This window comes from Bicyclus anynana, chromosome 16 (assembly GCF_947172395.1).
Source record: "Bicyclus anynana chromosome 16, ilBicAnyn1.1, whole genome shotgun sequence".
Lineage (NCBI taxonomy): Eukaryota > Metazoa > Arthropoda > Insecta > Lepidoptera > Nymphalidae > Bicyclus > Bicyclus anynana.
Window position 1 is genome coordinate 13,440,359 of NC_069098.1, and position 144,179 is coordinate 13,584,537.

At 36.3% G+C, this 144,179-nt stretch overlaps 10 protein-coding genes and 1 long non-coding RNA gene across 16 annotated transcripts in view; 5 read left to right on the forward strand and 6 right to left on the reverse strand.

Annotated features, from left to right (window-relative positions):
- The first annotated feature begins 5,999 nt into the window (after positions 1-5,999).
- On the forward strand, positions 6,000-10,303 carry LOC112056305 (uncharacterized). Its single transcript, XM_024096714.2, has 5 exons — positions 6,000-6,252; positions 6,439-6,542; positions 6,765-6,970; positions 7,619-8,366; positions 10,118-10,303. Exons 1-5 carry the CDS (start codon positions 6,227-6,229, stop codon positions 10,213-10,215), a joined length of 1,182 nt encoding a protein of 393 aa, XP_023952482.2. The 5' UTR covers positions 6,000-6,226; the 3' UTR covers positions 10,216-10,303.
- Positions 10,304-11,588: 1,285 nt separating this feature from the next.
- On the reverse strand, positions 11,589-17,610 carry LOC112056306 (serine/arginine repetitive matrix protein 1). Its single transcript, XM_024096715.2, has 4 exons — positions 15,879-17,610; positions 15,744-15,801; positions 15,434-15,469; positions 11,589-15,060 (listed from the first exon to the last, which is right to left on the reverse strand). Exons 1-4 carry the CDS (start codon positions 17,319-17,321, stop codon positions 14,393-14,395), a joined length of 2,205 nt encoding a protein of 734 aa, XP_023952483.2. The 5' UTR covers positions 17,322-17,610; the 3' UTR covers positions 11,589-14,392.
- A 2,077-nt stretch (positions 17,611-19,687) lies between these two features.
- LOC112056307 (uncharacterized) lies at positions 19,688-33,896 on the forward strand. Its single transcript, XM_052886208.1, has 8 exons — positions 19,688-19,896; positions 19,976-20,077; positions 20,565-20,660; positions 22,059-22,274; positions 22,892-26,321; positions 27,327-27,479; positions 28,519-28,668; positions 29,687-33,896. The coding sequence occupies exons 1-8, from the start codon at positions 19,822-19,824 to the stop codon at positions 29,869-29,871; spliced, it is 4,407 nt and encodes a 1,468-aa protein (XP_052742168.1). The 5' UTR covers positions 19,688-19,821; the 3' UTR covers positions 29,872-33,896.
- A 499-nt stretch (positions 33,897-34,395) lies between these two features.
- On the reverse strand, positions 34,396-47,264 carry LOC112056308 (GDP-mannose 4,6 dehydratase). Its single transcript, XM_052886212.1, has 7 exons — positions 46,895-47,264; positions 46,097-46,181; positions 45,382-45,491; positions 41,685-41,925; positions 39,785-40,017; positions 38,324-38,539; positions 34,396-37,155 (listed from the first exon to the last, which is right to left on the reverse strand). Exons 1-7 carry the CDS (start codon positions 46,961-46,963, stop codon positions 37,024-37,026), a joined length of 1,086 nt encoding a protein of 361 aa, XP_052742172.1. The 5' UTR covers positions 46,964-47,264; the 3' UTR covers positions 34,396-37,023.
- A 491-nt stretch (positions 47,265-47,755) lies between these two features.
- LOC112055001 (integrator complex subunit 11) lies at positions 47,756-50,632 on the forward strand. The gene has a single exon (XM_024094967.2). It carries the CDS (start codon positions 48,036-48,038, stop codon positions 49,821-49,823), a length of 1,788 nt encoding a protein of 595 aa, XP_023950735.2. The 5' UTR covers positions 47,756-48,035; the 3' UTR covers positions 49,824-50,632.
- LOC112055002 (probable tubulin polyglutamylase ttll-15) lies at positions 50,098-62,248 on the reverse strand. The gene is made up of 7 exons (XM_024094968.2): positions 62,075-62,248; positions 59,912-60,669; positions 59,173-59,335; positions 56,093-56,179; positions 52,694-52,902; positions 51,203-51,419; positions 50,098-50,765 (listed from the first exon to the last, which is right to left on the reverse strand). Exons 1-7 carry the CDS (start codon positions 62,105-62,107, stop codon positions 50,655-50,657), a joined length of 1,578 nt encoding a protein of 525 aa, XP_023950736.2. The 5' UTR covers positions 62,108-62,248; the 3' UTR covers positions 50,098-50,654.
- Positions 62,249-67,156: 4,908 nt separating this feature from the next.
- Positions 67,157-81,119, reverse strand: LOC128198851 (inhibin beta chain). 6 transcript variants are annotated; one of them, XM_052886216.1, is made up of 5 exons: positions 81,026-81,119; positions 70,258-70,318; positions 69,554-69,763; positions 68,681-69,051; positions 67,157-67,793 (listed from the first exon to the last, which is right to left on the reverse strand). In XM_052886216.1, exons 3-5 carry the CDS (start codon positions 69,669-69,671, stop codon positions 67,647-67,649), a joined length of 636 nt encoding a protein of 211 aa, XP_052742176.1. In that variant the 5' UTR covers positions 69,672-69,763; positions 70,258-70,318; positions 81,026-81,119; the 3' UTR covers positions 67,157-67,646. The 6 variants fall into 6 exon arrangements, with proteins under 6 accessions (XP_052742176.1, XP_052742175.1, XP_052742178.1 ...); XM_052886215.1 differs by having other exon boundaries at positions 70,255-70,318; XM_052886218.1 differs by lacking the exon at positions 81,026-81,119 and adding an exon at positions 70,879-71,015.
- Positions 81,120-86,739: 5,620 nt separating this feature from the next.
- On the reverse strand, positions 86,740-99,847 carry LOC112055009 (uncharacterized). Its single transcript, XM_052886257.1, is given in 5 exon segments — positions 86,740-89,718; positions 90,672-90,845; positions 91,875-91,970; positions 92,445-92,644; positions 99,803-99,847. Coding segments are annotated over 4 exon segments (642 nt in total). The 5' UTR covers positions 92,643-92,644; positions 99,803-99,847; the 3' UTR covers positions 86,740-89,544.
- A 16,720-nt stretch (positions 99,848-116,567) lies between these two features.
- On the reverse strand, positions 116,568-123,785 carry LOC112055008 (gastrula zinc finger protein XlCGF26.1). The gene is made up of 6 exons (XM_024094973.2): positions 123,181-123,785; positions 121,647-122,676; positions 120,812-120,994; positions 119,832-119,985; positions 118,554-118,700; positions 116,568-116,999 (listed from the first exon to the last, which is right to left on the reverse strand). The coding sequence occupies exons 1-6, from the start codon at positions 123,322-123,324 to the stop codon at positions 116,738-116,740; spliced, it is 1,920 nt and encodes a 639-aa protein (XP_023950741.2). The 5' UTR covers positions 123,325-123,785; the 3' UTR covers positions 116,568-116,737.
- Positions 123,786-124,385: 600 nt separating this feature from the next.
- Positions 124,386-130,791, forward strand: LOC128198832 (uncharacterized). Its single transcript, XR_008251544.1, has 3 exons — positions 124,386-125,745; positions 127,015-129,393; positions 130,649-130,791. It is a non-coding gene; the product is annotated as an uncharacterized LOC128198832 (long non-coding RNA).
- Positions 130,792-141,627: 10,836 nt separating this feature from the next.
- LOC112055005 (inhibitor of nuclear factor kappa-B kinase subunit alpha) overlaps positions 141,628-144,179 on the forward strand; it is a 4,622-nt gene continuing 2,070 nt past the window's right edge. The window contains exon 1 of the mRNA XM_024094970.2: positions 141,628-144,179. This exon is cut by the window's right edge and continues 2,070 nt beyond it. Coding sequence (XP_023950738.2) covers positions 142,438-144,179 — 1,742 coding nt within the window. The 5' untranslated portion in view covers positions 141,628-142,437.

Genomic DNA, 144,179 nt, shown 5'->3' on the forward strand with positions numbered 1-144,179 from the left:
CGGGTAAACCGTGCTACAATGATTATTTTTATTTCTAAATAGCTCCATCGTATAAGCTACAAAAATTCAGGCTTCCTTATAAGAGACAAAATCTAGGAGGCCACGCCGAGACTAAATCTAGAAGACCACGCCCAACGTGATTTTATATTTTTTAACAAGTTTTGTTAATTATTTTATTTATTTATTTATTTATTATTTTTAATCATGTTTGTAGAAAAAGTATGGTATCGTATGCACGTAATTAGCTATTGTAGTACTCGTGCTACAAAGCGGCATACAATATAACAAACATGTTACAAATAAGTTGTAACTTTAGTGTTGTTATCTTGATGTCTACGACTGATACATACAATTGTGAACTGTTTTTCCGGTGAGAAAGAAATTACTTGTGTTTCCTTTTCGATGACTGAAATAATATGAGTCAATACAGTTGACTCAAAATACCGTGCGTCAGAACAACCTATATTATCTGAAATCTATGATTTCAGATAATATAGGTATTTCAGAGTATTTTACCTATCTGTATACTTACCTATCTGTATAAATGTACTTGTAATCCTTAATAAAATCATTTTAAAGATCATCACCTTCTTATTGTCACAATCAGGTTTAACGATTATCTTTTAAGTCGCAGTAAAGAAAACTTGCTAAAAGTCAAACGAAATTGTTTAATAATACTTTAGTCCTCCGCTAAAAGCATTAGCTTTAAGCAATGTCTGTTCTGTGAGTCCTCCTTTTACGTCATAAGTATCCATCATTGAATACGCGATATCTCCAAATTGGAGATCTTTTCGAATTTTACGGACGGATACGGAATACGGATTGTGCATCTGTATTCTGCACAATTGCACAACCCTTGATATACTTAATTGGCACTGCAGCTATAGGTATCTGATAACAAATTGTTGGATTCGGATTTGGGAGCGGATAAAGTCTTAGACACTAGTGTATTTAGGATTAGACAAGGTCTATGTGACTTACAATACCTGGAACTAGTGATTCAGGTCTTACTCATGCTAAACATTAACAACTAGAACGAATTGCACACTTTATCACCAGGCTTATACGTAATCTTTGTACTTAAGTGTGATTTTTTTATTTATAAATATGATCACTCTTGATGTTAAATGATTATGCAGTTCAAAATGATAGTACTGATTGGGAAGAATAGTTTATCTATCTATACGTACTCATAAAATAAAGAGGTAAAGTTTGTGAGGTTGTAGGGGATAATCTCTGGACCGATTTCGAAAATTCTTTTGCGATAGACTACGAGTATGGTTTTGTTCCCCATATTTCCAAGGGAACGAGAACTACACGGGTGTAACCACGGGTCGTCGGCTAGTTAGCGATAAGGTAACACAATGACATAATCGCCAACATTATAGCTGTAGCTGGATTTACAGGTGTAGCGAGAATGCAAGTGATTTTACCAACATCGCGTGTACTTTGAATGCCGACGACGCATGAATATTGAACATTTAAAACATTATTTTGCAAAAAAAAAATGTGTGCAAACGACCAGACTACGGTATTCGTGCATATCTGTTTTAAACGCTGGTGTTCTTTCACCCTGGAATTCTTAAAGTAAGCTAAAGTTTTATAATCAACTTCAACGTACTTTCAGTGTGAATACGGGCATGAAACATAGCCAATGACATTCACAAATAAGGTGGCTATCTATTGGTAAAAGAATTTCCAAAATCGGTTTAGCAAATCCAGAGATTATCCCCTACAACCTTACAAATATTGGCATAGAATAAGACTAAAAGACGCGTGGAAGTGAACGCATGAAGATTTGCTGTTTTTGCTATATTTTTCATGGATGCTGCGCTCCTATTGGTCATAGGGATAACCCTAAATAGTCCAGGCTTCAAGGTCTTCTTGATCTTCCAGACTTCGTAAAATCAAGTGATTAACCTTATTATTTTAAATATTCAGAGGCATGTTTGTTATCGGTGCACCGATGTCTCGAAGATTGCCCACCACCATGATTCGCTATGTTTATAGTTTGTACAATAAACACCCAAAGACATTTTATAACAAATACACCTAGTTTAAGCTGAATGGTCAATTATAAATGTTTTGTTCCTGGGCCAAAGGTATAATGCCTAATACAGCAAGGCGATGTTTATTTTGGCTCCTCTGTGAAGTTCGTAACAATAAAGCTATTGGCGATCTTTCTAGCACTAAAGAGGGATCTAAAACGAATCCGCACCAGCTAACAAGGATAAACAAACTTGAGCTGATGAATTACTAAAACAGGTCACAGAAACGACACACCAAATTTTGGAGCCAATCTGTAATGCACTAGTGACCAATAACGCCCATTACTGCGTCAGATGGGTTTGAGTTTATTCTTCAGACACTTCTCTCCCCAGACTTCACTCTTCACAGTCATAAAAACACACAATAATAAATTCATATACCTACCTGGATTTCGTACCTTTGTGATTTCAGTAGCTATATAAAACGACTTCAAGTACAAATTGTAGAGGGAAAAATTTGCATCAATTGCTCCAATAAGATTATATTATTTGCTTACGTTTTCCATTAAAAAATGCTTGAATAAATCTACAGGGAACAATGTGCAAACATAATAAAAGGGTCAGCATTTTTAAATAGGGGCGGTAGAGAATATGACTTATCTCGAGTTTTAGGGGCTAAAATTGGGATTTGCCGGGTGACATATTCACAATTCTGATGAAAAACAAACACCAAAAAATCTACAGTTTCACTACGATATTAGACACGAAAAAATACTGATGAATGAAACTAAATGAAGAAATCAGCGGAATTTGCTGAATGTTTTGTATTTTTTTAATTAATTTCTTTTGCATTAAGATAACAAGTGCTATTTTCTGAGAACTCTACATTTTGTAAACAATTTGATAAAAGTTTCAGCAATGAACTTAATAATATTTGTTACTTAATAATAATATTTATTATTGTATACCCGCATTAAATTAATAATATTTCACTTACCTTAAAAACACTCGAGCTGAAGCCGGATAGTAGAATCACCGGTATTCCAACAGTAAACACAGCACAGAGAACACACACTAAAATTATAATGCACTTTATAAACAGCTGGTTATGTTTTTCGGGGTTGTTAGGACGTTAGACGTGTCCTTGAGGGACGCGGGACGCCATGTTGTTTTGAGCACAGGCGCGTGGAGACTGCGTCACCGCGCGCAGCCGCAGTCGCCCCGGCGCGCGCGTGCGTGTTACCCCGCACCCCTCCTGTATCGCCCGAACTCCCATGCGCTTCCTTCCGTGTTCCTGTCTTCTTGCATCTACTATAAACGTAGTGAGACCACATTAGAAATCGTAATTACAGGACAACAAACAACACTCTGATGGCGGACAACACTTCTCTGGCGGAGTTGGTAGTGCTCCTGGTTTTTCAACAGAGAAATATAGGTTCGATTTCCAGTATGGATCTTCTCTGTCCCTGTCTTCTTGCTGCTGTGATATAATCACAGATTAATCCAGAGTGAAATCTTCTTCCATTCCAAATTTCAGCCAAATCGCTTTAGTAGTAGCAGCGTTAAAGAGTAACAAACATCCAAACAATTAACAAACATATATCCGTACAAACTTTCGCGTTTATAATATTAGTAGGATAATAATTTTGTTATTGATCCTGCTTTGACGAAGTTCAAAGACAAATGAACTTCGTCAAAGCAGGTTTAATAACAAAATCATCTAGTTAACCCTATTCAATCCTACTAGGTTCGGCACCTGATTGGACTTTGCTAATGGATACGTAGGAAAAACATTATAAAATCCCAGAGGATGTCGCTATTTCAAGATCTAGACCAAACATTTTCCTTTTTTCTAAACAAACTAAGCGAATAGTAAATACTTGTAGAGCTTACTGTGCCGTTGGAGACTAACATTCCGAAGGACCACTGTATAAAAGTGAATAAATATCATGACCTAACAAAAGAAGTAACTAAAAATGGCTATGTAATTAGTCTGTACGCCGTAGTAGTCTCGTAGGTGCGAGAGGATTACCAGCAAAATCTCTCTATAACTTGCTTAAAGACCTTGGCCTCTCTAGAAGTGCAGCTAGTTCTATATTAGAACGAGTATCCAAAGCTGCTCTAATAGGATCTTACCGAATTTGGCTTAACCCTACATCCTGTAATCACAAGTTCAGGAATCTGCTCGGAGTTTTTTTCTCTACCACGCGATGTACCCGGCACTCGCACGGTGTATCCATGGAATGCTAAGATATTCGTCTCATATTAGATGATAGTGAATATAGTACTGCCTCTGCATTCGGGCTCCATCAGGCGATGTTTTTTTATTCTTTACAAGATGCCCTCGACTGCAATCCTACCTGATAATAAGTGATAAAGCATGGAAGCGGGCTAACTTGTTAGGGGAGTGGGGTGGGGTGAAAACTTCATCAAAATCGGTCAAGCCGTTTCGGAGGAGTATGGCAACGAAAACTGTGACACGATAATTTTATATATTAGAAGATAGTAATAGAGTAGTTGACTCGTAAGAAATTTAATGTTTAAATTAAATACTAGAGGACGCCCGCGACTTCGTCCGCGTGGAAATCAATGTAAACTTTCAAGCCCTATTTCACCACTTTATGGGTTGAATTTTAAAAATTTTTAAATTACATTATATTTCGTATTTTTTTATGATTTATGAACAAATTTTTAAAACTGTAACTCAAAAAATAAAGGACTTTCTATACAAACTTTCAACACCTATTTCACCCCCTTTTCATTTTATTTTCGCAATAAAAAGTATCCTATAACCTTCTCCGTATTAAGGTTTTAAACCGGGCTAAGTTTCATTAAAATTCATTCAGTAGTTTCAGATGCCCGAATAACAAAAAAAAACACGGGCAGACAGACAGACAAAAAATCGTCACGGTAGAGCCGTGGTCGCACCGACTGTGTACGGTCTAATGTGATTATGCCAGAAACACTTCTATTTTAAACTCGTACTTTTGGTCCTATGCATGTCTCTATTTAGATCTGAAATATTTTCTTGTTTTTTAGACCCCTTTTTACGTAGTCGGGTTATAGTTTTTGAACTTTATTTTTAATAATCGAGTACGAATGATTTTTGGGCGGTAAATCCAAAAAATTGTTTGTACTCGACGTATATACTAAAGTAGTACGAACTAGGCTTTACTGATGACGTTATTTGGTTAATATTATTTTGATGAAGAGCGATTTTGTTAGTAATTTGTAAAGTAACGTCATGAAACAGTTGAAATATAGACCACCATGGCCGACAGGCGTTTTGGCTCGTACGAGTATTGTCCAAAACATATTTAAAAACTAATATTTTCATGTAAGTAATCAAGTCACAAAAATAAAAAAATATTTATTTTCTAGTAGAACGTTATTAAACTATATAAAACCATTTAAATAAAATGTCAACTAGCCTATTACGATATGGTGAAACTTTGCGGCACATTATAAGTAGGCGTGCTAATGAATTTATTTATATCGACTGCCTGATTGCCCGTTGGAGCCCGTTGGTCCAATGGTTAGCCTACTTATTACAGAGTTTCGTGTCCTAGATCAGGTCTCTTCTGCAAATAAAATTTCAGTCATCAATAACAGCTTATTTTATCGGCCCACTACAGGGCCAAGTTATCCTCCGGATAAGGGATATGGAGCCTAGACCCATCACGCTACTCCAATGCGGGTTGGCGGGTTCAACCCGACTTTTTAACCGACTTTTAAAATGGAGGAGGTTCTACGTTCGGTTGTATTGTATGTATGTTTTTCTACTTTTTCGAAGTCGGTCAATAAATAACTATATCTTGTGTCCTTACACTACGCACAATTATAAATTTAAATCGTAATACTGGCACGTGAAATTTTAACGCAATGAAAGACGTAGTTACATTTTATAGACGTTGGTCCTCTGGTAATTAATCTGAGTTGACAACTGAACAGGCTGTATGGTCAACGATCTTTGCCTGTCCCCGAATGTTGTTTCTGTTTGGACTTGGAGTTTATATTCTTTGTTGGGGACAAATGACAATTGACATTGACATAATAAAAAAAAATATATTAAAATAAATAACCTAGAAAATTAAAATGAATTCAAAATTTAATTTTTAGAGTATAAATTGTAATATAAAAGCACATTTTGTGACTGTGTGTTTGTGGTATAGATTAAGTTCTCTGTATCAATTGACTAAAACAGTCGTTGGAAAAGAATCGGAAAGAAAGCGAACAAAATGCCTGAAGACAGTAAGAAAAATCAGTAAGTATTAACTTTAAAGTCTTCATTCGACTTTACAATGACTTCGCTAATAAAGTACACACTATTTACTAAATTATCTTTAGTTGCTAACTACGATTTTACATGTTCCCCATTATCAAACCTCTTTGTCAAATAAATTAGAAAACGTTCTTTAGAGATGTTGATTTTCATTGAAAAAAATTACAGACAAAAAGGTAAAAATGACCCCAAAGATCAGAGGAAACGTCGAGGCCGCCAACATACTGCTCAAGCTGAGGGAAAAGTTGAAAAGCAGCCTGAAGCACCTAAAGGTACCTAATATTTATCTAGAAAATGGCCTATCTAACCATTTTGCCACATTATTATGTTTTATAATCTACCGAAAACTTCTAGTCACAATCTGTTGATACTTTCCAGTCTTGCAAACAAAATTATAATCAAACTATTTTTCCAATGTAAGGATGACACCCCACCGCTCACAGTCACAGCACACTCATCAAGCTTTATTAAATTCCTACACATAATATTTACAGCCCCAGAAAAGCCAGCCTATGAACCACCTCCACCAGAATTCTATCAAAACTTGAAGAGGGAAACCGATGAGATTCTCAAAATTACTGAAGAAGCCAACAGTAAATATAAGAAGAAGGAAATACAGAGCAATTGGGCCAAATATGAGATGCCAATTGAGAGCTATGAAGAAATTGATGAACAAGAGAACTTGGGAGCTGATTATGAGGTACTTCAAAGCTATATTTAAATAATTTTAATTGCAAATGATTAAAAAACCATCTTTTGAATATTAGAGTAAAACAAACTGTTCAGACATCTGCCATTCAGCTAACATCTAAACACACAAACTTTCATATTTTTACTATGTAATATGTGTGAATCGTCCCGCGTTGCAAAAACCAGCTCATATCTAAGTTCCCTGTATCGGTTCAAAACTAGTTGGGCATACTCTGACATCGCTTCATGTGAGTTTTAGTCAAATTTATAATTAATTATTATATGAATAATATGTATTTTTCACAAATATATTTCATACTTTTATGTGTGGCATGAATCATCAGAAGTAGCCAGGAGCAATGCCAGTAGATCTAATCTTTACTTACCATTTTTCAACCATTTAAACATCCATAAATGTTTGTAAAGCAATCCTACAAAATTAGTGTCATTATAACTATTGTTCGTAATGGCCGCTCCACCTTTGAAAATTGACAAAATGTATAGTAATGACAAATCATTGAACCTGGTATAACTTGGTTTAGAGCTATCTCACATCTTATGTGCCATATAAGCTATTGCTGCAAATGGCTAGCTCCAACTATTCATGCCATTTTTTGTGGGTCGGCCCAAAATGAATGATCTTTAAATAATTTTTCAGACCCTGATACAAGCGCCTCTTACAGTTGGTGCACATTTTCAATTCAAACATGAGAAATCTTGGGACATTTCCACAAGTCCTTCGCCATATGACAAATATTTTGACATAAACATGGATAACTTGTTCATAGCCCTCTCCACCATACCGTTTTACGAACGAAACAGCATTGATACATCAATCTTCAATGAGACTGATATCCAAAATATGGATCATAGAGCAAATAAATTATACAAATATAAATACTACAATGATAAGAAATTTATCTCACCAGCAATAGAAGCTAGCGAGAAAATCCAGAATCTATTAAAATCAAATGATAAAGATGATGAAATAGAGTCTGATGATACTTTAAGAACCAAAAGTGATGAAACACTAAATCAACTTAAAGATATTAAATTAGAAGAATGTGAAGAACATGAATATAATAAAGATATTAAAGATGATAATCAAGAAAACACTGTTGCTATTAAAGCACCAAATACTACTATTGATGAACCTGTACAGTGTCCAAAATCAGTATCTGCAGATAATTTTGACTTATCTAATGATACAAACAAAACAATAATACAAGAAGACAAGGAAACAAAAACAAATAAGATTTGTGACACTGATAAAAAGAGTGATGAAAATAAAATCACATTCAATGAACTTAAGAATGACAAAGTTAAAACAGCACCTGAATCTGAAAGTAAACTGGTTGTTTCGAAACCAGTTGATAGCTTACCAAAGGAAAAGGAATCTCTCAAAGGTAAAATATAATAGGTTACTGAAATATTAATATGTATTAATATTTAAGTCAGACAGGAAATCATCTAATTAACCGACTTTAAAAAAAGGAGGAGTTTCTCAATTCGACGCGTGTTTTTTTTTTCATGTTTATTACCGCATAACTTCGTCATTTCTTAACCAATTTTAAAAATCCTTTTTTTGTTTGAAAGAGAACATGTTTGTATGAGAAGTTCCAGAATTTTCATGAAAATCGGTTCAGTAATTTTGTGTTAAAATGAAAACAACGAAATCTCGTTGTTTTTAATGTTATTTAAAACAATATTTAAAATTTAAGTCGGACAGGAAATTATCTAAATATTACCTAATATTTAATTTTTATTTTTACCGAGGACCAAAGGTCCCTTTTGGAATAACTCACAAACTATTTGATTGTTAAAAAATGGGAATATTAAAAAAAATTCACCTGCATGCACCAGTAAAAGTATGGCTAAAGCCTATCATCAGACATGAGCCAGTTTAAAAAAATATAATCAAAACTAGGAATCAAACCCAGGACCTCTGTTAAAAACCACAGCACTACCAAATGCACCAGAGATCTTGTAGTTTGCTTGTTTGTATGTATTCAAATTCCTTTTTAATAGAATGTCGTTGTCAGTCATTGCAGAGATAGGCACTGTTACGTAGTCGATATCTAATGGTGTGCACAAGATTTAACTAGGGTAGGCATTATACATACAAATTGTCCAAAATCGAAAATTTCTTCTCAATGTGCCCTCAGGTAGTAGATTATCGTCACGGAAGATATCCTTTAAATACTTACAAGTGGTTTGGTTACTCATTCCTCCTGTCATCATCATCATCAACAACCCATATTTGGCTCATTGTTGAGCACGAGTCTCCTCTCAGAATGAGAGGTCCACCACGCTGGCCAAATGCGGATTGGCAGACTTCACATACGTAGATAATTAAGTAAGCTCTCAGGGACACATGATATTTAATTTCTTAAAATGCACATAACTAAAAAATTGGAGGTGCATGCCAGGATTCGAACCTACGCCCTCCGAATCGAAGGCAGAGGTCATATCCACTAGGAAATCATGTCTCATTCCTCATGTGTGCTCTCCCAAAGATATAGCCTTCCAATTTCAATTTTCCTAACCAACAATGTTGGTATCTATAGTTAACAGGTACCTTCTAACGTAGTTTATTTGAATCATCATCTTTTGCTAAAGTTCGGCCGCTCAGAGATTGCGTTTCTGACAGGTCGTGATCGAATGGGCGATGTAACTTCGAACTGGCGTACAAGATTGTCGAACTGTGCTGCTTTAAGGTTAATCCAACTGTTTGATTTTGTAGTGATGAGATAAAATAATAAGGCAATTGTTATTGAATGTTTGTCCCATTCGATCATGACCTGTCTGAATCGCAAACTCTGAGCGCCAGACGTTATCAGGCATAACTGCAGCCAATTGCTAGTTCATAACGTCATTTAAAAATCTACCTTTTTTATTCTTGACAAGTTAGCCCTTGACTACAATCTCACCTGATAGTAAGTGATGATGCAGTCTAAGATGGAAGCGGGCTAACTAGTTAGGAGGAGGATGAAAATCCACACTCCTTTGGTTTCTACACGACATCGTACCGGAACTCTAAATCGCTTGACGGTACGTCTTTGCCGGTAGGGTGGTAACTAGCCACGGCTGAAGCCTCCCACCATATTTTTAAATTCAGCCATCATTTTAAAGTCTAATACTTAACTTGTTTTTTCAGCATCTAGTCCTCAAAAAGATGGCAATTCTGTACAAAATCCTGTAATAGAATCCCCTGAAGACCTTGAAAAGTGGCTCGACGACTTTTTAGATAGTTGAAGCAGATATTTATTTACTTCTGTGATATTGTGTGCTTGTACATTATATTATTTATATTAAAGGTGTAAATTAAACGATATTTAAATTAGTATGTTTTTTATTGTCATTAGTGCCTACCTATAAATTAAAGTAGTAACAAATAAAATTATCACGGAATAAGGATTCTTATTTCTATAGAATATAGTTCGAGGTTCTTTGGGAAAAAACCGAATAAATGAGAGTTGGACTTACCCACCGAGGCTTCCGTACGTAGAATCATAAATCAGGGATGTTAGGGAGCTCCGTAACCGTAACCGAAACTATCGGATATTCGATAAATATATATATTGTGCAATCCTATTCGTTAATATTTCTCCGTTCCTACGCTCCGCTTCGGTGGACTGGCAGCCTTACTTGTCACTTTTACGTACCTCAACTTAGAAGTTAGAATTTTTCAATAAGGTTCTAACTTGATACATCCACGTATTCCCGAAATAAAAAGTCTTGATAGACATACACGCGGACAAAACAAAATGATCATAAAAGGGTTCCGTTTTCCCTATTGAGGTATGGAACACTAAAAATTAGGTTTCTTGTCAGGTTTCAAAGAAGCTGCTCCGATTTTAGGAGTAGGCAAGTAGTTATTTCGTTGCTGAATTTCCTAAATAAATTTTGAATTCAGGTAGTGCAGCGCCCAAGATCTTTGAATGCAGCAGCCATCATCTGAAAATATTAATTGCAATAAATTAACATAATTTGCTAGGTTTTTGCGAGACGAAAATTATTTATATGGATATTACTTACTGAAAAGACAGCAAAAGAAAACTTAATAGTATAACGAAATTATGATTAGGTATTCAATATCTCGTAGTTACTAATCTGAAAGTTACAAAACTTCTAAAACGAAACGGTGTTTCTGATAACTGGCCCATGGGAACGAACGCATGTACCTAATTCTACTAATATTCAATCTGCAGCGTCCAGCAAGGCAATTTATTTAACGCATTTCAGCCAGAGGACGTGTCTACCGGGCGGCAGATTTCTCGATATATATCTTCAGATCCAGATTCCTTTTTCACAGAAGTACAGAAATACGAGTAATAAACGCAACATCAAATTTTTTACCACAGCGATTCAGAGTTGTGACCGAACTCACAGCGATTCAGAGTTGTGACCGAACTTTTACATTTTAACTGTCGGAACCTTAAATTCGTATATGTACCTACTCAGTACATGTAAATACCTACGTACATAAGCATTTTCTGTATTTTTTTGCAAATTAGCACCGAATCCGAAGATTTTTTTTGTGGGCAATTTAAAACGGGTTTCAGTTGGTAATTAAATAGGGTTTGCTCACCTTCGTTTTAACAAAGGCGAAATAAATTTAAAATAAATAGTTACTAAATCTTTATTTACACAAAAAATTACAGCTGAGATAACAGAATGTCGCGCTAAGCGAGTTGGAATGCTGATCAAGTCCAGGTTTGACTGCACGTGGTGAGGCAATGAAACATTGTCCCTTGCACAAACTGCATTTACTCTTAGTCTTTTGTATGTATGTATATTCTTACCATTATCAGCCAAGGGACGTCCACTACTAGACATAGGCATCTTGTAAGGACTTTCAAATACTAGTCATAAGACGCCGGCATTCAGCAGAAATGCCATGAAGGATAGCAGAGTCGCTGGATGCAGGCGACGATTTGACTACATAATCGTGGATCAGAATGAATGCAGTTTGAACAATCGCTATGCGAGCTAAGTCAATATCCATTGCTAGCTATTCTTCGGACGCGCTCAGCACCCCGCGTTTCCGGACCGAAGATCCATGTTAGTGTCAAAGCTGTCTGCCACGCCGCAGTTTTGAGACAATTTGAGATCTTGTTCCGCCAAGCTGGACACCTGAAGTTCTCTGTAGTCCTGGGGCAATGGTATGCTGATTCGTAGGCGTTAATGGTTGTAAAAAAGCTGGACTGCAGAGTAGTCCTCTTGAAGTCTTGCGCAATCTGGATCTTCACTCCATTGATCCCGTTCAAGTTATACTGTAGTCCATATCTGAAGGGTACCTAACTTATATATTAGTGTAGGTACGGTTCAAAACATAAGCCACTATGTCAAGTGAATTTTCAGTTTTTGCGATCCCCTAACATTATTTCAATTAAATTACATTATTAACATTATTTTTTGTCAGTGGCTCATACTTTAAATCCTACACAGAGTTACATTACATTACATTACCCTGCTGGTGTCATTTTAAAGTGCAGGTAAGTACAGTCTGATTCAAACTTAAAGACATATCGGAAGTTAGCTGCGAGTGTCGCTACACGCAACTGTCCATACATTTAAGCCGGATTTACATTTGTCTGTAAACGTTACCATACAAAATGTATGATACCGATTCTGTTCTGACGCGTCACGACACGACACGTCAGACAAATATAAATCCGGCTTTAGTGCAAGTACAGTACCTACACCAAAAAGAAGCAGGAGGCCACTGAAAGCGCGAGGTGCCCCGCCGCTGCGTCGCTACGGGTAAATTTTTACATAGCGTACGATATTCGGAAACGTCCTAAAGTTTGAAGCGGATTATACATTAAATATTTTCACTTTACACCAAACTTAATGCCATTATAATGCCGCTATTAAAATACTTTCGGATACAATAATAAAACGTAGTCATAGTTCTAGATCTAGACACCACCAAAACCAGACAATTTAAGCAACAACTTGTATTTCACTCCATAGTCCATCTCCATATTCTTATATCTTAACTACCTACCTATCAATAGACTAAAGTGTTGATTAGCTACACTTTGGTCTGTTGATTAAGTAAATAGGAATCAAGATTTTACGACCTAAGAACATACATAAAACATTTATAAGTACCTACCAGCTAATTTTATCAATACAGACATCGTTAGGACACAGAAGCATCGGCAAACATCGATGGTAATGTTAAAGCAATTATTTTATTCAATCTGCTATTTGTCGCCAGAATCTCAATTGCACCCATTAACAGCCTTCGCAACAGCCATCTTTTTACCAGCAATATTTGCCACAGTTTGTAAAAGAAACCTAGCTCCACAGTGAAGGGTCAGGACTAAATACAGAGGTCACAGATACAATCATCCCTCTTTGAACCATCCATCCATGATCCATACATTCCATTCCAACACAAAATATTTCGCATAATTATATACCTAAATTCGGGGAATATTATGTTCCCCTCCTACAAACATAAAATAGATAGTGTTTCTTTTTTACAAATTACCTAATACATAGAAATACCCAGGTAAAATAACCTATTATTATTCTATCAACAGCTTGACCAAATTACATAATTATGTACTTTGTGCATTTCAAATTCTGCAGTCATACATCTAGATTATAAACTAGAGTCCACCAACAGCTTTTAGCTTTTAAGCAGTGTTGTCTTCTAGGCGTTTACAGATTGGCCAAATGTGGATGCTGTTTTATTTACAATTTTTTATATTAATTAATTAATTACAAAAATGAAGATACAATTTATAACCTTACCACCTGGTCTGACAAAAAGAAATACAAGAAAGCTAAGGTATTTATAAATTGACCAATTCTATAAATAACTGTTTCAACCGACAACTGAATTTACTTCATTACTTACAAAATATACCTATTATCTTATAAAAACCGCCCAATATATAAATAGTTATACAGGGTGCTCGGGTGTATTTCCCATAACTCTAGGGTCTTTATGGAAAAATAATTAAAAATGTCTAAATAACATGTGTTCTGAAATTAATATTTATTTATTTATTTATTATCATTCAAGCAATACATATTTTACATTATATAATATAAAAATTATACTAGTCACACTTTTATTATATAATGCAAGCTATGGAGCCCAGTTTGGGCGTAGCTTTAGTTGTCGAGTGATAGGGAGATCGTTTTTATTATTTTTCTATATCGTGCATGTAGTCAATATTTTCGGAGTAAAAATATTTCTTTTGTAAATAGATCTTCAATTCCCTTATATCGCACCCTTACATTATGACCTAGCCAAACTTATTCCTTGATAAATATTATGAATATTGTTGTGAATGTTAAAAAAAATTACTTATGCAGTTCGACTCGTAAGCGGACTTGTCAACCTTGAAGTTATGGGAAATACTCCTGAGCACCCCGTATAATTAGTTAATCATTATGAGCAATCAATTTAATACCGATAATTATTATAATTATTTCCATGGTGTTGAAATTGGCCACCGCCACCACCGCCTCGGCCTTCGTAGTTGTGCTGGTTCCTGTACTGGGGCGAAGGAGAATCAGACTGCTTCAGGGTCTTGGCTCGTGCTGCAAGCTGCGACACCAGTTGCGCCGGCGTCATGTGGGCTATAGACATAGGGGCACTGTCCGCTACACTACCACTAGGGTTAAACACTGCCTTGGAACTCACTAGATCGTGATCCACCACCTGAGTGTGCACTGACGATGTTATGTGTTCACGATCAATGGACGTCCCTATTTCATTAAACATAGTAGATTCACGAATTTCACATACATCACAAAACGGTTTCATTGTCTGCGTTTCTGCATCTTTCATGTTGTTCTGAGGCTTTTTCTTCGGTTTCCCCACAATGTTTTCAAGTTGCAATGATGAGATGACAGTTTCGACGATCTGCTTGTTTCGTTTGTTGACACTTGAAGCATCCGTCTTGGTGAAGTTGAACTGAACTGGTGGTTGCCGTTTCAGTGGTGAGCAGAACTTGGCATGTGTTGGATTGTCTTCACCTCCAGCAGTCAACATGTTATTGTTGATTATCAATCTCGCCGGCAGCATAATACTACCTAATTTGCTTAGGGCAACATTGCAGCGGTTCAAAACTGGAAACATAAGTTGAAAATTGTGTTATCTGCTGACACCATTCTGCCTGTCGGTCACTAGAAGATGCTAGTGTCACAATACATCTGTTATCACACATAAAAGTATTTTTAGGATAAAACATAAATGGTTGCACTTTGAATATTTTTTACTAAAAATACAATATCTGTTATCACACCACATAACTGTATTTTTAGAATAAAACATACATGGCTGCACTTAAAATATTTTTTGAATACTTTATACTATGAAAGTCTTTCAATACATATGGTTTTCTTAATTTAGCTAATTACAGACATTGAGACTGGGATGCAGGTTTGTGAAGCATGGAATATAAAATATATTGATTAAGTTTAATACAAAATAGTCACCTACCTAATGCATCTGCACTATCTGAAGTATGTTTAACACCTGTAAATAAAATAAATATATTTTTTTATAAACATACTATATTTTATAACAATACCATCAAACTTCATTTCAAAATGAATTAAAATATCAATATCTAGAATATTGTATAATATATTTTGAGACCAGTAACAATTACCATGACAGAAAGTGTTGAAATTTATAAGTAGTTCAATAAAATAAGCTTTTAGCTAAGAAACTTGGTCTTAATACTATACAACATCAACTATTAATGAGCAACAGCTTGTGAAAGTGCTAAATTTAATTTATCTTTCACCTTTATTTGGCACCAGCTTTAGATAGTCTTCATGTGATATAATTCCATCAGCAACAAGCTGCAATTTAGAGAGATTATTAAAAACAAATTATGTAACAAGGAACATAAAAACCATTTCAATATAGTAGTAATTACTTTTGCCAATGGATCAGCTGGTGAAGATTTTACATGTTCTCTCAGTCTAGGCGTTAAAGACTGATTGGTTGAGATCACACCAGACTGTGATAAATCTGGAGTTGGGACTGCAAGGGGAATGCTTGGAGCAGGAACAGGCTGGGGTACCATCATTGGTGGACCAGGCTGCGGTACCATCATACGAGGACCAGGCTGTGGTACCATCATGGGTGGACCAGCCTGAGACCCCATCATTGGTCCAGATGGCTGTCCCCCATACTCATATGGCGCAGCTGGAAATCCAGGGTAGGAGCCACCTTGTGGATAAGGAAATCCTGAAGGGTCACCTCCAGGATACTCCACAATCATAGGTTCAGTGTACTGTGGCAATGGGGTCGCTGGAAATTGGATTTCTGGTTGAGATGTAGGAAACTTAGGTGGATAGTAATCTTTGGGATACAGAAAATCATCTTCTTCTGGTCTGTTGCGTGATTGTGAACTTGAATGTCGACGAAGTTCTCGGTCTTTGTGATTTGGAGATCGCGAACGTGACCGTGACCTGCGATAAGAAGACTTGACTGGCGATCGGCGACGCGCATCTGAGTTGTAACGTCGCACGTCGGGGCTGTGTCGGCGCGGACTGCTTCGCTGGACCTTGCGGTATCTAATCGGAGTGACGCGACGCGGGCTGCGCCGGGGACTACTGCGGCGAGGGCTGACGCGTCGGGGACTTCTTCGTGGACTGTAAGGGCGTTTCGAATTCCAAGGTTCCCGTCCCCGCACTAGTAAATTTCGTTTAAAAGGGAATTGTTTAGGTTTATAATAAGGTGGTGGTTGGTTAAGCCTAAAAGGTAATTCTTTAGGTGAATTTTTACGCTTAGGAAATGGCGATTCTCTACGATATTTAACACGTTCTTTAAGCGGTGGCGATGGGCTGGACTGCTCTTCAGAAGGCTGCTTTTTGAGTTCTTTTTGTTCTTTTTTTGATTCAAAGAAATCATCAAGTTCAGTACCCGGTGGGCGTATGTCGTCACTGGATTCGAGATGCTTGGCAAGGAATTCTTTAACTTTTTCTTCCTTGTCTTTCTTGATGGCTTGGTTGGTTTTGTTGGGATCGCGTCGGCTGCCTGGCTTGATGTAGTCGTCCAAGCGGGTCACGCTGCTCGATCGCTTCTGATTTATTGTGCTCTCGTCAGATTGTGCTGCGATTGGTTTCCTTTTCATGTTATCCGTCACTTCACGTCCGCCTTCGTGTTTATCCCGTGCTATGAGCTCCCGCAGGTCCTTAGCTTTGTCGACATCCTCCGCGCTGATCCGAGGACGTCCTATGCGCTTCTGTCCGTTGTCATCCCAACTGTCGACCACACTGAGACCTTCGATAAAGTCTTCTTTTGTAAAATCGTCAAAGAAATCACTAGGAATATCTTCACCATCACCATCGGAAGAACCATTTTGGTTATCCATTAGGTAAGATTTATAGTATACTTATTATGATTAATTAAGTACAATTAAATATAAAATCATTAAGTAACCAGATAAATACACAGTTTATTAAATAAATCCTGTTTGCTAAAGATAGATTATCTGGTAGGACTGGAATTTTTTACAGCATCACTAGAATAGTTCCATTTTGAGCAGTCAATTGTCACAAAAACCAAACAGCCTAGATGAAGACATTTAAAATCAGATTAAATAAAGTTTTAACAGGAAAATAAAATTTACAGGAGTAAACATTAAATTAATTTACTTCACAGATAAAATATTTTTTATTCCAATAAATTGATTGACAATGACATTGACAATTGACACTATGTTGAAAACACAGATTCGTCTGATACCTGGATTAGTTTCTTTTCTTAATTCTTTGCTGTATCCCAATAACCCAAAGACCTTATAGCAAGACTGTGTACCTAAAATTTTTGCTAAGCTAAAATGAGATCTAGTGTTATTAACTTAAGGTAGCTATTTCTTTATAGGTGAAGTAATCGAATAATCTGTGTATCGGGTCTAAGTGATTTGATTGTTAGTCTGTGTAAAAATACACGTGGATGATTTGCAAATTAAAGGCGATTGTGTGTAATTTATGGACACAAAAAATATTTATAAATGTTAAATATTTTCAATGAATGAGTTTACCTCGTCCCTCTCATAAAAACGTAAAGTTTTGTTGGTTTTGACTGCGATACATGTCCACATGTATTTAGTCTAAATGAAACACATAAACTTCACTAATCTGTGAAAAAAATTGAAAAAATAAATTATTTGTTGATGTCTGTGTATTTTTTCATATAATCGTTTGTAAGCTTTTACATGTTTCTAAACTACTGATTCGATTTTAATGAATGAGGTGTCAAAAGATTGGAAGATACAAATTGAGATAAAGACTATATTTTTAACCGACTTCAAAAAGGAGGAGGTTCTCAATTCGGTCGGTATTTTTTTTTTTTATGTATGTATACCGATTACTCAAAGACGCCTAGACCGATTTCAAAAATTCTTTTTTTGTTTGAAACGGTATAGTCCCCATTTGGTCCCATTGCCATCATATCAAGATCTGATGATGGAATCCTGGAGAAATTGAGGGAAACTTTCGAAAATTATATGGGTGTCTACTGTGTTCGTAAACTTTTCCATTTAGTACTTTTAAGCACTACAATTTTATGAAGGTTTAAAATCGATCTGATGATGGAGCCATAAAGAAGACGAGGGAACTCCTCGGCGATTTACAGCAGTTACCTTGTGTTTGGGCTTGATTAATTTGTATTAATGAGAACTTTCCACATAGATAGGTTGTGACTGTCATTTAGGGGTCTGATGATGAAGACCAAGGTCAATTAAAGGAACTCCTTAACAGTTTACAGTAACTACCTTGTGTTTGGACTTGATTAATTCGTATTGCTGAGAACTTTCTACTTAGATGGGTTGTGACTGTCATTAGGGGTCTGATGTATTCGTTTGAGAAAGGTTTGAGATGAAACTTTACACTAAAAATGGAAAAATAATAAAAATTTTAATAAAAAAATACAACTGACTTCAAAACCTAAAAACGTACCCACTAAACTAAAAAGCGAAAAATAACATCATAATATGTTCTACCTGCTGATCAGTATGAAGGCGGTGCTTAGCCGGTGTTATTTTAATTTAAGCCATTTCTGACATGACCACATGAAACTGTCTGCAAAATGTAAATCTGTAAGATATTCTCACATGGCTTGAATTAATACATCACCGGCTTAGCACCGCCTTCATACTGATCAGCAGGTAGAACATATTATGATGTTATTTTTCGCTTTTTAGTTTAGTGGGTACGTTTTTAGGTTTTGAAATCGGTTGTATTTTTTTATTAAATTTTTTTTTATTATACTTAATTTTACGTAGTTGGGATATAGTTTTTAAACTTAATTTTTTTCGTACGAAAGAAACAGTTAAATTTAAAAGGACTTTTTTCTATACTATTTGAAATCTTGGTCTAGAATTTGTAATTAAAATTTTCTAGGCTACGTCACGTACAAAATTCGGCTTCCTCGGTTCGTTTAAATTTCTAAGCAGACTTTTCAACCTAATGATTATACATATATTTTTCAAAACTTAACATTTGATCACTCTGGAACAAATCAACCGATTTGGTTTTTTCGCCAAGCCTTGGCCGAAACCAAAACTTCACTAATAAATCAAAACTTTTTTGTACTCAGTATCAGCAAAAAATATGCAAACATCATTCGTGACAGGTCTCAAGATCACTCGCGCAGGCTATAGTATCCTTTGACACCTTTAAATAATGTATCTATGGGTTTTAGTATCTTTAATCTGTGTTGGTTTGTGAATTGTGACATAAATCTGTGGTCTGTGAAAAAAAAATTAAAGCAGTAATATTTACTTTATAATAAAATTAATTTTTTAATAATTACGGTTCGTGTTTGTGTTTAAGTATTGTTGTTTTGATGGACAAAATAAACTATTCACAATGGAGTTAACGCAACGTCTAGAATGTACACAAGAACTTTATTTTAATAATAGTGAAAAGTCATATCCAGATCAGGTTGGCACCTCAGAATGTTTACAAATGTTTTGTTTAATTTTTATTTGTGTTTTTAATTAATATAAATTTTTGCTTTTAGATTGGCTTTTTAGGTATTTGTGGTGATAAATATCCACTTAACAAGGGTCCGAATAAAATAGGCAGAGATCCTGGAACGTGCAATATCGTCCTGGATCTAAATGTAAGTAAACATACTGTTCCTTCTACGCCGTTTAACGAACACCCAGAATACAGAATTTCTGTATTCTGAGATCGGACGTATGTTCGACGAAGTGCTAAAAATGTGTAAGCTGACAGCATATTAAGAGAAAAACTTTGTCTTATAATTTCTGACGCCCGTAAATGTTTGTTTGTTCTTAATTGTTTTATCAATAAATTAATGTAAACCAGAGGCCCATTTTTTATCAATTAATTTATTATAATTATTCTATATATTATATATTATAATTCTATTAATAAGGTCAAAAATTTTTTGATCAGAAAGTCTGGGGGCACAGTTTCCATACATTGTGTTCTAAACCTTGCAGACAAAAAAGACAATTAAATATGTACATAATATCATTCAATTGACACAATACCATAAGAAATACTTTTATTTATATGTACTAAGTACCTATCTTACATAGGTTTTCAAAGTTATTTCTCATTATTTTGTTTTATCTTTCCAGTCAATATCGAGGCAGCATGCTGTTATAAACATATTAAACTGTAAAGAGTTCATGCTTATGGATCTTGACTCTGCAAACAAAACAAAATTGTCAGGTGTAAGTCAAACTACAATCCTGTGTATTATTTTATTTTAACATTTTGTTTGTTGTTTTACAACAACATAATATAATATTTATTATGTACTTAAAGTATAGCTTGGTAAGTTTGTTGATGACACTCCCATTATATGCGGGCGACAGGGGGGGAAGGACTGAGCGGGTGTGAAGTCGAACGCGCGGGGTAGACGGTTGGACTGCGCGGGTATGAACCCTTAAGGTGGGTACAGATTGGTGCAATGCAACATGTAATGTAATATTCTGCCTTACATTGCATGTTCCCTGCTGCCTTGGACGTGTGGCGCGCGCGGTACGCGCATTGACTACGAATCATTCGAGAACATCTGTTCCCGCATTTTGTAACAAACACTATTAATTAACATTATTGCATTTTTCTGCTGTTATTTTCACGCATCTTTCTTTAAATTTTGTTTAAAAAAGTTTTCATTTTGAGGGTTCCACAAAACTTCTCTTGTTCTGTATTCCTCTATGAATAAAAGTGACTCCTCATCACTCCACGCACCCTCTTTCACCGCCATGATCGTTGCGCATGCGAACGAAACGAACGACCGTCCACGGCTCAGTCCTGCGCACACTGCGCGCCCCTTTGTGTTCGTACCAAAAACCGACAAATCTCGGATCGAACCGCGCACGAGTTGTAACGCTTGGAGCGTGCGCGACCCAGGCGCAGTTCGTGCGCGCGAGGCGTCCAAACCACGAGCATTCGTGATACATTGCAGCAATGTGGACGTCAAATTCTTGCATTGCATGTTGCATTACATGTTGCATTGCACCAATCTGTACCCACCTTTATGCGCGGGGCGTCGGTAACCCCCTCCCGGCCCGCGCGAACCATCGGGAGTGCTACGAACGAAATTGCCCGAGAAGCTATACCCTACTCTATGTGTACTGTTTACCAACAAACAAATTAGAAATTAAGGTAGAAAACGCATGTCATTTCTTACCTTTTACTATAATAAATACTTTGATGGCCTCTAGAGTAGTAGTAGCAGTGGATTTACAAGACGAAAGGTCCTGGGTTAGATCCCTGACCTGGCCCAATTAAGAAGTGCCGACTTTCTTAATTGGGCCAGGTCTGGCTGGTGTACAAAGGTACTAAACAAGTATTTGAGTACTAAACTTGCAAAGGTGTACCGCCAAGTGATTTAGTATCCCAGTATGATGTTGTGTAGAAACAAAGGGGTGTGGATTTTCATCCTTATATTTACTCAGGCTTCAATCCCAAGACCTCGTGATCTGAAACCACTGGACCAGCAAGGTAGTCCTTATGTCCATCAGAATGTTAGCTGTGTGCACATGTGTTGTGTTTTTTTAAATGTCTAATTTATGTTTATAATGAAGAAAAGATATTAAAAAATTCTTCTTTTACTGTTTTAGAAAACATTGCAGCCATATTTACCACTCCCCTTGAAAAATGGAGATATGATCCAATTTGGTGATATTTTTGGAGTGTTTAGATTACTCAAGGAGGAGAATGAACTGCCCTTGACGCAAGCTGTTGATATACCTGATACACCAGTGCAGAACCGTCACATTTCAAAGATAAATATACATGCTACAACTATACCAGAGTCACCAGAAGTTAGTGATAAGGTGAGGAGGTTATTACTTATCAATAATAAAATAGTAATATGTACATAGAACCTCTTCTTTTTTAGATGTCACTTAAAATGGTTGTAGCGCATGTAAACCAGATCTATCTTAATCGTAATATAATTCTAAAAAATATAATTTGTAAAATAAATTGAAAGGCATTCATCACTAAATCTCAAAAACTGCTTGACATACAAAGATGTTTGGTAGGTGGGTAGTCTATAGATAGTAGGTATCTGCTAAGAAAAACTTTTGCTATATGGCCAGATTAAATGGGTCTAATGGCTCTCCATTAATTTTATTATACCACAAACTTGAAATTTAGCAGGGAGGTAGTTAAAAATTAGTAACTACCTCCCTGCCAAAATTTAATAGTTAGCTAACCCTACCGGCAAAGTTGTAACGCCAAGCGATTTAGTGTTCCGGTATGATGTCATGTAGAAACTGAAATGGGTGTGGATTTTCATCCAGCTCCTAACAAGTTAGCCCGTTCGTTTTTAGATTGCATCATCACTTACTGTCAAGTGAGATTGTAGTCAAGAGTAAACTTGTAAAGAATAAAAAATAAAAAAATAGATTCCATTATTTTAAATAACATTGTTTATTTTAATTTTCAGGATGATTCTTTCATTGCAACTTCCCAACAAAAGCCAAAGAATATATTTAAAAGTCCAAATGACAATTATATTAAATCATCTGGCAAAACTATAGCAATAAAACCTGTTGGTACAAGTAAAATTGATAATGTTTTTTGGAGCTCTTCAAAGAAGTCTGATTCTTTCACATTATGTACACAATCAAATGATTCTAGAAGGTTTGATGAGTCAGTAATTTCACCACGAAATTCCAAAACCCTTACAAATGAGCAGAGTATATTTGATATGGATACACAAATTCCTAATGATAATATATCTAAAGAAATATATGAATTGGATACACAAATTCCACATGAAAATGGTAAAGAAAATGTAGATTGTATATACAATGCTAGTACTCAAATTGTTAATCCACTTTTGCCTGAAATTTATGAAATGGAAACACAGTTGCCTACTGAAGAAAATCTTCCAGAAATATGCAAGCTACAAGAACAAGAAAACCTAAAATTAAATTTATGTGTGGATAACAAAGAAAATGATAATAATATAAACAATGCAGAAACGCAAGTAATATTAAATGAAGGACAAATATTACCAAAAGATATTTTTAACGCCGAAACACAAGCTATGGTAGGTATAAAAGTACTATCACCAAAAGTGAAAGAAATAATAAATATCAAATCTAAATTAGCAAGTGCAAATAATGTTTCTGATGACAAAAAGTTGTTTGACGAAATTGATAATCATCCATTAGAACATAATTTTGAGTCCCAACAATTACTGTCACCAAAATTTAATACAAATGAGCAATTAGATGATGAAGAAGATGCATATATTCCGGAATCTCAAATAATTCAGTTTGTACCGCAAAAAAGAGTGAATCGCATAGAATCTGACAGTTCAACAGATTGCGAAGACATAAACATTGCTGCTACTCAAATAATACCAAAAATAACGGATGATAATTTGACAGACTGTGAAGATGAATCAAACAATGTGATAAAAGAAAAAAAGAATCAAAGAAAATCTCCTGATATTGACGATGACAGTACTGATTGTGAATTTAATGAAGATGATTTGTTTAAACAAAACACAGTGGTACAAAAAGAAAGTTTTAATAATCAACCTACACAAACTTCAGGAAATGCAAAAATAGATACAGGAATTGCTAACCAGACCAATAAAAGTGACAACTTTGAAGATTTACAGACACAAATTATCGAAGAAAACAAACCTACAAGAACTGAGCCTCATCGACAATCAACTTTTTCTTTTGAAGAAGCTTTAACCCAGCAAATCGGATCAGAGGAAATTATACAATTTAAATTTCCCTTTCAATCTTCTGTTAAAAAGATCAAAGAGACTGAAAATTTAAGTCTCAATAAAAGCAATACAGCTATTAAACATGATGAGAAATATTACGCTGCAACACAAGACCTATTTGATGACTTACCAGATGACAAAATTGAAAAAAATAATTGTGATTTGCGTGATGATGATGTGATCAAAACAAAAAGAGCAGTACAAAATGACCTTTTTGAAGGCCAATCTACACATATTTTAGAACATGCAAAGTTGGACACAGGTACTGCTGATCATTCAATATGTAACAATTTTGAAGACTTACAAACACAAATCATTGAAGAAAACGAGTATACTCAAAGTAAGAAAGCTGAACCTGAACGACGGTCAGGCCTTTGTTTCGAAGAAGCGTTAACCCAGCAAATTTATTCCGAGGAAGTTGTACAATTTAAAGTTCCTTTGCAATCTTCTGTTAAAAAGAAGAAAAAGATTGATGAAAATTTAAACCCTAATAAAAGCAACACAGCTATTGTAATAGATGATGACGACGATGATGAAAAGTATTACGCTGCAACACAAGATATACTTGATGACTTATGTTCACAAAAACCTTTATCCCCAGATGATAAAATAATAGAAATTGACGAAAATCAATCTGTCGAAAATAAAACTACATTCACCAAAGTCTCACCGAGGTCATCAACTGAAAGCAGTGATGTAGAAGAAAAAATTTATGAATTTGTTTCAAATTTAACTTGTTCACAAATAGAAGATGTAGTTGGGGTTGAAAAACAAGTTACAGTTTTACAAAGGATCCCCAGTGATAAATCTGACATACTAGTTACGCCGAAAAAGATAGACTGCGTATCTATTCTAGAGATTGAATTACCTAACACGCAAGAAATAAAATCTGGAATCTCACTTATTCATAATTCCGATACAGAGTCTTTACCTGACCATCATAGCGAATCAGGAAATGACTCGGAAAATAATTCTCCAGTTAAATTGAAACATAAACCGAAATCTGTACAAAAAATTAGGATTAATCTCTCAGATAAGTTTGACCCTGAAACTATACCTGTGAGATCCAGTACCCGAATAAGAAAACCGACATCAAAAATGCTCAACTGTGACGATGTTTTTCAAAATACAGCCGAAAATATACTAAACCAGGTATCGGCTAAAAATCAGAATGTTAAAGATGACAAACTAAAAGAAAGTAATGACAAAAAATCGTATAGAAAGGAAAAATCGTATAGAAGTAAAACTAAAATTGAAGATCAAGCGGGATCAAGCAACAGTAGAGCAAGGAATCGACATCATGTTGATGAAAATGACTCCAAAAAGACAATAACAGATAATTCGGAGAAAAAAGAATCTAAAAGAGGTAGAAAGGCAAAACAAATGGACGAGGTAATTTTAGATAGCAAAGAAAAAACTGTAGACAACACGAATTCAAGTACAAGCAGAAGTACCCGCAACAAACGGAAACTAGATCAAAATACAGGGTCTGATTCAAAATCTAGGAAAACAAAATCCAAATCACCAGAAAAAGATAAACACAGATTAGATGTCAAAAATAAAAACAATCAAAAACATGCAGAAGAAAGATCCGAATCTCAAGTAATAGTAAAAAGACGAAAATCTACTAAAGAAAGGTCAAAGTCCCCGGAAATGACAAGAAAAAGAAAACCAACAGAAGAAAGGCCAAGTTCTTCAGAAACAGAAAAATCTGCGAAAAATAGGTCGAAGTCTCCCAAATTAGAAAAAAATAAAACAGAAACTAGATCAAGTGAGAAATCGAGAGCATCAAAGGACACTGAAGTTAGACGTAGCACTCGAAATAGAAGTAAAAAATCTGGAGAAACAAGTAATATGAAACACGAAGAAAGTAAAGTTTATTCTATTGATAGGATATCATCAGACACAAGTACAAACTCTCCCATTAAACAAAAAAGGCCTGCAACATGCGAACTCGATGTGCCAAATGCAAAGAAACCCAAAAATGGTGAAAACCAAAACGTAACTCAAACTCAACCAAAACTCAAATCTATACTCAGAGCTACACCGGCTCGAAAAACAAAGACACAACATGTTTTGTTCACTGCGTTCCCTAATGAGGAAGTTCAAGATAAATTACAAAAATTAGGTAAGTCTTGGTTTTTGCTTCAATACTGATAAAAATGACATGTCCAAAAGCTCGCGGTTTCGGCGCCTATAAACAGAATGATCACCTATAATAATATATTTAAAGTTATTTATTTAGATATTTCATGTGACAGCAATTAAAAAAAAAATTAAAGATTACTTTTCTTCTCTTTTTCCTTTTCTCTTAATTTTACTTAGTTTTGTATTTTTTTCAATTGTTAATAGTTTTGGTAAAGCATTTTGAAACTACCTATGAGTATAAGTAGATCTACAAATAGGCCTTGGTATTTTAGATATTGGTAATATATGTGATTGTAATCAGTTGGTGTCCTAAAAAAATTAAATAAAAAAACCGTGATAGCTCGAAAAACGTAATTTTACAGGAAGGATTTTTTTTTGTTGACTGATGTTATAAAAAAGCCACCAAACCAAAAATTTCAAAATATCTTTAATGTACAAAATTTAACCTGTTATAGTTTTATCATAAGTATACAAAATAGATTAATACACAAGATATTTTTCATCCTGGTTTTCATTGTTTTCGCGGGATTTGTGAAATACCGAATTTCAGGCAAACGGAGCGTATTACGGAGCGAATTGTATCTATTAATTTTAATTTTAGAGCCGTGATAGCCCAGTGGATGTGACCTCTGCCTCCGATTCCGTAGGGTGTGGGTTCGAATCCGGTCCGGGGCATGCACCTGCAAATTGTTAGTTGTGTGCATTTTAAGAAATTAAATATCACGTGTCTCAAACGGTGAAGGAAAACATTGTAAGGATACCTGCATACCAGAGAATTTTTTTTAATCTCTGTATGTGTGAAGTCTGCCAATCTGCATTGGGCCAGCATAGTTGACTATTGGCCTAACCCCTCTCATTCTGAGAGAAGACATGAGCTCAGCAGTGAGCTGAGCTGAATATAAGTTGATAATGATGATAATGATGAATGAATTTTAATTTTAATTAATACATGTGTTTATTAATTTTAAATTTACTTTATTCAAAGGTGCAGTAATAGTGTCGGATGTGATGAGCTGCACTGTGGTGTTGACGCTAGAAATCAAGAGGACATTCAAATTGCTCTGTGCTGTTGGGCTCGGCAAGCCCATCGTTGGGCCGAATTGGGTCCAAGCATGTGCTGACACCAATATGATTGTTGGTTAGTATCTTTATCTATATACTCGTAATACAGTGGAATCCGTTTATAATGACATCAAAGAGAATTGACGATGACGTCATATACGACATCCGGCATAAGGAGTATATGCCTTCATCAGTTATTTAGTTGGGATAAGTTTTTCGGCCACCGTAGCGCAGTAATATGTGCGGTGGATTTACAAAACGGAGGTCCTGGGTTCGATCTCCGGCTGGCCGATTGAGGTTTTCTTAATTGGTCCAGGTCTGGTTGGTGGGAGGCTTCGCCGTGGCTAGTAGGCGACAAAGACTTACCGCCAAGCGATTTAGCGTTCCGGTACGATGTCGTGTAGAAACCGAAAGGGGGATTTCATCCTACTCCTAACAAGTTAGCTTTAGATTGCATTATCCCTTACCATCAGGTGATATTCTTGTCAAGGGCAACTAACTTGTAAAGAATAAAAAAAAACTAAGTCAAAAATGTGCTTTTTTTGTCTTAATTTCATTTAGTCGCTTAATATACAACGAAAGTTATTTCAACTAATTGACGTTAATATAACTAATTGACCTTAATATTGTCTTAAATGTTGAATTGTGTGTTCAGGAAATGTAAAAAATATATGTGTGTGCACTCAGTGCAGTAGCTAATTTCGGATCACTTTTTGCGGTGATTTTGTAGGGACGTAACATATCTATGACTAGCGGACGCACGCGTCCGCGTGAAACTCGATGTAAACTTTCAATTACCCCCCCTAATCCTACCCTACCCCTACCCTAATTTTGTTGGTTGATTTTTACACCTTGTGTCGAAAAAACCCAAATATCCTACGGAACCCTATTTTTTCCTAAATGCAATTTAGCCTATGTTACTTGTGGATAATGTAGCTTTCGAATGGTGAAAGAATTTTTAAAATCGGTCCAGTAGTTTTTGAGCCTATTCATTACAAACAAACAAACAAACAAACATACAAACAAAGATTTCCTCTTTATAATATTAGTATAGATATAAAATATCGTTGATGGCAAGGGCAACACGATACTAAATAGCTAACTTGTTTCTTTAGACCCATGGCTGTATTTGCTGCAAGATGCAGCAGCCGAGAGGAAGTTCAGGTTCAACTTGCAGCATACCCTCGTGGGAAGGAGGGAATTCCTCAAGGGGTACAGTGTCTCCTCTACTCCCAGTGTGTTACCAGCAGCGAAAGAGATGAAACGTAAGTATACAATAGGGATTTTTTTTCCTTAATATATTATTTTCTTTAATAATATATTTATATAGCCTGTTCTTTCTCAATATATATATATACTAGCGGACGCCCGCGACTGTGTCCTCGTGAAACTCGATGTAAACTTTCAACTACCCCTACCCTACCTCTACCCTACCCTACCCGTAAAAAAGTGTTAAAAAAAAAGAAAAAAGTATCCTATGTCCTTCTCCTGGCTCTAAACTACCTCCCTGCCAATTTTCAGCTAAATCGGTTCAGCCGTTCTTGAGTTATAAGTGGAGCAACTAACACGACTTTCTTTTATAAATATAGATTTGTTGCCTGGATGAAATAACAAATAAGTTATCTTTTATTTTTTTATTTTACTCTTTACATAAAATGTTTTTGTAAAAATAAAATCGCCGTTCCCGTTGTCCCCGAGAATAAAACCTTAATTGCAAAAAGCAAATTTTTCAGGAAGAATAAAAATCCGATTTTTAATGATTGTTGACAAAGACTTACATAAAAGAGATAACGCTCAAATCAAAGCTTGTTTGTTAACAAAGTTAATTAATTTTGTTGCTTAACGTCTATCATTTTGGTCCTAAAGAAAACAACTAGATTCTAACTCCTCGACAATATGGGTTCATTTACACGAGCAGCACGTTGCCAACGGCAGCTGGCAACTGCTACCAACGACTGCAGTCGAAAGGATGGTCCATTTCAGGTCCACTCTTGTACCCCGTATCATTAAAATTTAAAAAATACAAGGATTTTATTAAACTTTATTAAAATGAATAAATCTAACTAAATAAAAAGAAATAAATAAAATAAAAACCATATTTTTGAGTTATATCAAGATGGCGCCCATAGAGCAACTATGACATGACAATTGACAGCAAACGTTAAATCGATTGAAAACGTCATCTATCCGCCATTATTACCCATAATAATGTTGCATTTCTTGGGAGATAATGAATATTATTTCGAAAAAATTAAACTTTAACTTTAAAAATAATATTTACAGTGATAGTGGAATGTTCCGGCGGGAAATGGGAGGAGGGGGGCCGAAACTGGGTTTGTTTGTCTACGCCGGGCGACCGCGCGCTGTGGGCGGGGCTCCGGCGCAGGGGCGCCACCATCGTCACCTCGGAGTTTGTACTGGGGGGTGTTCTGCGACAGGCCGTAGATATAGAGGGGAACATGTTGTAAAGTGTGCTTTCATGTGAAAGCACTATATTTCTTGTTATATTGGAAGTGGTTCGACAAGCCATTGATGTAGAGGGTAATTTGTCGTAAAGTGTGCACTTTGCTATGTGATGTGAAAGTGCTAAAGCAACTACTATAATTCTTTTAGATTTCTTGTTATAAGGGAAGTGGTTCGACAAGCTGTTGATATAGAGGGGAATTTGTAGCTACTACTACTATAAATATTTCTTATAACCATAGTCTCCTTAAGGACAAACCATTTTAGAGGGGGAACTTGTAACTTGTGTTTTGTTATTTTATAATTGTGTCAATGCACGACATGTTTGTATAGTCGGATGCAATCTTTATGACGTCTCCGAAATAAAGTACGGGTCATACAAATTTACGCGCGCGGGGTGAAGCCCTGCCGCGCCCATGCGTTGCCGAGGATACCTAAAATCTTGTATTCCGAAGCATAATGCACGATTTTCGGAAACGTCATAAAGATTGCATCCAATTTTACCACTGTTTTATACCTACTTGATGTTACTTTATAGCACATCACTTGACGTCTCGATTTTTTATTCATAGCTATGTTACCTCGAAGTCAAAAATCTCACCCGAGTGATAACGTAATAATGTTAAGTAGTAGTTAATACAGTTCATTTAATTAGTATCCCTGATTAGCTTCTACTTGTCGTACCGGAACGCTAAATTGCGTAGTGGTACGTATTGTTTGTTTATATGACAATTAGCCACAGCTGGACCTGTAAATCAGATTTACAACTTAAAATGTATAAAAACCTTGTGTTCGAAATGAAATCCAGGACCTTTCATTAAGTTATAAGGCATTTCTAAATGAGCTAAGGCGGTTGCTAATACATATAAAGGGTGTCCCGTAATTAATGGATAATATGCACATAGTAGATACATAGCACATAGCACATAGTTTTCCAAAGATCCCTAAGGTTTTCTGATTCAAGAAAAATTTGAAAAATCCAAAAAATTATAACTTGGTCACCCTAGGGATTTTTGGAAAACTATTTAAATCAGTTTTAGTTAATCAGGCGGTGTATTTACCATTTGCGTATTATCAATTAATTACGGGACACCCTGTAGTTTGGCAAGTTCGGTGATGACACTCCCATGATATGCGGGCGACGGGGGGAACAAAAACTGCGCGGGTGTGAAATCGTGCGTGCGGGAAAGCGAGGTGCATCAGTCGTGGATTTTTTATTCATCGCTACACGCCCCCCGGCCCGCGCGAACCATCGGGAGTGTTACGAACTAAGTTGCCAAGCTTTAATAATTTAATTGAGTAAAATTGTTATATTATAGTTTGTGTGAGATATTATGTGTAACGTTTTTCCAGTGCCTACCTTAATCATTGCTTTAAATCATAATTGGAGGTATATCTAAATGATTTTTATCTGGCTCGACAACGGGAGATTAAAAAATTACGCCTAATACCATAGATGCCACATCCAGACACGAAAACACTCATGTTCATTACACGAATATTCTCCAGTTGTGGAAATCGAACCCGCGGCCCTGGCAGGAAGCAGGGTCACTGCCCAGTGTTCCACGCGACCGTCTATACAATAGGATAGAATATAATAGTGACATTAGTATGTTTCTATAGTATAGGCACAAAATAAAGATCACACAGAATGAGTCTTTACAAGCAGCGTGGTGAAGTCGGTGAAACCCATAATAAAAACAAACGTCACGCGTCTCTTTGACTACCGCATATACAAACTTCTTTCATAATTTGTATTTCAAAATTTAACAATAACAACAATTACGTAAAATAATGTAATAATCAATAATTACCAATAAAAAATACTCCATCTTGTTTCTGTAGTTTTTGTGAACAGTTTTTAAAATATTTAAAAACATAAGACGCCATTTTTCTTACAGACAACAGTATTCAAAGTTACAGATGCGACGTTTCGTGTCGTACTGACTTGAGAATGTATTCGCTTTTAAATTTTGTATTTAAAGCGGCTACGACCCAGTCGTGTTCCATACGCTCTATCTGCCGATTAATCTGTGGTGCCAGGTAAAAAGAATTTAGATATATCAGGGATTTTGTAAATAGTTCATTTAAATTAAGAATGCAATATAATGTTAAAAATTAAAAGTACCACTTATAGTACAAAAACCAGTTATCCTAAATGTAGGTCAATAGTCAATACTTATTTTTATATAACCATGTTAATCATTCCGTAATTTATTTGGATCTACATATTGGAAATTCAATTATTCTAGATAATAATGTCTATTTTAAATAATACAATGATTTAAGTAAACTATAGTGTCATACGTTATCAACCCATATACGGCTCACTGCTGAGCTCGAGTCTTCTCTTAGAATGAGAGGGGTTAGGCCAATAGTCCACCGCGCTGGCCCAATGCGGATTGGCAGACTTCACACACGCAGAGAATTAAGAAATTCTCTGGTATGCAGGTTGAGACACGTGATATTTAATTTCTTAAAATGCACACAACTGAAAAGTTGGAGGTGCATGTCCCGTACCGGATTCGAACCAACACCCTCCGGAATCGGAGGCAGAGGTCATATCCACTGGGCTATCACGATATAGTGCCATACGTGCCACAAACTTTTCTGACGCTCAATATAGTGCCATAAGTGCCACAAACTTTTCTGACCCAGTGGTCAAAACTGGAACAAATGTCACGGAGGTCGCAATTTTGCAAAACAGTATATTAAAAAGCGATCAACAGCATCAGGCAAGATAAGTGTGTGGGCACTACAAAAATAATTTCATTATTAATCATTTGTCTATATTATTTTTTATGATTCAACATAGAATATTCATTTTAACTTTGACATTTATTTAATAAACTCTGAATACCATTTACATTTTAGTTACCGGTACATCATTTTCATTGATATTACAAATATCGCGTTGTATTTTACTTGAATTAGGTAGTAACCAAGAAAATAATAAGTATTTTTAATAATTCGGTTGGGTAAAAATTCCCAACGCCTTGTAAATATAATTTTGTACAGCCTGACTAAGAAAAAAATAACCCTCCTTGCAGTTAAACTGGCTTACTGTGTGTGTGTGTGCCTAGTGGGAGTTTTCAATATTTCCATACTGTTACTATCGCGTTAACGTAAACGCGAATTTATATGGAATTGAAACAGTTGTGCAGCATTGCCACTAGATGGCGCTGTTTCAATTCCTTAGAAATTCGCGTTTACGTTAACGCGATAGTAGCAGTATCAAACTGCCACAAGGCCCTCTGCTCTTGAGTATGTTTATGCCTTAGTTTCTTCCTTTAGCATACAGTAGGTTCATAAGACGTAATGCTAAAAAATTACTGTCGCGCCCAGTTGCTTAGTATCTCTGTATCAAAAGAAAGTTGGAGGCCTAATAAATAAGCGGTAACTCCCGAAAAATCTCTTATGCTAGCCACAAACGGTCGATTATTCTCACGTTTCTCTAGCACCCACGACTATAATTGATCGTGTGTTCGTCACTGCGTACATGACTTGTATAATAAGCCGGTACTGCCGTTTGCTTTTCAGAAACGTGGGAATAATTTTTATAATAATTGACCGTTTGTGGCTAGCATTAAGTTTTTTCCCCCAACTGTTTACTTTTCTTTTGCTTGCTTTTTTTACTTTCGCCATTTCTGCAGCTTTTTTCTTCGGGAATCACCACCATCTGGTGGTGCTTCCCGAAGAAAAAAGCTGCAGAAATGGCTAGATAAATAGATAATATTGTAAATTATTTGTCACTAATTTATGCTTTCACACGTACCTAAGGGGTACCCCTGTAGTACGGGGGCCCCATATCATTGATACGGCAGATACGGCGGCTATAGCTATGCCCCTGGTCGCGCCAAATTATTATTTTTTTTATATTCACTGGTCAGGCTATACCTTTTAATACTATAAGTTTATGATTTACTAATCACATTCACAATTTTATGTAATTTCTGTAATTTTACTCATGTTTAATTTGTTCTTTGTTGTTAAATTGTAAGTATTGAAATAAAAATACATTAAGTTTTTATATTACGCTTTTTATTCCACTTCTCCTTTGTAAGTGATGCAATCTAAGATGGAAGGCTAACTTGTTAGGAGTAGCATGAAAATCCACACCCCTTTCGGTTTCTACACGACATCGCACCGAAACGCTAAATCGCTTACGTCTTTGCCAGTAGGGTGGTAACTTGTTATTAAATAAAATAAAAAAAAAACCAAACTTGCAATGTGACCATTACCGTGACCATTACCTTCTTATGAATGTCTGTCGAGATGACATCTTGTAGGCGTCGCAGGCGTCACAAACACGCCTCATATCGAGAGAATATAAATTATCGACCAATAGTGCGATAGGACGAAAGAGTAGGTACTGCTATTGCTCGACAATTGACTTTTTTTGGAACGAAGTTCCTTATTCCGCGACCCAAAAAGGCCCCCCGACAATGGGATAGGATGCGATATTGATATCGTCCGACGTTAGGCTAGACCTTTTTCGTTTTTAGTATGTAGAAATGCAATAAAACTAGTTTTACGTAAACATCAATTTTTTAATATTTATCACTGCTTTGTTAGGTAATTTCAGACTCGTGTTATAGAAAAACCATTTTAATACAGTACTATTTTACAAATACTTGCAGTTCAATTTAGACTGCAGTATGTACTTTAATATACCAACAAGTATATTTACAGTGTAGATAAAATCACTACATACGCTCCTGATTGTGCAGTCAATTCGTTTTCGTGAATTAAATTAAAATATTTATTAGTTTAAAATTATACTTAACAGTTTTCAAAAACGAATCTTCAATCTGACGATGTGTTGCTTAGCAACGTGGATATATTATAGTTTTAAATATTTTTTACATCGATCTCCTATTAAAAAGTGGATGCACAATCAGCGATCAAAAAACGTCCCCACTCAATGAGTGCCAAATACAACTTCTTGGCAATCAATTCAAGTAGTCGCATTTGCAAATTTCTACCTTAAACTCAATCCTTAAGGTTGATTTTTCTCTAAATTTGGGATTTTATTGAATATCTAAAGGTATAATTTCCTTTACCAATAATTTTAAAGCTGTCAAAGCAAAATTGGCCAGTTTCAAGTGAAATTTTCTACATGATTGTGCGTCCTTTTATTATAAGAGGTCAATGATTTTTTACCTAATATATGCACATAATGATTTTTTACCTAATAGACAAAAATAAAATGTCGCTAAGCAACTAACCAACAACTTGTTGAAATTAGATTACACGAGTACATAATTACAAATAGTGCAAATAATATAATTAACAATTAATAATAAAGTATTCATTCAATTAATAATAAAGTATTATTTGTTACCTAAAGAAAGTTTACTCGGAAATTGCACGTCTCATAATATTTGTAGATTTTAGCATTAATAAGGTACAAAAACTAAATAAATATAATCTATCAGTTTATAAATTAAAATATTGTTTAAATGACACACATATTTAATTAATTACTAACTTAATAGGTTTATATTAAAATATAATAACTAATCGATTTAAAATTTTAAAGTCAACTATTTTAACTTAAAGTCAAAGACATATTATATAATACAACTTACAACAAAACATTCCAATATAAAAGAAAGAAAAAAAATCGTATTTTGCTTAAAACTTGCCTAAAGTCGTACCCCCTAAGGGAAATATCACCATTTCATTATCAGCCTATTACAGAGCCAGGCCTTGGTATATGGAGCTTCGACCCACCACACTGCTGAAATGGTGGCCTAACCAAGTAATACTGTAATAAATAAATAAATAAATAAATATACTTAAACAATACACATCACTATCTAGCCGCAAAGTAAGCATACAGAGTAGCTTGTGTTATGGGTGCTAAGATAGTTGATATTATAATATTCATATACAATTATATACTACATATAAATACTTATGTAATGTATAAATACACACACACACTGGAAAACACCCATGCTCATCACACAAATGTTTTCCAGTTGTGGGAATCGAACCCACGGCCGTGGATGCAGAAAGCAGGGTCACTACCCACTGCGCCACGCGGCCGTCGAATATATAATTAAGTAATATTGTCGAAGTTACGACTTTAGACAACTTTATCCAGTGAATTATCCTGCTATTATAATATTTAGTACTGTGCGCTTTTCATAAATATTCATAAACTTCGGAATGTATTAAAATAAGTAAAAGCCATATATTGACAAGCACACAACACATTTTCATATGTTGAAAATGTGCCAGTATTAGATTATGGCGAAAAAATAAAAAAATATGAGTGTTAATTGTACTTTGATTATTTTCTATAAATCTAGATTAGGTTCATACCTTTCCAATTTGTTTAAAATGGTCCAATTCGCGAATGGTTCAAGATAAAATAAAGTAAAAATTATGCAACACTTTTGCTACAAGTTTTAATTCATAATTTTATTTGGTTTTTCATATCACAGCTAAGTAATGTTAGAATTTCTGCCACCAAGTCACCAAAGTCTGTCATTTTTAAATTAGATACGAAAAAAAAAAAAAACAAAAATTGTTGCATTGATTCATACAATAAGCGAATAGGACCAAACAGAACGATGGATACTTGTAGAGTCCTTTTCAAAAAAGAAGTCCCGCGGCAAAAACTTGAAATAAAAGTGACAGCGCCTTACACAAATTAAATGACAATGAGTGCCATTAAGACATTAGCGCCACGTCTGGGGGACTTCTTTCATGAAAAGGACATAACATATGTATTCTGTACTATGGACTAAAAACGCGATAATAACAACAACATAAATTGCTCAAATAATAATCGGACTAATCGAGCCTAAATACAAAGTACTTATCAATACGAGGCTTTCTTTGCTAAATACAAAAATATAAATGGCGATATTTATTACAGAATAACTTTGTAGGTAAAGTCATTTTCATAAAAGAAATCTCGTAGCCTTTTTTTTATTCTCTACAAGTTATCCCTTGACTACAATCTCACCTGATGGTAATTGACGATGCAATCTATGATAGAAGCGGGCTAACTTGTTAGGAGTATATTGTCATTTGTGTAAGGCGCTGTCAATTTTAGTTCAGGTTTTAGGGACTTCTTTCATGAAAAGGACTCTAGTTGCATGTCTTTAAACTTATAATTGTCACTATATTTGTGGTACAATTTACGCTTGTGGGTTCTTCTTCATGAGCTGCAGGTCAGCCTCCATCATGTCTTTGACGAGCTGGTCGAAGGTCACGCGCGGGGTCCAGCCCAGCTTCTGCTTCGCCTTTGATGGATCGCCTAGTAGCAAGTCCTGAGATAATAAAAACTTTGATTTATTTGACTCCCTTTTTATTTAGAAGAGTAAGATTTTAACAGTACTAGTTATGATCTGAATGTTAATATGAAATAAAAAAAATCATAATTATGACGTTAATTGATTATGAAACACGGCACGAGAATTTTTTCATCGTGAGTCATGATCATGGATGGTTGCTGCCGACAGCATGGAAACCGTACCGGAAATTTCATTCTACGTCGCCTCAGACCAATTATAGAAGGACCTGTATCGCACTCATAGTCACAAACAAAATTGTCTGTCATTTTCTGAGGAAAACGAGCTTAGATTTGGTATATATCTTATAATAAACTAGAAGCTTTTGTACGTTTTTACACCATTCAACTACACAAAAAGGTATTTTTAAGGAGCTCTTTAAACGACGAACACGATTACAACTATTTAACGTCGATTCAATAAAGACAGCTTTTATAATCGCATTAGATCGTTGATCATATACTTTGACAGAAAAGTAACATCTAGCGAGGCAGGTCCTATACAATAGTTGGTCTGAGTACGTCGCAAATAACAAACTTGAAAAAAGATAGTGTTAGTTCGGCTTGCTTACAAGAAGACGTATCCAATCAAAATGACATTCATGAACCGTCGGAGAGTGTAACGGAACCTTCACTCCCGCCGTATCGCAGTTCAGATCGTGCCGCGTTGCAAGAACCAGTTCGTGACTAAGGGCCCCGTAAGAGTTGAAACTAGTCGGGCACACTCCAACGCTGTATCACGTGAGTTTTAGCCCGTCCCCGGAGGCCGCGTCGTGGCCGGTCACCTTCACCCCCGCGCCGCGCAACATAGCCTTTTTTTTTTTTTTTATTCTTTACAAGTTAGCCCTTGACTACAATCTCACCTGATGGTAAGTGATGATGCAGTCTTAAGATGGAAGCGGGCTAACTTGTTAGGAGGAGGATGAAAATCGACACCCCTTTCGGTTTCTACATGACGTCTTTGCCGGTAGGGTGGTAACTGGCCTCGGCCGAAGCCTCCCACCAGCCAGACCTGGACAAATTAAAAAAATCTCAATCTGCCCAGCCGGGGATCGAACCCAGGACCTCCGTCTTGTATATCCACCGCGCATACCACTGCGCCACGGAGGTCGTCAAAAGCCTGGCAATTGTATGTAAACAATACTCACCACTTCAGTGGGTCGGAAGTACTTAGGGTTGACGGTGACGAGCAGGTCGCCGGAGGCCGCGTCGTGGCCGGTCTCGTGCACCCCCGCGCCGCGCCACTCTAGTGCACGCCCAACGTATGCGAACGCTTTCTCCACGAACTCGCGCACGCTGTGCGACTCGCCTGTCGCCACTACGAAGTCTTCCGGCTCCTCTTGTTGTAGCATAAGCCACATAGCCTGGCAAGTGTTAACGAATGTGCTCTGAGTAACTTTGTTTTTTTTTTTGGAGTTTACTCCTTAAGAATCGATTTTTCATATAAAGCCCCCGGTATGAAAAAAACATGGGTAGTAATATTCGATGAACGAATGACAGCGGTACGTTTTTTTGTGCGTACCTAACCTATTCTGCGCACTTTTCACTTTTCAGGCGTAGTATTGAGACGTACATAGTGTATGCTGCGGGGCTTAACCTATTTAGACAGTCGATCAGAAAGAGTAAGCTCCATTCGTGCTTCGGAGCTGACACACACTTTTTTCTCATCTTTTTTATTTATTAAAAAGACTGGCAAATGATTCCACTGAAAATATCCGGCCGATTAAGTGTTTTCCTGCGGTCTGATTTATTTTTCAAGATAATTTGATAATGCGACAAGTGAACGTGTTATAAACCGCGTTCAAATAAGTCCATCAAACACATACACAACAATTATAAAAAAAAATCTGCAAGATCTCGATTCCCACAAGCTTATTTGGATGCAGTCTCAATAGTTACTTTCGCCGAAAAAGTCACAATACTTAAAGACAACAGTTACTGGCAAAATATGTTAATATTTGTATTAATTCATTACGCTAGCGAATTTGGGTACCGTGTAAAGATAGCTTGTTGTAAGTTAAGACAAATAAATAAAATCAAAATCAAAATCAAAATTTTGTTGTAATATTTATTGACAATTACAGTCTTCTTTATGATTAGATTTTGCGGCCCGCCAAGGCTGAGGTCTTACCGTCATGATACTTTTAGTTGATGTTTTAGTTTGACGAACTAGCTAACTAGGGCAAATTAAAGTCTACATAATTTTCATTTGTTCCATCCCATTATAAAAATACTAGCGGACGCCCGCGACTTCGTCCGCGTGGAATGTAGTTTTTCACAGATCCGCCGGGAACTATAGATTTTCCGGGATAAACAGTAGCCTATGTATTAATCCAGACTATAATCTATCTCTACTTCTAATTTCAGGTGATCCGGTTCAGTAGCAGAGGCGTGATAGAGTAACAAACATACCATCAAAATCATTAGGTTTTCGCAAAACTCGGGAATCGATGGATTTTTTCGGGATAAAAGTAGCCTATGTGTAGTGTCTAAATTTCAGCCAAATCACTTTAGTAGTAAAGTTAAAGAGCAACAAAGACACATCAATACAAACTTTCGCGTTTATAATATTAGTAGGATTGCACTTTTGCAATATTTTTTTTTTATACCTCAACGTAATCTTTGGCGTGTCCCCAATCCCTCTTGCTGTCCAGGTTGCCCAGCTCCAAGGTCTTCATGAGCCCCAGCTGGATCTTGGCCACGCCCCGGGTGATCTTCCTGGTGACGAAGTTTTCCCCCCGGCGCGGACTCTCGTGGTTGAAGAGTAGCCCGTTGCAGGCAAACATGCCGTAAGCTTCGCGGTAGTTGATGACTATCCAATAGCCGTATAGTTTAGCGCATGCTGTGGAAAAAAAATATTTAAAACTAGCAGACGCCCGCGACGTCGTTTGCGTGGAATTCAGTTTTTCACAAATCCCACGGGATTCGAGAACCGTGGATTTTTCCGGGATGAAAAGTTAATCTTTTTTTTTATTATTCATAATAGGCTGGATTCATGCCTGGTGGAAAGCAATGATGAGGTCTAGGTTGGAGCGCGCTTGCCTAGAAAATGCCTATTCACTCTTGTCTTGAAGGTGCACAAATCATAAGTGTTAGGAAACACAGAAGCTGGAAGGGCATTTCACATCTTCGCTGTTCTTATTAGAAACGTCGATGGGAAACGTAATCGATGAGATATAATGGACTGACGACATCAAGCGAGTCGCAGGGATTCGCTGGATGCAGGTGGCTCAGTATCGTGATGTTTGGAAGTCCCTACAAAAGGCATATGTCCTGCAGTGGACGTCAATCGGCTGATATGATGATGATGATGGTGAAGATAGAGATAAGATATATTAATCCACTGCTAACTGATTAATTTCAGAGTTTAGAATAAAAACCAGCAACCTTGACAGTAAGACCAAAGAAGGCACTTGAGTAAAACACAGAATGTTTTGTATATCAGACCTTGCAGAGTTTGTCGTGCGTGTAATTTATTGACAATACGAATGTCATTCATATTGTTCTATTGGCGCCGTATTTATGTAATCTTACCAACTTGTTATGATAACAAGAAATCATTCAGGAGAATCGGATAATTGAACAATATGTTTACATGATTTTGATACAGTCCATAATACTTGGGAAATAAGAACTTAGTACCGTTTTTTTTTGTTCGTGCTTTAGCTATTAGGCTTCTTAAAACCAAGCAACGTCAGAAGTTTTTGGAAGAAAGCAAAAGTTTTTTTTAAATTCAGGTACGCAAAGGTTCCGAAAGTCTCTCTGAAAGAGTCTGAATGCAGGGTTTATTAAAAAAAAGAAATGTTATTTTTAAACATTACTTGTGTTTTAAGTTCCCAATTGAAAAGCTTGTAATGCGAGAGATTACGCCAACAGAGAATTATTAAAACCTAGAACTAACGAAGTCTGGACTTTAACCGTTGAGCTATTCAGGCATTAAAAATAGACTATTGACGATAATAATTATCTGAGTCATGAGCTTTTTATTGTCAATTTTCGTCACACTGTTTCAAGCAAAATACGATCATAATACATACATAAAGTAGGTAAACATTGATAGGTAAACTTGGGGTTTCTCTGCATGATCGAATCAGAAATGAGGAGATCCGCAGACGAACTAAAGTCACTGACATAGCTCAGCGAGTCGCGAAGCTGAAGTGGCAATGGGCAGGCCACATAGTTCGAAGAGCCGATGGACGTTGGGGTCCCAAGGTGCTGGAATAGCGACTCCGCACCGGAAAGCGCAGTGTTGGTCGACCCCCCACTAGGTGGACCGAAGAAGCGGGTTGCAGGGAGCCGCTGGATGCTGGCGGCTCGAGACCGTTTTGTTTGGAAATCCATGCAAGAGGCCTATGTCCAGCAGTGGACGTCCATCGGCTGACAATGATGGTGATGATGAAACATTGGTATTTTAGATAAAGACTTCTTATACAAAACTTGAGATATTGGCGGTATTTAACTTAATCTGTCTTAAGGGACTTGATATTTGAAGAGTTAATGATTAGTTACCATACGGCGACCGGGGGTAGAACGGTGTTTTTTCAGTCTGCGGAACTTCCACCACTTTGCCGTACAGCTCGGAGGTGGAGGCCTGGTATATCCTGGTCTCCTTCTCCAGGCCAGCAGTCCTGACCGCCTCCAGCAGCCGCAGCGTGCCCAGGGCGTCCACCTGGGCGGTGTACTCGCTCAGTTCGAACGACACTTTCACGTGAGACTGCGCTCCTAAGTTGTATATCTCTTTGGGTCTTATCTGAAAAGTAAACGTGGTTCGTCGTCGTCATCAACCCATATTCGGGTCACTGCTGAGCTCGAGTTTCCTCTCAGAATGAGAGGGGTTAGGCCAACATGGTTATTAAGTCTTTAATTATTAGAAGCCTATAACTAAACAGCTTTCCGAATGGCTCAGCAGGCTAATTCACTAACTTTGACGTATGTTATTTGACATATACGAAAGTGAGATTCTATGTAACAAATGTCATTCGATGCCCACTGACAACCCTTCGTGGATTACAGTAGATAGATGACATTTCTCAGTTGATTTGATGTTTATTGTAATATGTTGTTAATTAAGACCAAATTGGCACTGTTACCCATCTCCTTTTTAACTCTCCCAAACTTCTTCATCCTCTCTATGACGTTCTTCCCTCAAAAGTCCCTCGTCCTTTAAGTGTTAAATGTTTGTTAATGTTTGTGTTTAGTCCATATTGTAGATTTTTATGTAGGTAAATATGTAGAATGTACCTAATAAGATTAAATTGTAATATATGTTTATAGTATGTAATTTATTTTAAATATTTTGTTAATATTAATAATTGTTATTTGTTATAGGTTAGGAACTAACAAAAATATTATTCAATAGTAACTATCTAGTAGATCCTCAAAATTAAACTTGTTAGCTTTCACCGAACAATCTTCTTCGTGCCTTCTCCATCTACTCGACACTGGCGAGATAAACCGTGCCCAGTTGGCACAAATGAAAGCCATAAAGAAGAATTGAATTGAATTAAGACCAAATTAGTGAATAGGTCAGCAGGCCTCTTTCGTCAAAGGAGAGGGAATATGGAGCTTACCCCAGACCAACTATTATGTATTCTGTAATGTAACCAGACGCTATCAGTCAAGTCGGAAAAAAAATATTTAATTACACCACTAACCAATGATAATTTTATACTATAGATCGGTTACGCCCCTACAAAATCACCGCAAAAAGTGATTCGAATAATACTACAAAACTAAGCCCACACATGCACAATTTTGTCTTTAATTCCATTATTTATATATATGTAGATATACTTTTTACACTTTTTGAAAACACAACTCAACATTGTAGACGATATTTAGGTATTATTTGTGTAAATAACGTTCTTAGTTGCTGCTGCTTTAGTCGTGACCCTATGGCAGCGTCCACATATCCGCATCATACCTATCGGACGCATCGCATCAAACGGATCGTAGTAATCTTTGTATAGAAAGTCATACAAATGCGTCCACTGATCCGCATCGTACGAATTGCACGAACCTACACGAACACGAACTGTAAAAACTTTTACATTATTTTTAAAAGTAGTATATTATATTTCATTGGTTATTTAATCCGCAATATATAACAAAATTCAGAACTTTAAAATCTTAGTTACAACACCTACAGCATTGAAAAACTGATTCAAGAAAGAAAAATTTGAAAATTCCGAAAAAAAAAAATATAACTTGCTCACCCTAGGGATTTTTGGAAAACTATTCAATTTAGTTTTAGATAATTAGGTGGTGTATCTAACATATGCGTATTATCCATTAATTACGGGACACCCTGTATAATGGAATTGAACACAAAAAAATATGCATGTGTGCGCTCCGTGAAGTAGCTAAATACGGATTACTTTTTGCAATGGTTTTAGGAACGTAACATAACTATATTAAAAACATCGTTGGGTTGGGTTTTAAAGCTGACAGGTAAAATTTGCGGATGGATTTCCCAATTTCAGTTCAAGCGTGAACCACTTGAACAGATATTGGAAAATAAATATTGTCATTGTGTTTGCTACAACATACACGTTTTTATTATGGTAACATTATGAACCATACGCAAATTGGACCATTTTGAACCAGGTGGATGGCCTAAAAAGTGGACCAACATTACCTAATATTATTATCATGTTCATTTAAATCACTTTATTATGTTAATAGATTACAAAAACTCGTAATTCTACGAAACAATTTTAGGACATTATGTTTCTTGGATAACTAAAAGTTCCGACAATCGATAGATAAAAAGATAGAGTAATGTTTTGTTTTTATCGCCGTAATTAGGAACATAATGATTTCATGGTTAACACGTTTTTATGCTTGTTACAAGATGTTAAATAATAGGTATAGTTTGTTAACATAAATCATTTAACTTTTTTTTAATTAGGTAAGTATCTAGTAGGTTACTATCTAAAATATTTTTTTTCATACAGTTTAAAACTTCCTACCTATTATAATAGGAAGTTTTACTTATACTATACTATTTAATACTTTTATAAACATACTTTTATAAAAGTATGTTCACGCAACTGTTACGTTTCGCGAGCTTTGAGATTATTTAATGATGAATTTTCTTATTTAGACCTAAGTTTTAGCTCTTTAGATGTAATTAAAAAAGCATGTTTTAAAAAGTATCAATAACCATAAAATAATACTCCTGTACTCACTATTTCCGATGTTCAATGCTCAAAACACTGTATTATATTTTTAAGTACTTTTTCTGCAATGTATTGTCTATTATGATTGTGTTTTCTTTTAACTAGTTTCTTACTGTTTTGTAATGAATGTTTTTGCCAAAATAAAATAAAAAAAATAATACTAGCTAATCTGCAGGCAAATTCATTAAAGGCGGAATTATATTTGTCTGACGTGTCGTGTCGTGACTCGTGACGCATCAGAACAGAATCGGTATCATACCTATACCGATTCTGGTATTCATCTATACTTATAATAAATCTGAAGAGAGGTCAATTCAGGGGGTGATTAGTGATCGATACTGATGCCAAAAATGCTATCAGTAAAATTTTTGTCTGTCTGTGTGTTCGTTATAGAAACAAAAAGTGCTTGACGGATTTTAATGAAAATAGGTACAATTATTCTTCATACTACTGGACAGGTTATAGAATATTTTCATAGGAGCAGAGCAGTGAAGGGAAATGTTGGGAAAACGGGAGAAGTTACTCCATTTTTATAGCGATACTAGTGTAAGGGCTGGATTAAAGTGGTCTAGTATAAAATACAACTTAATAAGTTATCAGTTTTATTTTCATGCGTCTATAATTACGATAAGTCTCCATTGCAAAATCTTATTTTAGGATTTCCTAAAAATCGTCTTTTTTTATTTAACTCACAACTCAGTATCCTATATATATAGGATACTGAGTTGTGAGTTAAAAAAAATATACTATATATATAGTATATTTTTTTTTTATTAAGATCAATTGTATTGAAAACACTGCCGCTTACTTTAAAATGTATCAAATTTAAATATTAATTACTAGTTAAATTAATCAACACATGCCTAAGTAATAGGCAAGTTGTTGATAATAATTTATTATCACTTGTCCCCTTAGTGAATATTCAATTATACAGTGTATATTTTAATGTAGAGAAATATAGCCTATGACACTCATAAATAATGTGGCTTTTTGTGTTTACTTTAAGATTTGATAACAAGTCTTACCTTAGTGATAATACTAATAAGGCAGGTGGTGTCAGTTAGGTCTCCATAGTGTAAATGCATCTGTCCTCCAGTGTGGCACGCTGGCTGACCATATAAATGCTGAATTCGGCCTACGGTACAGATAAACTAATATCAGAAAAGACATGGGCATAGCCAGGATTCTATCTAGGGGGGCAGCTATACTTATATTGAGTATTTCATATTACAAATTAATACTGTCCAACAAAAACTAGTTTTTATGGGCAAAACTGAACTTCAGTTTCAACTTTCAGCTTCAGTTTCAGCCCACAGAAACTTCCACACAAGATCTAATGGAAGAAACAAAGTTAAATTGCAAAACACTTGAAAAATTTGGTATCAAGCTTCAAAGATTGCATCCCTGGGGCGGGAGGGGGGTTTTAGCAGCTGCCTCCCCCTGCCCGTACCTTGCTATGCCCATGGAGAAAGATACTTATTTCATTATATATAAAAATATCATATTCCTTTGAATTCATCAGGACAAAATATATTTGACTAACACTCATACTATATTACTATTTCAGGTGGTTCTAAATGATAAAATATATAAGCATAATAAAAAAATATGCTTCAAGTTTGCCTAATTTATTTTATTTTAATATACATGTATGTAAATCAAATTTAGGTTCATTTCAATAAATAAATGAAAGTTCTTATGTATTAATTGGTACAGTAAATTTTTGTAGTATACAATTACCTGTATTAAAAGAGGATGAACGTCTGAGTATTCCGTGAACTTCATATCCTTTCTCAATCAAGAACTCCGCAAGATAGGATCCATCCTGATAAAATAATATAATGTAACGAACATTGGAAAAAATTATGACATCATGTTATGAGAATATTATTTGATTGTTATAAGGAAAACTATGTGAATCAGATTAACTATGAAGTTTGTACTTAAAATTGTGGTCTGTTTAAGTCTAAAGATCTAGCTGATAGGTTAGGCTTAGTATTTAAATAATTTATATAAATATTACTTATGTTTAATTTAGAACATGCTACTATTAAATATCCATAATCCAACTTAATATTTCATTCAAAATTCAACAGAAGAAAAGTATTATCAATTTATACATTTATTTCTATTTTTTTTTAATAATTTTAAATATTTACTAAAAAATAAATTTATTTCAAAGATCAATGAAAATATTTACTTTAAATATTGTGTTACATACATGAAATTGAGAAAATTGAACCTGAAATCTATAAACATAGAGATAAAGATTTTTTTAAATAAAATAGTTTTAATTTGGTCTCTCCTGTAATGAGTAAATCTTATATTCACAATTTGGAATTACTCTTGCTGTTTGCTTTTTTGAATTGCAATAAAAAAATCCAATAGGAATTTCTATGTGTACCTACCTGATGCTTGTAAATTTGATATTTTTATAGTGTTTAACATTTTTCTTATTTAGCCAACAAGGCCTAACGGCTGAATAGTTTGATTATAACAATCAATAAATTCAATACTAAGTTAAATTAAACATATTACCTGCCCAGTTATTCCAGTAATTAACGCCACTTTCCTGTTTCCATTCATTCTTGAACTCTCCCCGGACATTATAAATATTTTTTATTTATTTTATAACTCAAAACACGTCCGTTCTTACCGCGCCGGCAATGTTTTATGCTGATTAAGTGAATTGTGAACAATTTGAAGTGAAGTGTTGATATGTGATAAGCTTATCTCAAACATCAATATTCTGCAAAATGTACAAGCGTGGCAAAATGTTTATAGCATATACAACAGCTAACACGTATGATAAACAATAATAGATTTAATTAATTATACAGAATTTCACTTGAAAAATACTAGATAAACAAAACAGTCGGAACTCGAAATCGGAAACGACTTGACAGTTGACAGTTGACACCACGAACACGAACGTCAAATGAATTGACACTTGTCATTTCTCACCACAGAACACTAATACTCCTAACAGATTCTCACACATTTTGTCATCTGTACCCTGTTGTCAAAGTTCTCTGTGTTTCTCATTGTAATTTTTTCATAAAATTTTAAACGAATGATTTGATCATTAGTCAAAATTTTATTCGACTAGAGCATTTCTAAACGTGTGACTACGAATCAAAGACGAATAACCAAAAAAGGTCAATTATGTGTGCGTAACTGCCACAGATTAATAGATACTGCGTCAAAGATACTACGTATGTAACTGCGTAAAATCAACGACAGATAGGCGGATAGGCCTTAAAGAATATTTAAGTAATTATTTGAGTACGAACAATTTATGGATTTACCGCCCAAAAATAATCGTTATTCGTTCGTACTCGACTAAATCTAAAATATTAAAGTAGTCCGAACTAGGCCTTTGTGTGTTCTCTTATTTTTCCCTTTTAGTTTTAATCTGTGTGTGTTAGTTAATGTCAAAAAGTTGAAGGTTATGGTCAAGTTTCGAAGTTTCATTTTAATAAAAAATATAGCTAAATCCTGAAAAACCTTAACAACTTGTGATTATTTTGCCCTTTACAATCAGAAACTTTTTACTATTGTAAATAATGAACTTTGCAATATTCGTACTTGTTGTGAAATAGTGTGTGTTTACTACGCAGCAACATAATATAATTAAAACTTTATTAAACCAAGAGAATACTAAGAAATCCCTGTCGGTATGCCGGATATTAAGATAACTCCATTAGGCGCTGGCCAAGATGTCGGCAGAAGCTGTATTTTGCTGTCTATGGGGGGTAAAAACATCATGCTTGATTGCGGGATGCATATGGGGTACAACGACGAGAGGCGGTTCCCCGACTTCTCCTACATCGTACCAGAAGGTCCCATCACTAGTCAGATTGACTGCGTAATTATATCGCATTTCCATTTAGATCACTGCGGTGCCCTTCCGTACATGTCGGAAATGGTGGGTTACACTGGCCCAATATACATGACCCACCCGACAAAAGCCATAGCACCCATACTACTCGAGGACATGAGAAAAGTCGCTGTAGAAAGGAAAGGAGAATCTAATTTCTTCACCTCGCAAATGATCAAAGACTGTATCAAAAAAGTAACCGCTGTTACACTGCACCAGTCTGTCATGGTTGACAATGAATTGGAAATAAAAGCTTATTATGCGGGTCACGTGCTGGGTGCTGCTATGTTTTGGATCAGAGTTGGCTCTCAGTCTGTAGTGTACACTGGAGACTATAACATGACTCCCGACAGGCATCTAGGAGCTGCGTGGATAGATAAATGTAGACCAGACTTGCTCATTTCAGAGTCTACATACGCAACTACCATAAGAGATTCAAAACGCTGCCGTGAAAGAGATTTCTTGAAAAAAGTACATGAGTGTGTCGAAAAAGGAGGAAAAGTGCTTATTCCAGTGTTTGCTTTGGGCAGAGCACAGGAATTATGCATTTTATTGGAGACATATTGGGAACGCATGAACTTGAAATATCCTGTGTACTTTGCATTGGGTTTGACAGAAAAAGCTAATAATTACTACAAAATGTTCATCACATGGACCAATCAGAAGATTCGGAAGACCTTTGTGCAGAGAAATATGTTTGATTTTAAACACATCAAGCCTTTTGATAAATCCTATATTGATAATCCAGGTGCAATGGTGGTGTTTGCTACCCCGGGCATGTTACATGCAGGCTTGTCCTTGAATATATTTAAAAAATGGGCACCATACGAACAAAACATGTTGATTATGCCTGGTTTCTGTGTCCAAGGCACTGTTGGTCATAAAATTTTAAACGGTGCTAAGAAAGTAGAGTTTGAGAACCGTCAAGTAGTCGAAGTCAAAATGGCTGTTGAATACATGTCGTTCTCCGCTCACGCTGACGCTAAGGGCATTATGCAACTGATTCAATACTGTGAACCAAAGAATGTGTTACTAGTGCACGGAGAGGCTCAAAAGATGGAGTTTTTGAAGGACAAAATTGAAAAGGAGTTCAAAATCAGCTGTTACATGCCTGCTAATGGAGAAACAACTGTCATAAATACTCCAACAAAAATTCCTATTGATGTATCTTTACGATTATTGAAAGCCGAAGCTGTCAGGTACAACGCACAGCCACCGGACCCCAAAAGGAGACGAGTAGTTCATGGTGTGCTCTGTGTCAAAGACAATAGACTGTCATTACTGGACCTGGATGAAATCTGTGATGAAATAGGCATAAACCGACATGTTATTAGGTTTACCAGTACAGTGCGGTTTGATGATCCGGGGCCATCTGTCAAAACTGCTGAAAAACTCAAAACATTGCTTGCAGAAAAGTTGCAGGGTTGGTCAATTACAATATCAGATGGCAACATTTCTGTAGAATCTGTCCTAATAAAGGTTGAAGGAGATGATGACAGTACCAAAAGCATTTATGTCTCATGGACAAATCAAGATGAAGATTTGGGCAGTTATATTCTCGGATTACTGCAGTCAATGGTGCAATGAAGACTTTTTAATAAACAAGTAAAGCAGTTTTTCAACTGAATCAACCAAACTTTTTTTTGAAGCCTCAATAACTCAATGGTAAACGGGCCCAGAATCATTACCTATATTACGGGTCATGGTTTGAAGCCAGCTGGACTACTGTAGCACCCACTCCTGACAGTCTTTTCTGACTAATTGGGATGGGAATGGGAATATTAGTCATATTTAAAAGATATGGCATATTTTTTTTTAAATGAATATATTCTACAAATAATAACATACTTAAAAGTTCAGGTTTGACTTCCTTGATTTTTAGAAGAGATCCAGTAAAACTTGCTACCAACTACTGATTATGATTTCATTCCATTGCTCGCCTCAAGAGTTGAAAATAGCAGAACTAAAGTGTTTTTCAGATAGCTTTCACTCTAGAAAGTTTGCCACGATTCACATTATTAATATTTATTATGAATGTCATAAGGCAATTGTCACCATACCCATGCTATCTGAAAAACACTATAGCCAAACATTGAGGGTAATAAGGAAGAGTTGTTTCAAAACACATTTGTGTGATCATTCTCTCAGTGGATTGCACAAAGTTTTTAACAAGGGTAGGCACTGCATAAAAATTACAAAATGAAAAATTCCCTTTCTAATACAGGTTCAAAGTGAGTCATCAGGGTAGGCAGTGAATTTTTGCTTCTATCACATGCAAACCATTGATAGTGATTGTCTTGCCCTGTGTTAGTTCCTTTGTTTAAGTTTAAGTTAAATATTAATAAAAAGCCTTTGTTTGTAAAATAATGTTTAATAAATAGTTTAATGAAGAACAATTGTCTTATTATTATTTTTAGATTAAACACACCAAGTGATGTCAGTATTGCACTTGCCTTGATACCATAAATATTGCAGTCTGTTAATTTCAGTTAAATTTTTCGTCTTTGAAACTACATTTTGCTTTGGTTTCTGAAATTAATAGAAATATATTATTAATGTTATTGATATTGCTAGATAATAATTGATATTGCAAAAACCAAAGCATTGCTCCCTTTTGACTTTTCCTACAATTGTCGCCATATTTCAATCAATGAATAAAATCTTGAGAAATTATGTATCAAAACCATAACTCATGGACCGAATAAACCGCATGGAAGTCGAAGTTCGAGCGTAACGCTTTAGAGCCTCAATAGCTCAAAGGTAAGAGCGGTCAGACTCGTCACCGAGGGGTGGTGGTTCGATCCCCGACTCGTTGGTCTATTGTCGTACCCACTCCTAATACAGTCTTTCCCGACTAGTTAGAGGGGAATGGGAATATTGGTCATATTTAAAAAAAGAAATATGGTAAATTAAAAAAAAAACGCGAATAAATACTTACCTATAGGTAGGTATATTTTTTAACTTACCATAATTGGTGGAAATAGTCTTCTAAAATCTCCTTTACCGAGGTTCTCTCTATAAGCATTCAACACACTACTCCGCAGTTTGGGACTCATACAATGTCTACATAGCCTGCAGACGGTAGAAACTTCGCAGCTATCTCTACAAGTCGAACTACACTCTGCACTGTACACTGCTATGTTCTTCTGTGATGCTATCATACTTCTGCTACCCTGGTCCTCACTGAAAATAATGTAGGAAAACTTTCTATAAAATCATTGATTTTAACAAAAAAAGTGTGTTAGCACGCACGAATGGAGTTTACTTTTTCAGATCGACTGTCTAAATAAGTGTATGTTGCCCCACAGCATACACTCAATACAAACGCCTGAAAAGTGAAAGGTGCGCAACCGAGGAGCAGCAGGCCGCGGCGTGCGCGCCCACCAACAGCGTGCATATGCTGTTGGCGGCAGCGCACGGTGAAAGGTGCGCAGAATAAGTTGCGCACTAAAATGTAACGCTGTCATTCGTTCATCGAATTTTACTACCCAAATTTTTTTCATACCAGGGGCTATATGTGAAAAATCGATTCAATGGAGTAAACTAAAAGCCGGGGTTCGAACTCAGGACCTCCGTCTTGTAAATCTACCGCGCATACATACCACTGCGCCACGGACGTTTCAAAATTTAATTTAATCAGATTGTACACAACGAAAGTTATTTAAACAAATAATAGGTACCTACCTAAATATTGTCAACAATGTCGACGTCTATGTTCAGCTAAATTCGGATCACTTTTTGCGGTGATTTTGTAGGCACGTAACTTATCTAATAGTAGAAAATCTTTGCCTATCAATCAGATATGGCCAGTTTTGCAATAGTTGCTTCAATATTATGCTGATTCTAGTACAAGTAGGCCGGGATCGGTCGTTAAATTTTTTTTTGCTGATATAAATCTAACCGTTTCTTGTTACAAAATGATACGAGTATGTTTGGCTTGCATATCAGTCACAATATTTTAAAGTAGGTAGGATATATTTTATATTTATTGTTAAAAAATGGCGGTATTAAAATAGGTATAAGTTTTGCTTTAAATAAATTTAAACTTAATCTACCAGTACACTAATCACTAAGTAATACTAGCTGACTAGGGGTTGATGGTAAAATGTTGAAAATGTAGGGTTACCTACTTTACTACTACTTACACTACCCTACCTCTACCGGCTACCTTAGGATTAATTATAAATTTAATTAAAATATAATGTAGGTATGCCTAGCATGTGACCAAAGATAAGTATGTCTAGTGAAGTGAAATAGACAAAATGTCAACCAATGACTTGAAGTAGTGTCAGTGTCATCTCTTTTGTCCCAACGCATCAAAAGACATATTCCGATATTCCAGTTAAGACGCAATTGGCCGACATTTGTCTATTTCTCCTCACGAAACATGTAGCTAGTTGCATGTTAGGCCTACTGAAGTAAGCCGTAATAGACTGATATTGATGACTAGAACTTACTTGCCATCACTCGTATACGTTGCAAGTCCAACAAGTGAGAACAAGTTGAACAGAACTTGCTCATAAAGCAGCTGGTTCGGTGGGTAGTGCGATGAGCTCAGGTTGGGAGACATGTTGGCTTCTAGCAGATACACCCTGAGGTCTTCGTCCACCATCAGGTCGAAGCGCATCATCTCGAAGAAGTTATCTTGTGACGGGTAATTTTGGAGCTGAAAAGATATAAACATTAAACATTTTGCTATAACTGCCTGGACCATTCAGAGGTAATAACTATACAACAGAGTTCCATCCCAACCAACTAGTAGTTGAGGCCTGCAACTACACTCACAACCTTAACGCTAACTTCAAGCAGAGGCGTCCCAAAAACGTCCTTTACGATCCAGACATGACAGATGACATGACAGATGACAAGCTACAGCTACACGGGTACACGGGCGAGCGCAGAAGCATCGCCTGATGAGACCCGAAGGCTGAAATAAAGATAGAGGACGGAACGACTCTCTAAGGGCGTCTCCTCTGAGACTCGGACCTCGGCTTGGAGGCCCGTTCGGGAAGGGTGTTTTGGCCTGAGTGTATCAGTCCGGGCGCCCCCGAGATCGTGAGTTAAAAACCCACGTCTGGGTGACGTCATATATCGGGGACCTCGTCTTTGTGTTGCCTGGGAAGCATTGTCGTTCGTTATGTCATCGTCAGGATCGTAAAGGACGTTTTTTGGGCGTCTAGATCTACAATCAGCGTTGGTGTCGGGGATCGTTAGAAAGCTTGCCTCTGCAAAGCTTGGCTGCCTGGCGTGCGATCTCGTCTCATTCTTATTAATCAAATATACTACTAGATACAATATTACATCAGCTAAAAAGCTTACTGCCTCAGCAGCTTAATGCTTCAGCCAAATAAAATGAGCCATTCGATTTGAGTCCAGGTAACTAACCGCGGTTGAATAAAAAATAAACTAAATTGTAAATTGAATGGGAATGACTTATTAGGTACCTACTTCAAGCTTTTTGCCAGAATGCAAGGGACACATCAAAGGAAAATTTGAAACACTTCACAGTTCAAGATCCTCGTTATTAGTACAATGCATCACGGACGATGTGCTTTATCTGCTTGACCTTGCTGTAATCATTAAAGACCTCGACACAAAGGCGATGCCGCCGCAAAAGCGATTTTTGGGGACGAAAAATAATTTGAAAAGTATTTTAAATTTTGTATCATCATCATCATTATCAATCCGTATTCAGCTCACTGCTGAGCTCGAGTCTCCTTTCAGAATGAGATGCGTTATGCCAATAGTCCACCACGCTGGCCCAATGCGGATTGGCAGACATCACACACGCAGAGAATTGAGAAAATTCGCTGGTATGCAGGTTTCCTCACGATGTTTTTCCTTCACGTTCGAGACACGTGATATTTTTTTTTAAATGCACACTGAAAAGTTTTAAATTTTCTATACTTAGGTACATTAGGAATTTGTCAAATCTTTTTTATATGCGGGTACGACAACAGTTAAGCGAGCGGAGATCGAACCCCGACCTCTCGATGATGATTTGAAGTTATAAAACCTTAATAACTTCGGGCAATTCTAGATGGACCACAGACTCTAGTCCCCGTCAGCTCCGCTATTCCTGGCTCTGGCAGCCGATACGGTATCGGCGGGGCAAGGGGTGTTAAGAATCTCCGGCAGAGATTCCGCTGCCAACCCCGACGACTAGACCTGGCAACATACAACGCACGCAACAGTGCGTGTTGCCAGTGATGGACGTTGAGGTCCCAAAGTACTGGAATGGCGACCCCGCACTAGTAAGCGCAGTGTTGGTCGACCCCCCACCAGGTGGACTGACGACATCAAGCGAGTCGTAGGGATTCGCTGGATGCATGTGGCTCAGTATAGTGATGTTTGGGAGTCCCTACAAAAGGCATATGTCCTGCAGTAGATGTCCATCGGCTATGAATAACATATGATGATGATGAATAACTTCAAATCATCATCGAGAGCTCATCAAACAAATCATTGGGTCGAGCTTTTTCCGTTCTCCGCTGTTCCGTTATTGCATGTTGGAGTTTGGATGGATATAAGTAAGAATTTGGATCGGATGAAGTGTTTAAAATTCTAATGCCTTGCTTCTATAGTTTGTCGTAACTTAAATAACCACGGTTATTTATCAACGTGTTATCTTCTTACAAGTAGTAGATTGTACTTAACTGATAAAGTGACTGTTACTGCCGACCTATATATGCTATTTAATATTTTTATATATAGATATATTTATATTCTTTAACTATACTGACATGAATAATAAAGCGGAAAAGTTTCTGTTTGTTTGTATGTACTTAGATATTATAATGTATGATGTATGTTTGTTAAAATGTAATTTTTCTAGTTATAGTAAATTATGTATTTATGTTGTATGTTATGTATTTATGTTAGTAATATTTGTATTATTAGAAAGGTGTCTACTATTCATGTACCTACCTACATAAACTTTCGCACTTACGTCTTATGCCTAGTTCGGACTACTTTAGTATTTTAGTCGAGTACGAACAATTTTAAGATTTATCGCCCAAAAATACTGAAGTACTAAAGTAGTCCGAACTAGGCCTAAGGACTAGTACTCAACTAAAATACTAAAATAGTCCGAACTAGGCCTAACAGTCGCGGAAGCATTAGTGTCCGTCCACACAGACCGGCTCGGACAGTAGAGCAATTAAAACAGAGATATCGTTGATTTTAATAAGGTTTACGTATATACCGCGTAACAGCATCCTCAGGACAGTTTGTGACGGGATGCCCAGCCCTTTGTTTACATATTGGCTATCTGTGCATCAAGGCAATAATAAAAAATAGCTTATACTCCGGACTAGAATGACGCCTGGGAAGAGTCTTCTAACCTTCCCAGTTAGTATATAGATAAGTAGGTTTTAAACCTATTTCTATTATTATTTATTATTATTTTATATCACTGTAATATATATACTGGATGCTTTTACCTTTAATAAAAATCATTATTATTACAAATCTGACAAATTAGATTACCCTATGAATCTACGTACCTACCAATATTTAGTGCTTATATTTCGGCTCCCCAGCTAATAGGAAGACAGCACTAAACAGTTTGTTCCGACACCTAGTATTTAGTAGATAACTCGTAGACGCCGCGCGGTGTCACCCGCGTGGTTCCCGTTCCCGCAAGAATACGGAGATAAAATATAGCCAAGAGCCTTCCTCGATAAATAGACTATCTAAAACTGAAAGAATTTTGCAAATCGGACAAGTTGTTCCTGAAATTAGCGCGTTCAATCAAACAAACAAACTCTTCAGTTTTATAATATCAGTATTGGTAATAAAAGTAAGTATAGGTAGGTACCTATAACCAGTATAACCTAATATGTAAAAGAACTTACTGCGCTGATAATATGGTGCTCCTTCTTGAGGAATACTTCAGTGATGGCCTCTTGCACGTCTAGCCACATCTGTGTTGTGTTCTTGCCCTGTGGACATTGGAAAGTGGTAAATAAATAAATGAGAATGAACTGCCAAATATGAACATCAAAAATTTCGTTTACTGCCTTTTTTGGGTGTTTCGTGATTTTAACTCCAAACGAATTACCTATTTTTTTATTTTTTTTTTATTTTTTACAAAAAAACCCTTGACTACAATCTCACCTGATGGTAAGTGATCATGCAGTCTAAGATGGAAGCGGGATAACTTGTTAGGAGGAGGATGAAAATCCACACCCCTTTCGGTTTCTACACGGCATCGTACCGGAACGCTAAATCGCTTGGCGGTACGTTTTTGCCGGTAGGGTGGTAACTAGCCACGGCCGAAGCTTCCCACTAACCAGACCTGGACAAATTAAGGAAATCTCAATCTGCCCAGCCGGGGATCGAACCCAGGACCTCCGTCTTGTAAATCCACCGCGCATACCACCGCGCCACGGAGGCCGTCAATTGTAAGAGCAAAAAAAAAAAAGTTTTAACAAGACTATGAACAGCAGTTCGTAATGTATAACTAATTCTAATAATTAATATTCATAAAATAATAACATGAGTATGAGTATGTTATTAACCTTAAATTAGGTATTAATTCCACGTAGCTGAGTGTATAGTTAATCCTTAATTACATTTGTAAGCCCTAAGAGCCGTTTACAAGGAAATCGAAGAAAGGTAAGGCAATCGATAGCTACCGGGTAGTGTGTAGCGAGTAGCAGGTAAAGGGTTTAAATTCATTAATACCAGTACTGTAGGGGTGATCGACATATTAACATGTCGTGGCTAAACGTGGCGCCAGCTACTAATCGCGTAAAGGCGACTGCAAACGTGACAAGATCGTCTAATTAAATTTATTAAAAACAAGTTACACTTCTAAGTCCAACAACGTCTCTAACAGAAATAGGCGCCAAAAGAATGTTTAGAATAAATAAAGAAAAGTTTCTAAAGAAGAAGAAAAATCAATTAAATATGTGCCGAAATGTGGACTCCATTGGTTGATATGATGATGATAAACCCGTTTATTGTTCTACTAGAGACATATAGGTACTAAAACATATAGTCTATAGATTAGTTTCCAGTGATGACCTATGGTTAATTTAAACTGTTATATATTCTGTGATAAGGTTCCGAGACTTGGTCGCTTACTATATGCCTCATAATAAATGTCTCAGAGTCACACAGCAGGCGACTGAATGAGCTATGTTTGGAGTTTCTTTGCGTGATCTGATCAGAAATAAGGAAATCTGCAAAAGAACCAAACTTATTTAGCTCATCGAGTCGCGAAGCCGAAGTGGCAATGCGCGGGGCACATAATTCAAAGAGCTGATGGAAATGGGGTGCCAAGGTGCTGGAATAGCGACCCCGCACTGTAAAGCGTATTTATGGTCGACCCCGTTGTGGATACACTACATCAAGCGAGTCGCAGGGAGTCGCTGGATTCAGGTGGGTCATCGTGTTGTTTGGAAGTCTCTATAAAACGCTCATGTGCTGTGGACGTCCATTGAAAGAAAAAAATAAAGAAAAAACGTTTATTTTAAAATTGTACCACACACCACAATGCCGAAGCACTATTGCAGCGTCCGATGCCTCAACCACCTGAGCAAGGCAAGACTAAAACTTAAGTAGTAAAAGCATCAAACCACACTGTCATGTTTGGCACAACCTTGAAAAAGGTATCAGCTCAGCATTTTGCTGCATGATCCAACCAATTGCTGGAGCATACAGCACTGATTTTCAGCTGATACCCTCATCCAAATGACACGACGGATAAACACAGCCACGCAGCGATAAAAAAACTATTATAAATTTAACTTAAAACAACAAACAAACTAAAATTAATAAAAGTTAAATAAAAATAGAACTAAATTAAAAAAAGAAAAGTATTTTACCAAATCTTAGAAACAATAACAATTTCATAATACATTGGCTGATATGATGAGAGTTTCACGTATTTCAGCAAATAAGCGCTTCGTATAAGAAAAGCCTTATTTTCACCCCTTTTAAAAAGTGCGTACGGTGTCAGCTGTCGAGTTATTTATCGTCTGGCGAGCGGATTTACATGGCAAGTGCTAGTTAATGCGGCTTACACCCTACCTCATTAACGTGGCGAAAAAATAAAAGAAAACCACTTGATTAAGTTGATACTGACTGAGTTTATTTCGTATGACGCTGAGGTGAATTTTTTGGAGGAACTGCGATTTTACGCAACTACAACTATAGTGTGGGATTAACTTTTTAGTTATTATTTTCTTTAATGATTCTATGAATCCTTGGCCAAAGGGCCCTTCCTCCAATTCATTCATTCTCAATCCAAGTTTGACGGCTTAGGGTATTTTTGACCTGGCCTTTGTTCAGAATGTCATAGATTTGGTCTAGGTACGTTCGCGTTGGACAATACCCTTCCAACCCTTCCAACAATTCATTCAAACTGGCCTTATAAATGCCTTTTGTTATAATCTTATTTCAGTTTCCTGTCTACTGCCCAAACCAATAACTTATCTACCACTTCTTTTATATTACACTATTTATATCTCTCTCATTCCGTGATACTCCAATCATACTCCTCTATGCTCTCATCTCTAAGAAAGAAAAGAAAGATCTATTCGTTATTATGAGTTTCCTGCTACCTAAACTCAATATGTGATAGTGTACTACATGATATCACAGTGGATATGACTTCTGCCTCCGATTCCGGAGGGTGTGGGTTTGAATCCGGTCCAGGGCATGCACCTCCAACGTTTCAGTTGTGTGCATTTTAAGAAATTAAATATCACGTTCTCTAACGGTGAAGGACAAACATCGTGAGAAAACCTGCATACCAGAGAATCCTGCCAATCCGCATGGTGGACTAATTGGCCTAACCCCTCTCAGCTCAGCAGTGAGCCGAATATGATGAATACAAACACTCCTCTGGCCACTTGCACTTTTCCTGTTTGGGACACCTTCTGGGAGTTCATTAAGTAGATAACGTAAATATAAAAGAGTTTCATACCTTAGAGCTAGCGTAATGGTCGAAGGCCTCTTTCATGCTGAACCCCAAGGCTGTGTAGGGATGCGCCAGCGACGGAACCTCCCAGGTGGGCAGATAGTCGTCTCCCACCACGTATTTGTCCAGGTTATTTGGGTCGAATGGATAGTATTTTGCTGGACAGTATCTGTAAACCAAAACAAAGAATAAAAAGGTTTTGTGGATTCTACTGAACTGATTTTGAAAATTCCTTTATTAAAAAGAAAGCCACGTTATTTATGAGTGTTATAGGCTATATTTTATCCCCGTATATTCAAGGGAATGAGAACTACGCGAATGATACCGCGTGCTGAACCGCGGGCGTGGGCTGATTTCAAAATAACTATTTTCGAAAGTGTTTATAGTTATTTACACGATATTAAAACAAAAACGAATTTTTATTTTTTTTGGCTATCTGTTTTTCCGAGCTAAACTCTGGAACAGCTGAACCTGTTTTAATGGGACTTCACTGGACGGTAGAGGAGGTTATTCAGCAATATAATATAGGCTACTTTGTATCTCGGAAGTGGGGAATTCGAATATTATCATTCCACAATTTGGACAATTTGTAAATGTGAATAGAATAGAATAGAAAGAAAATAAGCATTAGGAACGATGTTCAAGATTCTTTCTAGATTTGTTACCGTAGGCAACGTAACGTAAGTATAGTAGGTATTATTATCTATGGCACTAGATGAAAATAGTACGCAATAAGCTTTCTCACCTGAATAATACGTCTCCTTTATACCAGTACACTCTCAAAGGATCCACTGACGTGAGGACGACGTACACGCCAATATCGAACTTATGTCCGTCCACTAAAAACGGTTTTTGCACGTACTCCTGTACAAAACTTTCGCCGCTTGACAAATCAATTTCGGTCACGTTCTTTAAATAAACACCCCGATGTTGATTGTGCTTTTCCAAAAACACTGCATCTCTATTTTCTGCTGCGTATTCCAAAAACTCCTTCTTATTTTTGGGAATTTTGAACGCACGGGGAATATATTTGGAATTCGATGTCGCTAAATCCACTTTGTTAGTAATGAAACCGGTGCCAGGATAGTGGTTTACCTTCTGATAAGTTTTTAATCTATGCAAATTTGGATATAGAACTCTGAAAGGGTAATCGTGTGACCACAGTAGGGTCCAGGGCGTTTTGTTCGTGCTCTTCTCATATCCTAACCTCTCTAAGACCAGATGAACATGTTTGAGGAGGCCATTTTTGTTTTCCACGTCACTGTAGGCAGAATACACCCAATAGGACCTTCTGTTCGCTACATTATCTTTGTAAACAGCTGATCTATTTTGTACATTTATTATTTCCAACAATATGGCCAAAGATACACCAATTACACATATTAGTAGAAATATATTAACATTTATGTCCTTTCTAATAGATTGGTTTGTTATCCTCGTGATATTTTCCTGTTCGTCATTTATATCGGAGACATTTTCGTTGGTATCCAGCGATTGTTTGGTCTAAAAATAAAATATAATATTTAGGTAATGTAGTAATTGTAATATTTAGGTCAAATAGTTTTAGTAGCACAGTGTTTAATGACGATCTGAGATGGTTATAACAAAAAGAGTACTCAGCTATATGGACTCAAGGGTTGTTTTGAGTATCTATTTAGTTGTATATCTATTATTATCAGCAAATTATAAGATTTTTATTTCATTATTACTATTTAATATTTATCTAACCCTACTTGGATGTGTATCAAATGCAATGGAAAAACATCGTGAGGAAAGCTGCATACCTGAGAATTATCTTAAATTCTTAATTCTCTGCGTGTGTGAAGTCTGCCAATCCGCATTGGGCCAGCGTGGTGGACTATTAGCCTAACCCCTCTCATACTGGGAAGAGACTCGTGCTCAACAGTGAGCCGAACATGTTAATGATGATGATGAGATTTGGATGCTATGTAACACTTTAGATTTAACTAATATTACGACCATTGGCGCGCAGTTCATACATGCATTAAAGTCCTGCATACCCTAAAAGATGTTTTCTTAATACTTTCAAATGCAGATTTTCCCAGTTTGGTGATTTTTTTTCTTACTAGTGCATACCCTGATCGATAACCATATGCACGCCACTGATTACGACCTCTGTGAAGCAATTGTGTAAATGATGCTTTATAATGTAGAGATCCTAGATAAATACGAAACTTATAAAACAAAAGTAATTTTCAAGTTCAGGCAAATATTAGGATATCGAAATGTTTCCTTATGCTAAGTGAACATACACATAGTGTTTACGCAGTTAAGTTACCTAATCTAAGTTAAAATATCACAATTTACTTGACTAAGTATTGTTACAGGTGCTATAACATGTTTAAATCTAATTTCCAACAAGAATTTTCCGGCTTACAGCATGCTTGGATGTTTTAAAACTTAAAATTAAAAAAAAAAACAATAAAAGGTTTAATCGTATTAATTATTATTTATTTATACATGAGATTAAAACAAAAAGAGGCATTAATAGCTAAAAATAAAAATATTAAATAAACACTCATTAAATATTGCGAATCTTCGCGAAAATGTAACACAAGAAAAATCCAGGAAAAGCGAAATAAATCACTATTATTTATTAATCGAAATAAACTTCCATCTATTTTAACTTAATATTTAAATACTTTTATTTATTCTTTATTATAGGTTTAAAATGTATATTTCTCATGTTAACTGATTTGTGTAATATTTAATTTATTTTAATATTACGAAAATAAGCATGCCGTGTCTACTTTAATTTAATTGTACAGAGCCTTGTATTTGTATTTTTTAGATTGTAATAATGTGAATACTGTAACAATCACTATTGGATCAAATAAATAAATAACTACTTAAATGGTAAATAATTTATTTAATTTTATCTACGTACCTTAATAGTATCAATACTTTGTTCTTCTTTCATTATAAACAATGTAAGAATTGTTTAACATTAAAAAACACTATAAAATAATAAAATAATGACTAGAATTTATTTATTTTCTTATACGTAAATGCATATCCGCAGAACTTCACATACGTTATGAGAATGAACGGATTGATGTTGGAAAGGGATCGGTTGCTAATTCGTATGCGTTGGAAAAAGACAAAAACAAACTTTCTAAAAACATGGTAGCTACCGGCTTTTTAAGGTCATATAGCAGTGATGGGAAATGTACTATGAATGAGATGTTTAAGAGTGTTTGCATGTGAATACTAAATAGATTCGTATACATTTAGGTACGTTACAGGGCCCAGCTACTATTTATAGCTGGGCCCTGGGCCATATTTATTTATTAAAATATATTGAGAGCTTACCCAACACGTTGCTTTAAAGTGGGTTGGCGAGTTTAGGGTATTTAACAGCGACATTGACATCATCATTATCAACCCATATTCGGCTCACTGCTGAGCTCGAGTCTCCTCTCAGAGGGGCCAATTGTCCACCACACTGGGCCAATGAAGATTAGCAAACTTCACACACGCAGGTTTCCTCACGATGTTTTTTATTCACCGTTTGAGGCACGTCATATTAAACTTAAAATGCATATATCATATTAATTTTACTTTCTATTAACGGTCTCGTACAATGAAAGTTTACACCCATTAACTTACATATATATTTGCCAAATTTTCTTAGTAGGTAAGTACATATTATTTAGAACTACTTATATCTAAACAGTGTATAATTATTATTACTAATATTTGAAGCACGTTAGGCTGCGGACTGTGGTTTCATTTGAACCACACAAGATGCTTCAGTCGCATTCCATTAAGTATTGAGGTGTAGTAGGTATATCTAATGGTAAAGGTTACCATTAGATATACCTACTAGATTAACATTCGATTTTGCAATGGATTTTTTGCATTGGTTTAAATAGAAAAGGCAGGTTTTATGACCGCCTTGACTATGCCTCTAATCTGCAATTGGAGTGCTAATAAATAAGTATGTAAGTAATAATGTAAGTATGATTCATTCATTCATGATGGTGATGATTCATTCCCCTTTTAAGAGCTGAATGTATCATAATCAACATCATGAATCGGAAAAAGCTTGAAAAAAAGATCGAGTTTTTTTTTTCAAGCTTTTCCGACAATACACACTTAAATTTTTGGGTAAGAATGTAAAGAACTCTATGGCATAAGTGCACGATGGCAACTCGATTGCGAATTTCTAATTTAAAATATTGACTTCACTTATATTACGTTTAAACTACATTCTTGTATATCGTACTCGTACCTACTAATAATCTGATATGATTTCGTTTCAAACCTTACGTGATCTTCGAAGCACGGGGTTTTAACACCTTACACCGCCAACTTCCAAACATCCGGATTGAGAATTTTTACTGAAAATTTCTTCCAAGGCAGAAAATCTCGGTACACCATAGCATAACCAAGGACTGGAATTTAAAACCTGGTGGTTTGAAGCCACAAGTGCACAAGGTTTTCTATTAGGGTAGGCATTGTACAAAATGGAAAAGTCTTTTCCAACGCAGGCTTATAAGCTCTCAGGTTCCTTAGGCCAGCGTTTCCCTGGCTTGGCAATTTTTTTGACTTCGGAACCCTTTTTGTTTCACCATTTTTCGGCGGAACCCTTAAGCTAGAGTTCCTAGAAAAGAAGTAAACTAAAGACGGGAATACAGTTACGTCTCGTGGCGCGTGGTAGCGCGCCAGAAGCATATCGGTTTCCTACATGGTGCCATGGAATTTTAGAATGCAATGTTTTAAAACAGGTTAAAAAAAAAATACGTCAATTAATATTATCACTAGTGAAACATACACTGTGTTGTAACTGTGAAGTTTACAATATGGAAATCTTGAATTTTCGCGGAACCCCTGACGGCCTTTCACGAAACCTCAGGGTTCCGCGGAACACCTTTTGGGAACCGCTGCCTTAGGCAATGCAATTGTGCGTCTATGTAGTGCGCGCCACTGAGTTACCCTAACACAAGACAGTAATAAAATCAATAGATGCCATAAAAACGATCATCAATACAAACGAGCACTTAGAGCGATGCTGCGGTTCTCTGCGTATTGTCTGTTTCTCTGTTTACAGTTTACGGCGGCGCCAGACGGCCCGGCGGGCGCCGGCGGCGGTGAGGTATGATACTGCCTGCTTAAGTCCTCATTCGCACGAAAAATCTAGAAAAAGTATAATTTATTTCAAGACAACTCTAACGTTGTTTAATAAACATAAAAACTGTAGTTAAATAAAACGGCTTGCTAATAATTTTGTTCGAACTGAATTGCGCCACAAAAATAAATCAATATTGTCTCAATGTGTCTCTTATCTATACTAATATTATAAAGCTGAAAAATTTGTTTGTTTGATTGAACGCGCTAATCTCAGGAACTACTAGTCCGAATTTAAAAATTATTTCAGTGTAAGATAGCCCATTTATCGAGGAAGGCTATAAGCTATATATTATCCCCGTATTCTTACGGGAACGGAGACCACGCGAGTAAAACCGCCCGGCGTCAGCTAGTTTACAAATAAAATCACGATGGAATAATTATATCTGTTCTAAGGATAACTTTACTCATGCACGCGACATAGCAGTCAAGGATAATATGGCGGTGCCTATTTCACTTGCATCGTGCATACCATAAAGTAGGTACCACAAGGTTAGGAAGAAGGGAAATTGGGCACACCCAAAGCGCTTGGGGGCCATTGGATCAGCTTCCACCTTCACACAGGAAGTAAAACTATAAGAAATTGTAATGTTGTCATCAATTGTAAATTATAATACTGTATGATTTTTTTAAAAAAGAGCAACTGATGAGTTTCATGCCGGTTTCTTCTTAGCAGAACCTTCCTTCCAAACCAGTGGTTGAATTTTTACAAATAATCAAGTGACGTATCAAAATTGCTTGTAAACTGAGCCTACTTGAAATAAATGAATTTTGATATTGATTTTGAAGGCAAGACTATGCACAAGAATAAAGTTTCTTGCCGGTTTCTTTTCAGCTGAACCAGCCTTCCCAACCGGTGGTAGAATCTTTACACATCAACTGACTGGTCAAAAGTGCTTGTAAACTGAGCCTACTTGATAGAAATGAATTTAGAATTTTTGACCCCTACATACAGTAGCGCAACCGCCGCGAAGTGACAGCGCTGTCCGGGCCCGGCGCCGCCGCGTCTCTCGTCGCGGGAGTGGTGGGCATCGATCGCACGCACCCGAAATGCACGCCAAGCCGGCGCCGGCTCCAGTCTCGCTGACAAACAAACTTTGTTTGCGACAACAAAAGCGAATCACCTCCTACTGGAAACTATCTATTCCACCTATAAAGTAGATACTAGCGGACGCCCGCGACTTCGTCCGCGTGAAAATCGATATAAACTTTCAAACCCTATTTCATCCCCCTACCCCCCCCCCCTACCCCCTACCCCTACCCCTATTTCAAAAACGGTAGAACAAATGTTTAATTATGTTTTATCAAGTGCTTAAATATAAAGTTTCAAGGTTTTATCTTTTAAAATTAAGAAATCCCATACAAACTTTCAACCTCTATTTTAACCTCTTCATCCTTTTTTTCGCAATAAAAGATAGCCTATGTCCTTTCTCAGGGTTTAAAGATTGTCTGTGCCAAATTTCATCAAAATCAGTTGAGAGGTTTAAGCGGGAAAGCGTAACATACAGACAGACAGAGTTACTTTCGCATTTATAATATTATAGTAGGGATAATAAATATATGGCTACTATTTTAATTAGAGCCGTGATAGCCCAGTGGTTAAAACATCTGCTATTGACTCGAAGGGCGTAGGTTTCAACCCGGTCCGGGACATGTTCCTTTTCAGTTAGGTATGTGAATTTTAAGAATTTAAATATCATGCTAAGGAAAACATCGTGAAAACTACGAGTTTTTATAAAATGGATGATGACAGTTTTTTGTTTGATTGATTCTGAGGAACTACTGGCGATAACCCAGTGGATCTGACCTTTGTCTCCGATTCCGAAAGGTGTGGGTTCGAATCCGGTCCGGGGCATGCACCTCCGACTTTTCACTCGTGTGCATTTTAAGAAATTAAATATCACGTGTCTCAAACGGTGAAGGAAAAACATCGTGAGGAAACCAGAGAATTATCTCAATTCTCTGCGTATGTGAAGTTTGCCAATCCGCATTGGCCAGCGTGGTGGACTATTGGCCTAACCCCTTTCATTCTGAGAGGAGACATGAGCTCAGCAGTGAGCCGAATATGGGTTGATAATGATGAACTGGCAATATTATTGTGAGTGTGTACGGGACCTAATTTGTTATTAAAGATCCTTGGCGTAGATAATATTTAGCCTAGGGCTGCTACGTTAATAAGTGTATATTTATATCCTTACCTTTTATTTTGTGTTGGTGACTGACAAAATAATAATTTCTATATTAGTTGTATTAAGGTCACACGTGGGAGGTAGGAAACAAATTACAAACATAATCCCCTACGTTTTCATATCAAATGTGTTCTTTTTCGAGATAAGCTATACGCTTCGAGCATTTTTTCCAAAAATAACTATGAGTTTCATCAGGGTCGGGGCGTGGATGAGGTAGGACCAACGGCCTTTTTAGAGGCGCCTCTTGCGCCCTGGAGAACACAATGGGATATTTTTTTTATCGTTGTTTTTTTCCAAGATGCCAGGCCTCTCGTACTTCATTTTTAATATGACCTTTAATATTCCCGTTCCCCTCCAATTAGTCTGAAAGACTGTAGAAGAAGATTGTTATAAGTGGGTATGACAAATATTTAACTCAATGACCTCTCGACGTTGACCGGTCCCGTTAGTGAAGAGCTATTTATGAGATGATTATACCTAGAAGTCCGTCGGCCTATATGATGATGTTTGCAAACTTTTCAACCTACTAACTCTTTTCATTCTAGAGTAGACTCCTACTCAGTATAGAGAGATAAAGATGGGTTGAGTATTTTGTATCCCACTACAAAAACTAGGTCTTAGATAGGTAGATATGTAAATAAAAGAGATAGTAATAATTATGAAAAAGTTGATTTATTATTTTATTATTATAATTATAATAATTATTATAATACAGTTTACAATAATTACAAGCGATCACCAAACGGGGTGAAAGAAAACGGCGTATTAAATTAGTTAGGCCGCCTACGCACGGATCGCGCGGCGACGTGCGGCGCGGGTCGCAGCCGCGCGGTGCGCGTGCGGCCGCGCGGTGTTTGGCAGTTCGCGCGCGGCGGGCCGCGCGGACGCACGCGCGCCGCGTCGCGCCGGATCGTCGCAAACGTCTCAGAGCGCGGCGCAGTCGCAGCGCGAAACGGGCGCAGTCGATTCGTATTTATTTTTTATTAGGATATAGTCTTTCGAACGCGAGGAACAAAATTACACAAGTCGAGAATATTATTTATAATCGATTCGGATTAAATCGGATTCGAGCGGCGTAAGCGGGGAGAGGCGGGAGACGGCGGGGCGCGGCTCGATGGGGGGAGGCTATGTACAGCGCCGCTATGGGCAGTCGCACTCCTCGACCACCATCTCTGGCAGGTCGCGTTTGATGATGTTGGAGTCGGCGCCGAAGTAGATGAGCGACAGCGCGGAGAAGCGCACCGGCGCGCAGCACGCCGCGCGGTGCAGCCGCGCCGCCTCTACCACCTGTCACAGAACAACGACACGTCTCGGTTTTCTTTCTTGCAATAAGTGCACAGTAAACACGTTCACCTCGCAGTTGTCATACTCTTGTACCTCGAAGAGCAGGTTATTATTAATATTTGGTTGGTTCATGGCGTCAATAATTATCGCCCGTCAAGCCACTTTCGTACAGCAAGGTAGGTTTAAGGCATTTTCGGGCCAAGGCGAGTTTGGAACTATAACTTTAAGTTTTCGATTTTAATTATCACCATTACATAACATAACCTGACATTTTAAAAGTGCTCGTGAACGAAGCCTAATCAAAATAAATAAATTTTGAATTTTGACTTTTTCACATTCTATTTCCTATAATATAATGAGAGAGGTCTGGCCCTGGAGTCAAAAATAATAACAGACAAGCTGATGATAATGTTATCAGTAATCAGTGCGGCACACCAAGGAAATGAGTGAACGGTGTTGGCGTTTTGACAAGTGGGATTATATAATAGCCGGCAACTTCCGCTGCTGCACTGGCAATCGATATCACTACCGTTTCAGTACTAATTACCTACAGAATTTCTTGTTTGTTTTCTCAAAAAACTAGGTGCATGTAACAGTGGAGTGAAAGTATAATGCCTATTCTTGTAACAATGCAAATAATTTGGGAAATTAATTATATTATTGGGATTTCTTAGATTTGACTGAGAGTTGAATATGTTGAGTTGTTGATTAATATAGTTTTTTTACTTAATTTTCCACCCCTAATATTTTATCAATGGAATGGTAACAATAAATAATCCAACAGATGCCGATCGAACCTATGAATCTTGGCTAAATCCGGCCCTTTAACTCGAAATATTTAGGGCTGAGCAGTACCTATGTAATTTGATATATGTTAGAAGATGCAGTACCTGCGAGTGGTAGTTGAGGTAGGGCTCGCACACGCCGTGGCAGTAATTAGCGTAGTAGCCCTCGGGCGCGACGATCCAGTCGTCCCAGCCGAGCGCGCGGAAGCTCACGTAGTAGGTCTCGCGGCAACAGCGGCCGCGCGCGGCGGCGTCGCAGTCCAACGCGCGGCGGCGGCGCGGCGCGCGTGCGGCCACCCGCAGCCGCAGAAGGGGCCGCGCCGCCGCCGCGCCGCCCAGCCGCAGCCGCACGCGGCCCGCGCAGCCGCTGCAGTCGACCAGCAACCGCAGCGGCTCGCGCGCGCCCTCCGCCGCCCAGCGCCGCGCCGCACTCGTCACGTCCACGCGTTGCCATCCTCGTCCACCGTTTCTACCACCTGAAGTTATTTCATTTGTAGAATCGCTGTACTAAGACACCGTATCACTTAGAGCATCATCATAATCATCATAACCTCCTGTCCTCCTGTCAGCCGATGGACGTCCACTGCAGGACATAGGCCTTTTGTGGGGACTTCCAAACATCACGATACTGAGCCGCCTGCATCCAGCGAATACCTGCGACTCGCTTGACATCATCTTAGAGCTTAATTAAATCAAAATAAAAAAGTAAGAAAGATCCAAGATGTAACCCTTGTCTTCAATCAAAGTTCTCACGATTTGACTGAGACGAAATCCGTCTTGAGTTCTGAACTAATCGAGTATTAAGTCTACACTGTATATTGATCATTCGACTAAACAACAGTCCAACAAGCTTTCCGAACTGTCTGTGTCTGTGGTCCGGAGGGGGTAGAATAATAAAGCTCGTGTGGCTCATAGGTTACACGGAGCCAGCAGCACCACATATGGTACTAAGACTGTTAACATACTAAGGTTCAGTACCTCCTGCATCCGTAGCGCCGGCCAGTTCGCCGACGCTCGTGTTCCCGTGGACGGTGAACGCCCACAACGTGTACCGCAGGCGGCGCGACGCGCGCGGCGCAGCTTCCGCGCGGACCATTAGCTCCGCAGTCGCTATCGACAGTCCCTGTTCCGACTCCACTTCGTGGCCTAGCCGGAACTCGATTAGACGCTGTCCATTCAACGTCTCACCTGAGAACGAAGGGTTTTCTTCAGTTTATGACCATCTTTCTTGTGCTTAGCTAAATATAATCCAATATTTAGCAATCATATATTTAGCGAGTTTCATAGTTTTTTTTTAATTTATCACTAAATAGTGCGATTGCCAAACTTTGGTTTAAAGATCCCTATCTGTCCCTACGTCCCTACCTAAGAAATGGCTCATTACTGATCAAACGGTTGCATACATCACGGATAGGATGGGAAAGGTAAGGCTGAGTGCACACGTTGGTCGCCTTTGGCTGTAGGCTACGCTTCTCCGGTCGCTATGGTTTCCCGTTCGTTCGTCCGGGAACAAATATCGATACGGATTCGCGCTACCGTGGGTACATCAGCTTTATATTCTTCAGCCTAAAGACATAGGTATTCTAGATTAAATTCATTGATTGAACGATGTATAGCAACCGTCATCGATTAAATAAAAATACTTATGTTATTTTAAATACAAATAGAAAGTTTTGGACTACGGAGTATCCAACGGTGGTAGCCGATGGCAGTGGATGATCAGCCGGGATCGTTGTGAAACATCTGCAAATAAAAGAAATTAAAGTTAAAGATTTTACCCCCTCGGGAGTCATTACTCCGGCAAGTAAAACACCTGTTCGACAAACTTTGAAAAAACAGTAATTATAATTAATAAATGATCTATTACGAATGGACGACTTTTGTGTCAGAACTTATTTCATCATAGTTTGAAAATGCCAATATTTCGGAATGATCATAAAATAAGTAAATGTAAAAAAATTTCAACAAAGTACAACTACAAACTACTTTAAACAATTATTATTTCAAATTACGTATCCGCCTATAGATACTTATGGATGTACTCGTAAATAGTTGCTCATGTAAATCACATACGGTTTACAGTTACTCTTCATCATTATTATACCATCATCATCATCATCATCATCATCATCATCATCATCATCATCATCATCATCATCATCATCATCATCATCATCATCATCATCATCATCATCATCAGCCTATCATGTCCACTGCTAGATGCTGGTGGCTCGAGACCGTAGGCTATGTCCAGCTTTATGTAATTAAGATAAAACATTAAAACCTAATTTTCAAGAACTTACTAAAAGTTTATGTTATTGCTATTTTTTAATAATTTTTTTCGATCACTTCACTCAAACTAAATCCTTCATAAATATATTTTAATATATTTATTTATTGTTTTATATTTGTTTTGTTATTGAAAATGTGAAATACAATAGGAATAGGCCACTGCGGGCATCACGTAATACGATATGACTGAATTAAATCACATGAACTCATTGCATTCAATGTCGCATGGTGGTCACAGATCAACCGAAAACTGTAGACAGACTTTTAACCGACATCCAAAAACGAGAATTTAGTATCGTGTTAATAAATATAAGCAATTGAGAAAACACAGACGATACTTCAATTTTATTTATCATCATCATCATCATTATCAACCCATGTCTAGCTCACTGCTGAGCTCGAGTCTTCTCTCAGAATGAGAGTGGTAAGGCCAATCCACAACGCTAGCCCAATGCGGTCTGGCAGATTTCACACACGCAGAGAATTAAGAAAATTCTCTGGTGTGCAGGTTTCCTCACGATGTTTTTCCGTCACCGTATGAAACACGTGATATTTAATTTCTTAAAATGCACAACACTGAAAAGTTGGAGGTGCATTCTCTGGACGGGATTCGAACCCACACACATTACGGCTCTTTATTTAAGTATGTATTAAATAAGTTCGACATTGTAATGGTAATTATCATTAAATTAAACGGGACTAATATTTTAAGGTGCTCTCCGAGGCACTGGTATGTAGCACCATCAACTTTCCAACTATAGGTTAGAAATATCTTTGATATCATTGTTTGAGGATAAAAATAACTCGTCATTACATAGTCCGACTTTCGATCTTCGAATTATTTTCATGTAACTTAATAGTTTTTTTTGTAATGATGCAATTTACCTCCAATTAAGTTTAAAAAAAAAGCAAATGTACCAACTAGCACTTTTTTATCCGACAAATTCGGTAGAAGATTTTTTTTTAAAGAATAATTGCAATATGACTAATATTCTCATTCCCCTCCAACTAGTCGGGAAAGACTGTATTCGGAGTGGGTACGACTATAGACCAACGGGGCGGGATCGAACCACCACCCCTCGGTGATGAGTCCGACCGCTCTTACCGTTGAGCTATTGAGGTTCATTCATAGAATTCATGATAATTCATTGGTCCCATAACCTACATATTAATTGTTATGAAAGTTTTATTTTTATCATGTAACGCATACATTATGACATAACTTATAATAATCTAATTATTTTTATTAGATTGATTTGATATTTACTGCAAGTAATCCGATTATATCCTATGTACCGTTAGATGGTACTCATATATCTACATAATATACTTTTTTAGCGTAAGGTATATTACAATTATTTTAATTTAATTATCCAGCAAAGAATTGAAAAATTGAAAGACTGTGGATGTCAGATCTTCGAGATTTTATAAAAAATTTCAGGTACTCCAATAAGTAACATAAGTACGAGTAAGTATGGTAGGCAACCATGGGGTTTCGATTGAGGTTAGCAGGTTTTAAGGGTCTATAAACCTTAAGCTTGACACTTTCACTTGGACGGTAATCTATACTTAATATAATAAAGCTGAAGAGTTTGTTTGTTTGTTTGATTGAACGCGCTAATCTCATAAACTACTGGTCCGCTTTAAAAAATTATTTCAGTGTTAGATAGCCCATTTATCGAGGAAGGCTATAGGCTATATATTATCCCCGTCCTTATTATCCTTTTATATTTTCTTTAGCATAATCAACATGTCCCATAAAAGTTCTTTCTTAATACATAATATGAAACAGTTTTATTTATATATTTAGACAAAAAATATATACCTAATAAATAAAATAGAGTAATGCCCGCTATTTTACCGCCCCGTTAATTATAGAACTTTTATAAAATAGTGAGGTAAAAAACAATTAGGTATCTTTCATTGTTAACGGATACGGATCTGGAATACTGCGCGGACGAAGTATGTTTACTAATTTAGTATATTCTAATAATTTTCTCATTTACAAAATATAAATAAACTCATAAAAGTTTTAGTATTGGACAGTTCAAATTATTTGCATTCGTTTTAGTGAAGTCTGTGACCGCACCATAAGCACAGCCAAGGCGGTCAATCGGGCAGTTTAAATTTAGCCATGGTATGGTTCGTAGGGGTGAATAATTCAAGGCAGGTTGGATCGAACGCGTCGCCTTGTATGCAGGCTTGTTATGCAACAATATTATTGATTGCTAGTTGAGGCTACTTGGAAAACTTCTTTGACCTGAGGAGTCTTTCTACTTAAACGTAATTTAATTTATGATAAGGTAAATACGAATTAAATGTCGTTTTCCACGCGGCGGCGTAGCAGGAACGCGTAGGTAAAAAACTGAGTCTGTAGCCATGTGGTAGGTGTGTCGATTCTCTTTCTACAAATGCTAACGCTAACGAAAATTAAAAAGTGGGAATGACAGGTCACTTGATCAAGTTGTCAATCGAATTTATCAGAAGTACATTTTGTTACTTTTCGGAGCGTTTGTGTTTGTAGAAAGAGAATCGACGTGCTAAATGGCTAGAGACCCTGGGTCGCGTCTCGTTATCATCAGCAGTACTAAAATAAAACTGAAGAGCCTGTCTATGATTTCTAAGCAACTAAGTTTTCTCTAGTGCTTTTAGTTATTTACATAATACCGACAAAACACAACTAAGTACAACAAAGGCCCTCATGGGTCACTCAGCAGGCGATAGAGCGAGCTTAGAGTTTCTCTCCTAGATCGAATCAGAAATGATGAGATCCGCAAAAGAACCAAAGTCACTGACATAGCATAGCGAGTCGTGAAGCTGAAGTGGTAATTGCACATAGTTTAAAAAGCCGATGGACGTTGGCGTCCCAAGGTGCTAGAATAGCGACCCTGTAAAAGCGCAGTCTTGGTTGATCCCCGACTAGGTAGACTGCGGACATCAAGTCTGCAGGGAGCCGCTAGATTTGGGAGCCTATGCAAATATGCCTATGTTCAGCAGAGGACGCAATTAATCACAATCTAAAACTGACTAAAACATAATAGAGCTTTTTCAAAATTAAACACATCACTTCAGCTCGATCTGATCGGTAAATTATTGAAAAATGTAGAAGCCTTCTTTATTATGCTCGTAGTTACGTTCAGCGAATAATATAAAGTTCAGGTCTATTGTCAATTTTACAATGTAAGTGGAAGTATGTGGGTAAGATTATTTATTCTGTGTATATAATAAATATTTTACAAAACTTTCTCAAAACCTCTATTCTATTGACTAAAGACCGCGTTCAGTGATGGTGTCGCATGGGTTAAAGTAGAATAAAACTTGTGTTTCTTATAAGTATCGTATGAGATTACATAGTCACTTAACATCAGGTGAGATCAAAGTAGAGTTTTTATATCATTGAATAAAAAAGAAACTTAACCAGAGGTGGTATCCAATTATTTCCTACGTGTAGTTAGTTACTTACTTAATATTGGAAACTACTTCAATAAATTTTCACTTATTTTTTAATAATAAATGGATTTTTCAAAAATATTTAAAAACTTCATCCGCGTGGAATTCAGTTTTTCACAAAACCATGGATTTTTTCGGAATAAAAAGTAGCCTATGTATTAATCTAGGTTATATATCTTCGTTTTAAATTTCAGCCAAATCGGTTCAGTAATTGCGGCGTTAAAGAGTAACAAACGTCCAAACAAACATCATAATATTAGTAGGATTTAAAAGATTGACTACCTACTCGTATCATCCCATTTGAGCGATACTATTTTTAGCTATTTCTCGAGTAGGTAACTTGCAAGAAACAATTTGATATTACTTATTTCACGTACCCGAAGGCTCGACCTGAATACCAAATCTAAAGAGAGAAATTAGATATCGCGAATAGCTCGAGAATCGTATCGTGAATAATCATATCTATACATCTATACATAAAATAAATCTGTAGAGAGATCAATTCTGTACATGAATGAAATATATTTCCAAAATAACTATCAGGGGGGTGATTAGTGATCGATATTGATGCCAAAAATGCAATCAGTAAAATTTTTGTCTGTCTGTATGTCTGTATGTTCGTTATAGAAACAAAAACTACTCGACTGATTTTAACGAAACTTGGTACAATTATTGTCCATAGGTACTCCTGGGCAGGTTACAGTATACTTTTCATCACGTTAAGATTAATAGGAGCAGAGCAGAGAAGGGAAATATTGGAAAAACGGGAGGAGTTACTCCATTTTTTTAAGTAGGGGTAGGGTAGGGGTATGGTAGGAGTAGGATAGGGGTAGGGTAGCAGTAGGTTAGGGGTAGGGTAGGGGTAGGGTTGTGTCCATACTCATCCTCTATGGTAGGTTAGCTGTATAGTGGGAGTAGGGTAGGCTAGTAGTAGGGTTTCACGCGGACGAAGTCGCAGGCGTCCGCTAGTATTAAATAAAATTGAAGTTTCTGTCTGTGATTTTAAATGTGTTTCTTTAAGTGTTTAAAGCTTTTTACACGATACTGAAAAGCAATCAAGCTTTTTCAAAAATTTCTTCTATCTGACTGTTTGTCCGGGCGTGTCTCTGGAACGGCTAAACCGATTTTACTGGTAGATAGGGAAAATTATTAAGCAACATAAAGACTACTTTTTATCCCGGAAAAACCTAGGACCTCCGTCTTGATCCACAAAACATGTTAATCGCCACGGAGGCCGACAAAGTTTCGTGTGGATATGTCACAACAAAGTAACATAATAACACCAATTTTATAGATTTAAATCATAATAGGTATCACTGGTAGCTTACAACTTAAAATTATTGTCTAATTGAAATGAAAATAACTTTACAATGTAGACTAGAGGAAGGGACTATATTAATTAATGCGAGTACGTATCGTGGTACGTACGTATGGACGTTGGGGTCCCAAGGTGCTGGAATGGCGACCCCGCACTAGAAAGTGCAGTGTTGGTCGACCCCCCTACCAGGTGGATTGACATCAAGCGAGTCGCAGGGATTCGCTGGATGCAGGCGGCTCAGGAAGTCCCTATAAAAGGCCTATGCCCTGCAGTGGACGTCCATCGCCTGATGATGATGATGATGATATATCTAGTCATCCATTTTGATGACTATCCGATGGCCAGTAATTCCATCCGTTTTGAAAAGGTTAGATTTTCATTAGAAAATATTCAAGAATGTTTGCTCAAAGATATCAGAAATTGGTTATAATAAATGACCTAAAAATAACCCAAAAAATCCGTTCTATTATCGTTAGGTTATAATTGAAGGCTGCGTGATGTTATTGGAATGAATAAAATTTCAGCTACAAAAACCTGAATCTAGGCATTCGAGTTTTTTATTCTGTATCTAGACCAAGGCTAGCAAAATATGCGTAGCTTCAAATCGCTTTTTGGTAAAATAACAAGATGAGTAGGCATAATTTTTGAGTCCTTGACATGATTATTTAATTCAGAAAACGAACAAAAGTAATATCTAGGTCTTAAACCCGTCCACCTAGTTATTAACTAAATTAAACTGCAGCAAAATATCATATGAAATATATAACATCTATTTATTAAAAAAAATTTTAATAAAAAAAATTCAACCGACTTCCGACTCAAAAATTAACCTAAACTAAAAAGCAAAAAATAACATCTTACCTATGTGCTACCTTCTGATCAGTTTGAAGGCGGTGCCAAGCCAGTGATGTTTTAATTCAAGCCGTTTAAATTACACAATTTCTGTGGTTCTTTCAGAAACAGCTTTAATTAAAACATGACATTGGATTGGCACCGCCTTCAAACTGATCAGAAGGTAGCACATAGGTAAGATGTTATTTTTTGCTTTTTAGTTTAGGTTAATTTTTGAGTCGGAAGTCGGTTGAATTTTTTTTATTAAAATTTTTATTTTTTAATTTTTAGTGTTAGCACACCTACTGAGTGTGAACTGACTGTCCTCCGTCTTCATCACCAGACCCCCTATGCAGTCACAATCCATATGGGTGGAAAGTTCTCATCAATATAAAATTTATCAAGTCCAAACACAAGGTAGCTACTGTGAACCGTCGAGGAGTTCCCTTAACTCTCCTTCATCTTCATCACCAGACCTCTAATACAGTCATAACCTATCCAGGTGGAAAGTTCTCATCAATACAAAATTATCAAGTCAAAACACAAGGTAGCTACTGTGAACCGTCGAGGAGTTCCCTTAACTATCCTTCGTTTTCCTCACCAGACCCCTAATACAGTCACAACCCATCTAGGTGGAAAGTTCTCATCAATACAAATTTATCAAGTCCAAACACAAGGTAGCTACTGTGAACCGTCGAGGAGTTCTCTTCACTGTCCTTCGTCTTCATCATCAGACCCTTAATACAGTCACAACCCATCTAGGTGGAAAGTTCTCATCAATACAAATTTATCAAGTCCAAACACAAGGTAGCTACTGTGAACCGTCGAGGAGTTCTCTTCACTGTCCTTCGTCTTCATCATCAGACCCTTAATACAGTCACAACCTATCTAGGTGGAAAGTTCTCATCAATACAAATAAATTAAGCCCAAACAAAAGGTACCTGCTGTAAATCGTTGACGAGTTCCATCGTCTGTGTATCGGCTCCATCATCAGACCAACTCCAGACCTTCATAAAATTGTAGTGGTTTAAAATACCTTATGGAAACACTAACAAACGCACTAGCCGTCTCTACGATTTTCAAAAGTTCCCCTCGATTTCTCCAGGATGCCATCATCAGATCCTGACATGAAAAAAATGGGACCACCCTGGAATCAAACCCTTCACAACAAAAAAAGAATTTTCAAAATCGGTCCACAAATGACGGAATTATCGCTGGACATACATAAAAAAAAAAAAAAAAAAAAAAAAACATACATACAGCCGAACGTAGAACCTCCTCCTTTTTGGAAGTCGGTTAAAAAAACTAACAAGTAAGTCTTTATACAAATTTATTAATATTTTTCAGATATTGATTCTATTGCTGTGACCTAGAGCATATAACTTAAGGAAAAATATTATACTTGAAGGGAAATTATATGAACTAAGCAGACGCCTCGCGGATTCGCCCTAGCATTAGCATAGGTTTTAGCCTGTAGCAATATACAGATAGTGTAGTTTTCCAACAGTGGAAGAATTTTTAAAATCGGTTTAGTAGTTTCAGAGCCTATTCAATGTGAACAAACAATCAAATCTTTATAATCTATACTAATATTATAAAGCTGAAGAGTTTGTTTGGAAGTACTGGTCCGATTTGAAAAATTCTTTCAGTGTTAGATAGCCCATTTATCAAGGAAAGCTATAGGCTATATATTCCTACGGGAACGGAAACCACGCGGGTGAAACCGCGCGGCGTCGGCTAGTATATTATGAGTAGATGATACAAATAATTAATTACATATTCAGAAATAACACCTATGATGGTTAAAAACTTAGACTATTTTTATTTCTTGTAAATTTTTTTTTTTGGTTATTTTTCACAGACTTGGAATGTAAATATTGTTGACCTGTTAAAATGTTTACATAAATTAGAACTAAATTCCTTCAAGTATAATGTTTTAATTTCGCAATCAATATAATTGTAGGCTCTTAGTAGTCCACTTCTGATATAATGAGAGATAAATGGTTGGCCGGGAATTGTTCCGCGTTATATAGGAAGTGATTTTGGAGGAGGATCCCTTTCTTTCTACCACTACCTATTGTAAGTGTACTTGATGTCATTGAAAATGGGAAGGCTTTTTCTGGTATATGAAAGAATTGTTTTCATAAATAGATATTTATTTATAGGTTTTATTAAGCGTTTAAAATTACTTACATGTGTTTTTATTAAGTACAATTTCCGTATTGCTTTTGTCATTTTAATTGTTTAATCCTAAGGTTTAATTGATTTTTAAAAACTTACAATATTGTTATTTTCATTCCGAAAGAGGTTGATTATGTAAAAATCGTTTCCTATTAAAAGTTCCTATCACTTGACTAACAAAAGAATTTATTTAAAAATAATGTACTAATGTTGTGTATCAATGGAATCCTTATTAAATAAACATGTTTTTAGGCTAGATTTACAACTTTGCTTAATACATTTTTTTCAATGTGACCGTTAAAAAATCGTTAAACATGAAAAAACATACTTTGCAGTAGGAAAATTGAAACATTCAATTCTTGAAACAACTATTCAAAAACAATTACCAAGTATAAAATCAACGTTTAAGTATTTTTTCTTAAAAACCGTAAAATTTCGGCTAACATATTTTTTACGGCGTTTTTAGTAGGCTTATTGTGATATCAGCTATACCTCTAATTGTTAGAATCTGTCCAAATCTATATTGTTTTTAACATTGTTGTATAAATGTTTGATTTTGGTTGATTTTGAAAAAAAATTGGCTCGCGACTTCATATTTGTAGAAAACGCTGACCAATCTAACTTCAAATTCAAAGAATACACTTTCCTAAAAAGTACCGTCTAAAGTTCTTTTTTCTCTTAAAATTTTCAAAATCCAATATGGAATTTTTTTCACAAAACGACATAAGTCCAACCACAAGATGTTTGGGTCGTATGATTATAGATTCTGTACGTTGAAATGTCAATTAATCATTTTAAATCTTGGCATAAAATGAAAAACTAAATTGAACATTCAAACAATACTTGAGTTAACTATTCAACTTAAGCATTTTCAACGAAAGATCATAATGTTATATTTTGTGCCAATCAATAACATATAAATAAAATTGAAGTGTCTCTCTGTGATTTCGATATAACTGTGTTTTACCAAAACACAAACGATATTTTTAAAAAGCCTGTCTGTCTGTATCCCCGGGCTAATCTTTGAAACGGCTGAACCGATTTTAACGAGATTCAAAGGTTGTGGAGCAACAAAATAAAAAAAACCAAGGTTCCCGCTGGATTTGTGAAGAACCGAATTAAACGTGAATGAAGTCGCAGTTATTAGCTAGATTGAAATAAATGAAGTTGAATGCATATATTATGCGGGTGACGAGGGGAAAGACTGCGCGGGTGTAAAATCGTGCGTGCGGAGAAGTGAGTGATGAAGTGAGCATCATTTTTCATTCATCATTCATCGCTACACGCCCCCAGCCCGCGCGGCGCATCGGGAGTGTTACGAACGAAGTTGCCAAGCTATAGTATTTAATCTGTCAATATATACACTCATCCACTCTTGTACGAGTGTAAAGTTTAGCCACAACACATTTGGCGATGCTCCAGGATAACTAGGTTTTAATGTACTTAGGAGTTTGCATTAAAATGTCACGTGTGTACGGTAGAATTGCCGATAAGCATATTATTATGCTTTTTAACCCACTTTATAACGTCCTGTATTTTACTCACATGTATGTTTGTGTGTCCGATGTTTTGATAAAACCGAAAAATATGCAGTTGGACTTTTTGAAATTTAAATGTATATTTTTCGTGTAATTAGGAACTTTGAGCTTGAATTGTAGTTTGAAGGCGGTTCTGTTTTCCTTATAATAATTAATATTCTTATTACTTTGTTATAATTTTTTGTTAAATTATTTTATAACAAGGATAAACAAATTGTATAATTTGATCCCAGTCGGCTTTTCACGCTAACTTTATTAGGATTTTCATGTGGTTTTCACTGAAATATATTTTTAGTTTGGAGTAATATATACTCGTAGGCTTTGATATATCGAGAGGAACTGTTAGAAATTTTTTTTCTGAACCGAATTTAACGCATTAACAAAGATACAGAAAAAATTAACATTAAACGAAGTAAAGTAACTAATGCTGATACATATTTTCATGTACGAGTAGGATAGGCCATGAACGCTTAACTAGTATTAATTTGTATCGTCTTTAAAAATAAGGCTCCGAATTGAAACAATATTTGTATGAATGTATGTATGCACCTATATTGTAAATATTATGTCCGCGATTTTTTCAAGAACTATTGACACGATTTGGATGGGGTTCCCATTATTTTGATATCAATTTGCCGGTGATAGTTTTAGTGTGAAATATAAAGACGGTTCGTTTTTAATTGATCTCTGATATGAAAATTGTCAATATGATAAATTGTTGAATTAATAAAATTATTACGTACCTAAGGAATAATATATATAAAATACGTAAGGAATGTCATATAAACATTCGTTACAAAATTAAATACCTAAATTCTACGAACAATTTTTCACACTTACCTTCACGTTGGAAAATTTCGATCGTTCGAGTTACGTAAAAAGTTTTCCATCTGCGCGACGAGCAACCCTCCCCTACGGTGTCAGCGGGCGACTGAAGGCTTCTGGGAAATCCTCGCTTTATATACTCGGAGGGTGGTGATTCACGAACAACATCGGTAACTTCTGACTGTGGGGTGGGTTTTTCTTTTAATGTTTAGCGATTTATTTAGGTTGATATCTTGCCAAAAACGACCGATGAATGGGGTAAAGAAACGAATTAGTTATATTAGCACAAATTTAGTGAATGCTTTAGCAACGAAAAGAGTAAGTAGAATAGCCTATTATTAGATTTTAATATAATAGGTAATTTAATTCCGTAATGGTCCTATTTTAGGAATTTTCCGAAGAGATTCTTTTGCTGGATATAATAAGTCTTTTGTATAGTTAAAACTATACAGGTCACTGACATGATTTTGTCGGAGTGTGCCTAGCTTATTACGAACCAATTCTAAAAAAGTGTATGTTTGTATGTATGTTTCTTACTTCTTCCGATCCACCGTTTTGACTGAAATTTGGCTGAAGACGAAATCACCGCAAAAAGTGATCCGAATTTAGCTACACATCTGAGCACAATTTTTTTGGTTTACTTACATTCTATATTTATGTATTTACAGTTTTTACACTTTTTTACACTGAATACACAACTCGACATTGTAGAATCAAAAATCAAAATCAAAAATCATTTATTTTAAGTAGGCTTAGTTTACAAGCACTTCTGACACGTCAGTTGACTATTTGTAAAGATTCTACCACCGGTTCGGAAGGCAGGTTCTGCTGAGAAGAAACCTTCAAGAAACTCAACAGTTGCTCTTTTTAAAAAATCATACAACATTGTAATTTACAATTGATGACAACATTACAATTTCTTATAGTTTTACTTCCTGTGTGAAGGTGGAAGCTGATCCAACGGCCTCCAAGCATCTTTATCATTAAGGATCTCATCAATGTTGTAGTAACCTCGACTAAGTAAATGTTTTTTAACACATTGCTTAAAGCTATGCATTGGCAGGTCCATCACAGTCTTGGGGATCTTGTTATAGAAGAGTACACCCAAACCTACAAAAGATTTTTTACTTTTTGGAGACGATATGCAGAAATAACTAACTTATGCCCGTGTCTAGTAAGACGTGGGTTTAAATCTCCTTTTCGTTTGTACAAATTAATATTTTGTCTCACATAGACTATAGACATAGACAATATTCAGGTATTACTTTTTGTTTACACGATTTACTGGCATGTCTAATAGCATAAAATTTTTGATAATTCTACAAACTTTTATAAGAAAAAAACAGTAATGTTAATAATAATAATTACGGAATCAAATAGACTAATAAAGAGAACAAACTATTGACATAAGTTATTAAACATTGTCACTCACGGATTCATTTCTTGTGCAAATAAAATCAGCTACGCCGTAGCCTTGCTACGGTGCTACGAGCGATTTTAATTAGGACTCATAGTAAATTGTATACAGATTGACATTAATTAATTTATCGTATGTTAAAAATTAAATAAATTGTTAACAGTTATTTTTCATTATTCACTAACAGTTAACGATAAATTTTTTTTTGCTATTTTCGTATAATCAACCTTAAGTTTGCCATAACGAGTGAATATTTTATACGTAAGTAATTATTGAATAATATACAAAAAATATTATAATTTATTTTCTTTTTCATACGCGTGTCTAGGTTTAGTTTCAAATGTCCTTTTTAATTCATGAAGGTTTGTATTGTTGATTCTAACAATTTGGATTATATACTTTCAAATTAGAATTAACAGGCCTTTCCTTTCATATTATTATTCATTCAGATCACTCGTGATCTTAGACTAGAACGTCGGTCCTGGGTTCGAGCCCTAGGTCGGGCTACGAGATTCTGAGCTTTTCTTTCATCTAAGAGTCTCAGCCTGAGGTTGGGAAGTTGGAGGTTTTACACTCAGTTGCCTTGGAATCGCATTAAGCCGTCGATAACGGTTATCATCATTAATTGTTATCATTAATATCTGATAGTGGTCGTTAATTTGACATTGTCACCCTAAACCCTCCTTTGCCTGTACTGGGCCGTTAAAATGGTGATGATGAGAAATCTGATATGCATGTAGTTTTTGAGAAAAACACGGACATAAAAATACACAGATACATATACGGACCGAATACTGAAAAGTGCGGTTAAAAAGCAGTAGAATAAAACTGTAATGTTAAAAAACATATATACAGCCGAACGTAGAACCTCCTCCTTTTTGAAAGTCGGTTAATAAAACTAAAACTACACTTACTAAACTTACAATAAAACTTTGTTATAATATAGTATTCGAGCGATTGACAAAATGCACGTCGCAATGATTATAATAATTTTAAGCGCATAGCCGCGAAACATAGTGAAACAATATTTTATTATTAAAAGAAAATTCTACAAAGTTTACACAATGTAGAATTTTCTTTTAAAGGTACAAAACATAAAATTGATCGTACATTGTCGTAGTAACCGTACCTTGGCACAAAAGAAAGCTTTATACACATGCCATACTTAAATGGCGTTTTTAGAGCCGTGATAGCCCAGTGTGATAGATTCCGGAGGGTGTGGGTTCGAATTCGGTTCGGGGCATGCACCTCCAACTTTTCAGTTGTGTGCATTTTAAGAAATTAAATATCACGTGTCTCAATCGGTGAAGTAAAACATCGTGAGGAAACCTGCATACCAGAGAATTATCTTAATTCTCTGCGTGTGTGAAGTCTGCCAATCCGCATTGGGCCAGCGTGGTGCACTATTGGCCTAACCCCTCTCATTGTGAGAGGAGACTCGAGCTCAGCAGTGAGCCGAATATGGGTTGATGATGACAAATGGCGTTTTTAACCGATTATCAAGAAAGCCTACGTTCTTTATTCCGCTTAGCTGGGGAGCTAGAAGAGAGGGTAATTTTGTACTTATCATGCTTCACATACGCTTGAATAATGAGGAACAGCCTTCATGCTACTAAGTACCTCCAAGTACGAGTATGAGCCGTCTATGTTAGTGCTTAATTAGTTATGCTTGGCCTAGGGTAACTATAAAAGTAATAACTTCATTAAATACTCAACCAGCACGTCCAATGGTCCAATGGACAAACCGCCATGATTCATCTTCTTCTCAAGCTCCTGAAAAATGCATTTCGGATCGGTATCGAATCGATACTGATTCAACTCCCACATGATTCAATTTGGAGAACTTTCTGTGGTCCGGTGTAGGGTGTAAAAACCCTGAAACATAACAGCAGAATTTGCCGAACAACTAGTGCTGCAACGTGTATATAATAACCTCCTCTTTTTTTGAAGTCGGTTAAGAACCTGTAAAACCGAAAAAACTTCTCAAGTTATTCGTGGCAATGATTTTATACTATTAGACACGTTACGTGCCTACAAAATCACCGCAAAAAGTGTTGCAAACTTAGCTAATACATATGTACAAATTTGTGTTTACTTACATTATATATTTATGTATATATAGTTTTTACACTTTCTGAACACACAACTCGGCACTGTGGACAATATTTAGGTATATGCTTAAATAACTTTCGATTTTTACTATGCGACTGTTGACTGTTTACAAGACTCAGGTTCGATCCTGGTTTCGATCCCCAGCCGGGCCGATTGAGGTTTTCTTAATTGGTTTAGGTCTGGCTGGTGGGAGGCTTCCGCCGTGGCTAGTTACCACCCTAAAGACAAAGACGTACCGCCAAGCGATTTAGCATTCCGGTACGATGCCGTGTAGAAAACGAAAGGAGTGTGGATTTCATCCTAATCCTAACAAGTTTGCCCGCTTCAATCTTAGATTGCATCATCACTTAGCATCAGGTGAGATTGTAGTCAAGGGCTAACTTGGAGAGAATAAAAAAGAGACTAAATGAAATTAAGCGATTTGGGTGACTTAGTTCGCTTTAGTTTCGAGCCGCTAGTGTCATATCTATTAGTATAAAATCATTGGTCCGTGGTCAGCCTACTTATTACGAGTTGGATGTCTGTAGAGGGTACTAACAATGTGTGAGGTCCAAGTAGCCGAAGCACGCCATGTCGTCACGTAGTCTGGATAGTGTTGCAATCAATTGTTGGCAGACTCCCAGCTTAACGCGACAGTTCGGCGCCCGCGGTGTACGACCACACTCTTACTATATACTTTACTAACTGACCCGGTAAATGTAAAGAAATGTATGTCAGAACTGACATAAATTTGACTAAATTTCTTTTACATGAAACTAGCGTGGTTCCCGTTCCCGCAGAAATACAGGGATATTCAAAAGCCTTCCTCGATAAATGGGCTATGTAACATTGAAAGAATTTAACAAATCGGACCAGTAGTTCCTGAGATTAGCGCGTTCAAGCAAACAAACAAACTCTTCAGCTTTATAATATTTATTTATTTATTTATTTATTTACGATATATACCTACTCACACTTATCAAATGTAGAAACGAATTTTTGACGGCATCCGTCAAAAATGGTGGATTACGCGTAGTGGATTTACAAGACGAAGGTCCTGGGTTCGATTCTGGGCCGATGGAGGTTTTCTTAATTGGTCCAGGTCTGGTTGGTGGGAGGCTTCGGCCCTTGTTAGTTACTACCCTACCAGTAAAAACGATTTGGCGTTCCGATATGATGTCGTGTAGAAACTGAAAGGTGTGTGGATTTTCATCCTATTCCTATCAAGTTAGTACGGTTCCGTCTTAGATTTCATCATCACTTACCATCAGGTGAGATTGTCGGTTCAATCAGTTGAAAGTACAGTGCCATCTAGCGGCAATCTGAATTACTATCATAATGTTTGTTCTCAGCATATGGGCTTGTATATTCTGTGGGACTTAGAGTAACTACTATCTAACGTGGCTTTTTGTAAGGCTCTATTGATTAAAAAGTTGTACTGATTACTAGCGACATCTTGTGTTGATTCCGAAATAACAATTTGGTCGCAGGTTTAGTGGATTTGGTTTTTATTATTAACTAGCTGACGCCGCGGTTTCACCCGCGTGGTTCCCGTTCCCGTGGGAATACGGGGATAATATATAGCCTATAGCCTTCCTCGTTAAATGGGCTATCTAACACTGAAAGAATTTTTCAAATCGGACCAGTAGTTCCTGAGATTAGCGCGTTCAACCAAACAAACAAACAAACAAAATTATCAGCTTTATAATATTAGTATAGATTAAAAATGTCGTTAAACTTACCAACTTTTTTGATTTAGTAAAAATTACATTGCCAAATCAAAGTACAGTTATCAAGATTTTTTAGATAAGTAGCCTAGCCTAGTGGTTAGAATGGGCCAGTTCCGGGATGGACTAACCTGGACTAACTGGACTTTCCTTGTACAAAATGATTTTTAAAAGGTTTAATATATTAATCTATCGCTTTAGTTACGAACTGTTTCATTTCTTTTTTATTTAGTTTATTTTCAATCCGAGTATACTTAACTGATATATCTAAAGCCTGGTTAGTTTTTGAAATAATTATAGCTATATTACTAGACCGATTTTAAAAATTCTTTTCTCAATGGAAAGCTACATTATCAGGGAGTAAAACAGGCTTTATTTTATCCCTATGTTCCCACAGGAACGTAAACACTGCAGGTAGCACCGCGGGGTCTGCTAGTAAATAAATAAATCAAAATCTCAGATAAAATATGAATATAGTAAAAAACAAACGCATCTTAAATTTGAATAAATTTATTTTTTAGTTTCTCAACAATTTCTACATCAAACATCTAATAGAGATAGATTTTGACTACAGTGGTGTATATTTTAACACATTTATGTAAATACTTGTACAAATATCATCGTAATAGTAATCCAAGACTTCAGAGAACAAGTACACTCATGCTAAAGGATATATTAACGTTGTAAACAGACTACAAAACATTTTTTTAGATATATTTTTAGGTACATAGACAATATTTAGACATACACTTAAGTACATTTATATAAAAATTAGTTACATATATTATGGGGTTGTGACTACGTAACTGTAATCTAAATATTATGTATTTTAAATCTAAAAATACAGTTGCAATAATTATCCACTGGTGAAGTAGGAAAATTAAAAAAAAATTGGTAATAGTAAAAGAAATCTAAAATATATAACGATAGATCTTTTTTACTTATATTATTAACAAATATATATATTTTTACCTATAAACTATTCCATCTACAGAATCAAAAACGCTTTGGTTATGTTCTGTATACAAAACAGATCAAAAGTTATATTATGGTAAATTAACTTTGGTTTATCTGTTTTAAAAATCTATTTAGTTATTAGTACCGTAATAAATATTTAATACTAACATTTATCAAAATACCTATTACATTTATTAACATCTGAATAATTATTTTTGAGACCTGAACAATTGTGCATCAATATAATTTTTAATAAAAAAATTAACTATAATTCCTTTGGTTTCTATAGAAAATATTCTACAGAATTTGAAACACTCGTACAATAAAATATAATTACAGTTATCTATAAAACTGATATAATCGAGTGATATAGTCATCACTAATCACTATGCATACAGAAATAGATACAGAAGTAATTTTAAAAATAAGTTTTAGGTCGACAGAAATACATTATTCCTAATATTCACATCAATATATTGTGATGTTCTAAAGTTTCAATATACCACTTTATCAATTAATTTTCTTTAATTATAAAATTAAAATAAATAATCGGTATAAGATTTGCATAAATTTTCTTAGGACGTTTAGTAACGACGGTCTCTTGTTTTTGGTTTAAATAGGATGGTAATCGTATTTATTGTATATTCTTTTTTAATTTTTCGCTTTTCCCTCAAATCGCGTGGGAAGCCATTGCTAATCTATGCACGACATTAGATCAGAGGCCAGAGAACCGGAATCGAACCCTTTTAACAACTTCAAATTCTGTCTTGAGTTCGGCTTCTTCACTGAGAATCTACAATTACCTACGTCGTTTCTATGACGTCATAGAAATGACGTCATAATACCTAAGTACTGCATAGAATTGTAAATTTTCTAAATCGTTCTACGTGATATTTGACACCAACAATTTGACACACTTGACAATGTGCGAGTGACATCTATTAAAGAAATCGAAAAACAAACCTTGATCTTTATTCGAAAGTATTATTACGACAAAAGTCCATCGGGGAAAACCTTTTTGATTTAATTCCGACCCCTTAACCGTAGATGCTAAAGTTTAATATTCTATGTATCATCATCAATAAAATTGGCACTATGTATTTTTTTCACATGAAAAAGTATATAGGTAAGTACTCATTAGGTACTAGCATAGCATATAAGTAATAGTTTGTAGGTACTATTAAATATTCTGTAGTACGTAATATTTACTAGGAAACGAGTACGTACTGAGGTCATAATTACATTTTGAAGTGTGTATAATTTTTAATTACGTATAGTACATGTATTTTTGACATATTTTTTTCACAAAACTAAAACATCGATTTTACAAATTTTAAAATTAGTTTTAGAAAATGGGGCACAGTATTCAGCATTTATGTCAAACTGAATCGAACTTTTCGGATTTTTAACTGTAGGCAAATAATTATTTACCAAGCAGACACTATTATCCCTGCTAGCCCATAGAAATTGTACTTTTGAAATGTGGGGTACAGTTTGCAGCGTGTAGGTCTAATTGACCCATTATTATTGGATTTTGAACAGTAATTAATCTATCGATTGTTATTAAACGGATACATTTAGCTACATCCCTACATAATGAGATGTTTGCCTCCCACATCTATATCTAATTATATAAACGCGAAAGATCATTCATTCGAAATATTGAAAATATACAATTTGGTAGGTAAATAATAATTTATAGGTAGTAGACGTTCGCTAAGAAAGGATGTTGCGATAGGTCCGGATTAAAGAAAAGTCGTGGGGTAGAGTGCCATTGATTCCAAAAGTGGTCCAGGACCCCCAGGTGTCTATGGGAGACTCGACGGGAGTCCACGTTAACGTGACATAAAAATAAGAGTTCACGATTTGTATGCGGAGGTCCACGAAAATGTAGCAGGGGGTCCACCGAAACCAACAAAGTTTTGAAAATGGTCTATGAAAAATAAAGCCAAACTTTATTTTCTCACTCAACTCAGCTAAACCAGGGTTTCTCAAACTTTCAGCTCCACGAGCCCCTTTTAAAATTTTTTTTAAAAAAGGTTTTTATTTGAATAAAAGGTAGCACATAAAATACCAATAAAAATGTCTTTGTAATATTAATGTGATGGGTGTGCTTGCTTCTTCTCGCAAATGGATTCAATGTTATGAGTAATTTTGGACAATTTCAACTTTAATTCTGACTTGGTATCAGTTATCAAGCCACCATTACGTAAATCTTGTCGCGAACCCCCTGCCGTCAAATGGCGAACCCCTAGCTGGGTTCGCGTACCCCACTTTGAGAAAATAAAAAACGATAAATAGTGTTAGAAAGAGGAGCACAGTTAGGAGCGTGTGGGTCACGTCTATGGTATCTCGAGCGCCATGACGGCGAGCGAGTCGTGTGGCGGCGGTACGTTGAACACGGGCGCGCCGCTGTCGTCCCGGTACTCCGAGTAGCGCACCGTCTGCAGCACGCGGAGCCCCAGGCTGCTGCAGATGCGCTGAGAGTACGCGCCCGTTGCGTCCACCTTGAATAACTGCGTACACATACGTGCATTTTTTATATAGGTACAAAAAGAAAACGAAATCTTGTATTGGTACTGCCTCCCTTGTCCAGTAATGGGACCAATCTGGAAGTATACTCTTTCAAACAAAAAAATAAGTTTCAAAATTGGTTAATAAATTGAACATGAAAGCAGGCTAACTTGGTAGGAGAAGAATGAAAATCCACAGCCCTTTCGGTTTCTACACGGAATCGTAACGGAACGCTAAAAGGCCCTACTCACACATCTGCCGCAGGGGCAATCTAGGGTGTAGGAGTGGGGATGACCCTTAATTACATCCTTAATTGTGATGTGTGTAGGCATGCCGGGGCAATTTGGGAGGATGGCCCTGCGGCAGGGCGGCAGGGGCGCGAGACTATCCTTGATCCCTAAGTCGTCCCTGCCGTCGGTGCGTGTGTAGCGCGATTGGGGCAATTTCTTAGTCAGTTTGTCAGCAGCTGTCACACGGAGTGCACGTACAAACAGCGTAGAATCAAAATGTGTACTTTTATAATATTCATGTGGCATAACTGATTTCTTTTCTGTAGCCATTTCTTCACTCAGTATCTCCTTTTCCTTTTTTTTGAGGTAGCACCACAGAAAGCGCCAAGGCTACTCCAATCTTTTGAGTGGTCGATAATATGGGTGCCATTCTCAATACGTGTGCTCAGCTCGGCTTATTCTAGAACACTGCACGGCAGGCAAGTGTGTAGAGATACTCCCGATATCGCCACAACCGCCGTGCACCCTAGATTGCCCCTACGGCAGATGTGTGAGTAGGGCCCTTTAATCGCTTGGCGGTACGTCTTTGCCGATCGGGTGGTAACTAGCCACGGTCAAAACCTCCCAGCAGCCAGACTTGGACCAATAAAAAGAAAACCTCAATCAGCGCAGCCGCGGATGGAAGCCGTTAAAGAAGCCGAAAAAAAAAGAAAGCTGGCACACACCTTGAACCCCTTGTCCATAGCAGTCTCGATGCTCCTCTTCATGAGCTCGCGCGCCAGCCCGCGCCCGCGCGCCGCCTGCGACACGCTGATGATGCGGCACTCCAGGATGCGCTCCACCTGGAACGTGCTGAACAGCTCCAGGTCCCGGCTCACGGTGTACAGGATTGTGAAGATCTGGAATTTAACGAAAACCTCTAATCTTAATATATGTATAAGGCGAAAGGTCATTCATCACGAAATCTCGAAAACCGTTTTATATACAAAGATGAAATTTGGCAGGGAGGTAGTTTATATTTAGTAGGCATCCACTAACAACGGATTTTGCGATAGGACCGGATTAAGAAGGTCTAAGGGCGGACGAAGTTGCGGGCGTCCGCTTGTAATATTTTATACAGGAAAGATTTGTATTTTTGTATTAAACGTATAAACTCAAAAACTCATGAAATAGAAATCTTGCGTTATCAGGGAGTAGCAAAGGCTATTTTATCCCCCTATCCCACGGGGAGGAGATTTCTGCGGGTGGAACCGCGACTCGCGAGGTTTCGTTAGTCTCCTAAACATATTTAAGGTCGAAACATCGAAACCGATTGACGTATAATGGCAGTCTTTGTTTATATTCATAGACGTCATCTAAGAACGGATTTTGTGACGGTCAGATTAAGGAGGTCCAAGGACAGACGAAGTCGCGGGCGTCCACCAGTGTGATTTAAATATATCACAATCATTATCGTTATTCTCAACCTATTTTTTTAATGGCCCACTGCCGACTACAGGTCTTAATTCTCCTTTAGAGATGGTTTAAGCCGTTGCGTGAATTAGACACTACTCCAGTCGGATACTAATGATCATTACCGGGACCTCTACTCATTATTACTTAGAACACGAGTAGTGCGAAGCACAGGGTATATTATATTAGGAATTTCATGGGTGGAAGAAAACTCAGTATTTTCCGACTGAAACTAGAATAGCTGTTGAAATATGATAACTAACAAACGACAAGAAACAAAAACTAGAAGGGTGTACAACTTAGTTATAAGGTTATACTAAGTGTACCGCCCCTTGTGAACTATAATACTAAAAACTTTGCTGAATTGTATTCTAAATCTCAAAATAATCTATCAGATGTATGTAGGTACTTAAAAATGTACAAAATTTGTAATAATAGTAGGTGTAGCCAACAACAAGTGATGTGTGTTTTCTTACCTTATTAAATTTGGCGTCGGATGAGTGCTGTATCTTATCAATAGACTGCTCGATGTCCCCGGGTCACAATATCCCATTCAGTGCCACACCCAACACCTGAAATATTACAAAATTAAATACTTATTATATTAATAATACATTTGTAATTGAGGTCTTCCTCTAATTCTAGGTCCTTTTTTCAATAAGTCAGAAGGACGACAGTACTTAAATTTGTATAAAGTCCGGCAAAAAGTCGGAATTAGCTTTAACACTTTCACTCCAAGATCAGTCCATCTGCAAAAGCCTCTTTACACAATCGTTTGGTGAGCCTAAGTTCTCTGGCAAAGCTGCACTGTATTATTAATACCAACCCTGTTGTTATCAAGAGCAGCGACAGACAGTCCATCTGAAATAGCATCTTTGAGGCTAAGTTTTCTGGCAAGGCTGCACTGTATTGGTTGACTCCTTGCTATTAGTGCAACCGTGTCGCTATTAGAGCAACCGTGTCGCTACAAACAGTTACTTCACACAGTTGTTTGATTAGGTTGAGTTCTCTGACAAAACTGCGCTGTATTGGCTGTTAATACCAACCGTGTCGTTATCAAGAGCGGCGATAGACAATCCATCTGCCATGGTGGCGGCACACAGACGCTCGAGAGCGGCATGCGGTTGGCCTCTCTGGCAGAGTTGCACTGCCTTGTTGAGTGGCTCGTCCGCGAAGAAACTATCGCGCAGGTGCTGAAGCACCGCGTCGCTCATCTCCGGGGTTATAGTCGTGTAGTGCACCATGGCTGAAAACAATCTACGTGTTATTCATATTAATTTCTTATGAAACACGGCTAAAACTCACGTGATACGTTGGAGTATTGCACGATTCTAACTCGGCTTGAATATTACCGAGTTGCTTGAATAAAGGCCCCGTATGGGTTCGAAATTAGTCAGGCATACTCCGACGTTATATCACTTCAGTTCAAGCCGTGTTTTATAATAAATTTGCATGGAAAAGAATAAGATTTGTCATAGTTGAAGCTATTATGTATAGTGAGATAAGGAAGCTAGAATTTTGTATCAAAAATTAATTCATTGAAAAATAAAAAACAGAATATGAGAAATCCGAAAAATAACGAATGTTTCTTTCACATTCTGACCGTGTAATGTTTTTCTCCGAAAGTGTATGTGTTTTAAAAGTTTTGAGACTCACAAGTGATGCACATCATTAACAATATTATCAGCCAAAAGACGTTAACGGCTGAGTTATTTATTAATCGCATACATCCAGCAGGTTCCACTAGCACCACCAGGATACAATCATCATCATCATTAACAACCCATTCGGCTCACTGTTGAGCACGAGTCTCTCTCTCAGAATTAGCAGAATGGGCCTTAGGTCCACCTCGCTGGACCAATGTGGATTGGCAGACTTCACACACACAGAGAATTAAGGAAAATCTCTGGTATGCAGGTTCCTTCACGATGTTTTTCCTTCACTGACAGACAGACAATGACGAGACACGTTGATATTTAATTTCTTAAAATGCACATACTTAACTGAAAAGTTGGAGGTGCATGCCCCGGACCGGATTCGAAACGACGCCCTCCGAATCGAAAGCAGTGGCCATATCCACTGGGCTATCACGGCTCATACACGCGGTATACAATATAACCGACTAAACGCATTGAAGCAGCGTGGTGGATATACCAAGTGTAAGTTCAAATCTCCTAGAAGGATAAAGACAGATGTTCCCAAACATTTTTTCTCATATACCACTTTCTAATTGATTAATTCGGTGGACCCCTGCTTTTACTATGCTGAGTTACTATTCAAAATTTTCCAAAAATGTGATTAGATTCGCCTATGGAAATTTTTGTTGCAGCTGATTCAACAGCCACCGTGAAATAACAGTTTAAAAAAAAATGTCAGAATTGATTAATTAATTGATTGTGCTTTGAGGGGATGAAAAAAAGTAAAATTTTGGAAAAAATTTATTTCAGCCAACTTTAATTTTTGATATCTACTCACAGCTCAATGAAACAATCAATTAACAAATTATTTTATTTAGATAACTCCCCATTCGATATAAAACCAGATAAATTTTCGTGGACCCCGCTTACGAATTGTGACCCCCCATTTTTGTGTCATGTCAACGTAGACCCCCGCCGAGTCTTCCGTAGACCCCTGGGGATCAACCTGGACCACTTTAAGAATCGATGGCCTATAGTAAGTAATTAAATGAGGCTGATAATGAAGATGACCGACCGACCGACCGACTCCTATCTAATTATGGCCTGTAGATATGTTGCAGGTCGATTCTCTTTCTACCTATGCTAACGCTTCGAAAACTAACAAAATGTATGCGAATGACAGATCCGACCGATAACTTGATCACGTGACCTGTCGATAACGAATGTAATTCCCATACATTTTTAAATTTCCTAAGCGTTAGCGATTGTAGAAAAAGAATCGACGTGTTACATGGCTACAGGCCCTGTAGTATCCTGTCTGCGAATTCGTCCATAAAAAGGTACTTATCCAATTTATTGCCTAATTTCTTTTCTCCCTTAAAACGTCCGATTTTCTTGGAACAATAAAAATGAAAGGATAAATTTCTTTGGGCGGGAAGAATTTCAATTTAGACAGACATTATCGAGGAAGCTCAACCACGAGGGGGGTTAGGGGGGGTTTAATAAAGCGTTGTGTGAGGGGTCAAGGTCTATCGAACGGGCGGCATCGGGTCCTCTGTATAGAAATATTGGGGGCAAGGATGTATTGATGGATGCGATTCAATAAAGATTGTTGAAATAAGTAACTTTGGTATATGTACGAGGAGCTACTCAAATCGTTAAGTTTGGGAAGATCAGCCTTATAAGCTTTTTCAAATTCTATTTTGGCAGGGAGGTAGTTTATAGTTAGGAGTCCTCCGCTAATAACGGATTTTGCGAGGGGGAAAAAGAAGGTAGATCATAACAAACATTTCAATCAAGTATTAGATTACTTCTAATGTAATTAAATATATTATTATACGTCAATGACAATTTTAATAATATAGATCGGTTACATCCCTACAAAATCACCGCAAAAAGTGATCCGAATAATAGACTACAACACAGAGCGCACACATGCACAATTTTGTCTGTATTTCCATTATATTATACAGTTTTTACACTTCCTGAACACACAACTCGACATTGTAGACGGTATTTAGGTGTTATTTGTTTAAAAACGTTCGTTGTTGACAACAACAAACATTGAGTTGACTATAAATTTCCTCTTTTGAGAGTCATGCGCTAGTAACACATCTAACAGTATTTAATATCATTGTGATACGTAGTTATCGACAAACACGTAGTAGCACTATAGGTAGCGTAATATGTAGATAACGAAGTTGAACGCTAAAAGCTTCTATTATACACAGCCTAACTAACTTTCAGCGATGTTGCCGGAGAACTTTCTCGTATAATAAAGCCTTTACTTTCACTATACACTTTGTTCATTTTATAACAAGCGATCTCGCATCAACATAATAATGTTATCTTGTTTATTGATGGATACCTACTGAATACCTACATAATAGACGGTCTATGTACATTTTTTAAATAAGTATATGATACCTTATATTAAAAAAAATGTGAATACGTTTTGTAAATAAATCATTTTTGGTATATAAACCTACCATAATTGTAGGTAATATTTATCCTTAAAAAACTAGATATTCGAAATGCATTGGTTTTAATAAATAAGCTTTTATTTCTAATCTAGAATATAGCACCAGAGTTTTTGAGACAAATGAGCCTAATCCAAGTTCGTATGGCCTTCTGAAAGAAGCACGGGAAAGGACAGTCTGAAAATTCTAAAACTTTGTGATTTAAACAGCTTGAGTTAATGCATCAGTGTTGGCACCGCCTTTAAAGTGATCATACGATGTTATTTTTCGCTTTTTAGTTTATTTTTGTGATTTTGAAATAGCTATTTTAAAGATAGAATCATGACTGAACTTAATTTTCTGTTTTCAGCATAGTGAACGAAAGCGCCACAGTACGGGCAAATTCGTTATTTTCATTTTAACACAAAATACTAAACCAATTTTCATGAAAATCAAATGGGGCTAATCTGGAAGTATACTCTGTCAAACAAAAAAGGGGCTGAAAAAAGTATTTTCAAAATTTCTCAAGAAATTACGAAGTATGACGTAACAAACATTAATAAAATAAAATAGAATACCTTCTCCTATTTTTTGAAGTCAGTTAAAAATATTATAATATATAATTATTTAAGTAAAAGGAGCTTTAAATCTTCGTTTACGGTAGTGCCCATTCACGGGCAGTTTCAAATGAAATAATGCCAAGTACCAACATTAGGCCTTTCGTCCGACAGCGAGTCATTAATTAGTTTCCGCTACGGATCGTTGAGCCTACGGCGACAAAGGGAATGAAGGAATGTTGGGTGGCGGACAGCGAGACGCGGCTAGGATATTAATCTTCTAACTTCAAATAATAGAGAAGCTTTTCAACTTATCGGTAGGTACTTAATTTTAAAATTAAGTATTATTAAAATCTTATATTCAACATTAACTTCGTTGAGCACGAGTCTCCTCTTCGAATGAAAGGGGTTAGGCTAATAGTCCACCACGCGGATTGTCAGATTTCACACACGTAGAGAATTCTCAGCAATGCAGGTTTTCTCACGATATTTTTCCTTCATGTGACTCCTGATATTTAATATCTTAAAATGCACACAACTGAAAAGTTCGGTCCGGGTGTGGAGGAGCACACCCGGACCGAACTTTATTCTAATCTACACCTTCCAAATCGAAGGCTGGAGTCATATCCATTGGGATATCACGGCGTCTATGTCTTAAGTATATTAGCCTATCCGTATAGGAAAGGGGATATAGAGCTTACGCCCAACACGCTGCTACAATGGAGTTGGCGTTCTAAAATACCTCTTAATGACCGGATCAACAGCTTACCATACTCTCCGGGTGTGGTGGGTAGTGTTACGATTGTTTTTTTTAATCTTGGATAGGCTTGCGCTTAACTACAATCATGCCTGATGGTAAGATAAGATAAGATAAATATACTTTATTTGCACACCACAAAGACAAAAACAAGTGAAATAAAAAACAAATTAAGAAGAGATCAGCATACAAAAGGCGGCCTTATCGCTAAGTAGCGATTTCTTCCAGGCAACCTTCGGTTTAGGAAAACTTAAGGTAAGATGGTAAATTGGTAAGCAATGATGAGGTCTAAGATGAAACGCGCTTAGAAGATGCCTATTCACTCTTGTCTTGAAGGTGCACAAATTACAGTGTCCGGAAAAACACGACACACGAGCAACTAAAAGGAGTTGAATTTTCTGAGAAGAAAGAAAAGCTCAGTATTACATTTTTTTTCTGTCTGAGTAGGTGCCGGAACCACTACGGCGTCACTGGGGGGGTTGGGCGAGCGCAGAAGCATCGCCTGATGTGACCCGAAGGCTGAAAGAAAGATAGAGGACGGAACGGCTCTCTAAGACTCCCAGAGACTCGGACCTCGGCTTAGAGGGCCATTCGGGAGGGAGTAACCATGACCTGAGTCCGGACGCCCCTGTAATCGTGAGTTAGAAAACCCACGTCCGGGTGACGTTAGATATCAGGGGCTCAGTATTACATAGCCTGGACTCGAAGCTACGACCTTAAACCTGAGGTTAAAATTAACATTTAAATTAATCAAAAGTTTCTCGAGTTATACCCAACCTAAAAAACTTTTTTCATATGTTCCAATATGTAAGTAAGATTTAACCCGCCAACCCGCATCGAAGCAGCGTGATGGGTCTAAGTAATTGTTGGTGTTTGAAGTAAGATTTAAATAACTTTTAGATTAGGTAAGTAGCAGTAATATAAGAGTTTACCTCATCTCCGTGCAGAGGGTGGTGGAAGGAGGGGGGAGATACTCCGAGGAATGGCGTGTCATTAGTAAGAATATTTTGACGAGCTCAAACTGGGTAGGTACAGTCAGCTACGAGTGGATAATGGTTGTAACTACTTATTGTTTTATATTGTTTTGTCGAATTAATGTTTTCCTGCGACGTTGACCGCGAAACGTTCCCGTAAGGTTCGCTAAAACTTCCCATGATGATCATGATCATGGTTGGTCATGAATGAAAATTATGATACGAACAACATAATCATTATCATCATTAACAGTTCATATTCAGCTCACTGCTGAGCATGAATCTCCTCTAAGAATGAGAGGGGTTAGGCCTTAGTCCATCACGCTGGTCAAATGCGGATTGGCAGGCTTCACACACGTAGAGAATTAATAAAATTCTCAGGTATGCTCACGATATTACACGATATCACGATTTACAAATAGTCAACAGACGTGTCAAAAGTGCTTATAAACTGAGCCTACTTGAAATAAATGATTTTTGATTTGATTTGATTTGATTTGATATTTTCCTTCACCGTTTGAGACAATCCTCAAAATGCACATAACTGAAAAGTTGGAGGTGCATGCCCCGGACCGGATTCGAACCTAAGCCGTCCGAATCGAAGGCATACAACAACAGGACAAAATCTTTGATAATTTGTGACACAACAGCGTATCGAATACAAACACAGAAAAAATAATTGCGAGAATTGAAATTGATTAAATTATTCTTAAGTCTTGATAGGTACGGTTGTTTAGTATTTGTTTTGTTAAAAAACAATATTAAAATAAACATACACAGGTACCTACTTATTGTTTATTAAACAAATACAAATCTGTGATGCTGACTGTACTCTGTGCAATGAAGCCTAGAAGAGAGAAGCTGTCATAAAATATGTCAAGCATTCCAACATTTAATATTCCCAGCGCGCAGAGAACAGAATTTCGTTAGCATTTAGCTACATAATCGTAATATGATAATCACCTACATGAATATTTCTAGATGTACACTTTCGTAGCTGTATTAAAACAAGTAAAGTTGAATAAAAAAAAATTTACTACTTTTCTACTGTAAATAAGCATTTAGGTTTGGCATACCTACTTCCCTTTTTCGTGGAGTACAGACATTAAAAACAGTAAAAGAATTTTCAAAAACGGTTCACTAAATCCACAGGTTCTTACAAATCATGTGGCTTTCTATTGATAAAAGAATTTTCAAAATAGGTTTACTAAATCAACAAATTCTAAAATCTCTTAAAACCTATAAAATGTTTTCTAAATCGAAGTTTTAAATATTTATTTACTGAATTAAAGGTTCAAAAGGCGGAAGTCACTGCTAGCGAGCGTGCTAAAATTTCAGCCATATTTTGTTAATAGATATATGTATTCATTTTTAGATAAATTAAAGCTTAATACGTACACGTATTACATATAAATTATACTTTTGGTTAATACCAAGAACAAGATTGGACGTAAAAAGAATAATTTAAGAATTGTTCCTACTCGTAACAAGTTAAAAGCTTGAGCTTTGAATGTTTGGAATGACCATTTAGAAATAATAATTATTATAATTTTCACAGTTCTGTAAGAAGTAAAAAAAATATGTATTAATGGAGGAAAATATTTGAATTTTAAAATTCCTATATAATTAAACAACTAATGTGTATTATAGTAATAATTACTGTAATAAAATATAACAGGAAAATGGTTGCCGCCTCATTCAAAGCTGCAAATAAAATATAGAGTAATAGAAAAAAGAAAAACACTCCCCTAAATCCGTAAACCACTAACATACATTGTTTATAAGCAATCAATTGTAACCCAATCACGATATTGAGGCAATCGGATGAAAATCTTCCGAACGTGGAACATACATAAAGAATACACAACAGTAAAAAATGCTTGCGAAAATAAAAAAAATACCCGATGTATAGAAAAATTATCTTTAAAAAAGTGTTTTTGGTTTTTAATATGTACTATTAGTAGTTTAGTTGTATGTTGTTATTAATAAATAGCCAAGTGTGAGGTGTAGGAAAGCTTACCTCGTGCTCTAGTGTGGCGTCGCCCAGATATGCCTGCGCACTGAAAGCTCTGGGGCTCGTGTAGTGATAACAGCAGAGAGGCTCCGCCCGCCCTGGTCATAGAATAGTAAACCAGCAGAAGTTTAAAACTCTTGCCTTTAAAATTTACTGTACCTAAAGGCAAAGGTTCTAAGATCTCAGAGGCCGACCTTTACCCATATGATTAGGTACTGTATGTAAATAAAATTTTATCGAATATATAAAGCTCAACAAATACCTACCAATATCCTGAAATGTATGTTTATAAAGAGGTAAAGTTTGTGGTATTGTAGGGGGCAAAGAGTAAATTAATATATAAGGAAGGGGGTTATCTCTAGATTTACGAAATCGATTTTCAGAATTCTTTTACCACTAGATAGCCACGTTATTTTTTAGTGCCATAGGCTATATTTTATGCCCGTATTCTCACAAGAACAGGAATTACGCGGGTGAAACTGTTTACCTGTACATAACTATATAACTGTTTCTTGTCCCAGTCGCGAGTTACGTAGCTTTGGGTCACAAGGGCCTAGATTAGAGACCTGGATCGGTGTAATACATTTTGAATTTTTCTTTCTTCTAACAAACAGTCAAAATATCAGCCTGGAGTTGATAGTAGGTGGTGTGCTTTGGATATCACGTTGAAAACTTTCGCATTCCCATTAACAATTGCTAGTGGTCATTAAGTGCCGTGATATGCACTCTGCAGTCTGCCTTATATTCGGATGGCGTAGGTTCGAATCCGTTCCGGGGCATGCACCTCCAACTTTTCAGCTATGTGCATTTTAAGAAATTAAATATCACTTGTCTCAAACGGTGAAGGAAAAACATCGTGAGGAAACCTGAGAATTTTCTCAATTCTCTACGTTTGTGAAGTCTGCCAATGCGCATTGAGCCAGCGCATTGGCTAACGTACACTAACCCCTCACATTCTGAGAGGAGACTCGTGTTCAATAGTAAGCCGAATATGAGTTGTTAATGATGAGTGGTCGTTAAAGAATTTTAAATTGTCATTTTAAGCCTTCCAACCTGTATTGGAACAGCATGATGGGTATCCCCTCCTATAAGGAGAGATGTCTAGTCCTGTAGTGAGCCATTAAAATACGCTGACAATGGTGAATTTCTCTTTCCTGTCCAAATCGAAATGCCTATTGCTAGAAGTGGGGTGCGCCAGTAGTCAAGTCGAACTCAAAAACTTCTGAATTTCAGTCCGGCTAATTGTAGCTTTTGAAGCTTTCAATTAAGTATTGCACAAAACTGACTGTAGATATATGTGATTATACATATATGTATTATTATGTATTATTTTATACCTTAATGTATTATTTTTGTATATTTGTATATTGTATTAAAGTATTGATTTTGTAAAGTGTATTTTTTTGAGTTTATGTTTATGCTATTCTATTTTTTCTTTAAAATGATATACCAGTAAGCACGGTGCACGTTAGACCGTTGTAACGGAGCAAACTGAAAATCAGCGCTGTGCGCTATGCACAGCATAAGGCTGAGTTTGCGACCAGTTGCCATGTTACTAGGTAGGCGAGTAATAATAAATAGTTTCTTTTTTTTTCGTTTCATTTTTGTATTATAGCTTAAGCACAATAATTAAAATTAAATTGATTTTATGTATGCCTAGTAATAAGTATGGTAATAAAGATTATTTTATTATTATTATTATTATTATTATTATTATATTAAATTTATTGAGTTTCTCGAGCTCTCTTTTTTCAAATGCCTACCAACCTATATATTTTATAGTCGAACAATAGTATGTTATTAGGCTATAATTCTGCCCAACCTCATAATACCTACCTACGGTTTATTAATATTTCGACATTCGTATTTCGTACCCTTCAATGCATTACATATTCTTTGCCACCATCATCGTTTCAATCTACACCCTTGTTTGCCGTTCCACAATGATAACAATGTGTTAAAGGTAGTTTATAACTACTCCTTTTACCACCATCATTTACTTAAGCCAATTATATCAGCTTTAATTAAAGTTAACATATAGTAATATAGGTATTTAATTAATAAAGGAATTGTTGAAATAATCATTATAATCCTAACACGATTTATAAACATATTAGGTACAATGAAATCGATGAAACTTCATCAGGTAAGATCATAAAATAACTCAAAGAAGATTCTAGGTACGTATACGATATCTACTACCAATCTGCTACCAACAACAAAATTTGATCCTTATTCCTTTGGTTTTAAGAACAATATTTGATGGATAAAATCAAAATAATGGGTGCTAATGCCAGGCGAAGCTATCGGGTCACGTCTACAAAGCATCCTTGATACGAGACCGCTTTTGAGATGGAATCTACTTATAAATGTATACATAAGAGTTGGTGCACACTAGACGATTTTGGAAACGAGTTTTTAAAGGTAGTTTTATCGTACTTATAAAAACTGCTTGTATGATGCTACAATGCATATAAAATCCAAAATATATAACATAACAAACACTATTAAAAATGTATCTTAATCTATACCTATAAATAAAAATGAATCCATATATCCGTTGGTCACGCCATCACACGTGAGCGGCTGGACTGATTTCACTATTTTTTTGATGTGTTTGTTATTTTCAGGAGGTTCTTATGACAGAAAAAATGTAAAAAATTTAAGGGGTAGGGGTAGGGACAGGGTAGGGGTAGGGTAGGTGTAGGGTAGGGTAGGTGTAGTTAAGTTTACATCGAGTTTCACGCGGACGAAGTCGCGGGCGTCCGCTAGTTTATTAATATATTTTATTTTTACTTTAATTTATTAATATTTATTAATGAATAGGCTCTGAAGCTACTGAACCGATTTGAGAAATTCTTTCACCATTAGACTCTTACATTATACCTATCTCATAGGCTATATTTCATCCCCGTATTCCCACGGAAACGGGAACACGCGGGTGAATCCAAATTGCGTCTTATAGTAAAATATATCTGTGCGGTCGGGGACACCGGTCAAGAACGAAGTTCTTTAATCTGTGAGAAGGTGCGCTATGAGCATTTTGCTTACGGAAAAAGTTGTTGTTCATTTCAGTTTTAGCTGGACGCTAAAATATAAATTAACGGTTCTATTTACTTAGATAAAATAACCATCTGCTCTGCTCCTATTGATTGTAGCGTGATGAAAAGTATAATATACCTGCCCAGGAGTATGGAGAATAATTGTACCAAGTTTAGTTAAAATCCGTCTAGTATCTAGTTTTTATTTCTATAACCAACAGACAGACTGACAAAAAAAATACTGATTGAAACTGTAACGGATCGAATTCTGTAGGTACATTGAAGATATTTTGGCATTAGGTATGTAATCGTTACTGAAGCCAAAAATATATATTTTTTAAATACTTGTCTGTCTTTTTGTTGACCGACCGTCACTCTGAAACTATTGAATGAATGAAAATTAAAGTTTCGAGACCATAATGATGAGGAAATCAGAAAGGGATGAAATAGGGGTCGAAGTCGGTGTGTGTGTGTGGTTTTTTATTTTTAATTCTCTACAAGTTGGCCCTTGACTACAATCTCACCTGATGGTTAGTGATGACGCAATCTAAGATGGAAGCGGGCTAACTTGGTAGGAGGAGGATGAAAATCCACACCCATTTTCGGTTTCTTCACGACATATACGTTTTGTATGTGTATGAATGACTGAATGTTGGTTAATTTCACAGGTTAATTTTGCCCATGGGCTTATAGTGTATTTGTCTCTGTCATTGTTCACATCCCCTAGTGACGCTTTTGTAGGATAAGCCTAGGGCAAATACCTACAGCAAATACCTACACATTAATGAAAAACGCGTAACTAATTGACTAATTTACACTGCTTATAAAATACAACTTTAATGATGCATATGATAATATAAGCATCGTTAAAAAAATATAAAAATTAAAGAAATAAATAAATGAGAGACAAAATACTTCAAATAATTTATTCACACAAAAGGTTCATAACAGTGTTTTACAAAGGGAGCTCTATAAGGCATTTTATCACTGCCGACACATTCGGCTAATATTATATTAATTAATTAATTAATATTAATACAATAAATTATTAACTAAGAACATTTAGTTTTCTGCCTTTATTATAAACTAAACTAGAATAAAAATAGCACTCTGCTTGGAAAGTATTGAAAATCATAAATTAATAACTACAGCTCGTGTCGATTATCTTGACACCTCGCTCGAATAATGTTTATACTGTGTTTGGTAGCCAGGTGTCAATTGAATGCGCACGAGTTATACATATACAGGATGTCCCTTAATTAACGGATAAAACACCACCTATCTAAACCTATCCGCAATATTTAACAAAAATCAGATCCCTAAAATATTAATTACAACAGTTACAGCATTAAAAAAACTGATTCATTATGAAAAAAATGGTCACCCTAGGGATTTTTTCAAAACTATTCAAATTAGTTTTAGATATAGGTGGTGGATCTACCATTTGCGTTGTATCCATTAATTACAGGACACCCTGTAAAGTAAACTACCTAAATCTATATTTTTAATACATAAAAATAAAAATAAATCTTTATCTCACTTGGTCACGCTCACGCCATAACCTGAGATCGACTTGAGCGACATCTTTAATTTTTTCAATGCTTTCTATTCTAATACTTTCTTTAAAAAAAATTCTTACGGAAAGAAAAGTTAAGAAAATTGCGCACATAATTGGAAGGTTTCAGAAAACTATTGCATGGTATGGTAGGGTAGGGTAGGGTAGGGCAGGGTAGGGCAGGTTAGGGTAGGGCAGGGCAGAGTAAGCTAGGGCAGGGCAGGGTAGGGTAGGGTAGGGAAAGGGAAGAAGTGCACATAAGTCAATGCGAAGCTTGATCGGGTCCGCTAGTAGAAGTATAAATACCGATACTTCGAAACGAAGCACAGACTGGTATTTGGTCCTAAAAGTTGGCCAAAATCATTTTTTTTTATATTAGTTCTACTCCTTCTAAGCTATTGTTTCCAAAAAGTAGTATAACCGCTCTAAACAATAAAAAAAAGCACAAAGCGCTAGTACCATCCATCACGTGGTAATCTCAGTCGGAAGTTACCCTTCGCCTAGAGTGTACGTGTGATTGTTCGATGCGCGAAATTTTCTTTGTTTTGAAATATTTGCTATATTGTGACTAAACGATTTTGTGTTGGTTTTCATTATGGATTGTGCACAACCAGGTATGTACTTTATTTGACAATTAATTTTAACAACTGATGTATAGCCTTTCTTCATTTATGCCCTTGAAAAGTAAGCAACAAAAAACCTTCTATAAAAAACACATTTTGGAAGATCAAAGGGGGTTTTAATATGTTTCTCACCATTTCTAAGTCAAAATTATAATTTTTAGTTATAGAGTAGACCTTATAGAATATAATTAAGCACAAAACAGCCACCCCAAAGTACCCCCCTATTATTGGTGATGTTTTTTCATACGTACGTTAGATTATCAGAAAATAACGTTTTAATTCAATTTTGTGTATTTTTGTTATAGGCCCATCTGGAATGAGGGTTTTGACTCGAAATGATTTATTTAATATAATGGAACGCTCTGATTCCTCAACATTTATTAAAAAGTTGGAATTTATGGAGCGGGAACTACTCAATCAGTATTCAGAAAATGACCAAAATATTGCTGATGTAAAGCAAAAACTGTCAATTATAAGACACCAGTTTAAACAAAAATGGGCAGCTGCTCGCAATACAAAGGCCAGATTCCTAGAAAACAATGCCGAATGGCTTAGAGGATGCGTATCGCTACCGAAAGCAGGTAGGTGTTGCCCAAATTTTATTACTTCTATTGTTTTGTTGTTTTGAAGCATTTTGCTTACCTGCACAATAGTTAATTACTTTATTCCTTCAATTTTAATTTTGAGGTAGTAATGACTAAAATGTAAAGTATTAGTTTGAGTACAACTATAGTCTTTTTCTTACAGGATTAAGTCCCGGTAGACCTCAAAAGTCATTCTCAGACTTGAGTGAAAGAAGCAAAAGACGAAAAACGAAAGATATTAGATCGTCAGACCCAGATGAGTTGACGTATGCAACGCAGATGAAACTACGGGAGACGGGCAAAGTAGATGCATCACAAATTGTAAAAAACTTGACAAAAAGTCCCAAAAGAGCAAGGAAATATGCAGCAGCCATGAAAAAAAGTATCGCTGAGGAAGAACAGGACAAATCAAACAAATCAAAATATTTACGTGCCTTGTTCATGTACACTGAAGCGGGATTAACACAGGCCCAATATGAAATTGTGCGCGAAACTAATCCAAGCTTTTATCCTTGCTATTCGATATTGCAAAAGTTAAAGAAAGAGTGCTATCCTGAAATCCACCATATAACTGAAACATGCGCTGAAGTAAGGGTCCAAAATCTTATGGACCACACGGCACAACGACTGATTTTACATATTGGAGAGGCAGGGGAACAATTAAGTGAATTAGAAAAACAGTCGTTAGTATTAATAAGCAAATGGGGCTGTGATGGATCTCAACAGATGCAGTACAAAATGAAATTTGAAAACGAAGCTGATTCTGATGCAAACATATTTCAAAGTTCCATGGTACCACTTCAGTTAATTTATGGACCGGAAAGAAAAATACTTTGGCAAAATCCTACCCCATCTTCACCACGTTATTGTCGGCCAATAAGAATTCGATTTATAAAAGAAACCATAGACGTAACAAACGAAGAAATTGATTATATTAAGTCACAAATAACAGCGCTCACTAAAAGCGAAGTCAACCATTTTTATATCAAGCATAAAATGCTTTTCACCATGGTTGATGGAAAGGTATGCAATGCTGCTACGCATACTAAATCTACAATGAGATGTTACTTATGCGGCGCTACATCATCACAGTTCAATGATTTGGAGAAGATGAAGCCATGCATAAAAGAAAATATGGAATTCGGTTTATCTTTGTTACATGCTCGCATAAGATTTTTTGAGAGCATTTTACATGTGGCCTATAGATTGCCTATAAAAAAATGGAATGTGCGCCTTACTGCCGAGGAAAAGCAAGCAGTAGAAAATAAAAAAAAAGAAATACAAGATAAGTTCCGAGAGCAACTTGGTCTCTTGGTGGATATACCAAAAGCCAACTTTGGTAATACCAATGACGGAAACACCAGTAGGCGGTTTTTTGAAAACTTTGAAGTATCGGCGGCAATTACTGGGATAGACTTAAATTTGATTTATCGAATGAAAGTGGTTTTGGACACATTGTGCTGTGGTTTTAAAATAAACGTGGAGGCGTTTGAAACATATTGTAAAGAAACAGCTAAGTTATATGTTTCTTTGTATAATTTTTACCCAATGTCTCCGACATTACATAAAGTTTTATGTCATGGGGCTGAAGTGGTAGCGGAAGCCATTCTTCCTATTGGGCAATTGTCCGAAGAAGCGGCAGAAGCACGCAACAAACACATAAGAATGTTTCGGCTCAATTACGCCCGAAAGTTTTCCCGAGTAGCATGCAACGCAGATGTCCTGCAGAGACTCCTCTTAACCTCTGACCCTGTCTTAACGGGCATGAGGAAGAGGAAGAGTAAAAAAAAACTTGCACTTTCAGACGACGTTTTAAGTTTGTTACTGGAAAGTGACATTTTTAATGTAAACTTCAAAGATGACGACGAAAATGACGATTAAATGCTTGTAAATATTATGTATACCTTATTTGTACCTTTTCCTAACTAAAAATGAAATAAAACAATGTTAGACAGCCATTAGAGCTTTCAAATATTTTTGGCCAACTTTTAGTACCAAATACCTCTCTGTGCGAAGTTTAAAAGTTCTAGTCTAATATATCTCCTTATAAAATTTATAACATCAATGTCTAAATACCGCATATTAGTATTCTTAGAGATGATGACTAATTAATAATACTAGCCCAGTTTATACATACTTTAACTGACATTTTAAACTAGCCATTATGCAAAATGAAGTTTTTGTACCATGACTACAATTTAAAATAATAAATATTTTCCGAGTTAGTACTAGTACGCATCAAATATTATATAAATTTATATTATAAGGTTTTACTGATCGTAAGGTAAAGATTTTTTGGTCCATAGCTTTCTTAAGTATAGATACGAGGACATCTTTATTAGTAAAATTAATTCCGTAAATCTATTACAGGTAATTTTATATACAAATAGTATTGATTATGTAAGAAAAAGTCAGTACGCAAGCCCAGCTAGCTTTCTAGGGGTGTTGACTAATTTTCGTTTTTTTTAAATATTGTTTTTAAAGCTATGATGTAAACAAAAATTAACTATTAAATTTTACTAGCATTTTAAAGCTTTTGCCCCATTAGTGCGTTGTATTAAACGTAATAACACAAAGTATCATGTTGTTCCATCGTCGTTTCGAATTTACGGAAAATTAAATGGCATGTCACATCTTCGCGTAGGTGATACAATGCATTCATTCATTGCGACGATACAACGCAAACTAATGAGGCTCGTCCTAACTTTATTAAAGATAAAGTTATAGTGACGTCCTCAAGACTTTTTTATTTCTGCTCAGGCAACACTTAACACAAAAATGCAGAATTTAATTAATTTACAAACGTACACACTGATCTGTCATCACATGGACATCGTTGGCAAATAAACAAAGTTCCGGTACTGTTAGGCTAGATTCATACATAGTCCTGCAAGTTTTTTTACAGTACGTTTAAACGAAAAAATAGAGGCATATAAACATGCACATGTAGACCACCGCACACATTTAATGGAGCGGTGACAATTGGGGTTCTTGCCTGACGCCTGACCTTGTGAACCTGACGCCAGGCCCCACGTCCGGAGGCCTAGAATAAAAGACTCGGAGAACGATGAGGACTACGAGACGACACTTAAGCTTAACTCCGCCTATGCCGGTCCCAAGCCCGGATGCAAAAGGAGGAGGGTTAGCCAGACCATACCTGCTGTAAAAGGTCAACGCCGAACCTCAGGCGGTAAATAACCTGACATACCATGGCTACCAGTGGCCAAGAGGTTTAAATCACCTCTAAAAGACTGATCCAGAACGGTCAGGCCAGAGGACACACCCAACTCTGGCAGGGTGCCTAAAACCTTATCCCATGATCCCGTAGCATAGGAACCAAATCCCTTACTTAACCTTGTCCTATCTTTCTTTTACGTCCCCATCAAATACAACCTAGCGGGACCGAGAACCCGCATTGCGCACCCAACAACCCGGCAACGAAAAAGGACTGACGAGCAGACAAAAAATGAACCCACCACTAAGCCGATTACGCTGACACCACCCGATAAGCAAACATACCCAACCCCATCTAGAAAGGACTCCGACATAAACATGACCTCAGTAGTGATGGCCGTCCCTCTACCTGAGATAAAATCTGCTTGGGCCAGTGTAGAATCTAAGCACATGCGGAAAAAACCGAAAAAGAAAAAGGACAGGACGAACTCACAGACTGTTACCTCCTCAAGCACACGCCCAAGTGTGCAGATGACGAAGACTAGTAGTTACAAGAGCGACAGGCAATGCACATACGGAGGGATGCTCGAAGACTGTCGTCCCACGCCCAAGCATCACCCGCAGCGCAGATGTAAGCCAGCAAACCTCCGGCGAAAACCCTGCGGCGGAGCCTGCCAAAACATTGGACACTCAAAGCGAAAACACCCCTGCCCAACGTCGGCAACACCCCGTCACACCCCGGTACAACAAACACTGGAGAGGGCGGAGCGGTGGTGGGGCTGATGAGGGCGGAAACCCCAACCCTTCAACGTGCCAGCCCAGTCTTAAACGGGGCAGGTTCGATGACTCTCACCAAGGGGACAGACGAAACGGACCAAAACAGCCGGACAGACACGAACGAGGGAGACTTACGCAGGCGCGATCCAACAACACCTAAATGTCACAATCACCCTCGTTCCTAGAGCAGACATGACGATGGCGATGACTCTGCAGGAGCAAATCCAAGAGGAGGTTTTCGAGGCTCATATTCCTGGAGTTCCTTTAACACATGCGCCCACCTTCTCAGGAAAAGCCTTCCTTAGCGAAGGCGTCCTGAAGATGTGGTGCGAGGACGACCAAGCCCTCCAATGGATGAATGCAGTCTTACCAAGACTAAAATCACCAAGGGAGAGTTTCAACATAAAAATAATAAACCAGCGCGACATCACAAAGAGCATGGTGGGGCACTCTACGTGCCTAACTACCGGGGAGAGATCGGTAAATTACACAGGATTCTCCTGCGGCAGAACCTGAAATATGATGTTAGCAGCTGAACCTTACACAACTTTAAAAGGTCTACAGGGAGAACTCCTGGAGTGTTCCTAGTATTAGGCATACCCCAGGAGAAGATCGACACCATACTGGCCAATGTCAGGAGAATAGCTTACTCCACTGAAACGATATATCTTAAGTTCTACGTAGGCAAATAGCTTAGTGATGTACCGCCTAGTCAAACTAACTACACAAAACAGGAAAAAATCTGAAAAAACTGAGACAGACGCATCTGCAACAAGAACTATACAGACAATATGTAACAAACCACCGGATTTTGAACAGTACCGCATCCTTAACAAGTGGGATGCAATGGGAAGAGACGCGCCCTGATCAAGCATCACACTGCAATGGGAAAGGGCATCAGGTACAGTCACGACTGATACAGACGATGACGACACAGCGGACTCAGCTCCGCTATATACATTACTGGAGAAATGTGTCCCTCGGGACGCATAAGACTCCCACACAATCAATCACCTTCAGTAATGTAAACATAGTACAGGCCAACCTCCAGCACAAGATCATCGCAACGGCTACTCTAAGCAAACAACTGGAGGGGGCCGAAACCATTGTACTGATCCAGGAACCGTGGATCAAATGCGTATGTGGTTTTGGCAACAGCCACTGTAAGTTACTTTACGACAAAAAACAAACTCCACCGAGAACTTGAATTTAAATACCTCGCTGTATTAACGACAATATTAACACAATTCTGTTTCAGAGACATAACAACAATAAGAATACAAAATGAAACAGGATAACAAACCGATGCAAGGACAAGATCACTAGTCTTGGCATCGTTATACCTGCAGATAGAAGAACAAATATCACCAAAGAGGTCATAGACCTCATAAAACACTGTGAGGGCGAAAATATTGACCTTATAATCGGAGTGGATAGCAAGGCACATCACACCCTACGGGGATGCAACGCAAATAACAAAAGTGGTGAGCAACTTGAAACATATTTACAAACGACAAATCTTATACTCGTAGTTTTTAGCAAAGGCTCGAAACAAACCTTTACGAGCCGTTCCCAAACAATAGTAGACATAACCTTGGCGTCTAACGCTGCAATGGACCAAAGAAGAAACTGGTATTTATCTGACTATCTTACATTGTCTCACATTCGAACTGAACTTGACCACCGCACAAGATACACCACGGAGAAATCCGAGGAAAACAAACAGGAAACTATATAAAACACTACTCAATAACAACTATGAGAACGAGAGCGAATTCCATAATACTGCAATTGAGACGACAAATCAAATAGACAACAAAGTGACGCGCATAACCAATCTCACACGTCATGTTACATAAAAGCCCTAAAGACATGCACAACAAAACAAAAACCACTACACGGCATGGTGGACCCCGGACCTCGAAAGGAAAAGACAAAATCTTAGAAGACTGTTTAACAGAGCTAAGAACACCAGAAAGGACAGAGACTGGGGCACATTTAAATATCAAATCTACAATAAATCAATAAGGCAGAAAGACACAAAAACCGGAGCCGTTTCTGCTCAAACATAGAATCAAATGAGAAAGCTAACACTCAACGACGTCAAAGCTATTGCTGGACTGTCACAAAGCTCTAACAAAACTCGCAAAAAACACAGTGACCTTGAGCTGGATAAAAAGCACAGCGGAATCTTAGGTAATGAAGCGGCAGACGAACTGGCACAACGGTCAATCACATGGCCAAGTGCGGAAAGGAAGGAAGAAGAAGAAGAAGAGACGAAGCTCTTTAGGGTAACCCCTGGCCCACATCTCGCCCTCCCACCAGCCTAGAGGCAGCCCCCAGCTGAGATACCGATGCGCTTCCGCGTCACCTCAATGGCTTTCAGCGCCAGCCGCCCGCCCTCTATCATGAGTGAGTACCAGCAGCCCTCACACCTCACAATTTCACCCGGTCAGTGTGAGAGATAACCGCCCACCCTCAGTGATGAGTGACTCCTCGCGCCATCGTATATTTTTGAGCTGAAAGAGATGCTTAACATTCCAGGCATACTTATAGTCCAAGTCCTGGAGAGGCCCTGCGCAATGCTTCAACTGTCAAAGCTGGCGCCACAGTTCCTTCGCCTGTCATCGCCAGGCCTGCGTCCGCTACAGAGACGGCGACAGGAAAAGCTGCCCCCGGCCCCTGGAGGAGCTGGCTACGTGCGCAAACTGACTCAGCGCCCACCCGGTCAACTACGTTGCCTGCCAAATCCTCCGAAGGGAGGCTCGAAACAAAAAGGCGGGCATGGTCGCGGCCACGGTCAAGCGCCGAGCAGCACCGCCGCAGGACACCAACGCAACTGGCGTCACTATCAGGACTCCAGCGAACGACACCAATCCGCGGGTCGCGTCTGGAGGACCTGAAGTCCCAAAGTATATCAAGAAGAAAAGGAAGCCATGGAAAAAAAAAACAGCCGACACCTGAGCCGGAGAATTCATTAGCGCATGTTGGAAGTTCCTTTCCATTCCTTTCAGCGCTTTCCGGAGGCAATCCCAGGCAGCGAGGGTTCTAGCGCACCGAACACGTTTATGGAGCGGTGACAATGGGGGATTTCTTGCTCCTCCATGCTTCGATTGTGATTGTGGGGATGCGGAGGCCGAGAGCGTAAGACGCGGACGGCTGCGGCGTGCCCGGTCGCGACACCTCCCATACCCATGAATGCGCTTCCTCGAGCCGGCACGAGGCACGGGGTCCGAGAAGTTGGTGCGTTTACGATTATCGTGTTCACTACTTATAAGTAGGTATGGTATGGTGGTAAAAACACAGAAAAACAAACACTGATTCACTATGCCTGTAGATGCCAGCACGCGCTTGCCAACTTATAGCTTGGCAATTCGGATTTGTGGACACATACCATAATTGTACGTTTTAAATCGAACACTGAAAAAAACTTGCAAGTCAGTGTCATGTGAACGTAGCCTAACGCCTATCGAATTATTAAAACGCATTCTTGAAAATTAGTCAACATCTCTACTCAGAAGAACAATGAAGATAAGACTTCTAGACAGACATTGCTACAACCAACGATTTTATACTATTAGACATGCTACGTGCCTACATTTTACATTTAGCTACTCCACTGAGCGCACACATGCGCAATTTCGTGTGTGTTTACTTACGTTATATACAACGTGTCCCAAAATTCAACGATAAGCGGGCGCCAAAAGATTGACCTGCTCATGAGCACTTAAGGAAAAATAATAAAAAAAATATACCTAAATTTTTTTTTTAGTTACAAAATAAATTTTAAAATTCTTTGAAAATTTACACCTTGTATGATATTTTGAACTACCGCAGCTACAATTTCTTAAATATGCTTAAGATTTTTTTTGTATCGGAACCTAAGTAGTACTACTATTCACCACAACTCTTAAAAACACCACAATGCCCGCAGTTTTTACACAAAAAAATATCAAAATATTTTTTTTCCCTCAAATTTTTAAAGATTTTTACTTTCAGTCTACTTTGACTCATGGTCTTGCAAAAAAAAGTATGAACACCGCTATGGCAAGTTATTTTCAAAGTTGACGCAACTAATCAAGATTTCAAAATAGTATAATACCCTAGGATAACTAGTCACAAAAAAAAATATGCGTACCATTTGTAAACAAGAACCAAATTTCTTAATTGTTCTTGTTGTTAGTAATAAATTTTACTATGTTCCAAAAATGTGTTTGTTATTTTAATTACACAACATTAAAGTAAATGTTCGAATTGTTTTCCACCGGCATTAATACAGGCACGACATCGCCTTAAAAACGACCGTTTTATTTTTCGCGCATATCTTCTAGCATTGATATGTGCCGCAGCCTGAGTGATTTTTTGCCGAAGCTCGTCCAATGTCGTAATCGGTTTTGCGTAGATCCTGTCTTTGAGACAACCCCAATAAAAGAAATCCAGGGGGTTTAGGTCGGGTGATCGGGGTGGCCATAGGATAGGACCAAGTCGCCCGATCCAACGCCCCGGATACTCGTGGTCTAGGTATTGTCTCACAGGACGAGCGTAGTGAGCTGGGCAACCATCATTTTGATACCACATATTTTGAAGGTCGCTTAGGGGGACGTCTTCTAGTAATTCTTGCAAATCATTTTGTAAAAAGTTCAAATAACTGTCCCCATCTAAGTTTCCTTGTAATTCAAAAGGCCCAATCACTTTTCCATTTAAAATGCCCGTCCATAAGTTGACCTTAAATTGATATTGGGATTTGTCTTCTCTCATCAGGTGCGGATTCTCATTGCTCCAGCTGTGTAGGTTGTGAAGATTTAAATAGCCATCTTTCTTGCAGGTTGTTTCATCCGACCATAGTACTTTATCCAAGAACTGAGGATCTTCCCGATGCTTTTGAAGCATCACTCGGCAAAATGCGATCCGCAGTGGATAGTCCCGTGATAGTAACGTTTGTACACGTCTGTAATGATATGGGTGTAGCCGATGACGTTTTAGTATTCGATGTGCTGAACTTTTTGGGATTCCCGTAGCTGCTTCTATGGCACGCACTGAGGTAGTTGAATCAATGTTTATTTCATTGAGAACTTCTTCATCGCATTCCGATCTAGGTCTTCCAGCGTTTCTTCTAGCTGACGGCAAACGACCCTCCGAAAACGCTTGATGCACATTCATAAATACCCGATAATCTGGATATCTTTGAGCGTTTGGGTACCTTTCTCGATACAATCTGCTAGCAGCGTTAGCATTGCACCGACATTCTCCATAAATGAGATGCATGTTAGCGTATTCCATCGGCGTGTATGGTTGCGGCATGATAACGCTAAACAGTCCAAAATACACCAAAAGTCCAATTCACAAAACACAGGCACAGTCCAAAATAATGCCAGGTCAGTTCAGTTTGCAGATCACTTAAGTCCAGTCCAAAATGCAAAGCCAAAAGTCGTTAGTACGAGAGCCACGTCAATTGAATACGGAAAGTTGCGCAGTAAACAAAGGAGCAGAGCGTACTGACTTGCTGGGAACAGGATTTTCTTTACCTGCATCATTGTCATTCAACAAAGAACATCTGTCTATCCCTCTCTAACGTATACTTATCGCTATCTTTCTCTCTCTCTCTCTCTCTCTTATTTTTAAATGTTATCGTTCGTTCCATTAAAATTCTAGGAAATTGCAACGTATGACTCACATCATTTTGTGCATAAAGTAAAAGTGATTTCTAGGAGCAAAAACATTTTAGAAATTTAGTTCTTGTTTACAAATGGTACGCATATTTTTTTTTTGCGACTAGTTATCTTAGGGTATTATACTATTTTGAAATCTTGATTAGTTGCGTCAACTTTGAAAATAACTTGCCATAGCGGTGTTCATACTTTTTTTTGCAAGACCATGAGTCAAAGTAGACTGAAAGTAAAAATCTTTATAAATTTGAGGGAAAAAAAATATTTTGATTTTTTTTTGTGTAAAAACTGCGGGCATTGTGGTGTTTTTAAGAGTTGTGGTGAATAGTAGTACTACTTAGGTATCCGATACAAAAAAAATCTTAAGCATATTTAAGAAATTGTAGCCGTGGTAGTTCAAAATATCATACAAGGTGTAAATTTTCAAAGAATTTTAAAATTTATTTTGTAACTAAAAAAAAATTTAGGTATATTTTTTTTATTATTTTTCCTTAAGTGCTCATGAGCAGGTCAATCTTTTGGCGCCCGCTTATCGTTGAATTTTGGGACACGTTGTATATAGTTAGACATCCTATATATAGTTTTCACATACAACATCAGCATCGTAGACAATATTTAGGTATTATTTTTTATATAACTTTCTTGTTTTACACGTTGTTGCGACTAAATGAAATTAAGACAATTAGCCACCTTTATTCGCCTCAGTTTCGACGCGCTAGTGACATGTCTAATAGTATAAAATCTTTGTCTACAACATATTTTACAAGGAACATCCAACCGCCAAAGCAATGACAGTATTGTTTAAGCACCTTTTTATCTTATGGGTCTTCAAGTAATACTAATCATAAATGAAATAATATAAATAAATACTATCTAGTCGGTACATCTCAATCTTCCAAAATTGCCTTAAATGGTGTAACCCTACCAGCTTGCTCCGATTTTCGGTACCTCGGATCGCTTTTTCAAAACGATGGCAATGTGGACCGAGACGTGAAAAGTAGAATGAATGCGGGATGGATGAAATGGCGACAGGTCTCAGGTGTACTATGTGACCCGCGAATGCCTCTTAGACTTAAGGGTAAAATATACAAAACGTTTGTAGGACCTGTCGTGCTGTATGGATCAGAATGTAAACGAATGCATGCGAACGAAATGCGTATGTTGAGATGGATGTGTGGTGTGACAAGAAGATAAAATAAGGAATGAGTATATAAGAGGAAGTCTGAAGGTGGCGCCAGTAACAGAAAAATTGAGGAGTAGAAGGTTAGCTTGGTATGGACATATAATGCGTAGAGAGGAAAGTCATATTACTAGAAAAATGTTGAATGTGCAAGTGGAAGGTCATAAGAGGAGAGGAAGGCCAAATAAGAGATGGTTGGATTGTGTGAAAGAGGACATGTGTGTAAAAGGAGTGGATGATGAGTTGACAAGTAATAGAGACGAATGGAAAAGATTGACATATTTTTCCGACCCCACTTAAGTGGGATAAGGGTAAGGAGATGATGATGAAATAAATACCATCTAGTTGCTAATCTTTCCCGGTTCAATATTAATAGTTATATCACCAATGCTATTCTTATCTAGAACGTTACTATTAAATGTTATAGTTATCTGTCCATCTGTCGGTACGTTGTTGTCTATGTCCTGTTCGCACTCCTTCAGTATAACAAGGGGTGCTTCTATTTGTTCCACAGGGTTGGGATCTACCCCGTTGATATAGTGCACCGGGTAGTGGCGTTTAAGCTCCCGCATGAGGCGGAATTTCGCCTGGCATACTGTGCATCTGGAAAAGAATATTCGTAATTAGAATCTATACTAATATTATAAAGCTGAAGAGTTTGTTTGTTTGTTTGATTGAACGCGCTAATCTCAGGTACTACTGGTCCGAATGGAAAAATTCTTTCAGTGTTAGATAGCCCATTTATCGAGGAAGGCTATAGGCTATATGTTATCCCCATATTTCTACGGGCAAGGGAACCACGCGGGTGAAACCGCGCGGCGTCAGCTAGTTAATCTATAGCAGTTGCGAAGGATGGAATATTGACGAAGGTAAGCCATCCTAAAGAAAAGGAAATTCATACCGCTTAATACAAACTCTGGTTTCTAATAAATCCATAACTCCATATGTTCATACTCATTACAATCCTGAAAATATTATAGAAGCAAAAATTCGAATGGATGTATGTTTGTTTGGTTGGATGTTTGTTACTCTTTAACTTTACTACTGAAAATATTTGGCTGAAATTTAGAATGGGAATAGATTTTACTCTGGATTAACATTAGCTACTTTTTATCTCCAAAAAATCCATTAATGCCCGAGATTTGCGATAACCTGATGATTTTGACCGAATGAATGTTTGTTACACTTTCACGCCTCGGCTACTAAACCTATTTCGAACCGCATTTTGTGGTAAAGAAAACACCTCTAGCAGGTCCCAGGACCGCACTAAACAATTAATGATAAACAATAATCACCATACAAAACATTATCAGTAATTGCAATACAAAACATTATTACTAACGCGACAACTACACTGTTAACGGCCGATTAGCACAAAATCACTAACGTGACTGGCAGCGTGACGGTGTCTACGCTGTCTAACAAACAACTGAGCTCAATTCATCAAATACCCTCTTATTTATACAAATACTGATACCTCCCCTCTACAATAACATAAATAATGAATGTTAATACTCCCTGTAATCGAAGAACGTGTAACATACCATCCTTACTCGAGAAATACGCAACAATCCTTCTTCCTACTAATATTATAAACGCGAAAGTTTGTATGGATGTTTGGATGTTTGTTACTCTATAACGCCGCTACTACTGAAGCGATTTAGCTAAAATTTGGAATGAAAATAGATTTTACTCTGGATTAACACATAGGCTACTTTTTTTCCGGGAAAAAATCCATGGTTTCCCGAGATTTGCGAAAACTGATGATTTTGATGATATGTATGTTTGTTACACTTTCACGCCTCGGCTACTAAACCTATTCGGAACCGCATTTTGTGGTAAAGGAAATACCTCGAGCAGGTCCCAGGACCGCACTAAACAATTAATGATAAACAATAATTACCACACAATACATTATCAGTAATTACAATACAAAATATTATTACTATCGCGACAACTACACTGTTAACGGCCGATTAGCACAAAATCACTAACGTGACTGGCAGCGTGACGGTGTCTACGCTGCCTACCAAACAACTGAGCGTAATTCATCAAATACCCTCTTATTTATACCAATACTGATACCTCCCCTGTGTAACAAAGCATCCTTACTCGAGAAATACACAAGAATAGGCTATGTGATACAATAGTACTCACTGGTAGATGTTCTGTCCGAGATGCGTGCGCACGTGCTTCACCAGGTCGTTGCTCTGCGTGAACGCGCGCGGGCAGTGCGGGCAGCGGTACGGTTTTTCGCCCGTGTGTATACGCTGGTGACGTTTCAAGTGGTCTTTTGATGAGAACCTACAATAAATTCATGTAATAATAGGCTAGTTGATATTTGTATAACCCCGATTCATGACTATACTATTTAACGGCCTCCGTGGCGCAGTGGTATGCGCGGTGGATTTACAAGACGGAGGTCCTGGGTTCGATCCCCGGCTGGGCCGATTGAGGTTTTCTTAATTGGCCCAGGTCTGGCTGGTGGGAGGCTTCGGCCGAGGCTAGTTACCACCCTACCTTACCCTACCGACAAAGACGTACCGATAAGTGATTTAGCGTTCCGGTACGATGTCGTGTAGAAACCGAAAGGGGTGTGGATTTTCATCCTCCTCCTAACAAGTTAGCCCGCTTCCATCTTAGACTACATCATCAATTACCATCAGGTGTGATTGTAGTCAAGGGCCAACTTGTAAAGAAAAAAAAAAGATACATGTTATGCTCAGATGCAGAAGTGTATCTGAACAACGCGCAGCACACATTGGATCCCCAGCAACACTCCACAAGGCGTTCGGCGACCTGGACGGTCTGCTAGGCTTCTGGAGCGAGCTCGGTTGGTTGGAGCGACTCCAGTGTGGACCAGCACCGAAGGGACCTTCATACAACAGCCAAACCTTAGTGGCCAAGTGCGGAAAAGGCCCAGGAAAAGAAGAAGAGGCTAGTTGATACTTCATGTAAACGGTCTTAAATTGATCACTATCATTCTACTAGATTCAAAAAAATTATCGTACTTTTTGATATATAAATACATAATAATAATATTTAAATTATTTTTGACAGTATGAGCCACAACGCTGTTGGCCATTATGGTCTATATTTTATCATTTCAGGATGTCACATTAACACTAAATCTTAACTAAACGGTTAGTTTGACTATTAGTACATCAAGTAACATTGTGACATCACAAAATGGGCGACAGCATTTTTGACATTTGGAAAAAATAAATACATAATATTTTAAACATGTATTCTACTAAATCCTTAATTTTTATAATTGATATTGATATATTTCGAACCCTCATTCACTTACTACAAATGTCAATGTAAATTAATATTATTTATTTATGTTAAATTAATGTGTCAACTACAATAAATTAATATTATTTATTTACATTAAAATTTGATACTTGTCAACTACCATATTATATTAAATACCTCATAGCACAGTTGTCGCAGGCAAACGGCTTGATGCCCAGATGTATGAGGGAGTGTTTCTTCAAGGAGTTTGGTTTAGTGAAGCTCGCTCCGCAGACATCGCATTTATATGGGTGCACTCCTGCGTGAGTGTCCATGTGGGATTTCATTTGCCCTACAATTGTAAATTAATCTACACTCAAATAATATTATAAGTTTGAAGAGATTGTTAGTTTGTCTGAACTATGATGACTAATAGGAGAACACATAGAACAAAAATAGGAAGAAAAAGGAGTAAGGTCTCTTAAGGATTAATTAGTTCCTGTAGAGATGGTTGGATTGTGTGAAAGAGGACATGTGTGTAAAAGGAGTGGATGATAAGTTGACGAGTACCCTATACGAGTTTTAAAAAAATACAAATCACACAGTAATGCCATCTGTCAAGGGATTCCACACTGACGAAGCCACAGTCGTCGGCTAATTTTTTAATCACACTTATATTATAAAGGCAAAAGTTCGTGTGTCAGTTTGCTCCATCACTCACACCACAACTTTTGTATAGATTTGGCTGAAATATTGAATGGGTATCATAAACGCAATGCATACCCTGAAATTTTTATTATGTGCCTGATAAGACGGAAAAAATTTCCATTCTTTGCAATTTGTACCTATAGTGCATAAGTTAAAAACCTTGTAGTTGGATTAACACATAGGCTATTTTCTATAAAAAAAAATTACATTAACAAACAAACGTTCTGCAAATCACAAAAAAAAATATAAAGCAAAACTTTACCTTTACCTTTACATTACCGCAGTGGCTGGCCAAGGTTGGATGGAACTCACAAAAGGGACAAATAGAAAAAGATGGAGGAGGCTTATAATTAATTTATGTATTTAGATAAATATATAGATTAGTTAGAATAGTTTTAAGATATTGTTAAGTACTATCTAAATGGGAAAAATAAAGCTTATTATTATTATTATTATTATTAAAACTTTACCTTTAGTACAAAAGCTCTTAGGGCACAGATTACAAGTAAATGGCTTCAGTCCAGAGTGCCGCTTCAAATGTTGTCTCAGATTGGAGCTGTTGCTGAACCCCTTGCCACATTGGGAACAGAGGAAGGGGGTTTCTCCCGTGTGAGTCCTTTCATGGTCTTTCAGACTACAGAGTTGTGTAAATGCTGGAAATTTAATAACAATTAGTGCTTAACTATTATGTGTGGCAGAGAAAAACTCAGAGTAGAGTCCAGGGGCTGGTGTAATCTTGAACTATCAATAATAGTATTTTAGGCCTCAATAGCTCAGTGGTACAAGGGTTGTATTCATCACCGAAAGGTGGTGGTTCGATACCCAGCCCTGGACTGTTGTTGTACCCACTCCTAACAGTCTTTTTTGACAAATTGGAAGAACGGGAATAATAGTCATACTTAAAAAAAATAAAAAGTACATTCAAAAAATTACATAATCAAAAAAAATTTTGAGTTTACCATGTGTGTCACATATTTTCTTTTTCATGTGTGGTACATAAAATAAGTACTGGATATGTTGGATTAAAAATTTAGTCGCTTGGCTATAGCTTGGCAAGTTCGTTGATGACACTCCCGTGGTATGCGGACGACGGGGGGAAAGGACTGCGCGTGTGTGAAGTAGTACGCGCGGGGCAGAGGGAAGGGCTGCGCGTACTACTTCACACACGCGCAGCATTCAAAATAATTGTGTAATGTGTATACAGAACTTGAGTATAGTTTTAAATTATGTACAAGGTTTTAGGTTAATTATTTAAAAGGCCGGTAAATAATATAAGCTGTCTTCTAATACAGAAAAAACTTTCACCTTTCTCACACTGCGAGCAGGCATATTTCCTTACACCATTGTGTTTACTGAGATGCATAACCAACTGATCGTGACGTGTGTAACTGCTTGGGCATTTGGTGCAATGGAATGGACGTTCGTCAAAGTGCAACTTCACATGCCTTCTGAGAAGCGTCTTCAAGCCAAAACCTTTGTTGCAATGACCACAGTAATATGCACCCTCTGTTTTGATATTCATTTTCACTTTGTGTTTTTTTAAATGTGATCCCAGGGATCTCTGCTTTTCAAACACAATATGACATTCTGGACATTCATACTGCTTGCTTTCAGACTTCATTATTAATAGGTCACCATGTTTTTTGTCATTATTGTGATTTTCCATATGTTTTTTTAATTGCTGTTGAGTTGGATAACTTATTAGACATTTGACGCAGCTGTAAACTTGTTGTAAATCAGAATTCAATTGAGTATGTTCTTTAAAGTGTTGCAACATGGATTGTTGATTATCAAACAACATACCACATTCGGAGCATTGGTAGTGTTCATTTATACTGTCAATTTCAACTTTCACTCCTAAGTCTCCAACTGCATCATTCAGGATACTATTAGTTAAACTGGGATCACTTATATTATCATTGTGACGTTTATCTAAATGTCTTTGTAAAGAGGCCTGTTTTTTAAATATCCTCTTACATAACGAACATGGAAATTTTGGGTTTTCGTGATTTGACAGGTGTTTTAGAAACCTCTCTCTTTTGGTAAACTTCTTATTGCATACATTGCAAATATACATTGATAAATTATCATCAGCTTCAACTTTCGCTGTGTGTGTGTCATATTCATATATGAAGTCCTCATAGGAATGTGTATAGTCAAAATCACTTTCATATTTCACCTCTAATTCTGTTTCATTTTTAATAGTGCATGTTGAAGCTATCTTTTTTAATTCAATTTCAGAATTGAGTGCTTGAGCCCGGAATGTATACATTATTTGCAGATTTTTTAAACATTCATTGCACACATTTTGAGGCAGACCATCACCTTCATCGATCTGAAAAACAAATAAAATTTAATTTTTATACCCGCTAATGATGAGCAAGACATGCATAACACAAAGGGAATATCAGAAAAATAAAATTTAGTTCATAACTCAAAAACGACTACATGACTATGACATGATCATAACTAAAAAATTAAAACCATTAACCATTAACCATAAACATATAAACAACCACTATAAAGCTCACAAAAACATGCCTAAGCTACCAAGCAACATACCAGGTAACATAATTCTGATAAAAGCTATTTACTTATTATTCAAACACAGGTGAAAATTTAACAGTTTACAGAACAGCATTAACAGTTTACAGAACTTGTCGTTGAATAGTAAATAAAATGTGGAGGTATTCACAGCTGCAGTGGGTTATATAAAATACGATTAACCAGATAATTACTATGAAGAGCTATTAAAACGTTAGAATGTGATCAAATTACAGTGTGCTATGTTGGCACAAACGCCTGTAAAACTGATTTAAACGTAGTAAGCCACAGTTACCTGCAATGTGATGGTATCTTTTAGGACATCTGCTAATTTTAACGAGCAATTGTCCTCGATTTTCAAAGGGCCAAACAAATTAATGAGACCAACTTCATTATTCGTCTTCATACAAGTACGGCACAATCTTTCGAAGTCTAACATTTTGAATCTATTTTACAGCACTCGTTTAAAAATATCACCTAATAGCACTGTAATCTCAAATAATATTATTTTTTGCAAATAGAGCTAAATAAATAACAATCCATCACTTCTTTTTTTTTTTTTTTTTTTTTTAATTTATTTAACGGCCTTGGATACAAGTCCTTATAGGCCCTGCTTTAAATATTACAATTTTTCTTAAAAATAATACAAAGCACTTAAAATTATCGTCGTCGTCGTCTAAATATAAATTTACTACTGTATTTTACAATTTTTCTATTGTGTTACTAATGAAATCTAAAACAGGCTTATAAAATAAATGGTTCCTCAACAATTCCTTAATGTGGCGGGGATCACACTTAATTTCGTTTTCTTCCTTTACTAACTCTATCGAACTTGCTAATATTATTCTTTGTATACCAAAAGCTGAACACTTGAAAATTATGTGATTGATATCTGCGTCGTCTTTTTTACAGTACATGCATTTGTTATCTTTATAAATTTTTAATTTGAATAAATGGCTTGGCACTAAACAGTGACCAAACCTTAGTCGGTTTATTATTGATATGAATTTTCTTGAATCCCAACTCATTTTGTTATACCATGGCTGCATCGGTATTTCATTTTGTATGTCTGCGTACCAACATCCTTTACTTTTACTAGTTTCTTTCCAAAGTTCATGCCAAAGCAACTTCTGTCTCTTCTTCACTTCATGATAAAAGTCTGTAAATGGAGTTTTGATATTGTCTGAACAATCTTCATTAAACAATCCTTGTCTTGCTACAGAATCAACCAGTTCATTGCCCGCTATACCTCTGTGGGAGGGTACCCAGACAAATTCTACGTTCATTCCAGTTTTTCTTATGTCTAGTAATACATTTTTAATTTGAAAAATAATGTATGAAGACTTATAACTAAAATTGAAATTGTTAATAGCTAAAAGAACACTTTTGGAATCTGTTACTATAATACAATTATTTACACTATGTAAAATTTCCTCTTTTATATAAGAAATTGCTTTTAAAATTGCAAAAGATTCCGCAGTAAAAATACTACATCGAGAATTTAACTTAAACGCTTTACTAAATTTTTTTTGTGGATCATAGAAAGCAGCACTTACAAAGTGCTGATTTTTAGATCCATCTGTATATAACTTATAATAATATTTACAATTTTTATCAATAAACATCCGGAAGTCTATGTTTGACGTAATATTCAACAAATGAATTTTATTTTTCATAATCAAGCTCTCAAAGGAGCAAGAGTACATGGGCCAGGCGTTACTAACATTTATGTTAGTGGCAATATTATGCATATATGTCATAATAATAGATATGGTAGGTTGTTTACCTGCCAAAAGTGAATTTGCAGTCGCTTGTAAAGATTCAGTAGTAGATTTAGTTACAGTTAGTAGACTATTTGGAAGCAAAAGTTTGTTCACTATTGAAGAGCTCGATGATAGAGCTTTCAAACAAAATCTTTCAGCTAAATATATGCGTCTTACAATTAAAGGAGAAATACAAGTCTCTACTTCCATTGAATTAACAGGTGTAGAGCGCATAGCCCCACTTATTATGCGCAAGCCAATGTTTTGAATAACATCAAGTTTTTTTAATAATGTGGAATTGGCTTGCATATATGCAAGGAAACTATAATCAAAGTGACTTCTGACCATGCTTTTATATAATAGAGATAGGACTTTAGGATCAGAGCCCCAAAACGTTCCAGTCAAACATCTCAATAAATTAATGCCTTTTAACGCATTTTTGCTAATATAATTAATATGTCTGTCAAATTTTAATTTATTATCGATAATTACACCCAAAAATTTCTTTTGATTTACAAATGGAATATCTGTACCATTATATTTGATGTTATTCCCCACTGGGCTGCCAAAAATCATACATGAACTTTTGGAAGTATTGATATTTAATTTTAACAAATTTTTATAATAAGACTGCAACTGGAACAGTGCCGAATTAATAGTATTTTTAGCTATTTCTATATTTCTATTTACACTATACATTAACAAGTCATCCGCAAATTGTAAAATTTTAACATCTCCTAATAAAAAATTTTCAATTTGTGAGGTGTATAAATTATACAAAATTGGTGACAATGCTGAACCTTGCATAAGACCTTTACTAGTTTGGTTTATCCCATGGAGTATATTATTGTACTTAACATAAAAGTGTCTATTATTAAAAAAATTTGAAAGCCATTTTAACATTTTTCCAGGGATACCGATTTCATGAAGACAATTGATGAGCTGGTTTAAGTCCACATTATCATAAGCACCCTCTATATCCAAAAATATACATACTGCTGTGGATTTAGACAATTGACAATTCTTCATATCATATATAAATGAAGTTATACTCTCTGATGCGCTTTTACCTCTACGGAAACCATATTGAAAACCTGGTAATAAATTATTAGTTTCTACAAAGTAGTCCAATCTTAGTTTAAGCATTACTTCAAACAATTTTCCTATGCAAGAAGTCAGCGATATAGGTCTGTAAGAATTGCAATCGTCTTCAGGTTTATCTTGTTTCAAAATTGGTATTATACATTGAATCTTCCAACTCTCTGGAATACATTGAGAAAGCCATAACTTGTTAAAAATATTAAGTAAAGCTATTTGACCTGCTTTATGTAACTTTTTAAACATTATATAAGGAATGTCGTCTAATCCTGGTGCAGATTCCTTTCTTGATTGAAGTGCTATATTGAATTCTGCATAGGTGAATGGATTTAGTAGCCACATGGAATTTTCATTGTCATTGTTGTATTCAAAAACAGAGTTGATTAAGTTTGTGTTATTATTATTCTGTTTAAGTTTTGAGATGAAATTTGGAATCCATACATCATTTTTAAGTTTCGGTTGGTTATTTATTCGTTTAAATCTTTTCATATAATTCCATATATAAGTTATAGGAGTGTATCTATTAAATGATGAACAAAGTTTATTCCAACTATCTTTCTTTGCTTTTTTAATGATTATTTTTTTAAGTGCATCTATTTTTTTATAATTTATATAATTTACCATTAACCCTACTCGCCTATATAATTGTAAAGCCTCTTTGGAATTTTTAACCGCTACAGCACAATTTTCATCCCACCAAGGAGCGGGAGCTTTAATAGTTCTTGGACCCTCAAATTTAACAAGCGGAATACATTCTTTTTTTAAAATGTTCAAAATTTCACAAAATTTGTTATATGACTGTAAAGGATCTAGTTCATTAAATGTCATATACTCAAAATACTCCTTGGATTTCTTAAAATATTTATCCCAATCTGCTTTATTATATAAAAATTTCTCTACTTTATCATTGACAGAATATTTAGATGGAATTAAGTTAATTTTTGTGAATGTGGGATAGTGGTAACTACCCAAAGTGTCTACACCTACTGTCCATTCACATAACGGAGCGAGCACTGGGCTCACTCCAGTTATGTCAATAGCAGAACTATTTGCATATGGTCTCTGAAGTGTAGTAGACCTACCAGAATTTAATATGCACAGATCCTGTTCATCAAAAATATCAAATAGGCTTCTACCTCTTGAATTTGTACTATGGCAACCAAAAGAAATATGATGTGCATTAAAGTCTCCTGCTACTAAACAGGGCTTTGGCATATCACTGATGATACTTTTAAGTCTATTGATTTTACATTTATTTTTATTTTTAGGTGGACAATAAACACAAAGTATTGATAAGTCACCAACATTGGTTCCTAAAGAAATTGCTATGGATTGAACATCTTCATAAAATTTTGTTTTCAGAAGTTTATATTTAAATGTATTTCTTAATAAAATACCTACACCACCATGTTCATTCTTTGCATTTTTTCCAACAAAGTTATAGCCTGGGATTTTTACAAGATTACTAGAGTTTTTAAGCCAAGTTTCATTTAATAATAAAATATCAATATTTTCCTGTGTTAAAAATGTTTTTACTAAGGGTTTTTTATTATTAATACTCTGAATGTTATGTTGAGCAATAATGAGCTTTGAAGCCATTAAACTTTATTCAAATGTTTCAAAAATGCTTCTTTAATTTTACTTGTGCTTTTTATGTCATTTGAGTTTCCTATAGTAACTAATGTATTAATTATTGCGGATAATATTTTTTTATTATTAATGATATCTGAATAAGAAATATCTAAATTTTCTTGTGTGTCTAGTTTAGATTGGTGGAATTTTTGCTGTATTTGTTGAGGCTTCGGGAGAGTAGGAAAATTAACACTATTAATTTCAATTACCTTAGCATAAGATTGTTTATTTTTTTCTAATCTCGCTGCCTTTATAGGGCAAGTTTTGGATATGGCTAAGTGAGCTCCACCACAATTAGTGCACTTCAATGTATCAGCCGTGCATGCTTTGTAGTGGTGTTCACCAGCACAGCGTGAACAGACCTGTATATTTTTGCATATTTTCCCATAGTGATTAAATCTCATACATTTAAAACATTGCATTAGTGGAGGAATATATGTATAGACCTTATAACGCCAATTGTCTAAATATATATATTGTGGTAAAGTTGTTCCTGCAAAAATTACACTAATAGTTGACAAAGGAACAACATCGTCTACAACCTTTTTCATGAATCGTCTTACACCAATAATCTCACACTCTGAAGAAAGTTTATTAAATAGTTCATGGTTACTGGACTCTTTAGGTATAAACCTGACAACCCCCACCCTCTCCACAGAAGATGCCGGGATGAAGGCACGAAGATTGTAAACCGTTAGGCATTCATGTTTGAGAAAATCATTGGCTGCTGTTGCTTGTTTGAATACTAACATTATTTTGTTAGCATTAATGCGCCTGCTCTCATAGATACCTTTTACTTGTTTAAAGTATTTGGACACAACTAATGGGTTTTTGTTCCCCAATTTAATTTCCGCCTCACTGCTTTCCACAAACACTGGGAATTCCGCGTTAGTGCTATTATCCGTGTAGGCTCTGCTATAACCTGCCTTTATATAGGGTTTATATTTTAAACTCTCGTCCTCACCAGACTTATGCACTTTACGTTTTTTTCTGTCTAGCCTTTCGTAGGCATCACCATCACTGTCTGACGGCATTTTGCCTGATTTAATTTACATTTGTACACTTTATTTCACACGTATATTACTGAAAAAGTTTTAAATTAAAATTTTCAATTTTAAAAGCGCGCTTCTCGATTCCCGCCAAAAATCGAATCCCCCATCCATCACTTCATTTACAGTTTTTCACAGATGTTTTCAATTTTCGATCCTGCAAACGCAGACGACAAATTCAATGTACTCCACAGATTAATAGATACTCTACCACACTCTCCTCTATGGAAATGGATTCATTATTTTCTTGTTCGAAGTAGTGACACTTGACAATGATTGATACTTATAATCAGGCCCTCCCAACCGTAGAATAAAAAATGAGAATCCTCCATCCTTTACTAACAAAAGAGAGAGATATCTCCATCCTTCTCCTTGTTATGGGCTGTAGTAGGTGGTGGCCATGCCTATCTCTTTCACCTGTACACTTAAATAAACTTGCACACTGTTACAATTCTAAGTATCGAAGAACTGATGTGATTGGTCAAATTTACACAAAGAAAAATAATAGCTTTTATGAATGAAAGAGAAATGTGTTTATACCACGTGTGTAAGATAGTTTTGAATTTGTTGCCTCGTGCCTGCGCCGCCATTGTAATTTTACTGCGAAAGATTGGTTTTGACTTTTCAATAATTGAAATCATTGAAATTCGCATGAGCGCCGCTGGAATTACTAATAATAAGGATAAATCTTTCTTGTTAATTAATTATCTTCACTATTTAAATAAATTTTGATTTATAAAAAGATATACAATGTAGTTCGATTCGTGCTTGGTTATTGATAAAAGTAATTTTGTTTTAAATGTGTTATTCCCAAGTGTAAAACGCGATCAAATTACGTGCTGTACCTTTTACTGATAGTGATAACACTAGATGGGAGGCATGGTTCATCAATTGTCCAATATTACGGAAATATACTCGTAGGCAGTTAGAAAACGTTAAAATTTGTGAAAACCACTTTCTACCCAGGTATGTAATTATTATAGATTGACAAAGGATGCTATTCCTACTTTAAATTTAGAAATTACACTATCTACTCCTAATCAACCCCTTCAATCTGATCCAAATACTATTTCACCACCATCTGTAATTTCAAAATTTCTAGATTTTTTTCCATTCATTGTAATGAATTCCTGTACAATAGTTGACCATATTCCATCTACTTTTACATTACATACAGACAGACATCTTCAAACCCATTAAATTTCAGAAAGTCAGTCTGACAGTGGTAAAGAACAGTTTTCAATATTGTCTCCGGTCAATGTTATTGAAAATTCCAATTTACAAACTGATGTTGAGTCTACTTTACAGACTTCAACTGCGAGTCAAGCTGATTCCATACCTGCTAATTGTGAGTCTGCTTTAGAAAACATACCAGTGCACGTTAGGTCATATAACAGACTCAAGTCATGTAGAAAGCTAGATTTTGTTCATAGAGTTCCGGAAGATAAGTTTGAAACTCTTCATAAGAAAAATTCACGTCAAGCTAATAATAATCATTAAAGAAACAACTAAAAAATAAAACTCAACTTAACAGATTAAAGGCTAAATATCAATCTTTAACTAAATTAAAACTTTTTGTATCAAAGTATCCCCTGTTAAGTCATTTTGAAAAGGTATTAGTAGACTCACAATTAAGATTATCTGGTGTTAAATTCAGAGGTGCTAGATATATCTACCAATGATGAAAAAATTTTTGCACTTTCCTTATCTAAAATTAGTCCAAAATGTTATACTTTCATACAGGTGTTATTCAAGGTTTTGAGGATATAGGAGGTGGTGTCAGAAAAAATAATGTTGCTGATTAAGTTTTAGTTTTTATGCTGTGTGGGATATTTTATTCTTGGAAACTACCTTTAGCTTTTTATTTTGTCCGAGATGGAATTAAAACTTTAAATTTAAAAAATATTCTTAAAGAACTTCTTGATGCCATATTTAAATCAGGATATGGAGTGAGATGTACTGTCTCAGATCAAGGGTCTGCTAATGTTGCAGCAATAAATTCATTAATATCTGAGATTTACTTATTAACCGTAATAATAGTAATGGTCCTGATAATGTCTTTTATTATATATATAATAATAATAAAATATATCACATGTATGATGTACCACCGTATGTACAACGGCCAAACCTTAGTGGCCAAGTGCGGATAAGGCCCAGGAAGAAAAGAAAGAAAAAGAAAGTACCACATTTATTAAAATGTTTTCGAAACAATTTTCAGAAAAAAGACCTACTTATTGGTAATCAACGTGCACAGTGGTCCATCATTGAGGAGCTCTATGCTACAGATGGTGAAGCCGGACGTGCAAGAACCACAACCCTGACGGATAAACACATTAGACCAACTTCTTATGACAAGATGAAGGCAAGTTGTTTTAATCCCTTTTTAATACCTTTAAACAAGCATTCCTTGTGTATATACAAGCTGAATCTCTGAAAAAGTTCCAACAATTTAAATGAAATTTAATATGCAGGGGTTTCGGAGGTTTACTGTTAGTAGGTGCGCCAAAAAAAATTTGAACAAAGCTCACAGAGATATTCATATAATGCACATGTATGAGACAAATATTTTAGCATTCCATGGATTCATGGTGATCCTCTCGCACCTTCTATGGTGTACAGATACAGACTAACTACATAGCCATTTTTAGTCAATTCATTTGTTATACTACAGCCTTTCTTAATGAGTACTGTTTACCAACAAATAAATTAGAAATGAAGGTAGATAACACTTGTCTTTTTATAACTTATTTATTTTAAATTATGTATGGTTTGTTTATAAAATGTTATATAAAATATATTTACCATATCTGATTGTTCTATGGTAATTAATCAAATTTATTTTCATTAATTTAAGAGCAAGTTAATTATAATTATTACTAGCGGACACCCGCAACTTCGTCCGTGTGAAAATCGAAACACACTTTCAACCCTTTCGCCACTTCTATGTATATTTTCATATGTTTTATATCACACCATCAAACTTCACGAAGATTTTGTGTGTAAGTGTGTAAGTATGTTGTTGTATGATGATGAAGATTAAGGACAGTTAATGGAATTCCTCAACAGTTTTAAGTAGCTACTTTGTGATTGGGTTTGATTAATTTGTATTGATGAGGAGTTTTCACCTAGATGGGTTGTGACTGTCATTAGGGGTCTGGTTAGGAATACGAAAGACACTTAACGGAACTCTTCAACGATTTACAGTAGCTACCTTGTGTTAGGAATTTAAGTTGTGTAATCATGTCATCTCTTTTTATTTTTATTTATTTATTTTATAACAATATTTATATTAGATATAATAACATCACCATTAGTTAATGACCAGGATTTCTCTCTGGGGCACGCAGGTCTGAGTCTGACACCACCAAGTGTCTCCTGCTACTAAAATTTCTCTTAAAAAGTTCAGTGCCACATCACACGACGTCGCGTGAAACGGCCTTTTACGCTGAGGCCGGTAACGCGACGTCGCGTGTCAAACTTGATATTCGTGTTTCTACACCTACTAAAATTGTCAGTTCACCAGAAATCATGTTGAAGTACGTCATTTTATTTGGACGGTGTTAAGCTGTTATGGAACGGCCTTTTATGCTGAGTCCGGTAACGCGACGTCGCGTGTCAAACTTGATATTCGTGTTTCTACACCTACTAAAATTGTCAGTTCACCAGAAAACATGGTGAAGTACGTCATTTTATTTGGACGGTGTTAAGCTGTTATGTATCAAGCCACAAAATGTGTGAAATTGAACTTTGAATGCAGTTTAGTTCAAAATTTCATAAAGAACACCACCGTATTATTATAATAATATTGTCATCTATACTTGTTCATATTTTGGTTACATTGGTACATTATTGCAATCTAATCAGATGGTTATATAATTCACAATCAAACTATTGTATTTAGCGTTTATGTGATATACTGCACTGGGTGTAAAGGAAAATAATCTATTGCGCTATTCCTATTTTTGCCTTAATGTACTATCCCTCCTTGATACCTACACATAATTTGTTTTTAAATACAACCGACTTTAAAACTTTAACGTACCCACGCAACTAAAAAGGGAAAAATAACATTATAATAATTTCTACCTATTGATCACTTTGAAGTCGGTGTCAAGCCTGTGATCTATTAATTCAAGGCGTATCGTAAAGATTTTTGTCTCAGACATTCTTTTTGTCATTCATGTGGTTTTTTCATAAACGAAAAAAACGAACAAAGTGATTCATAGGTAGAAAATATTATAATGTTATTTTTCAGTTTCGTGGGAACGTTAAAGTTTTGAAGTCGAATCTACTCAGCATTAGAATTAAAATCTACGAGTTATCAATAAATACTCTGTGAATCCTTACTTTCTAAACATACTAATATTATACAGGTAAAGTTTGTGGGATTGTAAGGGTTAATCTCTGGATCTACTTAACCGATATTCAAAATTCTTATAACACTATAAAGCCTCGTTATTTGTGAGTGTTAAATGCTATAATTTATCTCCGTATTCTCACGGGAACGGGAATTACGTGGGTGAAACCGCGGGGCTAGTCTATACTAATATTGTAAAAAGGTAAAATTTGTGAGGTTTAAGAGGGTAGACTCTGGATCTACTGAACTGAATTTAAATATTCTGTTAATAATAGAAAACTACATTATTTATTAGTATTATAAGCTATATTTTATCCCCATACTCCGAGGAGAAAACCGCAGAGCGTCTGCTGAAAAATGTTTGAGGAATTGTAAGGGGTTATCTCTGGATCTACTAAACCGATTTTGAATATTTTTTTACCAATAAAAAGCTACGTCATTTGCGAGTGTCGTAGGCTATTCTATCCACATATTCTCTCGGAAACGGGAACTACGCGAGTAAAACCGCGGGGCGTCTTTTAAAATATTATAATGAGGTAAAGGTATTGTAGGGGTAATCTCTGGATGTACAGCACCGATTTTGAAAATTTTTTATACCACTAGAAAGCCACGTTATCTGTGAGTGCCTTAAACTATATATTCTCCTCATACTCTTAAGGAAACGGGCATTACATGACTGAAACCGCGGGGCCTCTACTAAAATACTATAAAAAGGTAAAGTTTTGGGTATTGTAGGGGGTAATCGCTTGATCTACTACACCGATTATGAAAATTATTTTAACATACTAGAAAGCTCCATTATTTGTTAGTTTTACAGGCTTCATATTCCCACGGAAAAGAGAATTACGCGGGTGAACCTGCGAGACGTCGGCTAATGATGAATATATCACCCCTATTTTCTCACCCTTAGGGTAGTAACTTTTTTTTTAAACTAATATGAGACTAATTTTGAAGTCATATCTTATAAAAGAAAAATTATTAAAATCAGACTATAATATAAAAAGTTATTCGTGGGTTTACTTTACAATTAATGGGTAGGTATACATTCAATTAGGGTTAGATTTTTTTTCGTATTTGAAATTTATATGGGACCTAATTCGAAATATATTTTTTTTCATTATATTTCCTTTCTAACAAAACAAAATTATCAAAACGGACTGCTCAGGATTGTGATGTTTGGAAGTCCCTACAAAAGGCCTATGTCCTACAGTGGACGTCCATCGGCTGATATGATGATGACGATGATGATAAATTTGGAAAAAAATCCAACGCTATGGTTAGGAAAACAGGGGATGATTGAGTGTATACCCATTAATTGTAAAGTAAAACTACGCAGAACTTTCTTATAGTGAAGTAGATTTTGATTTTTGATTTGGCTAGGCATTTCACCCAAGCACATAAAACGCGCTGCCTTGGCCCACGCGCCTAATTATACCACGCGCCTAATTATACCCTTCGGCCGGGGGTTTGTGGTAGGGCCTCCGACCGTGGCCACCGCATTGTACCCAAGCACATAAAAAGCGCAAAATCCAGCCGCGCACCGAATAGCTCAAAGCAAAAGCGGTACCGGAGCGGAAAAATAGCTCACAACGCGTTCTGGTCACAATAAAACATCAAATGTCGGTCTGTCTGTCTGTCTGTGTGTATGTTCGTTATAGGAACAAAAACTGCTCAACGGATTTTAACGAAACTTGGTACAATTATTCTTCATACTCCTGGATATAGTATACTTTTCATCACACTACGATCAATAGGAGCAGAGTAGTGAAGGGTAAACGTATGTAGGGAAAACGGGAGAAGCTACTCCCGTTTTCGTAAGAAGAGGTTTAAGGGCGGACGAAGTCGCGGCCATCCGCTAGTCTTCTAAAATAGTAGATTGTTATACAAGGGGCTAAAAAGACCCATTATATACGAGGTATTTTTAGGGCCCGAGACGTAAGGCGAGGGCCGACTAAATAGAAACCGAGTTTATAATGGGTTTAGCCCCATGTGTTACACTCTGCTTTTCACTACGATTGCGAGAAAATAAAATAGTTTAGTACATGTTCAATGATTTATTTTAATTGAAAATTAAATGTACAAAGTCTACAATTTCGGATATTAAGGACAATGCTTTTACCCGGTAACATAATATCCGACTACTGTGAAGATGAATAATGAGTATGCGAGGTAAACGTGGGAGATAATAGTTTAAAAAACTCCTTTCGTAAGTGAATCCATTCGTTGTTGTTTTCTCCACTTATTAAATTTTTCGTAGGTATTCGTAGGTATCGTAGGAAAGTATTTAAGTAAATGCGTTTCGACTTTGATGGTAACAGATTGAAGATTTCATCCATCTCCAAATTAAGATCACCATTCTCACTAGATGAAAACAACAATAACAATTATTGTTGAAAAATATGTAAGTTACGGTCACAAATTTACAATGATTTTCTGTAAAAAATCAAGTGTGTATTATTCACGCCAATTGTTTTTTAAATTCCCGCTTTTTAATTTTATTTTTTTCACATGAGAAAAAGGCAAAGGTATTACACCGTAAAGGATGTCCCATGTCTTCAAATCTCGCTATATTCGCAACTCAATAAAAATGAAATAAAAAAATAAACGCATTCCACAGACAAGAACGGTGCATTTTATTCCAATTTAAAGTTTTTTATTTATTTTTCAAAACAATCGGGGCCTTACCTATAATGATTCTATTTTCGAATAAAACCTCCTCCGTTTTATAGTAGGCTAGTACTTAGCTAGTACTCGTAACAGACAAGAATTAAAAAAACAAAATTACTTTAGCCCCTAGAGGCTAATATGCTTGTTTAGCCCCGCTGTGGAGTGGTAAATGACAGTGTTTTTGAGCAAGAGTAGTGAAAAATACTTTATTAAAGTTTATTTTTTACTAATAGTAATGTGGCAATACGTTAAAAACACGAATCACGCGTCTTCGCGTGATGAATATATATTTAAAAATGTATAACCTTATGTATTATTTTACCGAAGATTCAATATAAAAGTATTATTATAACAAAAAAATGCAAATTAACGGCTTTTTAAGCAACTTAAAAAAAAGGAGGAGGTTCTCAATTCGACACTTGTTTTTTCTTAACCAATTTTAAAAATTCTTTTTTTGTTAAAAGATTATAGTTCTAGATTGGTTCCATTAAATTTTTATGACAATCGGTTCAGTAATTTTGTGTTGAAATGAAAATAACGAATTTTCCCGTACTGTGGCGCTTTCGTTCACTATGCTAAGACACACTAAAGACAGAAAAATAAAATCTTTGTAACAAAAAACTTTAACCGACTAAAAATAAAAAGGGAAAAATAACATGTGCTACCTTCAGAGGGACTAGTGGCAGTTTGATACTGTGACGGTCGCGTTAGCGTAAATGCGAATTTATGAGGAATTGAAACAGCGCCATCTATAGGTACTACTGCACTGTTTCAATTCCATATAAATTAGCATTTACGTTATCATTTTGAAGGCAGTACCAACACAGTAATTCAGTAACTTAAACCGATTAAATCATATCAATCAAGTTTTAGGATTTAAAAGAAACGGCTTTGATTATTATGTCACTCACTTGCCACCGCTTTCAAAGTAATCTGAAGGTAGCACATACTATGTTATTTTTCGCTTTTAAGTTTTTTTTTTGTTATTTTGAAGTCGTTTTGTTAAAAAGATTTTATTAATGTTGGCCATTTAGATAATTCCAAGATTTTGGTTTGGCAATGAGGCAGAACTTGAACCTAGTACCTCGTGATCCGCACGGGCTAAGCACTGGACCAACGAGACAATAACTATTATGTTATTCATACTATTGTACAGTGTTAAATGTTCAATTTTTAACCAAATTTCATTTTACATTACAGGTCAACCATGCAGAAGTATTCAGCAACACAGTCTACATCTCTCTATCGATGTATTTGAAGACATGCGAACGATTTAGAATGGACCATAATTATAGTGTCCCACCTATTAACATTGATAATGGCTTTTTCACTGCTGAAATAATATTATTCATGAACAATTTGTTTGATAGCCTTAATGGTGGTGGTCATAAAAGTACCAGTTTACGTAATGCTTTATCTTTAGAATCAGATCACTTTCAGTTTTGGAATGAAGCAGTGAAAAAACTACAATCAATGAAATTTGATGCTACAGACTCAAGAAAAATGAGGCCAATTTCATTACGTAACTTTTGTCACGATATAAAAACCGTAAAGATTTTAAAAACATTTCAGGCGTTAACTTCTTGAGTCTTCAGCAATTAAACCAGGATCCCCTGGAATTTTTTTCACAAATCAGAGGTCATGGTGGCTCTAATACACACCCAGATTGTCACAATTTTATTTCGTCATTTAAGACATTGTTAATTAATGATATGACATCTGATAGTTCTATATATGCAAATTGTTCTCGCGATAAAGATAAAATGCTTGGTTCTCTCAGGAGTTTAATTAATAGACCAAAAATAGATATTCAATGTATTGATTACACATCTCAACATCAAAATTTAGATTTCATAGATACTTGTATTCCTTCCGAAAACGTTTTTCAAATTCAAGCTGTGTTTTTGCAGGTGCAATTTGCAGATATTTATTTTCAAAACTAGATAGTGCAGACTGCCAAAGTTGTAAAAATGCACTATTGTCTGATGTAAATGAACCATTTCACTCTTTAATTGAATCCAGAGAATATAATGCAAGTACCAGAATTTTTTATCATCCGTCTCGTAATCTTTTGAGTCTTGTATGACAATGTATTTATTTAATTGAAGAAATATAGCCAAAAATTTGTAACGTTTACATTTACACAGATTTAATTAACGTATTTAAAAGTCGGCTCGATACTTCTTTCTTATCTTGTGACAAGCATAAATTGGATTTTTTTAACGCTTTTTGGTTGTTTGTCATTAGAATGCAAGTCAGACAATGGTGTATTAATTTTAATAGGAAGATGCACAATGTAGATACTAGAAAGAAAGGAAAGGAAATGGAAGATATGCTTAAAAATAAAGTAAGTTAAGGTGCTAGCTATAGATACCACCAAAGTCAGTAATTTTTTCATACCGTATGTTTATATTCATATTTTCTTAACTTGGAATTTAAATTAAAGATTATTTTTCATGCTATTTATCAGTCTTTCAAATTTCCATTTTGAATTCTTCCAAACTATTACTTTTGTAAGAGTAAGTTATTAGGTATTTGTATTCTATTATTATATTTATTTTTTGATAGACTATTATTATAGATTTTTGTGTGTTAAGAGTTAACTCAAAAACTTACACTACTGATTTTAGAAATCCACTCTTTACTAGAAAGCTACATCTGTAACATATACAGGGTGCTCGGGAGTATTTCCCATAACTTCAAGGTGTCGACGAGTCCACATAAAGGAACCGAACTGCATAACTAATATTTTTTTTAACTAATAAATAAAATCTTTTTATGTCTTCAAACATTAAAATACGTAAAACTTGGCTACGTCATAATTATAAATATGTATTAATGTACGTCATTATATAAATTTATTATTATGTATTAATTTTCGTTAAAGAGTAACCCCAGAGTTATAGGAAATACTGCCAAGCACCCATTATAATCAAAACTACTATTCCGGTAAAACCATGGTCAAGTCTGCTAGTAATATACATATAATTAAGTATAAGTCCTAACAAATCTGTGCCTCCTGTGATATCCTGTCCTTGTTGTACTTTTAATTAGAAATCTTGCCCTTTGTATTACATTCTAATGTATATTGTAAAAAAATTGCTAAATTTGTAAAAAAAATGTTTAATACTGAAACAATGTGGGATTTCACAGTATTGTACGTGCTTTGTGTTTTTATTGTTTTTAAAACTATAATTTTGCAAAACTCACAATCTTTGTTTTGTATGACAATAAATTACATAATTTTAATTAGGTTTTTAGGTAACCTTACTTACACTTACTTATTTTTATTATAATGGTCTCTGATCCGGCATTAGAAAATATACCCTCATATGTTTTTAGTGATGATAAATAATATTTACAGAGACACATTATAAAGAGGTTGCCTATTATACTTAAGTTAAAATGATTTATAATTAATAATTTACAAGGTCAAGTAAAAAAAAAATAATAAAGAACTAAGAATATTATGTTGATTCTGTTACACTGTTCTATCTCAAATTTATTTGTTTATTGAATCCTCATAATGTTATAGAAAAACAATATGTAATTGATTTTCCACCAGCCTAAAATTTGTATGTACACAATATTTGTAATTTTGGGGATTGTGAATGATAATTACAATTGTAAATAACGTTTTTTTTTAAAGAGCAACCACTGAGTTTCTTGCCGGCTCTTCTGCCTTCCGAACCGGTGGTAGAGTCACTACACAATTAACAGACAATAACAAAATAAATAGATTTAAATATATTAAAGGCTTTTCTTTTCCTTAAAATCTAACAAGTAAATATAAATTTAGGTGCACTAGTAGTGTAAGAGAAAACCGGAAATTTCTAAAATCGGTACATTAAAAAATCTTCAACAAGTGTGTGTGTTCAGCACTAATTTCTCTAATTACGATTTTTGCACATCCCTAATTTTACTACAATTTATATGCATGTGTTGAATTAGAAAGAGATAGGACTTTCCCCCCACATTTAATTTTTTCCCAAGTGTAAAAGAGAGGTCCGAGAAATTTATGAATGACATTTTTATACACACATACAAATTTTCTAATCAGCACAAAGCTTTGTTCTGAGTCAGAGGTCTGCTTCATTTGTGGTCTGTGCTTATAATATTGATTTAGGCATAGATATATAACTACCAGATGTAGCCCTAAAGTGACTTTGGATTCTAGAGCGTGACAGGCTTATGTCACTCGGCTTTTATTAAAAAGGGACACGAGATTTTTTTTGTCACTTTCAGCATGGTCGATTTTTTTGTTTGGCAAACGTCAAGTGTTTGATTGATGGTTGACAAACACAACACGTATCCAAGCAGTTAGTTAATTTTTAGTAAATTGAGTATTATATGGTACAACATTGCGGTTATGATATTAATTTATAAGTTATTGTGCTATGGTGGGGTGTTGTATTTTAGGCTGCAAAAGCCGCAGTGAAATGAAAATCGAAGGAATTACATTTCATTAGTAAGAGACCATAAACTTCATTGAATGATAATATATAGCCTAGATTTGTTGGAATTCGAAGCTAATTGAATGTGATAAGCGTTTACTAGAGTATCTTCAATGGCAGTATTTCGTATTTCGCTATATTTCAAAACCTAACCTTTCTTTTATTTACTTCAAATGTGACCATGTCCCACCTATTAAACTACCACTAAAATAAAAGAATTAAGTAATTTTTGGTAAGACGCTGTAACTAATTCTCAATAAAGTAAAGATTACACTCTTTACCACGAGTCTAAGATGTATAGCAACATTTTGTTATGATGGCTAGACATGTGTTATTAATATTTAATACTAGAGGGTATGCGCGATTTCCCCCGCATAAGTAGTTCCCGTTCTTGTAGGAATTTTGGGATAACAAATAACCTATGTGTTATTTCAGGTTATTTGTGTGCCAAAATTTGGGGAAATCTGTTTAGTAGTATTTGTTGAAAGATTACAATAAACACACACTTACAAACTTTCACATCTTTAGTATCAAGAAAGATCAGCTGAAAGTTTAAAAGCCTGTGCTCCTACCATAGGTAAGAATTGTAGGCAATGGACTGATATCATGCTATGATTTAAGTTATCACCGAAAACACAATTAAATAAGACAAAGTTCTTTTATTATCTGAAAGAATCTTACTTTTTAATCTATCTGATCCTATTTATCGTAGTAGGTATTCATTTAATTATATTTGCAGATTACCCCAAAAACGTGTAAATAAATATGTATGGCAACATTTTGTTATGTAATTTATGAATGCAAGTGTAGTGTACATAATAATATAATACACACGCTCACTTATAACCTTACATAAGGCTGTCTCACGGGCGGCCACGCTATGGCTACGTCTAGTTGTTCTAAGTCTATGGATTTAGGCCATATTTAGGCCTAGTTCGGACAACTTTAGTATTTTAGTCTCTATGGCCTCGTATGAGTCGGTACAAGTAATGGCTTGATACGTCTTGATCCGTGACCGGGAGGCGTTAATCTTTGACTATTTAGACTATGGACCTGCAAATTCACCAACAATGGTCTGTCGTTTTTTAGGGGTACGTCCTTGGTACGAGGTAAACTCACATCGAAAATATTTAACACCATTTAATATATTCTGCGTTCATACACTACACACAACTTTAAATTTGACTCACAATACAACATGCGTAATTTTTAAACAGCACACACCGCGTATACTATCCACAGAATATATACATAGAATATTCTATTACTTGATCGATTTTTTGCTGTTCCGTCTAAAGAATCGATTCTTTTTAGAAATTGTTTTTATTACGAATTTCATATTATGATATTATGTGTGTATAACCTCTTTTGTTTTTCATGTAATTTCCTTCCGGCTAGTGCCGCTGTGTATTTGCTAAGTGCCTAAATGGTAATGTTGTTACGTCTGCTCTGTTAAACTTCTACAAACCAGTGCTTAACTATTTATCTAAATCCAAAACTCAAATAGATGTAAATGTCAAAGGGAAAAGGCCTAGTTTAGTATTTTATTTAAAAAATTGCCAAAACTTGTTTCGCCCAAAAATTGTTCGTACTCGACTATAAACTCGAAAATACTAAAGTAGTCTCTACGGTCTGTTAGGCTCAAAAGGGATTCGAAACTCAGAGCCTTAAGTTAAAGCTTGCCAGCAGGGGCCAAAACTTCAGTACAAAGGCTTTTAGACATAGGAGATTATGCAAGTGTTGGTTGCGAACATAAATTAGTAGGAACAGAAATAAGACAGGAAGCGTATATTAATTTCAACTAAGTTCTACATAGTCTTAAGGTCTAATAGTGTAATACCAAGATATCCTACTAATATTATAAATGCGAAAGTTTGTATGGATGTTTGGTACTCTTTAACGCCGCCATTACTGCACCGATTTGGCTGCCACGCGGACGTTGTCGCGGGCGTCCGCTAGTGTTAAAATAGTAATGAGTTCGATCCCGGGTATTTTTAATATATTTTCAGTTTTGAGTTTTCTTTTTTCTTGTTTGTTTCTATTGGTTTCTTTAAAAGTAAGTAAGTGTACCTTGATGAAAAAAACAATTCAAAGAAAAATATTGCTGCTGTTTTAGTTCTAAAATATTCCGTTTGCGGAAAGTAGCGCTGCTATGTCCAACGTTTATGTACCTTTACGTCCTCTCCGTGGAGTATATATTCTTTGCTTGCCAGACAAGAGAAATTAATAATCTGTGATCTGTGAGCCATACAAAAAAAAAAACGTATCGGGAAGTGGGGAAGTTTTATTTTGTTGATTTACTCAATAAAAAATAAAAATTAAAAATATGAATTGTATACCGAACAGTGAATATTAGGGACACTAATTTAAGAAAGTCAAAGGTTTTTTGGTAAAGAAGAAGAAAATAAATACAAGCAAGTAAGTAAAATACCAAAATACTAGAGACAAAGACAAGATAATCTATTTTTGTAGCTCTTCCATGAACCAAATTATATTTTCGAAGGATCAAGATAAAAACGATTTTAAGAAATGGAAGATTTAGTGTTCGTCGGTGATTGGATTAAAGACAGACTTCTAGGATCGGGAAGTTTCGGTACAGTCGTTCTGTGGAGGCACAAAAGTAACGAACAGAAACTCGCAATCAAAGTTTGTAAATGGGGCGATGAACTCACCGCCAAACATAGAGAACGATGGACGAAAGAGGTGGAAATGCTGCAGAGCTGCAACCACCCAAACATAGTGGGTACCAAGGAGTTGCCACCGGAGTTCAAGACAGAACTAGCGCGCGCGAATCCGTCCAAGCTACCCATACTGTGCATGGAGTTCTGCAGCGGAGGCGATCTGAGGCAAGTGTTAAACAAGCCAGACTCTTGTGGGGGACTCAAAGAGGTACAAGTGCGAAAGATATTGAAAGATCTGGGCAGTGCAATGAAGTTCCTCCACAGCTACAAAATAACTCATCGTGATCTCAAACCTGAAAATGTAGTATTGTGTGTTGGGCCTGGTGAACAAAATGCAAATAATGTTACATACAAAATTATAGACCTCGGTTATGCCAAGGAAATAGATTCCAACTCAATATGTGCCAGTTTTGTTGGCACATTACAATATCTGGCCCCAGAATTGTTTTACAGCAAAACCTACAGCAATTCTGTTGATTTCTGGTCCTTTGGGTTGATTGCTTTTGAAATAATTTGTGGCACCAGACCATTCCTGCCAAATAAAGCCCCCGTCGAATGGATGCCTGTTGTTAAAAAGAAGAGTCATGATGACATTTGTGTGTATGAAACATTTCACAATGATATCTGTCATTCTAAAGAGATTTTTCCTGAAAATCACATATCTAAGCCATTCAAAGCCCTAATAGAAGAATGGTTAAAAGTGGCATTAGAGTATGATCCCAAATTGAGAGGCAGAGATGCTCCGTCTAAAGTCACTTTTGCTATTCCACCTGAAGGAAAAACAACCACTTCAAGCAATATTATAATTTTCAATCTTCTTGAAAAAATTTTGTCCAAAAAGATTATAAAGGTTTTCTGTGTTACCACTCTATCTCACATTGCTTATGAAATTGACGATTCCACAAATATATTGGCATTGAAATCTTGGATAACTAAAGACACTAACATTGCTACAGATGATCAAGCAATAATATCACAAATGACTTACATTGATATTAGTGATGAAGAGCTTGTTATTAAATACTGGACTGAAACAAGTAATGTAATGCTGTTTGTATATAATAAAAAACAAATTATAGATGATAATTCAGCTCCAGTTGTTCCTAAAGCTGTTCAAAGATGTCTTGAGCTACACAAAGGCTTGTATAACTTCAAGAACAGTCAAACTTTGTACAGAAATGCTTTCTACTTTGTGATATCACAAATGGATATCTATGATGCCCTTATCAATGGTATATTCACTAGAGCTGAGTCTTTGAAACAAGACAGCAAACAGTTGCTTGTGAAACATAACAGTACAGATAAAAACCTAGGCAAGCTTCTTGCTAAAGTGGAAATTGTGACAAAAATGACTGATTTAGGTAAAAATCATATTGAGAGTTTGAAAGAAAACAGTGTTGGAACAAACTTCTTGGGTGGCTTCGGAAAAACTTTCAAAGACGCTGATGATATTGTGGAAAAGACTCAAAAACTACAAACCGCATGGTCCCAGCTAACTGTTAGACTACAATCGGCAGCTAGACGTAGCAATGAAGGTATATCAAATGAACTTAACAGTTTTGTAGCTAAATATAACTATCAAGGCATGTT

Bases quoted from the DNA above. Each gene is read 5' to 3' on its own strand.
- LOC128198851 (XM_052886216.1), bottom strand. From the start codon at position 69,671: ATGGTCCGCGCGGAAGCTGCGCCGCGCGCGTCGCGCCGCCTGCGGTAC. The intron at 69,052-69,553 runs GTACTGAACCTT...AAATAACTTCAG, and splicing joins CGGCGCTACGGATGCAGGAG to GTGGTAGAAACGGTGGACGA. The intron at 67,794-68,680 runs GTACTGCATCTT...GTTCTGTGACAG, and splicing joins ACCTCAACTACCACTCGCAG to GTGGTAGAGGCGGCGCGGCT.
- LOC112056306 (XM_024096715.2), bottom strand. From the start codon at position 17,321: ATGGATAACCAAAATGGTTCTTCCGATGGTGATGGTGAAGATATTCCT. The intron at 15,802-15,878 runs GTAATTACTACT...TCTAAATTGCAG, and splicing joins CAGCTGATCCATTGGCAAAA to CTTGTTGCTGATGGAATTAT. The intron at 15,061-15,433 runs GTAGGTGACTAT...TTATGTTTCCAG, and splicing joins AGATAGTGCAGATGCATTAG to TTTTGAACCGCTGCAATGTT.
- LOC112055008 (XM_024094973.2), bottom strand. From the start codon at position 123,324: ATGTTAGACTTCGAAAGATTGTGCCGTACTTGTATGAAGACGAATAAT. The intron at 120,995-121,646 runs GTGAAAGTTTTT...TTAAATTTCCAG, and splicing joins CTGCTCGCAGTGTGAGAAAG to CATTTACACAACTCTGTAGT. The intron at 119,986-120,811 runs GTAAAGTTTTAA...TTACAATTGTAG, and splicing joins TAAGAGCTTTTGTACTAAAG to GGCAAATGAAATCCCACATG.
- LOC112056305 (XM_024096714.2), top strand. From the start codon at position 6,227: ATGCCTGAAGACAGTAAGAAAAATCA. The intron at 6,253-6,438 runs GTAAGTATTAAC...AAAAAATTACAG, and splicing joins GAAGACAGTAAGAAAAATCA to ACAAAAAGGTAAAAATGACC. The intron at 6,543-6,764 runs GTACCTAATATT...TAATATTTACAG, and splicing joins GCAGCCTGAAGCACCTAAAG to CCCCAGAAAAGCCAGCCTAT.
- LOC112056307 (XM_052886208.1), top strand. From the start codon at position 19,822: ATGGAGTTAACGCAACGTCTAGAATGTACACAAGAACTTTATTTTAAT. The intron at 20,661-22,058 runs GTAAGTCAAACT...TTACTGTTTTAG, and splicing joins ACAAAACAAAATTGTCAGGT to AAAACATTGCAGCCATATTT. The intron at 28,669-29,686 runs GTAAGTATACAA...TAATATTTACAG, and splicing joins AGCAGCGAAAGAGATGAAAC to TGATAGTGGAATGTTCCGGC.
- LOC112056308 (XM_052886212.1), bottom strand. From the start codon at position 46,963: ATGTCCGGGGAGAGTTCAAGAATGAATGGAAACAGGAAAGTGGCGTTA. The intron at 45,492-46,096 runs GTAATTGTATAC...TCTGTACCGTAG, and splicing joins TTCATCCTCTTTTAATACAG to GCCGAATTCAGCATTTATAT. The intron at 41,926-45,381 runs GTAAGACTTGTT...TTTACTTTTCAG, and splicing joins TTATTAGTATTATCACTAAG to ATAAGACCCAAAGAGATATA.
- LOC112055001 (XM_024094967.2), top strand. From the start codon at position 48,036: ATGCCGGATATTAAGATAACTCCATTAGGCGCTGGCCAAGATGTCGGC.
- LOC112055002 (XM_024094968.2), bottom strand. From the start codon at position 62,107: ATGAAAGAAGAACAAAGTATTGATACTATTAAG. The intron at 59,336-59,911 runs GTGAGAAAGCTT...TTTGGTTTACAG, and splicing joins AAAGGAGACGTATTATTCAG to ATACTGTCCAGCAAAATACT. The intron at 50,766-51,202 runs GTAAGTTAAAAA...TATTAATTTCAG, and splicing joins GACTATTTCCACCAATTATG to AAACCAAAGCAAAATGTAGT.